Below are 141618 nucleotides of genomic sequence, written 5' to 3' on the forward strand. Positions count from 1 at the left end.
GGATCCGCAGGGTGTCAAGGGTTATAAACGTCGAGAGTGGGTAGTCCTGGTCGATTGCAATGGTAGCAACTGTTGATGCGCTGCGAGGGAGACCCAGACATGTGCGAAGTGCCTGACCTTGTATAGCTCGCAGGTCACGCAAATTCGTCTTGCATGCGCTTGAAAGCACTGGTGCACTATACCGCAAATATCCCAAAAAGAGTGCTCTGTAGAGTTTCAGCATTGATAGAATCGACAATCCCCATGATTTTCCGCCAAGAAATCTGAGCATGTGTGTGATAGAGATTAGTTTTTTCTTTACATTGCTGCAATGCGGGCTCCATGATAAATTCCGATCTATAAAAATTCCTAAAAAACGATGAGATGCACGATAGGCAATGACATGGCCGTCAACAGTTAGCAAATAACGAGTCATACTTTTGCGCGTGAATGCCACTATAGCGCACTTCTCGGCTGACACACTCAGACCTTTCTCTTTGAGATAGGAGGAGGTTATGGTTGCTGCCCTCTGAAGTCTTGCCCGCACCCGGAGACGCGTCACAGAGAAGGCCCAGATGCAGATGTCATCGGCATACATAGAGATATGGACGGTATTAGGTAGGTACTCCTGGAGTCTTATAAGTGTTAGATTAAACAAAGTAGGACTGAGCACTCCGCCCTGGGGCACGCCCCGATAGGTGTAATGCACGGGTGTGGAGCCATCTTCACACATAATAAAAAATGTCCTTTTGGTCAGATAGCTTTGGATCCTCCTACACATCCGTCCACCGATTCCAATAGCCTCTAGTGCATCAAGGATGGCCTTTTGTGCCACGTTATTGTATGCACGTTTGATATAAAAAAAAAGTGCCGCGCACATGCGCTTGTGGCGTTTCAGTTGCTGTACTGTGGACACGAGATCAATGATGTCTATAGAGGAGCGACCCCGTCGGAAACCCGCCATGGCATTAGGATACACGTTATTGTGCTCAAGGTAGCACTCAAGACGCGCCAGAAGCATTCTTTTCATGACTTTTCCCACACAACTGTCCAAAGCTGTTGGCCTGTATGATGACAGGTCGAGCGGGGATTTCCCTGGTTTTAGTAATGGTATCATGCGACTGGATTTCCACTGGGGAGGGACAACTCCGTCTTGCCACGAGTGGCTGTAAGGGCTGAGTAGCTCTGTACGCGCGTCGTGGCCAAGGTGGCACAGCGCAGCATAAGTAATGCCATCTGGACCTGGTGCAGACGAACGCTTACATTCTGCAAGGGCAGCATCAAGTTCCTCACTAGTAAAGGCAAAATCCGGCGCTGAATCCCGTGATGCAGGAGGAACACGCTGGGAACCAGAAGTAGTCACTGCACCCGCGATCGTCCTGCAGAAGTCAGTTGCAACTTCAATATGATGACGGTTTTGATGTAGAGCCAACACATACAAAAAATTCCAATTATCGCACACCCCTAAACGATTTTGCTTGCTCTTCTATCTTTTCTTCGTCCTCCACGTCAAACGCCGAGCTAGTTTATTTCCTCTTTCAGGCGTCCACATGCTGCAAAGAGCTCCCCTAAGGTTCCTTACATTAATTTTCTTTAACTTTGCCACTTACGCTGTCCGCCGGCTCATTTTCGCACCCACATTTTGTGCAATCTCCGATACGAGGCGAGCCTCCGAAGAGGACAAAGCACTGCAGAGCTCGCGGCGCCCAGCTCTCGCGCACAGCTCGCGACGTTCCTCGGACCCGGGCAGCAGCGGGAGCGGTCGGCGGGCCGCGGCCAGCGTAAAATTCTGTCCGAGCCTCCGGGAAAGCAGCGGCCTCGGCGTCAGCGGCATCCAGGCGATCGACCATGGCGCAGGAGCTGAACGACGAGCTGGGCCGGCTGCTGCGGGAGCGCGGCCCCATCGGCCAAGCCATGGACAAATTAGAGCGCCAGACCAACGTGCGGCGCGAGCACCTGGTCTACGGGGCGGCCGGCCTGGTGGGCTTCCTGTTCGCCATGAACATAATGAGCGCCTTCCTCTGCCAGCTCATCAGCACCTGCTGGGGCGTGCTGGGCAGCGTGCGCGCCCTGGACCACCAGGACCCGGTGGCCATGCAGAAGTGGGCCTCCTTCTGGCTCATCTACGCCATCGTCAACGTCTTCTGCGGCTGGATCGTGCGCTTACTGGCCCGCTACACCGCCAGGATCTACCTGCTCAAAGTCAGTCTCTCCCCTTCTTCCCGCGAGCACCGCTCTCTCCCCTGTTGCCCGTGGGCCTACGGCCCCTCTGGCGAAAACCGCGTATCTCGATTGCTATACCGACGCGAATCGCTTGCATCGACGTGGTATAGCGATGAAGGTTCTCTCGCTTATCTAATTCGCTCAAAGCAACCTGCTCCGAAGTGCGTTGTGGAAGGTAACGCATATTCCACCGTTATGGCCCCCATGTCACCTGATAACCGTCTACATAGGTCCCACGCGCAACCTGAGCTCCGCACCTCTGGTGAGCGGTGGCTTGTAGAAGGTAGAGGAGGGTTTCGTTCTGCTGCTGCCTGGGCATCTAGTGGGTGGAGGCTTCTGGGGGGTGGCAATGGGTGAAGGCCTTCTGGAAGATGGAGGAGGGTGGGGACCGGAGGTGGGTAGACGGTGGCTGCTCTCATGAGCATCTGGTGGTTGCGTGCCTTCTGAAAGTGCATGGAGGTGAGCCCATGGGCTTCTGGAGGATGGAGGCTTCACTGGTTTGCACTCACACGGCGACGCCGCAGTTTGGAGTTATGAGTATTACTGCTATTGCAGTGAAATCTATGATTGATTGATTGATTGATTGATTGATTGATTGCTTAATTGATTGATTGATTGCAAAGGAAGACGCACATTCGTGAAAAGGACGAAGATGAACATGCGCTTCAGCAGCATTACCATCGCCGCGAATGTCTGTGCAGCGATTGATTAAGCTGCTGTGAGTTGGAATTTATTTTTACACGGATTCCTGAGGCTACTCCAATAGCCATTCACTTTATTAACGGTTATTGCGCAGTCCTTTCCGGTGTAGACGTGCCGAGTTTGAATCAAGTGAGGGGAAATTTTTGAAATGCAATTTGCTCAGCAATAAATGCTTCCGCAAGAACACAAATATAGCCAGAAGTAGCCGCAGGATCTATTTTACCGAAAATAAAAGCTGAAAGGAGTTGTGTCCTCAATTGCGCTTTAAATGCCTGCCGTTACGTTTGATACTACGGTGTCCTTAGGGGGCAATCAGGCTAAAGTGATGAAGTCAGCTAGAACTTGCGCAGTCCAAAATTTTAGAATCTGACGTGAAGCTGAGCTCCACGCACAACGCACACAATCTCTTGCGCTCGAAGTCGCCATTACCAGAGCCCCAGATCTGAGCTGAGTGGTCCAGCGAAAGAAGGAACGACGCGGGAAAGTGGGCATCTGGGCATTAAGCGTTAGCCCCACATGGCCGGTATGCGCGCTTTCCAGGTTTCTGAGAAAGAGTACTGAACACAAAATCCAATCTTTGTACTGGTGCTTCCATTTCCTATGCGCAGTAATCTAACAAATCAAATTAAGTTCAGAACACCAGTCCCGATTGAAGCACCTGAGCTGATCGCCGGTCCACACTTGCTCTCTTATCAGCACTCACGAGCACAAGATTAAGCATTTATTAAAGTGCCTGTCGATTTGCCGCAGCGTTCTTTAGCAGGGGTAATCCCGTATTTGAGGGATCTCGTCGAGAAGACGAGGACCGCGTAGTTGTGTGTTGTGTGTGTTGTGTTGTGTTTTATGGCACATAGACAACTGAGGCCATCATGCGCCAAGAACAAGGTATAGGAAAGGTCTTTTGTTGAATATTATAGAAATGCAAGAATCATCCTTGCTCTAGCGGCCCTCAAACATTAATATTACCCAGTGAACACATACACAAATTTTATAAATGGCTACAAGTAAAAGCTTTAAAGAGGGCCGGGTAACCTCAGTAGCCTTCCTTGGCTGCGGAAGGACATCGAGGCTCTCAGCCAATCAAAATAAAAGCCTCAGTTTTCTTCTCAGGCCTGATAAATTGGCTGAGGTGTACTAAAATTCAAACAAACCAGTGGGTAAAAATTTAGAGTCTCTTGAGAAATCCCGTTTCGTTAAGAAAGCTAAAAACACATGATATATTAACAATTGCATCATCTCCTAAAAGCAGTGCGGGATGAAAAGGAATGCATTTATTATAAAATTCAGTAAAATACGTTTTTCTTAGTTCTTCTAGTTCCACACAAGAGAATAAAATGTGGTTAACCGTGAGTTCATCTCCACATTCTTGGCAAACAGGTTTGTCTTGTTTTGTTAGCAGGAAGTTGTGCGTAAGGTGCGTGTGGCCTATTCGGAGACGGCATAAGATCACTTCCTTGAGACGTTCTTGGTGCACACACGACTTAAATTCACCTAAAACTGGTTTTACCAAGTGTAGTTGATTTTCGACCTCGTTGTTCCGAGGCGACTGCCATTTTTTTCTTAGTTTCCTTGCTACTAATTTCATGCAATCATTAAACGGCATATTTACTTTCATTATTTCCTTGCCACGAGCTTTACCAGCACAAACATCTGCTCTCTCATTGCCTTTTATTCCCACATGACTCGGGACCCAGCACAGTTTTATATTTTGTCCTTGAGCTGTGGCAGTTACTATGTTGTGTATGATGTCACCAAGCAGAGAGGAGCTTGCATTTTTAGAATGGAGAGCTCTAAGTACACTTGAGGAGTCTGTGTAAATAACAGCATTTTTGAGGTTCTCACTTAGTATTTTTGTATGGTCATCCTTACTGCGTAACACTCCGCGGTGAAGATGGAGGAACACTGTGGTAGTCTTACTATTTGCTCCGAATTTCCTCGCACCCCTGCGCTTCCTACGCAACTATCTGTTTTTGATCCATCAGCATAAAATTCTGTAAATCTATTGTATTTTTCTTCAAGGGCACGGAATTCTTGTAATATATGTTGCTGTGGAGCTCGCGTTTTACGGAAATGTGCAAGAGTGAGGTCACAGATTACAGGAAAATTGAACCATGGAGGCAGTGGACCACGTCTTCGAGCAACGTCAGGTAATGCATCCATTACGCCGAGGTTTTTGCACATATCTTCAAAACGCAGGAGGAGTGGCCTTATAGCTAATGGTTTGATGTTAAATAGTCTTCTAGACGGGCACTTTGTGACTATTTGGTGACAGATATGTTTAGGTAGTGAACGGATTTTTAAAACGTACGAGAATTGCGAGCATGGTTCTCTCTGTAAGCGACGGCTCGTTGGCTTCCACATAAAGACTGTTTATCGGTGACGTCCTGTATGCACCGGTGGAAAGACTCAAGCCTAAACTGTGTACTTGGCCTAGCCGTTTAAGGTACGATTGCCTCGCTGATCCATAAACTATGCATCCGTAATCTAATGTCGAACGTACTACAGAGCGATGAATCCGTAAAAGACAAGTCCTATCGGAACCCCAATGTTTTCGTGAAAGTACTTTTAGTATATTCAGAGATTTAGAAGCTTTCTTTTTGAGTATGTTTATGTGTGGTAGTAATGTGAGCTTTTTGTCATAAGTCATTCCAAGAAATTTGTGCTCATCTTTAATTGGTAGTGGGACTTCATTTAAATACAGGGAGGGATCAGTGTGCAGTCCTCTCCTAAGCGAAAAAAGAACAGCTACTGACTTTTGCGTGGAAAAGTTAAAACCGTTTCTGTCTGCCCATGTTGTTAGTTTATTTACTGTCATCTGTATTTGCCTCTCACACGATGTAACGCTAGAGGATGTACAAGCAATCTGGAGATCGTCGACGTAGACAGAATACATTATAGACTGGGATTATTTTTGCTAGGGAATTCTTTTTTACTATAAAAAGCGTGGTGCTTAAAATGCACCCCTGAGGCACGCCGCTCTCTTGAATGAAATTCTTAGAAAGAGTGGCACCCAGGCGTACTTGAAATGAACGGTTGGTCAAAAAGTCATTCAAGCATTTTAGCATTCTACCGTGGATTCCGAGGTCTCCAAGGTCCCGCAGTATGCCAAACCTCCATGTGGTGTCATAGGCTTTTTCTAAGAGGGCCGCGTAGTATTTGCAAACTACAAACTCAAGCATTCACTTGCGGCCAAAAGACAAAGCTGCTACTATTCGGATGTAATTAAGCACGTACTGATTGAGCATTTCAGCCAACAAAAACAATTTTTCTGCAGCCAGTATGAGGTACCATGTGCTGCAATTGGATATGCCTGTTTTTACTTTACTCATTGTATTACCGTAGTCTGTATTGCAAAATTTTTTTCACATAATGTTCTTTCTTAATATTTAAATTTGTTACTTTTTTAGACCTCATCTGACGTAAGGTCTGTTATTTGCCCTTTCATGTGCATGCATGACCGCTGAATACACCTGTATCTCCCCCCCCCCCCCCCCCCGCCTATGTTCCACCCTTATGTAATGTCCCTAAATGGACCCTTAATCGTTAATGAATGATGATGATAATGCCAATTCCAAAAGGGAAGACCGGAAACGAGTACTTTGGATGATGTCTCAGATACTGGGAGTGGGAAATAGGGGCGGGTGATCGGCAGTGTTTCACCGTGGTTCAGTGCCCCCTCCCCAACCTCGCTTAGATCGGGGCGTTCCACAGACGTACACCTAAGCAAACGAAAACCGGTCGAGACTAGCCGCTCCTAGGAGCAAACCAGACGCGTTGCACAGTCATCGGCCCGTTATCTCTCCGTGGGCTCTTTTCCCCTTCTTGTGGGCTGCTCGCCGCGTTGGTGCATACATCTTGGTTTTCCCGGGCAGACGCAGATGGTTCCAGGGGAGAACTTGCGTAGAGCAAATTGGGAATAAGAGGAGTCATAGTACGGAGACAGGACAGAGTGACCTCCCAAGAAAAACAAAGAAAGTAGTGCTTGCAAGTGAGGAGGCATTATTCACTTCATCGCAGTTCCTGCTGCTCGTCTGGTGCGCGCTGCCCATTGAGTTCAACGGGGCGGACTACCTCTACGCTCAACTGCTGGCGCACCGCCTCTCCCGGCCCATGGGACTGACCGCGATGTCGGCCAAGAAGTCTTCGTCGCCGCCCATGCCCACGGCCGGGGACGAGCGCCGCGAGAAGTCTGCACGCTCCAGGTGAGCCCTAACGAAGTCCAGGTAGGACCCGCGAGACTTGGTGGCGCAGCTCCTCCCGCGTCGTGACGCCGCTCTCCCTTCTGCGCAGTGTGTCGCCAGAGCGCCGATCCGCCATGGTGTGAAGGCGGATTCCCGGGAGAACACGGCGACTACGATGTTGTGTGTCGGCCCGATCTGGCAATAAAATTCCTCCTCTTGGGGAATCCCCCCACCCCGCGAGTGGTGCAGCCTCTGCTGGCTGGCTGGCTGGCGCGGCCGCGAGGCGGTGGTTGGCCTTGAGCGCAGCGCCGCCGCCGCCGGCTCGCAGAGCGCAGCCGGAGGCTCATTTCCCCGGTGGGGCGCCATTCTGCAACCAGCCCTCACCGGGTGAGTGGACTGCGAGCGCAGGCGGCCGCCTCCGGCTCGTTCGCCTCCCTTGCTCCTCCAGCCGCTGCTTCTAGTGCTCTGCGCGCTCCCTGACACCCTCCCCCTACAGCCAGCGGTCACCTGGTTGAACCCCCCAGCCAGCCGCAGCCAGCGGTCAAAACGCCCACGCATCACCGAGCTGACGCTTGCGCCCTCTCGCCAGTGGAAAAAGTCTCCTGGTCGCGCGCGGCCCCGAGGGAAGCCCTCTCCGGCCTGGTTCACGTGGTTGTATCGCCCCGAAGTGTGCGACCCCTCGAGTGTGTGCCCGAGACCTGCGCAGTTTGTTCTGGTCGGAACGAGTTTGGTTTCGTTCGTGTCCTGTGCGCGCCGGCGGCCGGTTCGGTTGCGGGCGTCCAGTTGAAATTTCTAGACCCAAGGTTGTTGACCCGTCTTCGCCTACGAAAGGTAAAGGATTATTTGGAATTTGCGAAGCGGAGCGCGCGGAATTCAAATTCGCGCTCGCTGTCGACGTCGTCGCCGTACGCGCAAGCTGTGCCTCTGACGCTGCTGGGTTGAGTGGTAACATGGAGGAGATACTATTGGATGCCGGCGGCATCCAGCACAGGCTATGTTCACGCAGACTTCGGAGCAGCGAATCGTGAAGCCTGCGCTGCTAATAATGAATGTTCGGCACTGAAAATGTTCGCCAACCACAGGCTCGTCATGGTTATGTACAGGTTCGAGACTCAACGTGCACACAATGCACTGTGGAGAGTCCCGTTCTTTACGTACGAGATGCTTAGTTCGCGATAGCTTGGGGGGGAGGAAGTGGGTGTGGAATCTGCTGCAAGGTCAGATTATGAGAGCTACCTAGTGTGCCGCGTGCAGAGACCTTCGGCCTCAGATTTCCTGCGCACATGCCGCCGGTTCCTTGCGTGATGATGCCAATTAACAATTATGAAGGTTCAAATATACTACGCTAAACCACAGTTTGTTGCCGTAGCCTCGGCTGCAAACACTCGTACCACATCACGGACAGCTCTTGTCACAGTCGTAATTGCGTCTTCGGCAACATGGCACATACCCACTGTTTCCGCTCCGTCCTCGTCGTCATCCGTTCTTCGCGAACTCTTCTAAGCAGCCGTTTGCACCAAAATGTGGAAATAATGAGCGGTGAGCCTCGTTTTGGTCATTTAACGACGTCCCAGCTCATTTTCTTCCTCTCCGAATATTCGTCACGAACCCGGTCGCGTCACGCTTCCTTTCGCGCTCAATTCGCTCTTTGATTGATGGTCTCCGCACCACTCATCGATGAAACCGAGAAAAACAATCACTCTCGCCTGTTACACAAGTGTCGTGTGTCGCTCGGTTAAGTAACAAGGCAGGCCTGGTTGCAGCGCTGCTTGGCGAATGCACGCGACTGCGATGCTTCCTGGTAGCAGCCACAAACGCATGCGCTGGTGGCTTCCTTGCACCACCTTTCGCTTTTTGGCGAAAGCCGTGACGACGAATCGCGTAAGCTGTTGCGAAATGTTGACGACTTGACCTCCTGGGTTGCCTCGAGTCAAGGACGCCGTATCGCTGTGCGGAAGCCGTACTGGGCGCAGCGAGCTGGCGCCCTAGAGTTTCCCGGAACAATAAAGCAACAAATAAGAGAGAAGGATGCAGAGGCGCTGAAGGGGACGTGGTTTGCCATTGTTCTTCAAAGGCGCGTTGAGTGAGGCGCAAATGAGACAGAGGCGACAGTGTACGGGACAAAGATGGTGATTCACAGACTGTCGGCTTGTGCTTGCCGGGAACAAACAAAATGGGTCCCCAATGAAGGATGAGAATAGCGGTGTCGTCATACGCGTTGCAACCGCTACGAAGACTGTACCGAGGGTTGAGTGAGGCACACCTCGTTGCGACTTGACGGAGCGCACACCACGTCAAGCGCATCAGTCATCCATGCGAGTTCACATCTTATGATTGCTGTTTCCTTATCGCGATAGAGCACGTCCACATATATTCGGCCTTGTTTACTGGTGGCGTGGAAAATGCCTACAAGGTTTTTATCCTTTCGCTTAGTTATTATTTCTGACATGTCTATTCGCGAAACAGCGACTTGGTATTTGCCCGCCTGCTTGGTCGATGATTAGGACCAGATAGAACATTTGATCGGTGTTTGGATTTGAGTTCGAGGGTGCTTATTACAGCGGTGTGTGTGTGTGTGTGTGTGTGTGTGTGTGTGTGTGTGTGTGTGTGTGTGTGTGTGTGTGTGTGTGTGTGTGTGTGTGTGTGTGTGTGTGTGTGTGTGTGTGTGTGTGTGTGTGTGTGTGTGTGTGTGTGTGTGTGTGTGTGTGTGTGTGTGTGTGTGTGTGCACCGCCTGCCCATAAGAACGATGCACGAACTGTACTGTAAACTTAACCTGGTTACTTCAGCAATAACTATTTCGTAATGCATTTTGCATTAAATAACTTAATCTTAGAAATGAATTCAATTTGCGAGAACTTCCCGATAACAGCGAAAGCACTTCTAGCGGTCGTGCAGATACTTTGAATTTTGTTTGTGCGGAGCAAAAGCGCATCCAATACGAAGAGCACAACATTTGCATAAATGCCGTCATATGACCGTGACGGCAGGCAGGCAAGCAAGCTGACATAGGATCCGGAAGCAAGCTATTTGTTTAACGAGCCCGAGCCCAAAAAAAGAGTGAAAATAGTTCAGCAGCGGCGATAGCGGCACGCAGGAATGACAGTATGTATCAGAATGAGAATGACCACTGGAGTTCTCAACATCACTGGCACAGAAAGGTTTAGATAAGCATCGTGCATCATCGGACATCTAGAATGACGCGCCTGTGGTATCGTCAGCAAGCACACTAGTCGCGTCCTGTGATATGCATCATTCGACACCCTCCGCGTGTCGAAAGAGTAATGACAACACCCTGCGCCGGCGGCGAAAAAAAATGAAGAGAAAGGTTAGGAACAACGTCGGAAAAACTTCGTGGCAGAACACAGAAAATTTCAATTACTAATAGTTAACTGAGCACGTATGTCTTGTTATTTGCACTTGCAGGCACATAGGTTCTTATGCGCTGGCATTTCGCTCACTATGAGTAGAGTGGGCCTGATAACCCTTCGATTTCTTTTTATTTTGAAAAGAAAAAGAGCTCACTTTAGCTGTCTTATCAAGCACAGTCAGATGGCGACAAGAATTGTACCGTCATCAGTGTGCAAACTTGGAAATAATGTTTTTATCTCCGCGATAAAATTTTATAACGGATATCTCGCAGTTTGTAGCCCATTATAGTGTTTAGATACAATCAGAAAACCAATCAGCGGGTTATGCTTGGCGGAGATTTTTGTAGCACCGTTCTTCGAAGCGATTTCTGTCCAGCAAGTGCATTCAATAAATAAGCAATGGTGTAGACACTTCCGCAGCAGGCACTCCGCTTCCTTCTAGTCTCTACGCATCACTTTATTTGGGATGTGAAAGATCAATTCATATCGAAAAGTATGCCTAGTTTGCGAAGGCGACGCGAAAATTTGTAAACCCTGCAAGCGGTCACGGGCTCAATTTTTTTTCTGCTAATGTACTCGTCTCGGTAGCCAAGGACGTACGGATGTTCCGTTTTTTATTCCGAATCTTAATGTCCGAACACATTTTGCGACCTTGAAACGAGCGGATGGGAATGTAACGTGCGAGTTAGCGTGAGATATATAGCCTTAAACTGCCATCGATCACTACAGGCGTTACATCTCGTAGAAATCCGGTGCTCGCTAGAATAATACGAACACTATACTAGTGGAAATATGGCTTGTGATTAAACCCTTTTCCCTCTTCCCGAGATACTAGTGAAATCGCCTTAAGCGGCTTTTAGGTATATTACTGCATTCGCGCCTCCCAAGGGAGGCAAGCACTGGGACTGCTCATCGTGAAGAAAAAAAATTGCCATGTCTTTTCGCTCTGCCGGCTACGCGCTGAACTCAGCGAAAGCTGTCGCGATGCTGCTGCTTGTTCTTTGCTGCTGGCTGGCACCAACAGTAAAGTCTGCGACGTACAGATTTTGGGGCAACCTGTGCTTCCCCGAAAATGACAACGAGTGCACGGTCACGTGCCTGGAGATGGTCACGTGACTGGATGTTGACCGTCAACGTTCGGCGGGGACAGCTGCGCATAACAGCTTTCGCCGTAAAATAACCTAATAACAGCTTCTTCAATCGAGCAACGAACTGGGTAATTAACCATTATAAAATAATGCAACCTGAATTCAATACCGTTTTTTCTCTTCCTCTTTTTACTTCTCTTAGTTTCTCACTTTCTGCGCCCCTCTCTTTCCGCCTTTCCCTCCCCGATTTCCTTCCCCATGCAGCGTAGCCTGTCAGCAATTTTTCCACCCTGGCTAAAATATGTGCTTGTCTTTAAAGATTCTCTCTCACACACACACACTTTCTTTTCATGCATATCAACCTCTGAGCGGAAGTTTGCTTCGATTAGATATGCACCAAGGTCGGCGCAGCTTTTCCAGCCCTTTCGAACCTCGATATACTGCGAAAAAGGCTCATGTCACAGATAGCGCTGTTGCGTTCCAAACCTGATCGAATACAACATTGTTCGGCTCGACTCCGAACGTGCTAATTCTTCACAGCACCGCGACATGTTACTTCAAAAGTGCAGTCCGCGAAGCCGCAGTGAGGTTTAGGCTCGAGCCATGAGCGTCATGGGGCACGGCCCCTGCGTTCTTGGGGGCTGTCCCAGTATGGCGCGGCTCGCCCTGAAAGCGTCGATGAAATGAGAGCAGCGGGGAAAAAGCGTTGTTAACGTCGGCCGTGTCTACAGCGATCTCGAGTTCTCGGTACCGACTCCTGGAGAACGTTGAAGGCTGCACGCGGAGCCAATTGTAAGTCCTTAGTCACTTCCTTTATTCGTACATCATTTAGTCACGGCTTGTTTAGATTGATTTTTTTTTGTTTCACTTGTGTCTGAAAGCATCAATCTAATGGCAGAAAATAGAAAGGATATCTGAATGGATTCGTCATAATGCTGTGACCGATGGGCGAAACAGTTAATTATCTTTCAATACGTAAACTGGCATCGCTGTATATGCAAGTGCCGATTTTAACGGCGTCCTACGTTCACGCAAGCACCACGTGTTTCTCCTGAATATCAGTGCTTCCGGTGACGTCACTTTTTCATTATTTCGTGGTCACGAGCTATGTTGTGAGGCTTCATCCGCCCTTGCTTCTCAAAGCAATGTTCCATGTGCATCCTTTGTGAGAAATTCACAGGAAAGGGGAATTTGTGTCAGTTTTGTGTATTCAAGCACTTATGGCTGCCTTGATGCTGCTAACTTCTGTATTCTGAGGAGAACGTTCGCCCTCCCTCTCTGAACTTTTCTAACTTAGAGGTTGCCTTCAGTGCCCGATTGCTCGGTTCAACACAAAACCCCGTGGCCCCGGGACTTTTTGAACCAGACTACACCTCTCGGCGAGGTTCGTGTTCGCACTTCGCAATAAAAAAAAAAGAACTTACGAATCGCCCTGCAAATGCTAGGATGGAGCACGAATTCGGTAGTTTTACATTTAGCATTACATGTTTATTCCTTCTGCAGCGCCCTTAAGCAGAGTTGCTCAAAATCTAAAGTAAAAAATGTATCGTAGTAGAATGTAGTTTCGCAACTGAAATTATCGCCCACGCTTTCCAGGAAACTGCGTGAACAGACGCCGAAGGTTTCATATGTCTAATTGGCCACAATAATTCACAATAGGTTATTGCCACATTTTCCTTTGTGCCGGTGTTAAAAAATATCCAGTATCATCTGGTGCAAAATGTGCATTAGTTCCCTAATTTCAAAGCTAGATGTTGCACTCAGCACTGATTACCGTTCTGCACACTTTTCTTTTACAATACACGCGCGTTATGCGGTAGCGATCGCTGACCTCATCACCGTCAGCTAGATTTCTCGAGTAAATACCTCTTACGCATGTTCTGCACACACACTTCCGAGAGAACCGGCGGAAGCGGTGAAGTTGGCGATAGCGAGCGATCGTCATGCTCGACACGCCCACGGAGTGGTGTTCATTTCCAAGTACGGAAAAAAAAAAGGTAAAACATTATCTAAAACAAGCTACGAAGCAAAAAAGGCACAAGGAGTAGCCGTAGAGTCTGAGATTCTTGGCCGCTTCAGACATATTGATCATGTTCTATCTCTATACCAGGCAAATTCTGTATGATGCAACATGTACGTATTTTTAGTATGGTAAGTTGAACTGAAACAATGAGTAAATTAATTTTGTTTATTGTAGCAATGTTTGTTTTACTGTTGGTTTATTTGACCATTTGCTTGATTGTTTTTGCTGATTGCTTGTTTTTTGTTGTTTGTTTCTGTTAACCTTGATGAATTTGCATAATGAGACGCTCTCTGTATCCCCTGCTGTAGCCTCGATCGAGCGTACTCGCTCGTATAGCGTTCCTCTCACAGCCACGTGAAACGGACGGCAAAGAACATACGCATCGCTTTTCCTCTTAACTGGCACCACCGTTAGTTATGCGGGCTTCCTACCCCCGTGGACAGTTGAAAATTGAAAATTGGATTTGAGGAAAGGAAATGACGCAGAAACTGTCTCGCATATCTCGGTGGACACCCGAACCGCGCAGTAAGGGAAGGGATGAAGGAGGGAGTGAAAGAAGAAACTTGGAAGAAACCCAGGCGTGGCTCATTTCCTTTCTCTTCCCGCCACATTCAGTGCGCGCGTAGCTCACTCGGGAGGAGCGTCATCACACGTGCGTCCGTCGGCAGCTGAAATAACACGGCGCGCTCTCTTCCCTTGTCGTGCAGCAGCGGCGGAATCATGCGGCTCAGAGTGCTCCTGGCGCTATGCCTGCTAGCCCCTGTGCTGGCCGCCAAGGACGAGGAGGAGACAGAGACGCCTGAGAAGAGGCTACGTACGTATTGCAACCCTTACCAAAATGCGCTACCTGACGCTCGACGTGTCCTCGAGTAAGGGCTGTCAGTGCCCTTACAGAAATTTATTTAGACAGTCTATAGACTGTCCATAGACTTCTGTCTATAAAGTCTATAGACTCTGTATAGACATACCCTAAAGAATAGTCTATAGACAATACAAATCCTGTAGACAGTCTACAGACAATCTATAGATTTATGGCCATACACTTTTAGCAGACTTTTGTCTATAGACAGTCTATAGACTATGAGAAGACAAAAAGATATATCTATAGGAAGGCAATAGAGTCATTCCGAAGTGTATAGACTGTCTATAGACCATTTTTATAAGGGTGGGCCCCATCTGACGAGGCATTAGGCGCCAAATTAATATCGACGGCTAGGTTTCAGCCGAGTTTTTGCGGAGTCTCGCCCAGAAATGCACCTTCGTCGGTCATTGGTAAATGCAGTCTAACCTCATTATAACGAAGTAATGAATATAACGAAGGAATGACGATTCCCTTTGGAAGTTCGTTCAACACGGGCTATAACGAGGGTACGACTTCGTTATAACGAGGTTCAACTGTAATCTCATGCACCACTGATCGAGCCGAGCATTCACCCTTCAACCTATAGGTTTCATTACCCAAGCGATGTCGACCTAGCCGCAATCCTGAAGGCGCATAATACGCTCGAAGCGCACATTGCACGCAGACGGACGAGGCGCTCGGATTTCTTTCTCAGGTGGGCGGCGAGGAAGGCAGTAAGCGGTCAGTGGACCCTAATGACATAGAATAAATAAACTGTTCATCCTCAGTGTGTTTACCTCCTGGCGTGCAGAGCGTTAATTTTTTAAAGTCTGCCAAACTTTCTTGTGGATATGCGGCTTTTAGCGGGGCCCTTTAGCTACCATCATTGGGAGGAACCTGAACTACATGAGGTTAGGTGTAGCCCACTGGCCTAGGCAACAGTGTGTTACATTGGCTTGCAGCGTACCCTGTTTAGAACGCGCCACACTGCGAGCTGGCGGCGACGCCATACAGATAGCGCACGCTGAGTGCATGCTTTTGATTTGATTGTTTTATGCTTAATCCTGATTGGTTTGAGAACTGATCAAACTTTGTCTATGTGTAAGGGGAAGTGTTGTCACGGAGGAGGCTGGCCAGACGCCAATTTGCTAGCCCCCTCCTATTGACGGCGGCGTCCCTCATATAAGTGGCCGATTTTGGAACTTGGGAGAAGTTTTGTGGAAGTATAAAGCCATCGAAAGACCTAGCGTTTAGCGAGTTGGTGAGCGGTGTTTTACGCTCGGGACGCGTGTGTGCGTGTGCCGAAGGGCGTATCTCGCCTTGCGCAGTGGTTTTCCCGCAGAACGAGCTGCCGTCTCCCGGCGGCTACTGCCAGTCCCCGCTGGGAGTGGCCGGCCGTTGCGTGCCATACCAGGAGTGCCGCTTCCTGTTCGACGACGAGTTCCTGGCGCGGCGATCGTTGTGCGGCTTCGTCCGGCGCCAGTCTCTCGTGTGCTGTCCGCAGAACGGCGGCGGGGGCGGAGGCTTTGGGGGTGGCGGAGGCGGATTCGGTGGCGGCGGAGGTGGATTCGGGGGCGGCTTCGGCGGAAACGGATTCGGAAACGGCTTCGGCAACTTCTTCCCGCAGCAGGTATGCGCACTGAAAGGTGGCGAGCCCCGGCGGCCGCCACGTGTTCGTCGTTTCATTCAATCTTGATTCGTCGTGGTTAGCACCACGCGAGGCACGTGGACGAGGCTTAGTTAGAGGGTGCCTACGCTTGACTCACTGCCCCTTTAAGCGTGATTTGAGAACAAAGCAAAATGCGTATTCCCAAGGCTCATTTAGGTCATGGTTCAAATTATCAATCGCAGTTTTAGGCCATAGCAGCCGCTTCAGCATTGACTGCAGAGCTATATAACTGCAGACCACTGGACCGTGCAATGCATAACAGATAGAGAAGGCAAAGTGAATGAACTGCGAATAAAATCGGGAAAACCATTTGAAGGAAGTTCAGTGCGCGAAGCGGTAGCTTTAAGACGGACGAATCAAATTCACGGTTATCTGATCCGCAGTCCGAGTCTAGCGCATGCCAGATACATATCAATAGCTACACTTAGCTGGCACTGCTAAATTCGCAAATATTTTCTAGGAAATAGGCCATTTGCGCTCTTATCAAGACTCCGCCTAGTCGGACGTAAATGACTGTGCCACGGGAGCCGCCGTGTGGCGAAAGTGTGCTAAAGCTCGGCGTACTCGGACTCGTGAGGCTGACTGCTACTGCGGGCCGGCACAGATTCCACATCAGCCCTTCCCGGGCCTGGTCCGGCCATTACAGCCGAGCCGACCGCCCTTCTTCCCTGGCGGAGGAGGCGGGGGACGGCCGCGAGGGCCCCCGCAATTCGGCGGGCCACGGCAGCCTCCGGTCCAGCAGCCGCGGCCACGATCGGCGCAGAAGATATGGGGTACCGAAGGTAAGCGCGCAGCTACTGGTGTTGACTTTGTGACGTTCGTCCTTCGCCAAAAGAGACAAGGCCACTTGGCGCATGGTAGAAAACTCACCATTAGTCTGTTCCGACGCTGCTTCCTCTTTAGAAGTTCACGGATCTATGAAAACTTGTCCTTCGCAGCGCTAGCTGTTAATGCGAAGGTTTCCGGAGAGAATGTGTATGTCGTCGCCCACGGGCGCCCCTCACAGGGCGCTGACCCAAGGGGCATGATCACGTGAGCACCCCGTACACACAGCCCGTGCACTGCGCCTCGCACTAACTTTCCCAAAAGTAACAAAGCGAAGGCTCCCGGGAAACGCACCTTTGTGTAGGAAGTTGGGGGCAGAGATTTTGTGCAGGCATTCTGCACTAGCTGCATCTTTCTGTGTGTACAATCATTGTCGTACGTCAGATAGCAATAATTTTCCGCATTGCCAGTTGTGTAATCGCCATGCATTTTTTTTTTCGCATTCTATAAACTTGTAGCGCTGGGAACATGTTTGACAACTCAAAACATAACCGGTTACTGCTCTCGTCTCGGGTGCAGTAGCCCACGTGCTCACGACAACACCTGTATTGGCATTTCTGGTGTCACATACTCCACTACGTCATAGATTCGAACGTTCTGATAGTGTTTGGGGTCTAACATCCCGAAGCCGCACGCGGGCTACGATGGACGTCGCAGTGAAGGGCTCCGGATTGACTTTACCACCCGGGGTTCGTTGACCTGCGCTGACATCAGCACATTGGCGTTTTTGTATTCCGCCTCCATCGAAATGCAGCCGTCGTGGCTGAAATTTGATCCCGCAACCACGGGCTTCGCACCTGAATGCCAGTTCCACTGGGCCGCCTAGGCGAGCCGAAAGCTCCGAAGTTGTTTGTGCGAAGTGGTATTATCATGTTCAGTGACTTCCGTGGATTTATTTCGCATGGGAACTGGGCTGTCTTGTCAATGGGAGGTTTTGGTTCCCTCTTCTGGCCTCAACGATTATTGCAACAAAAAGACGAGGACATAAACTAGCGTTGCTTCTTTTTTTACCTAGCCGCTCAACGCTAACCAAAGCGACGGATTGTTTCAGTGCGAAAGACCTTTGTGGTGGTGAGCTTCACCAGTCGCAGGAAAAAAAGAAAAGGGCGAAAAAGTGTCATTGGGTGGTTCACTTCTGCAACGGCCGTATTGGGGATATAAAGGTGCTAAATACCCAGAACTTCCACCAAATGTAAGACGGAGTTTAATCCAGTTAGTTTCGGGAAGCGTGAACGGCCAGTTAGTTCATTCTGCAGCAGAGCCTCGCACTTCGGGGTCGTCGCCGTCGTCTTCAAATCCAACCGAATTTGTTGGCTGTGCTACATACAGTGCATCGTCTTCCCCGGACTTGGCTTCATGTAGCTGATATCTCCTTTAGATCTGCCTTAAAAGCACAATAGATGGCCAGATATCTCGCCCAATGGGGACGTTCTAAGTCGGTGAAGAAACTGCTATACATTATTTGGCGGAACGAAAAACAAAAATGAAGGCTTGTGAGTCACACGTGCGCCCCCGATGGTGACTGTTGCGAAACAAGATTATTGTCACAAATGCATCCATAAATTTGCATTTTACCATAACAATAAAAAGACCCTCGTATGTAATCAAGCTCAAAACCGCAGGTTGGCTAGTGGCAATGTACGTATGTACATGTTATTCCACAGAAAAGAAATTAAGAAACACACTCATTGTTTTCGAATTCGGCCGCGGCGGCGCTAGCTTTCTCCCTCCTTCGAACCGGTACTTCATACCTTCCCTCACGGTGCGGTTCGGGTGCCCTCTATGAGTGAGACAGCTACTGGACATTCCCCGTCCTCGTAACCACCGTTATTTATTAATCGCGTATAGCTTCCTCAATGACTACGGCAACTGTTTTATTCAGAGAACTGTAGTATACGAGTTCCAGCAATCCCCACGACAGCAGTTCCTGTGTTCGTGCTTCATGTTGACGCGTCATTCAAGACTGCGAGACGTCTTCTTAAGCGTAGAGCGCTGAGCTGACACGTGCCAAGCGCTGCAAATGCGCGGCGAAACATTGCTTCATTTGGCAAAGTGTGCAGGCTTCGCATACGCTGCAGGCCTACACTGTCAGGCACGCACCTTCTTGCTGGCGTCAGATCGGCGTCGTATTTTTTTGTCCGTAAAAATTACCTGCGTCACGTTTAAATGATAAGTACCCGCTTGAAGAGGACGGCACGCTTTGTTTTCACACACTGCGCCGGCGACTTCCTCGTACAAGCGGCGCGAGGCGGGCAGCGGCGAGTACATGCGCGGACGCTGGCTATTATCTCTCTCTCGCTCGGGCCGCGCCGGCCAGTCCTCGACCTTGGATTTGTTGCAGACACTCCAGCGAGTAAGGCCTGGCAAGGTGGGCGCGTTTCACTTCGAGCCTTGTCGTTATAAGGTGGCGGCCTTTCAGTCAGTCGGAACAGAGCTCTGGCACAAATGTTTATTAAATTGCGGAGCAGCTGAGAGCTCGTACACGTACTACAACGATCGCCGATGATCGGCTGCCGTGTGGTTGCGCAAGGCAGCGATACCCACGGGACACTAATTACAATCCAGCGCAGCGTAAAAGGTGCATTAGCGACGCTGACGAAGCTGCATTGAAACAAGACGTACCTGATCGCTTCACCGCATTTGTGTAGACGGACATGAATTATCTGCTGTTGACCTCACGCACTAACCCCGCCCCTTTTTGCCCTTGCGAGCTACGGAACCTTCCGGTTCTTGGGTGCAGAGCAAATGAAAAGAAAGTATTTCGTCGCAATAACGCAAAAATAGCACTTTTCTCATTAAGCCAATATATATACGCGTAGACGCACACACGTATGTCTCTACAGCTCGCACGCATTGAACATCGGTTGACAACGCGCTTTGGAGGTGAGGGCTTCGCACAATGTTCGCATCTGACTGGTAGGAGAAAACTGAAAGAGGGGTAAATTATACCTTCCTGAATTGCATGCGCAAACTAGGGGCACTATAGAGTAATAATCTGTATGCAGCAATGCGACGTGCGCCGTCATTTTGCCTTAAGAACGGCAGCAAGTTGCGCGACTTGCCAGTTATTATGAGAAACTTGCCCGTTAGCATATTCAGTGCTGTCTTTCAGGCCTCACATTTGCAGGTTAGTCGGAGCCAGCCTCTGGCGCTTTGAGCTGCGTTGCGGATTGGCGCCTTGCAGGCTAGCCAGAACAGCCTCATTTCTTCTTCTGTGCATTGACGTTTTCAATACGTTCTGTCACGTATGAGAGGAGCTTATTTGGAGAATGAGTGGCGCACCCCTGGACCACATGTCTCTATTACTCGCTGGCGGTCACTGCATGCTAATGAGGTTCTTTCGACACATTTGCTCCCAACAGTTTTCGTACAATGGCTTCTTTCCAATAGCATTTTTCTAAGGCTTTTTCTGCGACTGTGGGCTCACCTCGCATCACTCGTCTCACTGTGCTTTTCTGTGCCCACCAAATGGCGTATCAACTGTTTTTGCTGCTGACTTTGCCTTGGGCATGCAAAGCGAAACCGCTCGAAACTCGTGTGAACCGTCCGTTCTAACGCTGACGTTTTGAGGCACCATTATTCGTTGCTGCAGAGGGGTGCAGGCTCTGCAAGTAACAAATTAATTTTGTGTGCTTAATTGAAATATTCTGTATTTCCTCCTTGTTTTTGCTTGTTTGTCCAACAAACATATATCTCTTGCTCGAGTATTCGTACTTAACGGAATACTTTGACCCAGCATGCATACACACCTCGAGCATATACTCATGTACGGGAATGTGTCATATGTCGTCGCCTGATTATTGCCTTGCTCTCTCGAGCGTAATTCGGGAAAACAAGAACCTTGAGTACGTTAAAAAAAAACGCCATTCTTGAAAGAGCCCTTTTTTTTTCTTTTTTGTAAGTGATGTCAGTCACGAGACTTCTCTGACACATGTCCCGCATCCGTTTGAGGTCTTTCCACTGTTCTCCATATCAGGTGAACGCATCGTCAGCTCAGGGTATAGAACGAACTAATGGTGAAACTAAAGAAGCATTGTTGGCGGTCGCTTACAGCAAGGGGGCTGTTTTTTTATTTATTTCAAGGTAATTTCACTATGTCGATATATTTAACCAAATGTTCGACCGCTGGATAATTTATAAACGGTCGCGCGGAAAAACAGAAACTCTATGTAATCTTCGTAGCGCTCTACAACACTCTGGTTGCACAAGTTTATGGTTCTGATGCACAACTTAAAAGTTTTAAACAAACTGGGACAGCGAAAACAAAACTTCAGTGATAGCGTTCGCGGGCACTTCATACCAGGTGGAGTGTTTTGCAATTAGTAGTGCAGCAATTAAAACTAATTATAAAACGACTTTTATGCAGCAAGGATGTTTACAGTTCTACAACCCCAGCTCGATTCCGCCACTTCGGCTTCTGTTTTTCGTGTACATCATGAAGGCGCACTTGCGGGTACGTTAGAACTAGGCTTAAGGTCGTTCCAGCAACATCGGTGGCTTATCGCAGCTTCGCTATTTATGCACTGTATGCAAATGCTTACTTTTCAAGAGGTCATCGCTTAAAGTACTGTGCTCTCCCTTTCAGACTGCGGCGTGGCCAGCAGCGCCCTGGTCCGCATCGTGGGAGGCCGGGAATCGAACCTGGGAGCGTGGCCATGGATTGTGAGTGGCCGTTGCAAACTTCATTGATACCAAAGCAGACCCGTTTATACAGCGAGTATATGAGGCTTACAGCGGTCTGCGTGTTCCGCGTGATTATGGGCGATAGTGCAGCAATGAGCGTATACGTGTACTCTGGTCGACAGCACGACCGAATGCGCACGTCTTTACGCGACTGACCGCAAGACGAAAACTGACAGTTCATCGCTCGCCGCACCCAAAGTAACGCCGACAATTCAACGAGTTGACGTATAACTGAAACCACACTCTCTGAATACGCTGAGAAGTCAGGCATGTCCGCAACGACGGGGGCAAGTTTGAATTGCCAGTAAGCTACTTGTTCTACACGCTGTTGTCGCTAAGGTATGCTGGTAGCAATACCACATCCCGTGCTGGAAGAAAGAGCTAGAGTTTTGCCCACGGAAGTCCGCCGTTACCCAGCCGCCGCCAAGAGCTTTATACGGACAGCTGTCGCACATGGCATACCAAGTAGCAGGCGTGATTGGCGGCGTCCCGCATTTTCCTCATAAACGGTACTTAGAGCGACCGGTATTTCCAGCAGTGGTGTTGCGTCGGCACGCAAGCAGACTCCGTAAACGGCACAAAAGTATAGCGACTTTCGGACACCACAAACATACAAGTTGCCCACTGTCTTCATTAACCTCCTGCGTAAACTCCGGCGGACGCTCAATTCGATGCGTTTTATGCCGGAAAAGCGGCTGCTGACGCGGTCTAGGACGTCTCCATTGCAGGCGGGCAGTTAAGTGCATGTGACTGGACCGACGCGTTCTTCAAGTGTGGCAGAAGACGACGGCAGAAAGTGGAAGAAAGAACAGACGAGCGCTGAACAAATGCGAAAAGCAGGAGCGGACGCCACGGAGCTTTCTTGTTTCCATTCATGCGGTCTTGTCGCATTCTTCCCGTTTTAATCAGCCTTTGCCAATTTCCCAAGTGCCAGCACTCTTGCATATTATTTAGACAAGGAATTGGCTGCCCATTCGGGCATATCGCCTTCATGCCTTATCTAGCAGTTTATTCTAAGAAGCACAGCTTTAATAACGGCGCCGCAAAAGACATTTATTTTTTTTTATCTAAGTTCATGCTGACTTCACAGCGCGAAATAGACAACGACGGAAGACACGAAACGACAGGGACGGGCGCCCGTCCCTTTCGTTTCGTGTCTTTCGTCGTTGTCTATTTCGCGCTGTGAAGTCAGCATGAACGGTAACCAACTTGCCCAAACAAGAATTCTCATTCAACATTTACCTAAGTTTGCTTCACAGTTGGTTTCTCCGAAGTAGTGCGCGGACTTTCAGTACATTGATAGTGTCGAGCGATGCTTTAATACATAGTCTAACACGACAGCAAGACGGGCGAGTTGATATATTACAACAGAAAAGCGGAAAAGACGTAGACTGAGTACCTTCAGCGCTTGCCTGGTGTCCGTAAACGTATTTCGTGCTGTTGGATTACATTGGACGCGTGTGCAGGCTCTGCTGTTCATCGACGTGCACGGCAACGGCGTCCGGTCCCCGCTGTGCGGCGGCGCGCTGGTCACCCCGCGGCACGTGCTCACGGCGGCCCACTGCACCTTCAGCGGCAACCGGTCGCTGACGCCCGAGGCGTTCGTGGCGCGCCTGGGTGAGCACGACTACCTGAGCACCGACGACGGCGCCAACCCCGTGGACGAGCCCGTGGTGCACATCGAGCGGCACGCCCAGTTTAACCCGCGGACCTACCTCAACGACGTGGCCGTGCTCAAGCTGCGGCGGCCCGTGCCGCTCAGCAAGGACATCGCGCTCATCTGCCTGCCCTACGGCAGTCTGCAGACGGACGAGTACCAGAGCCGCATGGCCAACATCGCCGGCTGGGGAGAGCTGTACTACGGGGGCCCGTCGAGCGCCTCGCTGCAGGACACGCGCATCCCCATCCAGAGCCTGGACACCTGCAAGGAGTCCTTCAAGCGCACCAGCATCACCTTCACGGACCATTACCTCTGCGCGGGGAGCCTCAAGGGCGACAAGGACGCCTGCAGGGTACGTGCGCTGTATTTTGTGCAGAAGTTGTGGCGCAGTGGGTGTGAATTGACCGGATGGAGCAGTGTGCATGGTAGGCGGAAAACAGAACGCCTTTCTGTAACTGAGGCTGGGCAGTGAAGAAGCAGTGAATCTCCATAATCCTCCTGCTCTGCACTTTCAATGCAATTTTATTCAACATCTTGAGGATGTTGAGTCCGTCGACAAAAATCCAGAGAAAAGGCTTGACAGGGGTCGACGCACCCTGTCAAGGTGACAGGGGTCGACGCACCCTTCGACCATGCTTCTGACAGAAGTTACATAAAACTTGCGTACACTAGACTAGTTACTTTGGCAGTGTACATATTAACGCGTCCAGATTTCTCCGGAGCTTACAGGACTGCAAGCTGTGATAGAAAGTTCAACTACACCACATAGAATAAAAGCCTCTGATCTGTATTTTTTTTTTTTTCACAAGAGCTGCACAAAGAGGCGACATATCTCCTGACATGTCGACTTTCTTTGCGTAAGAAAGAAAAAGGCAAGTCAATCGCTTGCACTGCTATCATGTTTCAGAACTCCATAAAAGTGCCAGCCAGGTGTCGAAGTTTCACTCAGGAGGATTTGCTGTACTAATCGCTAGCACACAAACAGGTTTGCAAGTACATTAGCTGAGACTAGCAAACAACGACGCGAAGCTACATATGCAGATGTAGACACGTAATTCCTGTCTTGGTGCGTGTAAAACAATTAGAATGACGACAAAATTAAGAATCAGCGATACGACTGCCGTGAACTGTTTTCTTGTTTAGTCCCACAAGCCTATACACAGCTTAAGTTTTAACCGCGCGCCCTCTGCGAAAGAGCCCGGCTCACACGAAAGTAAATGCTGAGCTAGTGAAACGTACGTGCAGGTCTGAAATTGGAAGAACTCGCAGGAGAGCTTCACAGGTGACAGGCGTGAGCGCAGATTCCAAGATAATAGCTGCCAAAATCTGTTTGAATGCAGACCCGCTGTACCAGTAAAATTACGTAATGCTCGAGGGGTTCTATATAATTAAGCGACATCTAAAGTATAACGTATAATGAAGAGTACACTGCATTAGCTCACAACCGGTGGTTCCTACTGTGCACGTACGAGACAACACACGAGAGTTCAGTAACACCAATGTTTTAAAAGTACAATACTCGGCGCTTTGGAAGAGATCTATTCACGCCAGCTTCCGTGGTATTCACTGGCTGCACCCACTGGCGTTCACGGTACAACGTATAAAGCATTGCTGTCAGACACGTGCAGAGAATCTCTCCTCGGAGAAAATCATCCATTTGTATATCGGCCTAAGCTCCAATAATCTCCATTTTCTCCCGGGGCATTACCAACGTTCTCTGTGCCCACAGTACGTCTTTGGTAAAGGACCATGTGCGTTTGGTGTCTTTATTAGACAAATGGGGTCTGGGTGGCAGAGAAAACTTAAAATCACACATGCCTGACCAGGCCCCGCCACTTGTATACATGTAGGTGCCATATGAAAGGGAACAGTCAGTTTCCACACAAGAAAAATTGGCTGTGGTTTAGCTCTGGTTAACCCTAACTGAATTGCGAAATCTTCGTTTCCTCGGCACGTCGTCTACGCAGCGTCTCATTCCGACGCTCTCGAGAACTCAAACCGGTCTCTTCCGCAGTTGAAGAGTCACTCCGGGACGTGGCACGACTTCTTCTAGCCGCATCTTCGTTACGATACTTCTCGAGTCGTGCGGCGCGTTCTTCTAGCGTCTCTTGAGCGCGTTGTCTCTGCCTCGCTTCGTTCTTTCGTTGTTGCCTCTCTTTCACGCTCTCCATAACGACTAGAATCCAATGAGGCGAAGCGCATATATATATATATATATATATATATATATATATATATATATATATATATATATATATATATATATACCCCCGCGAAGCGACACCTCCTCCCCCTCTACCCCAGCGGAGCACATCTGGTGGAGCGAGCGGCGACGGCAACGGCGTCGACTGCGGCGCCATCTGTCGGAACGCGTCTGCGGCGTTGCTAGGCAACGGCGGCTCAAGGTCATTCGTGGGCCACGCCATACGCCTGAAGTGCGGCCACGCGACGAGCCGAGCTGGCTGGCGTAGTGTTGCTTTCGCAACAAGACGCACTTTATTGTCATTTCTTCAATAAAGTTGTAAATGCCTTAAGCCTCGAGGTTGTGGATATTTTAACTCCAGAGGAAGACAACTCTGAGAAAAGAAAAAGTATGCTTGTCGCTCATAGTTATGGGGTAATGATTTCTTAAGTGTTCATAAATTGTTCCCTTTCATACTGAAGCTACTTTTGCGGGGCCGCTCATTATTAAAGAGAACACGCGAGCGCGTGGCCGCCGCGCTTCGCTAAGCGCTGCCACCGACAACCGTAGAGAATGGGCGGAGCCAGACGCATGCGCGGGAAAAGAAGCCCGCCATTTTTACAGCGCATGCGCCTTCTCCGCCGATTCTCGCCGCCTTTTGGCGGCCACTCGCGCGCTCGCGTGTTCCCCTTAATGATGGGCGACCCTGTCCATTACTCAAACGCGCACTCCTGAGCGTAGCATTTGCTCGTTGTCTGCGCAGGGTGACTCGGGCGGACCGCTCATGCTGCTGGACGACCAACAACGATTCACCATCATCGGCATCACGTCTTTCGGGCGGCGTTGCGCGGAGCCCGGATACCCGGGCGTCTACACGCGCGTAGCCAAGTATCTCGACTGGATCCAGCCGAGGCTCGTCTGACCGCCTCTCCACCAGGGGCGCCCCCTGTAAATAAACCCGCTACGTCACCACTCCCGATCCGACGCGGCGGTCTCGAGATCGCGGAACAGAGCGGACATGGCTCACTCCTTGGGCAGTGTTGCCAAATTGTAAAAGCTCAGCAGAGGTTATACTACGCTGTAACTGAACAGCACCGTCTTTTCTGGAAAGTTGGAGGAATGACTGAAGCACGCCCCGATCCCGTAAGCAGCGCATTACAGATAAAATACGCGCCGGAAGTTCGAGGCACCGCCACATTTGAGAAGAATTTCGGCTGCAACCATGGGCTTCTACCAGAGAAGAGGACTACGCTGACCCAAAGAAACAATATGCCAAGAACGCCAACTTTCCTTCTTAGTCCGGCTTCTGCTAGTTTTAATTTTTACATGCTGACAAGCGGAGACAATGACGTTCGGTTTTTTTTTTGTGTGGCGCAAGTGCAACTAAGGCCAAAGAGCGCCAGTCAGGGGGTTAAATGTTCTACTCATGTTTTGGCAATTCAGGATGGGCGAACACATTACTCGTTGTTTTAGGGCTGTATCGAAGGCAACGCTGAGCGTATGTCGGGCGTATTCCCGTCATCGCCGCGACTCTCTCAACAACGGAGGGCGCTGAAATCATGGATGTCTCTAATGAAGCGGTCTCAGTTTCGAGGCCAGAGGACCCGCGCAGGCTTTCGGCTTTGCAAGCGAGCCGAGCATTCCCATGACAAAGAATGATTTCGTTCTACGTTATAGGTCGACGTTACGCAGCATCAAGAGCAGATCTAGTGAACATGAACAAGCCAATTTTCACAATTTAGGGATCATTTGTTACGCGGGGGAAAGCGAAGGATTGCAGCCCCATTTGTGCCCTTAAAAACAACGAATGGAACCACGACGCATTTAGTCTAAAAAAAGTGTCGCTTCGCTTTACGTCGTCGTCAGAAGCAATAAAACGATATCTGTGATTCCGAGGAAGCTTACTTGTTGCGTTTGTCTTGCCTTGAAGGAGTTTGCCACCGGTACTATCACTTTTCTTTAGGGGTACTATGAGCATCAAATAAAACGCCAACGAGACAACTGCGAAATGAGAAACGAGATATTAAGAGGGACTTAATACAAGCGCAGTCGATTTTCACTTCGAAAATGCGAAGGTCGCTCTTTGGGAGCGTTCATGAAACCCACCAGCATTTCCTCGCTACCGGGTGATATTTTTGTGTTATGTTCGCGTTTCAGTTCTCTAACGCTTGTCTCCTAGGCGTGTCGTATCCTTCGCGCTGTTATTCAACGCCGATGACACGTCCAGAAGCTTCTCTACGAAGTTGTTAAGACTGCTCAATATGCATGTGTGAATTCTAAATATTCTGCAACAAAATTTAACATGAATTTTGTCGCGGAATTGTCGCGCTAGTGGGTCTCCTTCCGTAATAGTTTTTGAAATAATTTCAAAATAAAAACATTTTGCCGAGTTATCAACGACCGAAAATTTCCTCCCAAGGCTCAGTCAGTAAAGAGCATATACCTTTCAACGTTGTTGTCATGGCCGTACTCAGCTAGAGTTCTATCACGCGGCTGCGGGGGCTCCCGATTAAGTAGAGATTATGGCTGTTGAAAAACCACCAAACCAGCCACCATAGCAAGATATATCATTTTGAAAGGTTGCCTAAATTTCCTCTCTTGCGTGACTTACGGCCCTTTCTCATTCTGTCGCGGAATTTAATACAGACAGGGGCAGAACTAACACTGAACATGTAGTCCTGAAATTATATTCTTCAGAAAGTCACGATTTAAACACCAAGAGGTCATTGGAAAGACCTTAGCGAGATCTTACTTGCGGTTCGTCGCAGCGTGGAAAAGTTCGGCTACTAACTTCATTCTAAGATTTTCGCACCATTTTCAACAGCAGATCGCGTGATTCACAGCGGGAACTCAGTGCCGAATATCGCCCATAACCTGCGCGAACTGAATACGCTAGTGAGTTTTGCTTCGGCGTGTTCCCCCATGATCAAGATGTACGCGACTAGACGGCTTTGGCATGCGCCCGACGGTAGCAGCCAACGTTGATTTCATATAACACGGAAACACTAATCAGACGGGATCTGCACCACACAGCCACGAACAGCGCACGTGCGCTTGCTGCGTAGCTGCCGCTGGTGTAGTGTCTTCGAATGCGCCAAGCCGTTCGGATAGTGTGGTCTTCTGGGGGCTAATATCGATGCAATCGCTTGTTCGCAAAATTCAGGAACTTCATTACCTAATGTACACGCAGACACTCCGCGGTGCTCCGACTTGCCGCACATAGTCATGCTGCACTTTTACCACAATAGGTAATTTATACGTCTTGTAGCTTCCATTCATAGACGCTGAAGCCAGCCATTGAAAGGCGGTTTATTGAAGCCTTTGGCTTATTACCGGAGAAATTGTTTTGTGGAAGAGATGGTTATATGAACTTTTTTGTCGCAACATGTATAGTTATCTGTATCTGTAGCAAGGCTTTCTTGCCGAAAGCGCCATACAGAAGGGCACAAATTACTGTATGCACTCGTTAGACATGTCGCATGCACGGTACTGCATGGATTCATGAAGAATATGTACAAGACACGAACCATACAGTACGTACATCAAGTCGATATCGAGACGCAGGAACGAAGCCAGCCCTCTGTCAGTCGGACTTAAACGGGATGACTGAGACGCAATTTATTGAATCACGTAAGTTCACCAACATATTGGGTGAGAAGGCGTTCTTTCTGGGCGTTTTGCGGCGTTTTTAAAAGACGACGAAGTGGTAGGCGTGAAGAGTGCGTCCCGCGCATAGGGGCCATTGACAGCGCGACTCGATGGCACACCTCACGTAAAGAATCTTTCGCGAACGAAGAAATTATCAGTTCCGTCGTGTGGACTGACCCTAAAAGGAAGGCCATAATGAAAACCAACTAGTTGAACTCGTTTGAGCCAGATGACATTCAGAGGTGACTGAAAGAACTCCGCACGGAGCTCACTGTTCACAATCCGTGTTGTGTGTTGCCGTTTCGTTACAGAGCCATTAAACAAGGTTACTAAAGGCTTTCAAAAACTGCTGCAAGGTGGCTAAAATGCTTGAGAGGCGGCTTCGTCGAAAGTGCTGTCCTTGCCGAGTATCTGAAAAAAAAGGAAACTTGTTTTTAAACTTAATTACATGTCTAATGATGATTCCAGTACTGAGAACAGCACGTCACGCCGCGTCTCTAAATCCACCTGAGCGACAACAAATGCGCCATGGGAAGTAGAAGCAGGCTGTTCGCTTACAGGCTACGAAAGAAATCTGCAGAGCTGCCCGTGTTGAGTCTTCTCGCTCTTTATGGCTTTCAGTTGAAGCAGTTGACCGAACACTATACGGATGGGCACAGCTCACAGCCGATATCTAACTAGACTATATTTCTTGCTTAGTTGATTAGTTACACAGACACACGTGTTCGCACAGATGGTTGGCGTCCACCGCTGTTTAAAGCTGGCCTGCGTAAGCTTTAGACGAACGTGCACCGAATAAAGGCTGCGCGCGAAAAAGATGAGTGAATTCCGAAGTGTGGCAACGACATAGACAGAAGGAAGCGGTAGTGTCTAGATGGAGAGGGTATCAGTGGTAAGGGTAGCTCAGTTTGCCCGTTACCAACACGGACTGCAAGCTCTCCGACGAATACACGATTGCCAGCTGATGAAACAAACGCTTTCCTCGGCAAGACGGCTTCTTTTTTGCTTTTCATTTCAGGAGATCTGCGTTGGGTGGGGGACTAAGACCTCGTCAGGCGTTTCAACTGTTGGTCATATGACAGCTGTGTTTTGTAAGTCTGTGTTCAATTCAGCTCAACTGAACAGATTTGAAAAACATATCACATGACAATAGTGAGGGTAAAAAAATCAAACAAAAGAGGTGACCACGCAGTAAACGCGAGCATTGCGCTTTGTTGTGGATTGAAACAGTAAGTGCATCAATTAGTGCTTGCAGTCCTTCCAAGAACGCCCGCTTGCAAAAGGCCGACCTCACTACTTTGCTCACACCCACATCAAGTAGTTCAAATAGTGTTATAACATTGCCGTCATTTCAAGGCAGCGAAGAGCAGGTCTTTTCTTTGACACCCGTTCACGGGCCGTTCGGTCTGCTTCGACGTCATTACAGTGCATGCGCACCTTCGTGAGAAGTGCAGCTCCCAAGATGTAGAGCTGCTATGTACGACAGAGCTATGGCAGTCTAGTTTTCACAGTTTCTTGCGCGATATATTCCTGCTTTGTTGTAGGCCATAGCATCATTCGACTTCTTCCTTTTTTAGCACAGAAATGAAGGTATCATTGCTGCACACGAATATTGTTACCGTAATAAAACTGACTCAGCGGTGGTACCGATGAAATAACGAATGGATAAAAATTCGTGAATACTTCTTGCTCACACCTGAGGGGAAACCAGTACCCGAAGCGAAATTCATCTCTGGTCAAGTCTGCCCGCCGAATTACGGCACACCTCGGCCGATTTTGCAGAGTTGTGCTGCTGTCGACGCTGACATTGTATGAAATATGCGAAGGCGGCTATCGTTTGACCACACAAGCTCTCGGCGATTGTCCTTTTAAAATTCAGGTCAATGAAACATTGCCAAGGACTAATTCTTATTGTTTTATTAGTGCAACGATAGCTGTTAATGGCACATACCGCCGGGTACGCGACACTTTCCCCCCTGCTCTTAATACGTCCGAATCGCTGGTCGACGAATCGAGGCGTCCAGCCCTTGTCGATCAGCGACTTGAGTTTTAAATGATCCGACACAGAGCACGTAACTGGAAGTTTCAAATTTTTTTTCAAACCACACCGTATCATGATGACTTTCGGGCCGAACGCATGCTCGAGCATGCAATGGACATTGTGCTTAAGTACAGACGTTGGACACATCACTGGTGCTAAATGCTGAAGTTACGCCTTGAACCGCTTAGCTCAGGACTTAACTATATCTTAATCCATTTATTCAGTGAAGGCATTGAGAGTGATGATGTCCCCGTGAAGTTAGCGGTCGGCTTGGCTGTTTTCCAATTTTTCACCGAACAACGACGGCAGCGCCGGTTGGTTCCAGAACGTGCAGCCGTGCTTGGTTACACTGCACAAAAAAAAAGTCTAGCATTTCACTTCAAATCTTTCGAAAGTGGATTGCAGCCACGGCTGCGCACCGGTTATAAAACGCGTGCCAGCAGTCGGAGAAAACACGTGCCAGCCTTCGGGATGCTCGCACCATCTGTACAGCCGACAGAGCAATCCATAACCCGAACAAACATTGCAGCAGCGGCTGCAGGCAGGAAACGCCCGCCGAGGTCACTGAGCAAATTCTTCCCCGAAACAGATATGACTCATTGCCGCCCGAGACTGCGTGGCACGAGTCTGTGCGTTGTACCTGCATAGAACCCAGCGAGGGGCTCTCCCGCTGAGCCTTCGCTTCGTGAACTCGGCACAGATGGCAGTGCGATAAGCAGGTAATGCCCTCTGCGTGGTCGCCTCTGGAGCTGTGAGCTGCTTCGCTCCTTTGAGAGCCGGTTTGGCACAACTGACGCTTTCTTTTTTACCTTCTTTATAATATTTCTTGTTATCCACAGATATCTGTCATGCACACACTTTTCATTTGCATGCCCCTATAGAGTGCTACAGCCATTAACACTTGTTCTCCCTGTGCAAGAATCGAATACCCCTGCGTCCTATGTTTTTTTTTTTCCTGGCTGAGAGCCAGGGACTCACGTGATCAAGATTTAGAGTTTCTACGCGTCTGTGGATATATTTACCAATTTCTGCTTTTCAAACAGCGGTTGTGATTTTATAAACGCAGTTTTAGAATGTCCTTCGCACCTCCCGTGCTTGACGCTGCTGTACCATAGAAATCCGACTTACTAGTCCTACTCGTTATCTGCAGCAGCGTGCTCTCATGTGTAAGTTTATATATAAGCTGCGTTTCACGAATAGGACGCAAACTTTCGTTCAGTCCAGAAATTAAGGAACACGAGGTGAAGATTTACTGCACAGTCACAACCTCCTTGGAAAGAGATCATGGAAAAAACTCAGCACATTAGGCACTATTTAGCAACTCACGCTTAGGCCTGAGTGCTGAAGAGTGCCCAACCCAGACGAAAACTTTAACCGCGCCTTGCCTCAGTATAGCGCCTTTAGCCAGATTCTGAGTGTCCAGCAGTATCCAAACAAACTATTCTGCAGACTGCCCTGCACAAGTGTTTTTGATATGCACCAGCCCATGATGTAACTGCAGCCAAGTGCAAAAGCGAGGCATACGCTCAGACAACCCATTGCCAGAGATTCCACGTCACTGCGCGCATATACTCACCGATCGTGAAAAAAAAAATACACGAGCATAAATGGGAGGCGCAACCCCTCGCGGTCAGTGTCGGTCGGCCATCTTGTCGCGTATCCAGCCAAGGTAGGCGGCGACGCGCGTGTACACTCCCGGGAAGCGTGCGTCTCCGCAACGCACGCCGAATGACGTCACGCCGACCACCGAGAAGCGGCGCTGCGCCGGGTCTCCCACCACCAGAGGGCCCCCGGAGTCGCCCTGCGTACAAGCCAACACGCGGTGGTACAGCAAGAGGGCACTTTCTGCTGGCTCTGACGAAGCAAATGTGAGCCCATTATTAATTGATCAATTAACCAACCAACCGACTAATCAATTAAAAAATTGAGCCGAAACAAATTCCATGCTTGGGATCTTGTAACGCGGCAGTACGAAACTCAAGAACTGCAATAGGGGCTATCACTGCATGGTGAATCATGAAACAGTCGAATCAAGAGATAGGGGAGAAAACGCGACACAAATTGGCAAATCGTTTCCTTCCTTTTATTACCCACTGGTACCAAGAAAAAAACAAATATTGGCCAATTATTTCCCGCCGCCCTGGTATCAACGCTCACTGAATGTGAAAACGCTAGGTGGAGAAGAACACAGTAAAATTCATTGAAGATTAAAGCTCCAGATTGTCTCATTATTCCCCGCGCCGTGGGGCAAAATGAGACGCCCTTACACAATCAATATATTAGTCATTTGTACCATGAGTGCGCACGAAGTTGGCTCCATGAACATCTAGACAATCTTTTGGTCCCTAATCGAATGACACGCTGTACCCAGATAGAACGCGGCACAGTTTTGTTCCATGGCCCGGAAATGTGCGCAGCTTCGCTACGCGATATTTTTGATTTGCTGCACTCCGCCGCAGTTTTTTTTTTCTCTCTGTTTCCGTGACAGCTGCTGCTGTTCCGCCCAGCCCTGTTGAATGGACGTGCTATTTACTCAAATCTTAAAGCGTAAACACTAGACTTTGAAGGTGACTGTAGTCCAGATCGAACCACGCTGGCTCCATTGTTAATGTGTTCTAAAAGTAGCTGTTCTTGCCCACCGGACGGAGTGCGGCGCTAAGGCTCGCAATACTTTATGGAGTTCTTACCTTTCATATTCTTTTCAGTTTCTTTACTGTTAAGTGGTGGGTGCCTTTGAGAACACTAATATCACTATCGCTATCAACATCGATATAACCGGCTATTATTATCGATATCAGCATCGCTATCACTATCTTTAGCACTAACTACTACTTTCAGTAGCTATCATTATCACTACCACTACCATCACTAGCACTAACTATCACTATCAGAAGCTATCATTATAAATATCACTATTTTACTACTTTTTTACTATCACTACTATCGTTAAGTATACTGCTTATCAACTGTTGCTTAATCAACTTTTACATTTTATTTTAATCACCATACAACTTATAATTGACAGTTCGTTCGGACATTTTTGCGGACAACTTCCGCCTACAACTTTCGTCCACGCCACTCATGAATTGGTTTTGGTTTTGGGGGGAAAGGAAATGGCGCAGTATCTGTCTCATATATCGTTGGACACCTGAACCGCGCCGTAAGGGAAGGGATAAAGGAGGGAGTGAAAGAAGAAATGAAGAAGAGGTGCCGTAGTGGTGGTCTCTGGACTAATTTCGACCACCTGGGGATCTTTAACGTGCACTGACATCGCACAGCACACGGGCGCCTTAGCGTTTTTCCTCCATAAAAACGCAGCCGCCGCGGTCGGGTTCGAACCCGGGAACTCCGGATCAGTAGTCGAGCGCCCTAACCACTGAGCCACCGCGGCGGGGCCCACTCATGAGGCAAGAAAGGCTTTGAAGGCGACGGCGCTGCTCGCGTCTCTCCGGAGTTTTTTTTTTTTTTTCACGTATTCAGGACGCTAGTCAGCATTAAGTCCTTTCTTTTTGTACGGCCAGACTATCTTACACAGGGGAGAAGCGTTGGCAGAGCTTTATGGCAAGCCATAAAACCATTATCCTTACTTTTGTCTCTCCAGAACAACAGAATGTCGCGTGTTGCCTCTCCTGTAGCCTGCTGCTAAAATGATTCTCTCTTTGGAACCAGAGTAGCAAAAGTTCTTAAAATTTTGCGTAAGATAAGAAGAGTGGCGAATTATAATAATTAAAAATTGTATTAATCTAGGACGCAAGCGTGACTGAGCTGCACAGTTCTGAAAATTTGACGCGCAGAGTTTCGGTCCTTTTCGACTGTTTCCTCATTCACCAAGGCTAACTTCGCAAGTGAGGAATACATTCCAACAACTGGTCAAAATTTTCTTCAGTCACCGTTGAAGTCTACAAGGTACATTAAACGTCAGTTATTATTTTTGCAACAGGCCTTTAAAGAGGTCCTCCGCCAATTCTCGCATTACGTTCCTGAACTATGTTCGGCCGCCTCTCACGCGTTGAAGGTAAGACGCAATGCGTTCGCTATTGATTTGCACAACAGCGCTTTTTTCGTCTGCGCATTTATTTTCAAGCATCCACAAAAAACTATGCAAGAAAGCATTCAAATGGCACAGTAGGACTTCCCCATCAAGTCGTGAGTGATATGATCTACGATGAGACAAGCGGTTATTTCTAATGATGCCCTCAGGCTACACGGGCATTTCGCGTCAAAAAAACTTGCAGAGCGAACTCGCAACATGTGCACTCCCCGTAGTGTAATTGGCGGCGCAGAAAGAAGTGGCACACACTTGCGGGGAGTGGGGAACTCTCAGACGTCGCACGTGAGTGTTTTGTGACATGTCTGTATGCAAATTTCTTATATTCTGTCTTCTGCTCCTGCATATGCATTGGGTGTAGCTTTCAGCGAGATTGTTTTTGAAGATGGTGTTGAGTTTTCGCGTGCTTGTAGTACAGTGACCTGTGCGCGAAATTAGATTGTTCCACAGACACACACACATCACCCTGCACTCTTAACGAAGAGCCAAACACAAACTATCGCTTGTAAACGGCTACAAGCGACAACCAACTGTCCCTGTGTTGACAAGCCCCTTCTTCCAAAGACATTATGAGCGAAGAACTTGATACGGCCAGTTCCGCCGAAACCGCGAAAGTAGCTGGGGTTCACGTACAAACCTTCAATATGCACGATCGCGTTCAGCCAACTGCGCGTGTTGTCACAGTCCGCTGTCGTCGGCACTTTCAAACCTATGTCATGTACACCACTGTCTCCCACTGGCAATTAACCTAGGAGAAACCAATGTCAAACAGCTCCTCGGTCACTGCCAAATGTGCTATCAGTACGGGTGAGGGTATTACGTACAGGTGTGAGCCGTAGTAAACTAATCATGCTATGGCCTTCTAACCATAATTACGCTTTGCCTAATGAAGATCGGGAGGTATGTGCAGGCTGGTATTGTGATTTCTGGATCGGTTCCCGTGACGAAACAATGTTGCATGATTTCCGCTTTTGCAGGCGGGATTGCAGTCCGAAGAGAATACCATGCTGCGCAGATATTCGCCCGGCAGAAACATTTTCACTTCCATGCGAGCTAACAACTCACCATGTTGCAAACAACCTGGAATTCCCCATTGATACGTTTGTCGCACTTTGACACAAAACACACGTACTGGACATGTCCTCGTGCACGACACCTCCTTCCTCCCCCTAGTCTTTTCACATTAGAAATCTGAGCCGTTCCGCTACAGTGTCTTCGCTGCGTTCTCTGGCCTCGCCTAGTACGACACATCGCTCATATACTATAAACACTATATAGGTGTTACAGAGCTCTCGCAGGGTTATGTGTGCTGACAACCCGAACTTGGGTCGCCGTAAACAAAAATTTCCGCTCACTCACTTTCTTAACCTATAGCTGCACATGTACTACACAGCTGGTAACAAGCCTTGAGAGTTCAGCTCTGCAAGAATTTACCATCCATACGTGCCGCCTAAGACCTCACGCGCACCTGGCATGTGTCGACTCCGTCGGCTGCGGCACAGAACTGTTCGTCGGAGATGTCGAGCAGGCCTAGGTAGGCCTCGACGCACCGGCTTCGCTCCAGCGTCCTCACTGAGGCCTCGCGTAGCTGTGGCGGGCCGCCTACTTGAGGCTGCGGGCTGCCATCCGAGCCCCATCCGGACACCAGGGCCATGCGGCCCTCGTGGCGGTCGCCCTCGTGAGGCAGGCACACCACGGCGTTGCGAGCCGCCGCCGGCCTCTCCAGCACCAGCAGCGCCAGGTCGTGGCGCAGCTCTGTCTCGTCGAACGCCTCGTGCACCAGCACGCGCTGGGGAGAGTACTCGGCACCCCCGGCTAGCCGCAGGCGCAGCTCAGGCCTGCGCACACCAACCGCTTGAGTTGAGTTGCATAGATGGTGACTTCAGGAGTGGGCTGTGATGTGCACTGTGTGGAGTGAATGTGTACATAGGTGGTGACTGCGGGAGGGGAATATGTGTTATTATAAGTGACTGTGCGCATAGTGGGGTAGGTCTGGCAGGTTTTAGGACATTATTAACATAGAAGTGACCCTACGGTGGAGCAACTGTCGGCAGAATAAGCAAGGCTAATCCCACCTGTAGCATTCAACAGCTCAACTCAACAGCTTCTCAGCAGCATCTCCTTACGAAACTGAGCGTATTTTTTTCCTTAATGCACTGGCATAAGGACGCTTATTATCGCAAAAAGTGTCCGGCGTTGGCGTTGTCATGTGAAGCCTAGGCTGGCAGGAGGCCAAGTAAAGAGAGAAAATCCTACTCTCCACTTTCAGAAGTGAGGAGAGAGAAAATGGGAAATGGAAGAAGAGAGGAAGACGACTAATCAAAGCCGAAGGGTGGGTAGAGTGGAGATGTAAGGCGCGTTACACTGCTGGATTGAATCGGGGTCGGGATGATTGACAGACTGGGTCCCGTCACCCGCGCGCACTGCCTGAGCCTGTCAGCGGCAGCGGCTTCTCCGACTGGAGGGAATTAGCACTAATACCAACTCGTACTCTGCCGCATGCTCGTATCGCATTGATCGTCTCTGAGGCAAAGTGGCGCAGGCGCAGAAGGACTTGGAGATGGTGCTTCATGCCGTCTGCAACTTCGCTTTGATGTGCGGCCGGAATGGACTCACGGGGGCTCAAAGGGCACAGCCACATACTCACGTGATCACCCTGTGTAAGCAACCAAGGCACAGGTGGCGCTTGTACAGAGGCGACAGGCGGCATACGCGAACTGAATGCATATCAGCAGAGTACATCAGACATTACATTTTTAGTCACCATCTTTAAACGTTGGAAGCTCGTCGTGTTGCCTTCCGCCGACATTTACTTTACCCAGAGAATTTGAGTCTGTTATACGTTTATCATTGTTTACAAACAACCTTTCCAGCCCATTAAATCCTGCACCTGCACCCTGAAGTAGTGATTTCATTCGAACAACAAACTGACGCACATTACTGTGCGCGGCAATCTCAGCCACACCAGTATGGCCCATGCAGTGTCGTTCGTATGTGCATGTACGGGACTGCGCGAATAACAGAGGTTTAACAATGCCCGTTATGACTCATATGCAGACCACGTATATACGATCGCACACGTACAAAGACACAGAAGGACGCAAACAACATGAGCGCTTGTGTGGTCTCCGCCTTCGTCTGTCTTTGTCCGTGTGCGCTCGAACGTGGTCTGCAACGCAACACCAACTCGCCCATCAGTCTGTGCTTGTGACTCATATGGTTCTGCGACTCAACCTTGAATGCCCAGGCGTGACGTGCCCGCGTTCAACGTCAGAGCATCAAAAGTTTGGCACATTCAATTGCACGACGTCATACCACTCTGGTCCGCTTTTCGACGACATATCCGAAGGCGACATTTGCAGGCATTCGCATTTACAGAGCCGATTAGTGCATATAGAGAAGAAATTAGATGTATTATCGAAGCTTGACGACAGAGTCACGTTCTACCAGGATTCAACTGACCGAATGAGTACTACTGTTCAAACGCTTGAGGCAAGAACAGATGTGCTAGGGAATTCTGGCAGATCAAATCTCATTGTTTATGGCATTAAGGTAGCTGATAAGGAAACAAGTGAAACGCTGGAAAAGAATGTGAGCAAAGAAATTTTTTAAGACATTCTAGAACTCGATCCTATACCTACTGAGCACATTCACAAGCCAGGCAAGCAGTCAGATAACAATACATGATCTGTTATCCTAAAGTTTTTAGACACAATAAAAAAGCCGCGATACTGAATAGTGGCTATTTGACACAATAAAAAAAAGCCGCGATACTGGATAGTAGGTATAAACTGAAGAGAAAAGATTTTTCGTTTGGTGAGGACTTTCACAGGAAACTGCATGACGACAGAAAGAAACATCGGGAAAGCGCGACAGCAAGCCGTAGGAAAAGAAGTATATATTTTTTGCGTATGATAAGTTATACATCAGTGAGGTGGCTTATGTCTGATACAGCGAAAAAAATGATAAAATGCCAGTTCAGAAAAACGACGACTCGAGAGTAAAAGAACCAACGACGCGAAGCCAGACGCAGTCGTAGAACCGCACTACATTGGAACCGTGAGCAATCAGTTTACAAATTTCCTGAACAAAATATATTTACTTGAAATAAATTACTGGAGGATGACCCTCACATAACAGTCGTCATCGAAACTTGGCTACACAAATAAGCGATGCCTTTGTTTTGCCAATGTTCGCTGTCTGCCAGGCGCTACCACTCAAGCCCTTTGAGGCTTTGGTAACTTCAAATACAGCTACCGTTATGCCACTAGATTTTTTTCTTTTTTTACCCGGGCTCCCAGAAAACCAACAACGGCTGGTGAAAACGGTACCGCGCGTGAAAAGTAGTCAAAATGATAAAAACTTGATTTCTAAACAAAGAAAAAAGGTACATGTAATTCCTGCGCAGTGCCGTAAGAGCGAAAAAAACTGAAGTCCGTGAGATTGGCCGTCCGTGAGATTGAAGTCCGTGAGATGGGATAGGCATACGACAAAAAAAAATTAATGAGGAATGAACTTTTCCTTGTAGTACTTATAAACAATCTTGAATAATGGCGGCACAAACAAGCATGACATGTGTACTTGAACAAGTTTAACAGGGTTATTTAATTAGGTTTGTGATAACCTAAGCAAACATATGTCACCAATCTCCAGTGCACGGTCGCGCAGGCAATAAATTATTTTGTTTTACTAGATCAGTCTGCATAAACTTTCCTCATTATAGGACGCATGTTGATATTGCGAAACTGAAATTAAGAATTTTGCAACGGCAGCGCATCTTCGAAATTTCTCAAAACAAACATAGAGTTGCGATATCTATGCAGCGAAACCAGCTTCGGCTTTGACCCAATTACGCGCCACAAGGCAGATGCTCACCGCGCCGTTCAGCCTCCCTTCGCTGTTGACGGCTGGCATGCAAATGACTGCGCCTCAGAGCTCTTCAGTGTGATAACACGCATCTGAAAATCCGTCGCTTCGAATAACGGCGCGAATTGCAAGGCTAACGGATGAACAGGGACAGCTGCGTTAAGAAAATGAATTTTTTTGCGGCAAGCATGCCTTGTTATGAGTATAAATATGACGCTAAATATTGCAAATTTGAATACCTTCATGCTATATGTTTTGGCGTCAAAGTGCTCTTCACATCTTAACCGAATAAAGCTAAATAAAAACCAGAAATAAGAAAGGTTAATCAAAACGGAAGGGTTTTAAGATTCAGAAGGTGAATTCCTGCCTGATATCGCAAACTTTTCTTTGTAACATCCCATGTGCGATTTAGGCCAAGACTGCATACCTCTAAATAACATTTGTGTGCTCTCGTATGAAAGCCATTATAATTATCCTTTAGAGCGTTACCTCTCATTAGCTCGTTCCTAAATGGTGGTGGTGGTTGGTACTATGAATTGGGGGAGGGGGGTACTGGTCCCGACCTATGTAAGCCCTTTAGGCATCACTTTCGGGAATCAGGGGAGGGGAAAGGGGGAAGGGGTTCCTAAATTTCGCGCCGTCGTCGCCGTCGGTGTCCGCAGCGCCACCTTCAACCAGCCTCGGTTGGCCGGTCGCAAAGTGGAGAGTGGGAAACTTGTCTCCAGTTTTTGTCTCCAGAAGCGAGAGAAAACGGGAGAGGGAAGAGAAAGACAAGGTGGGAGGTGACGGGCGGCCCAGTGGCTTGGGCGTCCGCCTCGGCTGTGGGAAGCGGTCGGTTCTAAACCCTCCGCCAGACAAGGATCGGTACAAGCGTTCCCCGGCCCCGCACCCGGCTTCTTTCTTTGCTGTCACACCCCGGCTAACACTAAAACATTCCCGTTACACGCTCGTATCCCTCTTGTGATATTTTCATCGGTGAACAACTAGTTGACAAGAAAAAAGTTCAGTATATAGGTTTAGCTACACATCTATAGGCACGGCAGAATTGTGAATGTAATGCCGATAAACTGTGGCTCGCGACACCAGCGCTTGAGTGCAGTTGCCCGTAGTATATGCGCTTACCCGCGCTTAAACTGGCCATGTAACAATGCGGCCAGAATCGGACATTCATGGGAGGAGACAGAAATTAGTATCCGGCCTACGATATTGCGAGCGCGTAGTCTATATATATACCTGTGCTGGTGGACGCAGTGCGCGGCTGTCAGCACGTGGCGAGGAGATATGAGCGCCCCCGCGCAGATGTGCCGGTGGCCGCGAAGGAGCTGCACCATCCAGGGCGCCGGGTCGGCCGCCAGGCCTCCGACCACGCGACCGCCACGCCGCTCCCACACGCCGCACTCACCGTCGCCTGCGCGTCGGCAGCGGAGTCAGCTGTGCCCGATGGGCCCGCATAAGGCACTGGCGAGGCGACGAGGAGATGGAGGTGAGCTAACGGCTCGGAAATCTCCCCGCAACATTAGGCCACTCAAGTGGCTTCAAGTGACCCTCGCGGTTTCAAGTGCTGCAATGCTGGACAACCCTTAGAGTTCGTGTTCATTTCGCGAGAATTAGCCACATTTCAGCCCTGCTGTGAACTCACTGATTTGGATTGTGACAGTCATAATAATGATGATGCCGATGGCGACAACGATGATGGTGGTTCGTCAAACTCTAAATGTGGGCTTGAGGATTCAGGTTTACAAAAAAAAAAATTATGTTGTGAAGATAGCGACTGCGATTTCCATATAGCGACTTAGCAGTAGGCTGCAAGACACGCGTGAGCTTAGCTGCTGAGCGGTTGAATGGAAACGCTACTCGAACCTGTACACGAACCAATGGTTGACGCCCGCATGTAGAAGAGAGTAAAATGAGGCCACCGTTTCAGGCAGTCAATTTTTAAACAGGAGCAAAATGAAAAGTTCTCGTGCAACTCACTGTCAGGACGGTATCCTGTACAGATGTGCAGTTCGGGCTGTACAGCCGGGTATGCCAAGCGCTCAACTAAAAAAAAAAGTTTCTTCTCGGCACAACTTCTTAACATCGCCTTTTACAAAAGCGCGCCGCGGTGGCTCGGTGGCTTTGGCGGTCGGCTGCTGACCCCAAGGTAGCGGTTTCGATCCGGACCGCGACGGCTGCATTTCGATGGAGGCGACCTTCAAAAGCGCCTGTGTGCTGTTCGATGGCAGCGCGCGTTAAAGAATCCCAGGCAGCCTAAATTAATCCAAAGCTATCAACTACGCCGTGCCTCATATAGCCGTGTGTCTCTTCGGGACGCTAAAATCGCACATTGCACACACTTCCGCCTTTTACAAGAAGTGGGCGTATTTGCCACTTGGAATTCTGGTTTTTGCCATTCAGGCCTCAGGCCACTTCAGGGAAAAGCCATATTCTATAGATACAACTACGGGCGCTGCCGTCATAGAAACTAAAGGTTCCTAATACAAATGCTCTACTGAATCACCGAACAGCACGTCCTGTGAGAAGTTTTCGTTGTGCACTGGGTGACGAGACAACAAACCTTTCGGTTCTATCGATGGCCGATGTGTGTAATATGAATACCCCTTTGGGGTATTACAAGAAGACGAAAATAAAGGAATATAGAGGTCGCTGCTTACCAGGTTTCGGCAGCAGGCGCCCGACCGAGGTAGCAGCCAGCGCAAGCACTACGAGCGAATTCGTCTGCAGCAGTGATGGCCAACTGCACGGTCAGCAAGGAAGGAACTTAGGTTGCACCTAGCGGCGACTTTGGGGCTGAGCAATACTCGTCGGTGGGGCTAGCTGGTTACGACTCCGCTTCTTGCAAACTTCACGCAAAACGCCCCTAGACCCACGTGACTTTCTCCCGGGAAACGAAAGAGAATTGAACGGAAGCAAAAGTGCTTTGATGCGTCTGCACATACAAGTGTGTTCTCATCGCTAATTTTTTGCCCAGAAAAAAACATAGAACTTCAAGCAAGCGCGAAATGAATAGCGCTATGCAAGTTTTGTTAAAAGCATTAAGCTGCATTAACTAAAACAAGGCACCGCCCGCTAACCAAAATATGAAGCAACTGCAGGTAGCAGGCCAGTCTCCGACACCGCACAGCAAAGAGCTTTGTTCTAGCGCATCAGGAACGCGACCAAAGGCTAGTTCCTTCACCTCGTCTCAAGCGGCTTGCTTGTGAATTCCAGACGCCTGTCCCTATTCTATCGTTTCAAGCAGTGGCTTAGAAATTACCATATGTATAGCATCGCACATAAAAGTAGTTCTTCACATTTTTTTTTCAGCACAGCAACAGCGCGCACGCGTGAAATTGCAGACACCGAAAAGAGAGGCATAATATCAAAACAGCACTTCAGATGATGTTCGAATTGCTTACAGCGCAAAAAAAGATGCAGGACACAAGATAACAACAACAAACAGGAGACTGACGCTCCAGAATGCTATACAGTTTAGTTTTGCTCCCTTTTAGCCTTTACAAAACTTGTTGGTGCAAGAACAGCGCGCGCGCTCTGGACCTATGTACAAATGTCACGTTTTGACAATAAAATTACAGCTGCGAGTCCTAGCGCCTGAGTGAGATTCTTGCGTGTCCTGCGTATTTTTCGCTCTGTAAGTTTAACAATGCTTTCCGGTCATAAGCTTTCACCAAATCGCTCAGTTCGATATCTTGCTGCAGCATCAACGAACCCAGCAGCCCTGGCTCCTTAACGGTCCGCTTCTTTCCTCTGGCGAGGCCCGGTGAATACTCAGCAATTAACTTTACTGATGGCAGCAGCTGAGAGCTTCTTCAACGGCTTTAGCCTAACGCTCACAATGCCTTAATTGCCAACACATTAACACAGCACGCCATGCCACCATTTCGTGCTACTGTAGGATATAAAAGGTGATTTTTTTTACATTTACTTATGTTTATTTTGAAAACTGAGAAAGACGTCCGTGCGGTCCGTTCATGGATTTTACAGCAAAGCGGACATTATGCATTAACGCGGACTAAAGACCCCAGGACACGCGAGCGGCAACCAACCCTGTTATCAGCCGGTGGTTGCAAACCACACTTGTGGAGGTGGAAGTTGCCCTGGGCACTTTAATATGTGCTAGTGAAATCAGCGGAACATTTGCACGCTTTGCACCTATGCGCCAGGATCGGGAGTTACGCGTCCTGGAGACTTTTAATAATTAGACGATTATTACCTAAAATTAGCCGATCAACTTTTGATTTCTTATTTTACAGGGGAAGATTATATTGCGAAATTGAAGGCCTTCAGCAATGAAGGTGATCCACGTTGTTAAATTTTCACTGAAATATGTTATCCATCAGATACAGACGCCGTTGGTTCTTTTTTTTTTTGATGACGTAGAAGAATTCGGCGACAATACTGCGTGCAGCGGCGCCATTCTATAATTATGCGATGCAGGAAAGCCAACTCAGCGGGCTTTCAAATGCGTATTTTTGACGTCCGACATTTCGAGCCGCATTGCCGATTAAGATATTGTAAAAACTGAGCTCACCATCGATGCTGACGACATTCAATTTCGCAGTGTAACGTTGCCCTCCAAGATCCAAAATAAAAATGTTGATTAATTAATTTGCTAGTTAGTCTAATTACTGAGCTCTATCGCGTACATTATGTCCGCCTTGCTATACAATCCACCCGCGCCGACCACGCCAACGTCTCTCTCAGAGCTTTCAAAAAATCTGTAAACGATAAAAAAATTACCCTGTATATGATCCAACTCATTTCACTTGAGCAGCCGCGGTGGCTCAGTGGTTATGGTGCTTGGCTGGTGACCCAAAAGACGCGGGCTCGATCCCGCCCTCTGCTAGAGGCCTATATGCTGTGCGATGTCAGCGCACGCTAAAGAACCCCAGGTGGTAGACATTATCCGTAGCCCTCCACTACGGCGTCCCTCATAGCCTAAGTCGCTTTGGAACGTTAAACCCCCATAAACCAAATCATTCCTTTTTAATGCACGTGTTCTAGGACAGAAGGTTCAGCGCACCTCTCGCTGGTGGTGGTGGAAACATTTATTGCCAAATACAGAGCGGGGCAAACCCCCTAACATGGCTCGAGGCAACACTTAGGGGGTCGCCCTTACAGGGCAAAGGACAGCCCTTGGAGGGCTATCCGCTTCAGGGCGTCGGTAATTATCCGGCGCTGGTCAGCAGCAGCGGAGCTGGCCAGGAGAGTCTACCAGTATGACTCCGCCGTGGTTGGAGATGGAGAGTGTGGGAAAGTAGGACATGTGAGGAGGACATGAAGGAAGTCTCCCGGTTTCCCGCAGAGCTTACAAGAAGAATGGAATTGATCGGGGTAGCGGGCATGAAGGAGAATAGGGTAGGGAGTAGTTCAGGTCTGGAGTCGGCGCCAGTGGGAGGCCTCGATTAAGGTTAGGGAGGGAGCCGGCGGTGCGCAAACGCGCCGGGTATCTCGGTAGTAGGCAAGAATATCTTTGAACGTAAGGAGACGCTCCCGGGTTGGTGGAGGAGGTCCAACTCCGGCCCTGAAAGTGAGACCTCGGGCGAGGGAGTGGACCTCCTAGTTACCCGGGATGCCTGCGTGTGCGGGAGTCCAGATAAGGGTTACGGGGTGCGTGGGGTGCCAGAAGCGTAGAAGCCGAGCCGCGGTGCGGGATATCAGGCCTTTGGCGAAATTGGATAGGGCGGATTTTGAGCCGAAGAGAATCATGGTGGCAGAGGTGGAGATGAGAGCGAGTGCAATGGCCGCTTCCTCTGCAATTTCCGATGAGTCTGTGGTGACGGATCCTGATGCGATTAATAAGGACTGATTATTAGCGACGGCGAGCACCATGCGGGAACCCGACGAGTACGCTGCCGCGTCCACGTAGGCTACCTCGGAACTGCTGCCGTAGAGCTTGAGCATGGCTTTGGCGCGGGCTGCCCTGCGTTCTCTGTCGTGCTCGGGGTGCATGTTCTTAGGGATTGGAAAGCTGATGAGATGGGAGCCCAGGTCTGGAGGTAGGGGAACCCCCCGGTAGGATGGGTGTTCGGGGAAATGTCTAGCTGACAGAGTAGAGTAGGACCGAGCTTGCAAGAGCCGCCTTAATATGCGCTGTTCTCGTAATGACAGTCTCTCTAAAGATATAATAAGTTTCGCAGAGGCCCCGTGCCGAACGGTGTTGCCTCGGCAAGGACGGAACTTGGCGGCAAGAACACGCACCACTGTGTTGCTCCTAGGCTTGCGCTACATCGCAATTTATGCTTCTTGACCCCTTCCCCTATAGCACTATGCGTTGGAACATTCCAGCACCACTCACAACGTGCACACTTCACCGCCCCGGCCGCTGCAGCGCACATGGAAATGGAGATGCCATATTTTATTAACAACACCACTCTGGGGACTCGACAAAGAGTGCGCTCAGGCTGTTTCGTCTTCATCATAATTACTATCCTCTAGCGCTGTGTTAATATAATGTCCCACCTGTTAGCGCACCTTCAATCCCTTGAAAATTAGAACGCGATGCTCAACTGAATGTAATGGCTTGTTCGGAAGGCACTTAACTGCCAGTTGCAGAACTGTACGTGCTTATTTATGGACGACGAAATCGCAACCACGGTTTTCACAGGGGCGCCGTTTAACCGGCACTCATAGATGGCCCATGCAAGCCAGCGGCCTACGGAGTGACACTTGATGAACGACTACTAGTTAGCACGGGCTCGGTGCTTTCATGAACAAGCTTACGCTTGTCCATGGAAGATGCGCGTATAATAGCACAGTCATTGACGCCACTCCATGTTGTGCGGCCACCTAAATCAAAGAAGGGAACTACAGACGTTCATATTACCTGCAGAACGCCGTCCTTCCCAGCTCGCGAAATGTTATCCCCGGTCAGATTAATTATTCGGGCCCCCTAGATACAAGCGAACAGAAACCGTGCGACAGTTCCCGCCATTGCATACCACGACTGCGCTTACCCGCGTGCCGCAGGTCGTCGGCGGGGCATGGTTCGCCGGCCGTGGACAGCTGCTCAAACGGCAGCATGCGTCAGCGGGGCCGAGCGATTCGCGGAACGTTCACTTTCAAGCTTCGAGGAACCATTCGTCTTACCGGGCGGCTCCTTTCCCCGCCGCAGCGCCCGCCAGAGCGCTCACGGAGGTGTTTGCGGTCCATTAGGTGACCCGGCGCCGCGGAGTACCCTTTCCAAAAGGTCCTCGCAGTGCGTACGTTCTCCGATCGCCATGCACGTTGAGAAAATACAGGCACGCGGCGAGCCGCTTCGCGTGAAAAAGGAGCGCTTAACATTCAGCTTCTGGCCTAAGGTGAGCTGGAAAGCGGCTGGAGTCATAAAGAAGAGGTCTGTTTGCTTTCAGAAAGATACCGTCGATGCGGTCTAGAGTTCTTTCTACGGGGCTCGCTCTATAACGACCGGGTGGTTACATGGCATAGCTGAGAATTTCGTAGAATATCTTGTCCTCTTCACAGCCGATTCGAGCTAATGGAAGCCCTTAGAACGTTCAGAGGGTATGGTGTGGTTTCGATAAGAGTAGTAGCAAATCAGGGGTCTATGGCATAGCAGCAGCCAAAACTATAATGCAAGAATCGATTTGAATACATTGGCAAGTAACTGTGATCTACAATGTTGGTATCTATACTGCTTAAAATATATTAAAATAAGTTAATATGACTCATCAAACGCTTCTGAGAGCGATCGAGAACGTACGAATGCACAGCCCGAGTGTGAACTAGTCATAAACTATAACGTTATTCCATAAACAAAAGCCAGGACTGACTTCTTTTCAGCTGTTCAAGCAAGAAACTAAGCAGAACAAAAGGCTGCTAAACTCGAAAGTAATGCAAAATGCACTATTTTTAACCACGGGACCTGAAAACACGAAGAATATGCAGACTTCACATTCTACGAAATCGGTTATCATTAATATCAAGTAATTTGCACACTAAAAATGTATGTAGAGCTAAGCTTACCTACTTAGCGCATTAATCAGCGAAAGCTATTATACCTCTGGTTTAGCCATTTAGGTTAATTCTACCCCCTCTCTCTTTCCTCTCCCCAATTCCCCTTTCTTAAATGTGGAGAAGGGGATTTTTCCCTCTCTTCACTCTGCCACCTGCCAACCGTGACAGGTGGCGGCTACTGAACTGAATTAAAGTTACTTTCTCCAAGTAATTAATTCTCCACGTAAGTAAGGTGTTAGGCGAACTGCCACGGTTGGCAGGTGACGGCCATTGAGTTCTACTACATTAAATTAAGTTCCTTTAGCTTATATTACTGCTGACGCCGCAGATTCAACGGCAGAAGGTAGGGCTATGTAGCTACACCAAAGCTATAACAGCTTTCGCTGTCAAACACTCATCTTGAGAACGCTGCCTTAAAAACATTGCGCGAGCCTTTCAGAATGCACGATATCAGATCTCTCCTTTGTTATTCAAAAAATGTAATTTCGCTTTAAATTATTTACAAAGTAGTAATCCGTTTATGCAACACTTTAAATTAACATATTTTCGCTGCTGAATGCAGTACGTCTGTCATTATGCACAAACATGGACAAAATTTTGCGGAATATGAGTTCGCCCATTAAATATATTTCTACGTGGTCAGGCAACACACATTAATGAAAACCATTAAAGCATAAGGAAACATGCGTGTTATATTCTCTAAAAGAATACCACCTGACTAGCGAGGCTGCGCAGAGTTTTTTTTTAAATAATAATAATAATAATAATTGGTTTTGGGGGAAAGGAAATGGCGCAGTATCTGTCTCATACCGTTGGACACCTGAACCACGCCGTAAGGGAAGAGATAAAGAGGTGCCGTAGTGGAGGGCTCCGGAATAATTTCGACCGACTGGGGATCTTTTCCTGTTATCTAATTTCCGCACTTCTGTCCATGACTGTACCCAGCTGAAAATTTATCGTGCTGTAACGATGATTTTGTTGTTTATTTGCCTCTCACACCATAACGACTATTAACTGGGAACCTGCAGCCTTGGCAGGCTGACCTATCGTCAGCTCTTCCCGTTACCCTTCAACATCACGAAATGTTAATTAATATTTTATTGCATTTTATAGGGATAACAGTCACCTCGACAACCAATTTAGAGCTGTCCTCTTTGATTCAAAGTTGTGACGCTGTCGAGAGTTCAACGGGACTCAGTGTCCTCCGCACATTATTATAAAACGTTGCTAGGAGGTTTGGGCCGTACGCTGATACGTGTACGTACAACTTTCTGAATTCATTCTTTTGCGTCATGTCTCAGGTCACCAGCGATGTCAGAGCAGTAGCCAGGCAAGCAGCGACTCTGGTGCCAAATAGGCATGCTGACGAATGACAACAATGTCAATGAATGAATGTGTAAAAGAATTTTTCGAACTCACAACATCGTGGTATATGAAATCACGAAACACGTTCCTTGAGGCTTAGTGCCTAGCTCTGGAGGTTCTAAATCCTAAACATAATTGACGCAAAAAAAAAATAAAATCAATCAGAACCATACTATCGTTGTCATAAGTAGAGATCATTACAAGTCATAATTATGCAAGCGATTACTGGTAGTTAAGAATAAAAGAATTACGTGGTTTTATTCTAATATTAAGCCAAATAAATTTTGCAAACAATGGCTTCCTTTAAACTCTAGCGAGTCCATTCCCCTCCCACCACGTGTGACAGTTATTGCTTACGTTTACAATCACGTGACAAAGCTACTCTTGAGATCCTGGAAAGGAGAAGCGGCTAGGCGCGATGTTCGTGCAACTCAAGGTCAAAGCCAGAAAGCTTCGACTCTTGTTTTACCAGCCACGGATACCGTGAACGTTACTTTGTTGGCTCAGCATGCACCCGCCGCGGTGGCTCAGTGGTTAGGGCGCTCGACTACTGATCCGGAGTTCCCGGGTTCGAACCCGACCGCGGCGGCTGCGTTTTTATGGAGGAAAAACGCTAAGGCGCTCGTGTGCTGTGCGATGTCAGTGCACGTTAAAGATCCCCGGGTGGTCGAAATTAATCCGGAGGCCTCCACTACGGCACCTCTTCTTCCTTTCTTCTTTCACTCCCTCCTTTATCCCTTCCCTTACGGCGCGGTTAATGTGTCCAACGATAAATGAGACAGATACTGCGACATTTCCTTTCCCCTAAAACCAATTATTATTATTGGCTCAGCATGCATTGTCAAAAGCCAGGCATAAGGAACAACGAAAAAAAAAAGTCATTTTCAAAATAGCAGCACGCGCTCACAGTTTCATATATTCAACGCCAGTTCAATATATACACCATTTTTATTTTCTTACTTCAATGCAGGTATTGATGTTCGATATAGAGCACAACTCGCAGAACGCGAAATCATCAAAAGCAGACTTATTTGCTTTCCTTTATTTATTGCAAAAACTTTCGTTAAGCAGAGGACTCAAGCATGCATTTACACTTTATAAGAAACATTGTTTATATCTTTTGACAAACGAAGCCATGATTTCCCCAAGCTCTAACAGACTCATCGCCTTCACTAATCAAGTGTATAGACTGCTAATAGCTTGCACTTTACAACTTACAAAAATACTCGATGTAATTATTACCACACAGAGCACCAATGCATTTCAACAGGCCGGGTAAGAAAACGCACAAAAGAGGTCAATGTTTAGCTCTCTTCTTCAGAACTCTGCCAAGGACTTTGGGAAGACGACGTCAGTTCTTCTGAAGGAACAGGAGCCATAGTGCAGTTTCTAGTTGCCGTCACGACTAAGTATGAATGAACCGTATATTTTCTACGAGTGCTTTCATTACCTACACGCGGTTGCCATGGTTACCAGTTTCTCCGCACCAGGCTCGGATTCACTATCTACCCTGTTCGCGTGTGAGAGGGGCACGCATGCAGTTAACCAAAACGTCGTCACATGGTTTCAAGCATCCTACTCGCAGCGCGAAAAAAACGTTTTCCTTTTACTACTGTACGCTCTTCGGCTATCCGCTCACAAAAACCAGGGCCAACTTCTGAGCGAACGGCAATAAAATTCCGTCGAGGCACAATGTTGAATTTATGAGAAACGCCTGAATGTCTTTAGTGCAACACGGGGATGTCCGACTGCCTCTTCATTGCATGTCACGCGCTGCATGCGTGACATAAAATGAAAAGTTGTTAAAGGAACAACTTCTAATGCAGAATACATTTAAGTGCTGCTTCCCGAGGCTTCCTTCCCGCAGTTTCCGAACACTAATTTTAAAAGTGCTCGCACTTCAAGCCGTATTAATAAATGCAAGAAATGCAGCCTGGCTGTCGAATTGATAAATATGGTCTAGCTCTTTATCACTATCTAAAGATGATGCTCACAGTGCGTGGAAGAAGACCTTGTGGGCAAAGTGGCTCGAAGCAGTCAGTGCTCCTATTCGAAAGGGTGAGCACAAAACTTTTTTTTTTTACTTTTAAGATTCGTTTTAAAATTCGAGGCATTAATGCAGCACACCTCGTGCATGTTGGTTTCATTTTAACTTTGTGGATGCTAACAGTTCACGGAAACTTTGATTTCTCCAGTCAGCTGCGGCGCCAGGGGAAGAGCAGCGCAGGTTTGGATCGCTCTCCACGCCGCGTTGACCTCACGTTCCTTTCCTGAGCCTCGGCTTTCACTGGTAGTTTTACATCGAGAGGCTGCTATCAACCGCGATGACATTCAGCAAGCTGTAAAAGCTGCTACGCTGCTCCTCCTGCACCCGCTTCGTTCGTAATCTTCGGAAGTGACACGCGCTCACCCGTGACCGGTCCTTGACCGCCGGTTATATAGCATCGCAGCAATCGCCTCCCGCTAAGCGTAAACGGGTCCACTTCCAAGACTTCAAAACTGGTCGGTAGATGATTGGCCGGAGCATTCTGGCCGACTAAAACTCCTCAGGCCGAGACCGGCCCCCTTATTTCCTGCGCGCTGATGACCTGTAAGCTTGCGGTGAAACATTCGGTAAAACGCATCAAAGCAGGCCTCAAAGGCAGAAGAAGAGCGAATTCCCACCCCCTGAATGTGGTCAAATCAGGGGGTTGTGGCCAAATGACTGATCGGTCATTCTTTGCCTGCCACAGTGAGTTTGAAGTGATTAGCATCCGGCAGAGTGGGTGAGGGAACAAAAGCGGGTTAATGACATCTTAGTCGAAATCAAGAGGAAGGAATGAGGTTGGGCAGGGCATGTAATGCGAAGGCAAAATTACCGCTGGTCCTAAAGGGTAACGGAGCGGATTCCAAGAGAAGGCAAGCGTAGCAGGGGCAGAAGGTTAGGTGGGCAGATGAGAGTAGGAAGTTTGCGGGGATACGGTGGCCGCAGCTGGCAAATGACAGGGTTAATTGCAGCGACATGGGAGATGCATTTGCCCTCCAGTGGGAGTGGTCAGGCTGGTGATGATGATGATGAGCATCCGGGAAACCACTTATGTAAACAAGCAAGACACTATGATCCGCCGGGACGTCAGCATCCAGGACCATCCACGCCAAACTATACATGCATCGCAGAAAAAATCGTAGCATGAATCCAGGTGGAGGCATACTCTGACAAATGTAGGCGGGGAAGATGGATCGTTGACCGTGCAGCCGTGTGCATATGTTTGGATCCGCGAGCATCCGCAGTTCCAGAACCCACAGGCAGGATGGTTAGCAACATGTGACAGCGCGCGATAGATTTCGTCAGGTCATCAAGAATTAAGGAAAATGAGACATGAGGGCCGGCATATACAGCAAGAAGGAAAGATGCGCGGGTAACCATACAGCGTATAGCTAAAACAACGGGAAATGTAAATGGGGAAATAATCAAAACCTATTCCATGTCCAAAGACAGCGCACGGAGGGTGTTCAGCATTAGCGAACGCATGATATGGAGTTGGAACGTTAGGAATAGACCCATGGTATCTGTAGAGATCTGAAACAGCAGCCAGAACGACACTGTGCTCCACCATTATATTAATCAACGCAGATGCCACCCGCTTGGTGTTTAGTCTCAAAACATTTGATAGCAGCCATAAGGAAAAGGTGGAAAAAGCCAAGTTAAACGAAAACCCAACAAACTTGGCCAGTTTCCACTTATAGGGACAAGAGAACACGCAAGGCAGGTGACAATTTGGGACTACGAACGATGCAGAAAACAAGTAGTGACACTCAGAGATCACAGCCTGAAGGAAGGTAGCTGCTGTGACAAAAATAAAACTAAAACAAGAAAATGCCCCCGCCAGAGCAGCCAGTTGTAGAAAAAGAAATAACAGATGGTCCAGCATGGCTAGGCGCGGAATAGCGTACGTAGCACTGTAGTTAGGGTGGGCTCTAAGGTCCTTACGAGATAAAGCCATTTGACCTAAAACTTTTACCCGGAAAACATTTACCATGAAAGCCTTCACCCTAAAGGCCTTTGGGTAAAGACCTGGCTAAAGGCCTTCCCCCAGATGAAGGCCTGGTCCCGGAAAGCATTTACCATGAAGGCCTTCACACTAAAGTCCCTTTGGTAAAGACCTGGGCAAAGGCCTTTCGAAAGGCCTTCACTCAGGTGCACACCTGGCAGGTTGCCCACAACCCGGTGGGTAGGTGGGCTGCCTGCCACAAAGCAGGCTTCAGTGACGCCCGTACGTGCGTATGCCGGAAATCGGAAAATGCGCCCAGCAGTGCTACTAAAGAAGCAACGGACATCGCAGCTTGAACAGGAGAGCTGCGGCGAGCAGTTTTATGATCCATAATTAGTGCGGCCGCGAATGCGCTCGACCCGTGCCCAAAGAACATGGCAATGGAGATGTCCAGTAGGATAAGACTCGTGACCCGAGCGCCGGCATTCCGCACACGTTACTACTGCGTCTCCAAAACGGAGAAAGCAAGAAATGAGAACTGCCACACTTTGCGCAAAGCATCTCAGTAGGGAGCGCAAAGCATCTCAGTAGGGTCATTACGAACAGGACAAGCGCGACAACAGTAACCTCAAGAGGTGGTATATGTGTACTTTGAAACATAAATATTCTCAGAAACAAGCACTGCCGCCCAGCCAGTGACGAGACGAGGTCGATATATTAGTTGTTTTTTTTCCTAATCCGAAACGGAAAACGCCAAAACGGAACAAGCCCCCCATGTACACGAGAGCAGACCCGGATTTAACATGTCTCTGGATTAAGGCTGAGATCCGCGTTGCGGGAATTCGAGGCACTCTGAAACACCTTCTGAGAAGAGCACATCAACTCGCTCAATCAGTGCACTGCGTGTCATGAACACTTGAACCAGATAATACACTTATAAACGCAGCACACAACCAACTTCGGCGCGCGAAAGTTGGCGAGCCCTTTCCGGCGACTTTTTCATATGCTCATACCCTTTCTCCGTCGAACGCTTCTGCATGCGCCAGTTCAGAGATGGCTATTGGTTAGATTATTTCAAGCGTCATGCAGCTACTATGGCTGCGGCTGTAAGCCGCGTCGTTCCGGCGCATCAGGAAGCTTCCCCCCCCCCCCCCCCCCCCCCAGGAATTCCCGCGCACGTCGACCTTTCAGCGTGCAAAAAGTGACACGTGTGCGAAAAACGCGAAGACGCTGAAATTCAAATTTTGACCATGGATAACCCAGCTTCTACAAAGCGCATTAAAAAAGCTCTTGCTGAAGGATGTTCGTGAAGGGCTTCCTTTAACATCCCAGGCATACCGCAACTTTATAAGAGCCCCTTTCAGCGCCCGTTTGAGGGCATCAACCAAAGGTGCCTGAAAGTGAGGTCAACACTAGATATGCGAACTTGTGGTTTTCTTTTTTCAGCAACACGCATAGTGATCGCCGCACGTGTGATAAAATTGGCCTCAGCCGTCGCTTTCAAGTTGCCAACCGAGCTACGATCTGGAGCCAGTACTGTAACACCAAGACGGGTATGACAAAACGTCACCGGACCAAATACCTGCAAAGGTTGGATCAATATTCTGCTTCAGGACAGAAATTGCATCCTGTGCTGGCGTTGACGTTGGAGCAGAGGGTGTTAAATAATCTACAAAGCCAGTTCCTTGAGGGGCCGATACAGCAGTAGAAGGCATCAAAGTGTCAGTATCAAAGCGAACAAGCGAGTCCAGTGCAGCTTCTGTGTAGGAGCGCGGCAGCGCTAGCTTATCGGCAGTAGTAACCGACATCGCTATACGGGCTCCAGGAATCGCATTTTCGCGCTGAACAGCTCAGATCACGTCTGCGAGGGTTTGACTCCGACAGTGCTCTTTCGCAACGTCCGCTCAGAAGTCCACACGTTGACGAAATATGCCAGCAATGACAGTGAGCAGCACAAAACGCGACAGAAAGTACTTCCGACTGAGGGTCATTAAAGATGCAAACGACTGGCCCGAGCTTGGAGACTGACAATGGTCTTAGGCCAGTCATTCATCAGCCAACGCATCGCCGACTTTGCCAACCTTCGACCGTGGTTCGCGCCTGCATGGTCTGGGAAAATACGCCACAATGAGCATGCTGCAGTTAATGGATGAAAAAAAAAGGCGATCAATCCGATTGATGCGGCCGAGTGCAACAGCATTAGTGTTCTCCCCAGACGGAGCAGCAGCTGCTGCTAACGGGTTCAGACCGTGCGAGCAGGTGGTGTGATCTAGTCCGACAATCCCCCTGTGACACACCGTACTCCCGCTTCACTCCGATCCAGTCCAGCAATCAGTGTGACTCGTCGCACCACCTCTCAACTGTGCGTCTCCCACCACCTCCCACTCTCTCTCATCTTCCCTCTTCCTCCACGGAAATTCCCTCTACACTTTTTCCACCCGTCGCCTTCCATCCTCTTCGTCCTCCCTCTACCCTGACTCTCCACTTTGTTACCTGCCAAACGAGGCATCGGACAGAGATTTTTCCGACATACAATGTGAACGCATTAAAATACACTAGCCTTTCGTGTGCAAAAACAAATTTCAGAAGAGAGGTCGGAAAACCAAAGCTGCGAACCGCAACAACCATGTCCGCCATTGCGAGACACCATGCGTCAGAGTACATACGTTCGAATTCAGATCAGAACGAGCTTACTCAGCACATTTAGCCAATGTATTCACAAAATTCAAGAGAAAGGGTTCTGTGCAGCCATCAGTAAATCTTCCTAAAGCACTAACCCAACTGTTAATCAAAATGAACAGTTCATTCTGAAGTGTAATGTGAATGAAAACGGCTACTGAATTTGTACAGCATTCATTTGAGCCCAGTTGGCCTCTGAGGCGGCCCAATATAGCGCCTTATGAATGTAGTGGGCATTCAGTCCGGAACACGTACTTAGGCCAGCAGTGCTAGATGGCTTCAAACCAACGTGGTATTGGGCCGACCGTGGGCCAAGCACGACTGGTCACCAGGTTGGCTGCCAACCAGGAAATCGCATTTGGTAGTTGCTTGGAAGTCGGCTAAAGCCGCTTGGAGCGAAAGTAATGTATAACACTAGAGCTTCGGTTAAACTTACTTACGCCAACACTATTCTGAGCGTCTACTGCCCAGATAGACCAGGAAGGTGAGCGTTTTCATCTAGAGGCATATCGTTTCGATGCGTGGTGCTCAAGCTTGGATTAAACGCCCAAAGGCGACACAAGAGCAGCCAGCCATGCAACCGCCAGATTACGTACTTTTGAACACGTCAGTATGTGCATCTGCCAAAACTGCCCAACTTTCCGCCCCTCAACACCATGAGTACTTGATTGCCCTATACTGCCGTTTAAGCAGCTGCGTAGACTGCTTCAAGTACAGTACGGCATCTATGTACCGGTGGTGAATGTTACGCGTCCGTAAGAAGCAACGGAGGCCATGTGCGAGCGCAGCGGCCGTTAGGCGAACCTATATCGCTTCCAGACACTGGGTCAAAGGAACGCACCGTCCATCCCTTTGCGGGAGAAATGGCATTAGCACCGGCACAATGCGACGGTGTGAGGAACTGGGGTATCTGTTGCCGAAGCAGCCATCGTTGTTGGTTCGGCGGATGCGGTTGCCAACATGCTGGTCCTTTCTTCCAGTGCTTCCCTTCGTATAGTCTAGGGTACGACGAAAGTTCATTTGGTCAGGCATGATACGGAACAAGTTGAAGGTCTGACCATGTCAAAGGTTACAATTCGATGTTTTGGGAAACGTCGAATTGTAACCTTGAAATGATCAGTAACTCTGGCTTCCAAAATGCCGGATTGTAACCTTGATATGCTCAGTGACCTTCAACTTATTAACTTCCCTTCATAATCCCATCTGTATGTACACAGCAGCAATAGTGGCTCACTTGGAGCCAGTCGGCAGGCCCGTGCATTTTCTTTCTTCCTTCGGTCACAGCAGCAGTGCTTACAGCAGCAGTGCTTTCACCAGCATGAGCACAACCGAAGGGGAGGATGGAAACAGGAGTATCTGTTGCTGAAGCAGTTCTCATTGTTTCGGTGGACGCGCTTGGTGCGGCGCGTGTCTTTTCTTTCCACCTTTTCACATCTCTTCTAACTCCCTTCTATGTGCATGCAGCGTGGCCAGCAGCAGAGCATTACGAGAAGTGTCTTGTTGCCACCCAATAAAGAACTTTACAGCATTCCTACCATTTCCTCCTTCTGGTACCCAGAAACAGCACAATAAACGTTATACATGCCACATGGACAACATGGCGACGTTCTTGCCGAAAACTTTCACCCGCGGCGTGCAGAATCATGCTTGGCGCAGTACCCAAAAGGAGGCGGCAGGGCCCAGTCGGGTTTAGTCTCCTCAAACTAATTACTCGGGTAGCTCCCCCTTTCAACGCAGTCAACTTGCACAAGGAACCTATCCTCGTTTCACCTGTCACGTCGGCAGTCGAAACTGCAAATTTACCTATAATGAAGTGTGCGCTATGGACCCGATGGTTGCAGTTCTCGCAGTCGAAGTTGGCATGTTTACTGTGAGCCTTGCGCAAGGGCCGTTGCTTTGTGCTAAGCGCCTTCATTCGCTCGCAGTGGTCCTCTAGTACATTCCATATAGAGAAATTGTCATTTTCTTTCCGCTGTGCTTGAAGCAACCAAATATCGCATGTTGAAAGGACATGGTTTCCAAACTGCGGGAAACGATGGCTCATAAACATGGCAGACACACATCCCAGAATTTGTTTCACTGACATCGGTACAAGCTCAGCATCATCGTCTGCCGATTCTTAAACCATTCTCAGATTATCCTAAACCAGTTTAGGCCATGCCCGGTCCTTAATTTTATATCCAACACTGCAAATGCTATTACCCGAAGTTATCCAAGTCATACCACATTGTTTTACACCTAACTCATTGTGCTCTGATGCGTGTCAGCTACCTGGTGCTAGCTTAAACATTATCACATCTTTCAGGGCCTTTAAAAGCACTTCCTAGCTTCTTGGCCCTAGTTCAATAATGTCTGATTCGAAAATCATTTAACCATAATGCTGTACTTTGATTTTTTTTTTCGTATGCATTTTACTGCATAAGTAGAAAGAGTGCCATTAGGTGAAAATGCCAGCGTACGTTTTTGCGTGGCCACTGAGTGAGGCCTTCGGTGCCTGCAGCGAGCCTAGCGCTAAAATCGCCTCCCGATGATAGAAGACAGTGAAAATCAGCGTCGGTGTACATCGGCGGGCGCAGAGATGCCCCCAGCAAGCGGCGCCGGTAATAAGCACACATCATCAATCGATCCAACGGGGCATGCCAAGTAAGGCGAAATGTGTAAACAACAAATGTAAAAAAAAATCATTAACCAGCCATAAAGCCAGCCAAAGTATACCGAAGTGTAAATGCAGCAAATGTAAAACATCAAATCATTAGCAAGCCATAAAAGTCAGCCATCGTAAAGCGAAATTACGTGGCTAAACTTTCAGGCAATGAGATGCGATAAAAGGAAAAAAACATCAAATAAAATCCATCGTTCGAAAAGCACATTCTGCTCATGTATTTCATCGCAACACCCCAATTCAATTTTTTCAGGTCACGATTGCTAAAATCCAGCTCCTTTTGGATACTCTCCTTTTCGAATCTCCAAATGAGTAAACAGCTTCTATTCAATCAGCACTGTTGGCAAGCAATCTCTCCAACCGTGGAAAAATGGGGCAGTATAAAAACCCATGCATGCTCTGCATACAGCAGCCCCACGATATTAAGTCGTGCAGGGCAGTGCAGACACTTGCATTTTCTTGGGTCATTATTGATCAATGCTGATTCGTTGTATAGTGTATACGCACGGTGCGAGGACCTTGCGAGACTCTACGCAGTCTTGCATTTGTGAGCGCATGGCATGGGGTGCTCCAAAAGTCCAGCAGGTAAACAGTAACGGGGACAGATGCCAACGTGGAGGTCTCGGGCAGTTACCACAATGCGATCATTAAAAGGCGGCCTGGAGTTCCAGGTTTGCGGGCAGCACTGGAGGGAGTGCATACATTTTCCTCTCTGTATATATATAAGCTGTTTCAGCAAAGGTGAACCACAACGGAATTTACAATACCTGTGCTTGTTAACATCACAAAAAAAGTTAATGATAACCAGTAAGATTATTACTAATTTTTAATAGTTAACTTATTAACTATTACATTTCGGTGCCTGGCTGCAATTGGACAATTGTAGCTGGCCGTTAGTAATGGCCATATCAGCTTTTACTATTTCGAGAACGCAATTAGCCTTGGCGCTGTGGCTCCACAATTTTGACCATGTCTCGCGAAATTCGAAACTAGTGCGCCTGTGATGCACAACGACGCCGGCCCACTAAATGGGTATTAATGCCCATCAGAGAACGTCACTTCGTGGCACACATGCAACGAAGTGACGTTCACTGGTGGGCAACGCCGTGCTCGCAACTGCAGGCACGAGATTTTTCAAACCATGCAAGAAGTGTGCAAAATTCTGTCACGGCACTGCAACTAATTGCCTGTTCCAAAATGTAAAAACTGCTACTGCCATTACTCGCCGCCTGATTATAATAGTTCAATAGCTGACTATTAGAATCTAGTAAACCACCTCACTAGTTGACATGATTCACCTTTCCTCTGATGTCAACACTGGTATTACAATGATGCACAAGCCTATAGCTCCATATAAGCTCTATAGTTCAAAAAGCCTACTTTCTAAAATTTGTTTAACCTTTGCTGAAAGTGCTGTATGCACCAGCGAAACCACAGGCATATGTGAAAACAGCCACAAAAAACATAACTGGGTAAAAATTTATTGAAAATGTTTACAAATAATGCCGGGTATTCAACTGTGCAGAGTTAAAGTACAGGGCTTTTCATTAAAGTGCAGTGCTTTTCAAAGGTTTCTACGTCACCTTAACTGAGATGATAGCGCTCCCCTAATAATGAGGACTGCAACAGCAGGCCCAACGGGCCGCTCAATGACATGTAAAGCTGCCTGGAAAATCTTGAACACTGCTATACAGCAACTTTACTCACGAAGAGATTTGGGTGTACAAGTTTCATGTTCTGCTCTTTAGTATTTAAAAGAAGCAAGAGTTTTACAAATGGTGCTCAAAACCACAGGCCTATTGTCAATACTTACATTTATATTACTGTCAACATCATCAACAATACACAAGCCCAAACAGATTCTGTGGCCCATTGTCGAAAACTGCAAACAACTTTTCAGTCGTAGAATCCCTGTTTTATTCAAGGAAGACAGTTGCGGACGGTTGCCCTGTTGCAGAACATGCTTGAAGCTTTTCTTGATTAACAGCATTAAATCCACTAAAACTCTGCCATATAGCACATAGTGTCAACAAAACAGTAGTCAGATAAAACATATATCACTTTAATTGCATAAACAATGAACAAAAATGAGCATTCACAGCAGCATAAAAGCTAAGCAACCACTGCAGAAAAAGGCCATCATGTTCTCGATACAGATCACTCAGTATTCTTACTTGTGCCGGTGTACTCACACGGTGTGTCAACTGGACCCCAAGTTCTGTTACCCATAAACGCTTGTTGTATGTGAAGCAAGCTGTATGCAATAAGAAAATGTTTCAGGCTGCAAGTGGAGAACGAAAGGTGCAAATAACAGAAGCCTCAGACTCCTTTCACTCTCATCTGTTTTTGGCTTTCAGTCACAGATGGAAACTAGTGCACACCAAATTGTGCAAGCACCGATGACAGTATTCAAACCCTCTTCAGTGGTGGCGATAAGGAACCAACAATGACATGCATCACTGCAGCTCAAAATTACACAACTCCTGTGCTGCTGCACCAAACTTTGTTTCATGGAGTAGTGCCTGTTTGGGTTTAACTATGCAGCAGATGAAGATATGCGTACTGCTAGGACTGAAAATATCACAACCCAAAACAAGCACTAGTCCCAGCTATTAGCAAATCAAACCTAAAAAGAAAAAAAGCACTCCAAAGGCGCAGTGAGTTCTCATGCAAATGAAGTCTGCATCAATGGCTCCATGCAATTTCCCTGTCAATGCAGGATTTAAACATGGAAATGCCAAAAAATTATGCTTATTGGCATTCAAGAGGAATGGCTGTGTGCTAATCGATCTTACCACAAGTTAAGCTCGCTCGAATGGCCTGAGGCATGACTCAATATGATGGCAGCAACATCCAAATCTAGGCCACTTTCTCAGTGAATTCTCTTCTGTTAGTGGTGCCTCGTTTTTTGTGTACTCACTCTGCTCTTACTGCGTCAGGACCAAACACAAAAAGAGATCACCTCTAGGGCCTTAATATGATTCTAAAATAAATTTATTCTGAATGACTAAGTAGTAACACCACACTTAACACCTTGCTTAAAGACGTGTGGTGTCAGGGTAAAGGGAATGGCAACGACGTTGAGGACTTTGCTAAACCTTGTACAAAGAGGGACTGACTCAGAGTACCATTACAAAACAACACAATTCTAGCACTGGCACAAACACCTGCCGTAGCAGCACCCATAAAACTATGGCCTACATTGCACTATACTGCAGAACTGCACACAATAGGTAATAGGTACATAACAGGTACAAGGTACCACGGTAATAAACAAAGAGGACAATGGAATGGACTCTGACACTAGCACTAGTTGGGATGCTTGCAATGTTGCAAGCAGCCAGCTACCTCTCTTTTCTGCAATTTCCCACCCACGTGCTACATAGCTAGCAGCATCACGTGCACTATCCTATCAGTAATGTAATGCAAGACAGGTCCTAGGTGCCCACTTACATACATAGTTGCATATCTTACCATACGCAGCGCATAGGGCTCACTAAGAGTAGTCGCTCCAATAAGTTGTCTGCAGCAGTTCAGTATTACCTAAATGAAAGAATTCCCTTGTGCAGAGATGATGTGGTCAACTGCTCAAATGATAACTGCAGCCCTTAAAGGTCTATTGTACTTTGGACTAGCAGCCTAGTAGTACTGTAAAAATCCCACATTTCATGAAATGCATGCCACTTGTGGGCTGCTCTTCTCAGTAGGGCAAGGGCAAGTTGAGAAAAAAAAAAAACTGGCATCACAGGAAACTGCAGCTTAACACACACGATGGCTACAGCAGAACAGATACCGCCCATGGGGAAAGGCTACAAATAAATGTTTATTACAGGCAAACAAGCCAGCAATAAGATTCAATCAGCAGCACTCTGCTATAAACTGACAGGCAGCAAATAAGTGGAATGCGAACTTTATTATGCAGCAAGTGCCAGTTCAAAAACATAAGCAGTAACCAAATGTGCACATTTGCCATGCTATACACAAAAATGCAGCTACTTTTCTGTTTATTAACGAGACCAGAGCAACGTGCGTGCCCCTGCACAGCTTGGTAAAATGCAGTATTTTACTGCAACCCTACCTTAAAAGTAGCATCAAAAGATTTGTGGCACCATCACATTTCACCGCACAACACTCTCTCCTAGAGTCTGCCAAATGCACGTGCTATTGCTGCTCGATAAAAAGGCCTTGGCTGTCCTGAAACTCATACAGATCAGGAGCATGTGGATTCACTATAAAACACATCTCATGAAGGAATGGATGCAATGCAGTCACACAACAAACACTAACCCTCTTCACCATCACTCTAAACTTCTTTCTCTCTTGATAATGTTACATGCAACATCTGAGTTTTTTCCTGGTACTAAGGATATGATATCAGTGAAGAAAGAAATCCACCTCAAAACACTAAACGTAACTAGCTGTGTTACATTTGACCCTTTCTGCAATTGCCAAGTTGGTTTCCCCACACTAATTTCCGCCTTAATAATGGCTAGGTGGTACCAATGTTAAAAAGCAGGTGGGATGCAACTTCTCTGCCTGTGTCTCACGAAATAAAGGAAATGTACCTCATACTGCTATCCCATAAGGTGAATGTCCTTTAAAGACTTCAACTGCAGCTTTGAAAGCATGCCTCTCAGTCCCTGGGTTATCAAGAAACGCAATGCAAAAATTGTGCAGTGGCACATTCCACCTCCCGATGTTGCACGTCAAAGTACATAAACATTGGCGCACCAATAATCGCAGAACTAGCCAACAGTTAATCAAGGATAAAGTGCCAAAAACGCAAAACTATAGTTGGCTTGTATGCATGATCAAATTACTTGCTCAGACCCAAAAGGCGTGGGTTCGATCCCTGCCAGGGTGGTCGAATTTCGATGGAGGCAAAGTTCCAGAGGCCGATGTACTGTGCGATGTCAGTGCACATTAAAGAACCTCAGGTGGTCGAAATTTCCGGAGCCCTTCACTATGGCGTCCCTCATAGCCTGAGTCGCTTTGGGATGTTAAACCCCCACAAACCACAAATTACTTGCTCAAGAAAGAAGTGGAAAATGCACATCAAAGGAGGCCCTCCAGCCAGTGGAATTGACTTAACATACACTCTACCACCCTGCACTTGCTAGCTATCTGCAATGCTATACTAGCAGGTACAGGGCAGTTTACCATGACATCATTGCAATACACTAGAGCCATTGGCTGGAAGGGCCCCCTTTGAGTTGCTGTTTTGATCTTGAGTTGTATCCAGCTTGACAGGTGTAGGTGTTATTGCCATGAAAACCACGCTGACATGTTGTGCTTCATAAAACAAAATAGTTACATATTTCATTTTAAAGATTAGCTGTTTCTGCCTTTAGGAGGGCACCCACCATTGAGGTGAAGCCAGCCTAACAATAGCACAAAGGGTCTAAACTCATCTATGTTAATTTGAAACCTTGGGCATGCACAAAGACAAGCAGCCCAAAAGCTGTTTAAGAGAAACACTTCCTTGCAACACACTGCCACTTACTCATCAACTGCAGCACACATCACACCCAGTGCGTGGTTACCCGAACGCGTGCAGGCGATGCCTGTGGACGCCACTCAGGCATGCCTCTAGCGCAGGTACTTCTGGATCAGCAGCAGCAGGGTGCGATTGGGCAGAACCATCGTGTGCTCCAAGGGCTCGTTGGTCATGGGACTAGTCTCCTTTCCACTCTCTAGCCAGCGGTTGATGGCTGTCCGCTCGTAGCTGTAACCGTCTGCACAGTCAGAGCCCAGAACCATTACGCTCTTCCTAGAGGAACGCAGCATGGCTTAGTGGGTGGCAATGATCGATAGTTCAATGCTGCCGCACAACAAGTACAGATCTCTAAGTAACCATGAGTGTAAAACAAGTGATAATGTACAACATAATACCACAGCACCCGAACTACCACCACCCCTCCCCTCCCCATCTTCTACCTGATCTTATTCAGTGCACACTGTAGTACTATTCTTTCTGGTCCATTTCAATAGCTCACTTTTTCTTTATTTCCTTTTTCGACGTTTCCCAAGAGTTTCCTAAATTGCAATAACTGCAATTACTCATTAGCATCTACCCAAGTTCAACCATATGGCTACATAGGAAAGCTATGCAGCTTCCACAAAAACTTAATTGTTGAAAAAAACTTTGTTTTGGTCCGGAGTTTGAACCCGCGACCATCGCCTGCCCAGGGCAGTTGCTTCACTAACTGTGCCAACTGGGATAGCTAGCATACGGTAGGGCGAAAGGGAATTGATCAACAAGCACAGCTGGTAGAACGACTGCCTGGGTCAGGCGGTGGTCCCCGGTTCGAACCCTCGACCAGGACGAATTTTTCTTCAACTACAAAGTTTCTGTGGAAGCTGTATACCTTTCCTTTGTAACAGTCTGGTTACGCTCGGGTGAATGCTAGTGAGTAATTACTCCTTTACTACAAATTTCCTCCACCTTATGGAATTTCTGCCCAGCATTCTCTGAAATTCACAGTATGAAAAAAATCTAAGGAAGTCATACACAGTTTGCAATATTTCACAGCAAATCAGTTTTGGAGTGTGTTCGCACAAGCACTGTCCCGTGAGCGTGTCAGTAGCATTTCTGTCAGTCCATGCTTTTTTTTTTTCGTTCTGGACTGTGCACTGAAGAAATCACTGACCTGCAGCCACAACGGGGTCCCGCATGGGCTCCTGGGTAATGGGGCAGAAGAGCTCCTCGGGCAGGGCAGCATCTTCCTCGCCCGCCGGGGGCAGGTGTCGCCACAGCGGGTGCTTCAGGGCCTGCACTTCGCGCAGCAAGCGGGCGCGCGTGCCCAGGGCGTCCACGTGCAGGGCATTGCTGAGCCCCTCGTGGGTCAGGTGCAGCAGCTCCTGACCATCGATGGCGTGCTCCTCAAAGGCCGCTCGGTGCTGGCCCATGCCCAGGCCCTCTAGCCACTCACCCACCTGGTCGACCGACCACCGGCCCACGGCCGCCACACCTACCCCCTCCTTTGGCTGTGGCTGCGGCTGTGGCTTCGGCTTCTCTTCATGGCCCTCGCCCTGTAACGGCGTTCAACAGACAAACATGGCTTTAAAAAGAACACACACTTTAAATTTAGGCTTGCAGAGGGTAGCTGCATTGTAGACCGCACTTACCATTTTCTGGCTGTGGCCACACAGTAATTACAATATGCATGCTGACTTTAACATCAGGATTAGCTGTGTCATTAACAAGGTAACCATAAAACCCAATTTCTTTCCACCACCAAGAGATATGTTGAGGGAAAGCCAGCTTCTTGAGTTATTCAGTGTTGCCTGAAGTTCGATCTATCAGATGTGACAGCTAATTTTTGCATGCTATTATAGCCTTACATTTTCGTATACATTAACGTTGTAGCTTTACGATGCTCAGAAATTTTTCGATGCAAAGGATAATTCTATCTAACCAAGTTCGATATATCGAGTTTGACTGTACTGTAAAATCTCATTAATTCAACACCCGCCAGGCCATGTAAAATATTCCAATTAAGCAGGTTTTTTAATAATTCAAAACTAAAGCAAAACAAGAAAGTCAACGCAAAACGTAGTTCCAACTGCATTAGAGTCGAAGTCACAGTCGACGCTGCATGGTTAACTTTGCAGCGGAAGCTCATTTAGCCTGCTGTCGCCGCCGCGTCACTGTCGGTTGCTCAAAATTTGGTCACACTGACACTGGTTTCAATGCCTGCAGAACATGGTCATGTATTTCTCTCATCTAACTCAGTCATTGGCAAAGCTCTTCGCCATTTGCCGGCGCTTTTATACTATGACTATCTTGGCATGTGCTAGGGCAGAGGCCAAGTTGGGAAACGTCAGGTCAGCCCATGCGCAAATGGGAAGCAGTTGGTTAAAAAGGAGCAAAGAGAACAGTGTGCACATAGGTCACCCAGAAAGTCTGGACGTGGCGCAATGTATTTTATAGAAGCCGGTGCGGACTGAGCACAGATGACTGTCGGGGCCAGTGAACTGCAGAGGGTAGCTTTGGCAGATGTGGCGTCACCGTGTCACGTGCTAAGTCTAAGCGCCACCGCTGTCTGCACAATGATGCGCAAAGCATCAAAGAGTGCAATAAGCACCGTGCTGCTTAGTACAGGCTCATGTGCTTATTACAAAAGGCGCGATTCTGCGTCTGCTTACCAGTCGAGCTCGCATGAGTTCCCATGACTGTAGCCAACTAGGGGCGCACCCGCAGAGCACCTCAGGTCTTTGGATTAACCAATCCAGTGCAAGCTGGTGGCTAAAATTATTCGGTAAAATTCACATTACAAATAATGGGACCGCAGATAGTCTAAGCATTATTCTAGATTTCGAATTAACCGGTGAAGAAATAATGAAGTTTTACCGTACCTCCCTATGCACTGTTTTTTAACAGAAGCTAAGAAAATCTTGTGTCCTCTCAATTCTGATCGGAGCCTGATTTGCTGACCACCCACACAAACACTTTCGACTGTTTCATCAACGTTTAAGGGTATTTTTTTGGCACGCCTTTTTCCTTTTAAAAAAATGAAAGTAAATAAAGAGCCTTTGGTATTTTAATCATATCTTGCTGATCTTGTTCATCCCTCAGAATACTACTCACTATCAACTAATTATCTTCAAACCTATGATGCCTTTAGTGCTGGATGTGCTTTTTCCATGTTGCCAGTTTTAAAATGACTCTTGAGATTTGCCAATGCACACACTTTTCTGTGGCCCGAAACGGAGAAAACCACTTCAGGGGCAGGACATTCCCAGGTCTCCCCGAGTCACACAGGGGCCATATTCTGCAGCAATTCCCTTCATAATTTATTCTTCTGCACTGCTGCTACTGACCATCCTCAACTTTCACACCACAGCTGCCAAGTGACACTGCCTGTCCAGCTCTCAGCAATGACATCACAAGTCACAAGTATAGGCCTCTCCAATATGAAAGGGAACAAAGATTGAGCATTCAGTTAATTATTACTTCACAATTATGAGTGACAAGGACATTTTTCCTGATTTCTGACAGTTTTCCTCTCGGGAATTAAAATCAACAAAACATCACAAGAAAGCGAAGAAAAAAATACATCTTTTTTCATATTGGAAGGACCTGTACTTGCAGTAGAAGAGCAAGAGGATGAATAGGGGAAAGAATTGCCATGAACTCCAGCTCCAGGCTTCAGCTTCAAGCCCACGCACAGCCAAACTGCATGACAAATGCACTCACCGGGCTGCTGCTGCTGCTGTCGGCCTGGGTCCATATGACCACGGTGCGGTCATTGGAGCCCGTGGCTAGGAACTCTCCATCACTTGAAAAGGCGCAGCAGGGCACGTAGCGGCTGTGCTTGGTTAACCTCTGCAGCTGCTCCCCGGTGCCCTGCAGCCACAGCATAGGTGGAATGATATTGCCTTATACCAGGGGTTCTCGAACAAGGCTCCCGTACCTCTGGGCACCTAGGAGTACTATTTGCATTTTCCGAGTACCTCAATCCATGCATGCCTCACCACTTCTCCACCCCAACCCCCCCACATTACCTTCACACACTTTATTTTTGGACTAATTATTTTGTAACTGCTCAAAGAAGGACTGATTCACTATATGGCCAGTCATTAACTAAATTTGGACACTTTTGAGGGGTCACCAATCTGTACATTCTTTTTGGGATGGATGTTAGGCAGGAAGGGATAGAATCCAAGACATGTGGCATTCCTCTGCAACTTCTGAGAGCTGCTGAGGCACCCCAAGGCTAGAAATATTATGAAGCCCTGTTCTAAACACCTTACTGCCAATGGGGAAAATAATATACTGCTTGGTGCCATGAAGAAGTCTCTGGGAATAACAAGCATTTGTTCCTGACTTCTCCTACAGCCTGTACAACACAGTACCTAGCGCAGTACCTTCGGCAAAACAGATTTCACGCATGCTGTAATCAAAAGGAAACATCACGAGACTGAATTCTAACTTCGCTGCAGCTCTTGGAGTACACCTCATGCATGCAGCCTAACATTCATGCAACCTACTCCCAGCTAGGTAACTGTCAAGCACTAAATGAAATCTGTTTTAAAGAAACAGGCTGAAAGTACTTCCTTGAGAAGCAAAAAAAAAAAGAACAGCAACTACGCCACTGGTCAAACCACATTGTATATTTTGCAATTGCAGCTGTCAGCACTGATGACAGCCACATTTTTTTAATCCCAAAGAAATTTACTCAATGCCTGTTTGTCCTACAAAAGCACCAGTAACGTATTGTGTGCAAGCATTGGCAATGTTGCTACCAATAACTTGCAACACTGTGCCTGGGAAGCAGCTCCCCTGTTACCCTTGAAGATTTATTGCAATCCAGGAGACAACACCAGTCTCACGAGAGCTGCCATGCAAGTACCAGAATCGAAATTACGGCTTCTAAAACCACAACACCAGCTCATGTCAAGCTACACACTGATGCTGCTTAAAAACAATAGCTTGAAGCATGAAACAGCATGCAAAAGGCTCACGGGCATTCGAGCTTAGTATCAGCATTCAGAACACAGCAGTTCCCTGTTGTCAATTATCTGACAGTCATACTTCCCTACAGCATGCAGTGTGCCTATGGCATTAATGTGGGCATGCAACACTGGTGGTATGTGTTTATTTTTTCTCAGTATAGTCTTAAAGTGGTAGTGCCAGTGAAATTAGCCTCAGGATATGTGTGCATACAAATAATCATTAGGAAAATATGTAGCCCTTTTTTAAAAAGTAGCTGTAAAATCACAAGAGCTAAACAATATTTGCATTTATTTTTCTTAGGGACATATCACAATGAAGGTTCCAACCAACTTATGAAAAAACAGCTTTGAGAGAAAGCAAAAAATAAACCCATCTAGATTATTTTCAAGTACGTCTGACTGTACCTATTGCCGTGGTTTTGTCTCAACTTTCATTTAGCCACAAAACCTAGCCTATAACTTGGATGCAAGTCGTATTTAAGATCTTGAGGTTCACAGTTTTTAGCAATGAGTAATAAAAGGCAAAGAGAACCTCAAGAGCTCTTTAAAAATTTTGCTCAATGCAATATACAACAGATGATAGAATGAGTTGTCTCCCCTCTTGTGTCCCAAGTCAACGGGTTGTTTTCTCAGCATGTTCACGAACCTGTATCAACTCCAACTGCATCCTGCAGTCAGAGAGAGACCTGCGGTGCATGTCTGAGATGCCCGAAAGAAGTGCAGGGTATCTGAAACCTCAAAAATGTTGGTTGCAATTGCTATAGCATTTTACCAGGCTAGTCTGGTCATTACATAACAGGTGGTAACAGTGAAGGAACACAGAGACGAAGGAAAAAAGAATATGGACCGAGAGGGACAGAATGAAATTCCGCCATTTATATCCAGTGTCCGAAAATAGAGAGATTTCGCACAGATGGAGATATACTGGTACAGACGTATACCGGATTACGATGCACCAGCTTCGCATGTGTAGTGTGCCCACCTGGCCCCGCCCCTGCCACTGCACAAGTGCAGGAGGCATCCGATAATCCTGTATACATCTACACTAGTAGGTCTCTAATATCCCCCAAACAATGAGGAGGAGCTGAAAAGTTCCCAAACTTGCCTCTTGCTTGAAATGTTAGCACCATAAACTTATGAGTAGTGATAGCCTTTTTACTGCAAACTTCAAATCATCGGCATTGCAGCAGCTGAATTGCCTTTTTTGCTCACAATACCACAACAACAATGCAAACCAATAACAAAGAACTTTTTACCAGTAAAGTCCAAGCTGTTGAGAAGCTCCTGTTCTTGCTGAACAAGTATATGGAACAAGTATATGGTGTAAAGAACCAATAAACTGAATGCGCACAACAAGACTGAAATGAAATGTGAACGGCAGAGCATGTGGTTTTCTGCAGTCATGGAAACCTACCAGAGAGTCATGAGCAGGAGTCACTTTACGACTGTGAAACACGGCAAGACTTATCATGCATTGCATATTAGCCTCACTCTTTGTGGACCCTCAAGACTTTTGTCGGCAATAGTAAATGTCACCTCAGAAAACATGCAATGAAAATGTGGGCATGCATGCCTTTGGTACCAGCTGGTGCGTAAATTGGCAAGTGCCTAATCTAAGAAAGCAGCAGAAGGCTGAACCAAAACCCCACCGTGTAGCAGACCCCTAGGTGCACCCTGACATGCAAGAGAAATGAACAGTTAAAATAATCAGCACAACACTAAGGTGCAAGCAGCTTCCCTTGGAACAGCTGCCACTGTAGGATGACACTAACTAGCCACTGACGCTGCACACTCAGTTCTGATCGGCGACGTGCAAAGTTGGAACATGCGAGGCCAGCTCACCACATCCCACAGCATGGTGGTCTTGTCCCCGGCACTGCGCACGAGGGCGAGAAAATGTAAGACATGTCGTGTCCGCGCGCATGCCGGGGCGGCGCGACGCACCTGGAGGCTAGCAGCTGACCGCCGGGGGCAAAGCGGCAGCACATGACGTTCCCCGAGTGCCCCTCGAACATCCACTGGGGCCAGAGGCTGCAGCGGTGCGCCATGCGCACCTGCCAGACGCGCACCAAGTCATCGTTGCCGCATGACGCGAGCAGGTAGCTGCTCTCCAGCGTGCCGTGCGCCAGACTGGCCTCGAACTGCGGGCTGAAGTGGCAGCCAGTGGCGCCCAAGTCGTGTGCCTCGGACCGGGTCAGCAGGCAGCTGCCGTGACCGTAACGGGCGTCCCAGAGCCGCAGGTCTCCGGCCGACGAGGCGGACGCGAGCAGCGCACCATCGGGCGAGAAGCTGCACGCCGTCACCAGGGCACCGTGGCCGCCGAGGGCGCGCACCAGCGAGCGCGTGGCCACGTCCCAGAGCACCAACGTCTCGTCGTCGCCTCCAGTGGCCAGCAGCGCACCGGAGGGCGAGAAGCTGCAGCAGCGCAGAGCCGCTTCGCTCTGGTGCTGCAGCTGACCGAGCACCTCGCCGCTCTGTCGAATTGGATAGCGAGCATCCCTCAGGCACCCGAAACAATGCAGAAAAAAACAGCTACGACCGGCTTCGACACAGCACTCGGCTCACCTGAACATTCCAAATGAACACGCTGCCGTCGATGGAACACGACGCGAGGGCCGTGCCCAGCGGCGAGAACTGCACTGCGTTCACGCCATACTTGTGACCCACTAGCGGCGACGCGGACGACTCAGTGAATGACCCCGACTCGTACAGCCAGATTCGTACCGTCTTGTCATTTGAGCAGGTGGCCAAAGTAGTGCCCGAAAAGTCGCAGCCCGTCACGTCACCGGCATGCGACTCCAGCGTCTGCCGGAGCTTCCATTCGCGGGTCGCCATTTCCAGTGAGAGCGCCTAATGTTTGACGCCGACCGTCGCTACCATGGGTACAATTGACAATGCACGCCGCGTCAGATTGGTTTCTTGCGTGCTGCACCGTCCGGCCTCAAGCATCGATTCGCACTCGTGCCACATACTTGTGTCGGTCCGTCAACTTCAGAAGGCGTGGCCCCGTAGTCAGCCCGACGCGGGCGCATGCGAACTAAAACATCGATTTCGGCACATCTTTTTACCGAGCACGATGGTCGAGCGTTGCGCTTAGCGAGGGCTCGTTATACGCTTCCATCATCGGCGCGACACCATACGTTGCACAGCTGATCACTTCAGAGCAATCCAACTCGATTATTCCACGTGAGGAGTGTTCACTCATTCACTTTCGGTCGGACCGGACTCCGCGCGCTTGGTGCCCTCTCGCCCGATCCGATGAGCTGGCTTAGCACAGGAGGAAGGTGAGGAAGGCGTTCACCGCAGCGGCTCGCGCGCACGTTGCGATTGGTCTCGAGCCGTGTGACGTAAGAAGCGGGAATCGTTTGTCGCTCACCTAAATACGAATTGTGTCACTCGCTCATGCAGTCACACATAAAAGTCTGAGGAACCTAAAGCACTAGGCAGGCAAGTTATCTCTCGTTATGCTCCGGAGGCCGCGGCGCAGTCGCAGCTGTTCGCGGTGGCCCGGACCCGGCCGGCCCGTGGGGGGTTCCGCGAGAAACATTCGCACGTTTCAAATGGTCTAGCCACGCGGCGTTCAAGGAGCATTTTACCCTGAATACATGTCCACGAGGTATTCTTCCGTCTTCCTCACAAACAGCAAGAGGAATACAGTAAATACAGTATTTCTCTTATTTTTTATTGTTTTAATACTTCAGACCGTGCGGAAGCATAGCCGTTCACTTGCTGCCATCATCACGATTTGTTTTGTCTCCCGAAGCTTACTATGTTTAATAGCAGTTACGTTCAAAACACACTGTAGATAATACTGGTATATAGCAACCTAAGTTTCCTAGGCAGTAAACTCTTGCTTATTTATCTAGTACACTGTATCCAATTGCCGTTTGGTTTGATAAACAAAATTACATTATTTGCGGGAAGTCATTAATAGCTACAAAGTATTGACATATGCGCCATGTTGTCACTGCCGCATGGGAAGAAAGATATAAGTGAATGACAGTAAAGCAAAATAAGTTTTGTTTTTGAGTGTCATACAGGTTTCACTATACAAGATTTTTTCACGCACCTTACGTCCTCATACAGAATTCAATTATGTTATGTACAACAAAACAGTAACCCAAGCTTATTAACATTTGCTTACTACCTGCTACCTTTCGTGTCATATAAAAAACTGATAACATAGGACAGATGATATACAAAAGGCCAGGTGACATGCAACTTTTTACACAGCTAACTAAAGAGAAACTTTATACCAAACTATTTTACCAAGAGATGTTCCTCCAGCAGGCTATTAGCAATAGTGAACTGCAGGTGGCAATGCAGGCAACATATAATGTAGCACTACCTGCTTTTGCAAACAATAACTTCATTCAAGAGCACAGGGAATGTCAGCAGTCCTTTTCGAACATTGGGCTAATCTCAGGAGACAAAAGAGTAACTGTAGCAAAAAGTTATACCCACTGTTGTCCTGTTTGAGTGATAGCTCTACACTGGATGTTCTCCAAGGTAAATCACATCAGCATTGTGGCATGCTGTCACTGCAAGCCAAAAAAAATTTGTGTGAATCTTTCCCTTTGGTACTCCTATAACCAGGTGCTAAGTGCTGCTGAACATTTTTTTTTGTTTGTTTGTTTGATAGCATTTTGTACCATGTTTCGAGCTTTCCTGTTTAGCTATACCATATACTTCTCTTTTGATAGTCTTTTACTAGGCAGCATATGGTGCTTTGCAAGACTTCCTTCATTCATAATTCAACTACTTGTGATGTTCCTCAACACTGAAAGCGCATCTCATCTTTACGAGGTCCCGACCATCAGGGATGTTGTCACGACATTCCAAATCTTGAACACTGGCTCTTTTGCAGGGCTGCTCGATCGAACCAAAAGGTATTAAATTACTTAGCAGCAAGTTGAATAAGTACTTGCACAGACAAAAATTTACATGATGCAGATAAACAATATAGTTTTTTTAATTTATATATGTGTCTACAGAGATGTTGGCATCCTATTCCAGAGCTGACCACTCCTTACAAGACCAAAAGTTCATCGGTATGATACTGGTGCAGTCTACTATGTGAAGCCCCTTGAACAGCAAACAGCAGATATGATGATCACGATGCACTGCTAAGAGTAACGTTTATTATGTTACAATGCAGAAATATTTAAGCCAATGCATGTTATGAATAAAACAAAAACACAGCTTTTCATTTTACCATTGCTGCTGCAGCTAAACGTTAACAAAAAGCTACAGCAACCTTGTATAGAATAGTACACTTGACGGCCATGACAGCCAGGAAGGACAAAAGACCAGTGCTCCTGTTCCGATCAAGTGGGAGTGCCGTGCAAAATAGATCCCAAGACATCATATTGCCGTGCTTTTCTTTTATTTCCCTCACTGTACTGTCAGTTTAACTGAAAGCAAAACAGACTTTTCCCACCAAGCAGTCAGTTGTCTGCAAGGATAAGAAAGCAGTACAAATGACTCAAGCTTATTCTGTTAGCTTGTGAATATAATGGCATTATATACATACATGTTCAGTGGCAATAATCATATCGTACAAATTTCCTTAGCATTTTGCATAAAAACGAAAAAATTACTACGCAAGAAACCCAGTATGCATAATGGTGACGTCTTGAAAATCCTCCTGTGCAGTATTTATTAAAGACCGAACTAACCATAACACTGCAACAAGCTATACACAAATTTCATTGACGCATAAAATAAAGCTACAACGTGATAAGAATACTGGCCGAAACAACCTGCACAGGGGCATTAAGGAAAGCCAGATTGTAGGACGCCAGGGCACTGCGGGCACCAGGCACATCCAGATGAATGTGCCTGCAATTATACAACAAACAGGTATTTTTATAGCATGCAACAGAGCAACGAGTTCAGTGTAACTGCAGAGAAGGCGTCCATTTCTTTTCGTCTCCATACCGACTTATTGAAAACAGGCTTATAAACCATGAACATTGGAACAAAATTAGCCCTCGGTTCTCCACAGGCCTGTAACTCCTCCACAGAAATGACTTCAAGTTGGGGGTGCTGCATTTAGAGCCATCCTCTGCAGACGACGCACTAGGGCCTGGCAAAACTTCGACCGGTTGTTTAGCGGTTCAGCGCAATCAGTTAGGGCAGCACGCGCATCTGGTCCGAGAGGGCTCTTGCGGCGTCCTCGCCACAGAAGGTAAACGGTGCGTTCGAGCAGTTCCGTGTGCAGCGGCTGGTCATCTCTGGTGGCCCACCGGCGCAGCAAACGCGCCAGGAGTGCCTCGTCCGGATGTGGCTCGTCTTCTCCGCCTGCACAGGCCAGCACCAGCAATGGCACGGCCAACGGTGGTTCGTCCGTGGCAGCGGCCAAGAGTGCCAGTGCCTGCTCCCGTAGCGGAAGGGGCGGCGGTCGCCCAAGGCGGGCGACTAGCTGGGCAGCCAGCGGGTCTCGCTGAACCAGCATCTCCGCCAGGGGCTCCCGATGTGTGACAAGCTGTGGCGCACCCCAGCGGGGACCTAGCGTGGCTGCCAGTGCCAGCAACAGCCGTACAGCTGACTTGCTCCCACCCGTTATGGGCCCTTCAGCCCTGAGGAACTGCGGTGATGAGAGTTGGGACTCCAGACCGGCCTCCAGGAGTGTCCGGGCACCGCCCGATGATGCGAGGCGAGCTAGCAATGCGAGCCGAGCTTCACGCAGATGTGGCCGTGTGGATGGGCTTGCAGCTGCTAGGTGGAGCAGGTGTCCACCCCGCGCCAAATGCTCCAACCAGGAGCTGGCATCCAGCGAGACTAGGGCATCCAACACGCACAGTGCCATCATTTGTGTCACCTGCACATAGATTTTATGCTGTACTGTAGGAGTTTCAAGGCATCTACATGGGTGATGCATGTGTATGTACAGTGGCTACCTGCTGGCAAGAGAAATGGCTACCAGGCAGCTTTGAAGGCAGGCCCCTTTGTGTGTCTCCAGCCTAACATTCATTTCTTGCTTCACACAGCAAGCAGGCAGCGCGGGCACAACACTACACGCAAGACAATCTGCATTTTCAGAGTTGCTACTCTGGCTGCCCCTAGTTTGGCAAGGCATGCATGAATGGATAACTCTCCACTGGCAATACCTAAGTGCGAGTCACAGGTGACCGGATAATGACACAAAACAAAATACAAATGCCTTCTGACCCTAGGTAGTGCCACAACCACTAACTCTGCTGGCTGCAGATGGCAAACAGGCATCCAGGAAGGCCTGGAAGCAGGTGCTCTCTTGGCAGCAAGGCACAGCTATCATTGTTAGGGACAGTGAACTTCACCGAGCATCAGTACTGGCTAATTCTGGGAGAAAGAGAGATCACTGCTACTTTTCCTAATGACAGCATCCGAGCCCCCGTGGGACAAGACTTGGAGTGTTTCAATGGCAACTGTATTGGCAACCATGAACCTCAGTCTCTGCTTCCTCCACAGTTGTGGGCTGTGAAGCCGCGCTATGCTGCTATGTAAAGGAGGAATAAAAAATATTCCAGCTGTAAGTTGACATTTGTTTGGACAAAATCCCATCACGCATTATATATTTGTAATTGCTCCCACTGCAAGTACTGAGGATCACCTCAGGTGAAAGTATTTTCACTCATGCAATTCAGAAGTCCGGTTGCTATCGAAACACCAACGAAAGACATTGTGACAAAGAGTGTACCGATCACAGTGGCTGTCAAATGAAAAAGAGTGCAAAGAAGCTGTTATCTAATACAAAAATATGCATAGTGCAGCAAAAGCTATTGTTAGCATTGCCAGCTAAACAGCCATTATGGCTTTATTACGAAAGCTGTCTTTATTTATGAAGCAGCCTTTATTTATGACAAGTGCAGCCTTTCATAAATGGTGCTGCGACATTCAAGCCTACGAAACGAGCCATGGTTGAAAGCAGTGAATATAACAGGTAAGTTCAAGTTGATTGGGTACAGCTCCAGCCAACAATGCCACTGCTCCAATGTTTCGCTTACTTCTGACATGACTTCTAGCTTTAAGTGGTCTGCACTCTGGAGGTATGTACCCTATTTTTCGGTCTATAAGTCGTATACTTGGGTGTAAGTCGAGACCACCCATGAAAAAAAAAAAAATGCGCTCAAGTGGATGCTAATAACTGACAGCTGCCCGATGATATTTTCATTTTGGATCCAAGTCTAGCCTATAGCTACAGGTTCGGGCAGTTGAGCTCACATGTGTCGCAGTCATTTCAAGAATACAAATGGCCCATATTAATTCAGAATTCAGAGATCAGAAATTTTTGTTTCAATTCTCAGAAGAGCTTAATATTATCCAATACCAACTAACATTTATTTTTGAGGATATCTATGCACACAAATTGTACTTTGGAACCTTTTCTCCGTGCAAACATAGCTGTGAACATCAGCACAACATAAAAAATAAGTGAAAGGCGCTAATCTGTTTATTCAACTAGCCATCTACAACTGGTTGTGTGATTGAAATCTGCCATGTACTATACTTGTGTAAGAGCTACACCTAACTTGGCAGCTGCTACTTAAAATAAATAAAGAAATGTCAGCCAAAAAAGCAGTTTCACATGTGCATAATTTTCCCGCGTAGTAAGTTCCGCTGGGAGCTGATGACGACAACTGCCAGTGGCACTCGGTAAGACCACGAACACATCGCCCCACGCACCGGGCTAGTTCCGCATGGAACTTCGAACACATGGTGCTTCAGTGCTGCTAACTCGTCTTGTGTGCTCGGTATTTGCACCAGAAAAGGCAAAACGTTATGCTGCACAAAAGGTAAAATTGTGTGCACCCATGCTAGTGGCGTGTTACCTCGCAGCGACGCACCACCTGTCTGGTTTGGGCACCCGTGGAATAAGCGCTGTAGTAGCCAAGATTTGCCCACTGTCGCTAGGCTTAGCATGCTTCGTATCGAAGCTGCAGCGAAAATTCTTTGAATGTAGCCTGTCATAAAGGGCTTAACCTTGCTACCAGTTTACCATCATACATGACATCATATTAATATGAATGTATATTTGATTTCTGAAAAGCCTTCGACAATGAAGTGTGCGGAAAAGCAGGCCAGGTGCGGGTTGCACGCGTGCAGCGCCGCTGTGCGGTAAACACGGTAACTGCGATCCTACAACAAATGAGGCGAGACAAGCCTGGCAATGGGCGGCTAATTTCCGCTGATTCGTCACAGAAATGTGTGTTGCAGCATAAAAAGGGGAGGCACCGCGACACGGCCCATAGTGCCAATGTATAATAGTGCCTGAAATTTCGGACGCACCGCAACTGACTGCTCGATTTTTCGGACCTTGTTCGCACTCGCCGCCAATACCCAAGCAGCCATATAATAGGTCTCCTCGATTTGGCTGCACTTTCTACAGCAGTTCAAGAGGTGCAGCACCCCCGCACTCGATTTGACAGTGCAGCTAGTGCCACCTGCACTTCGGCACTCAATTTGACTTCGTGCTGCACGAGTTCTTCTGCACTGCTGCACTAGCCTCCCAGCGAGTTCTCCTCTCGTGCAAGTAGTTCAAGGTGCTTGGCGCACTTTGTAGCAGACGGCTCTGCGGCCATGCTTGTTTTAGTGAGACGGCTGCATACCCGTGACAGACGTGGCATCTGCGCCGTGCCCTCACCAAACAGCTGAAATGACAGTGCGCATACGTGTGTGTATGCGTGCACCGAAACCCCAACTTTTCTATTGTAAAACCGTAAGTAACTGGCGTTTCGATGACACGCATGATGCCTGTCATTATCAAGCTACCACGGATTGCAAACCACCGGATACAATGCCGATTTTGGCTATAGTCGCTAGGCCTAACTGCCAACGCCGAAGGAGCGCTTGCTTCGGCCGTTTTGTCGGCTTTTATCGTTTCGCCATTTTCGCATACTTGTTGCGGGCCCTTCGTACTGCGGGTGCAGCGCAGTTTCCACATCGGCGTGTTCGCTTTTGGACTTTGTTCCAACCCGTGCGTTCATCGACGACATGCCGAGGGCAGCACAGCCAGACAGAGCTCGTGAAAGCGGTCGCCGCCCGTCGTCTGTGCACATAATGCGCAGCGAAATTTAGTCATGAAAAGCTTCAGAATGCGCCCAATACTCCTTCTTACTTTTGCTCCGCCATATTGGCAATAAGTTCGTGATTTTTTTTCCAGTGAGATTTGATTTTCCGGACTGCTCGATTTTTCGGTCATTTTTACGGTCTCTAGAGGGTCCAAAAAATTGGTTGTCGTCTGTATATACGGTATCCATAAAGCAATAGTTCCCCGTTACATATTAAGAATAGGTGAGGCCAAAGTGGTGGACAAGCGGTGGTATTTAAGTACCTCGTGAGAGGCTGTAACGTCACGGCAGAGCAGCTCGTGCAGGGGCTGCATGCAGGATCGCACCAGCTGTGCCAAGGCAGCCCTCTCGCCACTGCCCCGCCAGCCCAGCAGCAGGTGCAGCAGGGCAGAATACAGGTGGGCACGCAGCCGCTGCTGCCCACTGCCAGACACCACCAGGCTCTGTAGCAGGGACCGGGTCAGCGCCAGCACAGACGGCGGTGACACCTGCAACACAAGCATTGAAACATTCACTCTTCACAACGCTTCATTTCAACCTGCATGTAGGTAGGTACTCCTGTGAGATGTGAGCCTATGCAATGCCAAATTGTTCACAGAACTGCCTCAGCACATGGCAGCAAGCCTGAAGCAAGTGGCAACAAGCATTATGCGCAAGTTTACAGCAATCCTAAGAGTGTCTGCTTTGACTAGGCTTGCATGATTATTCGTGCAAATGGTACAATATTCAATACCCAGCTCGATTTGAGTATTTCATATTCAAAAGCTTGACGTGCTCATCCAGTGAATAAAATTTTCAGAATGCTAGCTTTTAGTGGTTTCAGAGCATCTGAGGTGCTCTGTTTGCAAATGTTGCAGATGTGGTCAAAAAGTTAAAAAATTCGGTGCACTTATGTTTGCCTGTAACAATCTATTGTCCTACTCTCTGTCCATCTCCCCACACACACACTACTGTTGGTTGCCAGTCTTTGGCCTTGCCAACTCAAATGTGCCTTGCACTGGCACACGAGCTGTACGCTGCAGATTAGTTGTGCACCGCTGCATGATTACCGTATTTACACGATTGTAAGCCGACCTATTTTTCAAAATTTGAAAATCCAAAGTGGGGGGGTCGACTTAAAATCGAAACCAGAGCATTGCACCATGAATAAAGGCGAGACAAACGAGATTCAGGCATGCTACAGCGTGGTTGCATTTTTGCTGCGAGGCTCCATCGCATCACTCTTGGTGCTGGCCTTGAGCAGCTGCAACGTCGGTGCACAGAACCGGCATTCCCACCCCGCACGAGACGGCTGACGGTGGCTGTTTATAAGCAGCAAACGGGCACCAGCCCACTCCCCACACGTCGCCGCAGATTGAGTCTGCTGATAAGCGGCGGCGGCCCGATAACGCATTCGCGTTCTACTTCAAGTTTTTTTTTATTATTTACTTTCAACCGCACACGCGGCGCTCAAGGGAGTGCCGATAGTTGATGGAAGGGCTGCTGTTCCAATCGTGGCAGCACCGCCACTCGGAATCGCAGCGGCGCCGGGGAGTGTCGGCAGCCAACGGAAGAGCAGACGCCGCTCACGCATAGTTTCTCTTTGTCTCTGAAGCATTTGACTACTACTGCCCGCCACATTTCACAAGTTTTAATGTAGTGCTTCGTCATTTGTGCTGTGGGTCCTGTAAGCGTTCGGCACTCGTTTATGGCTAACATTCAAAATGGCTGTCATTCTTTACGCCGCAGAAACGAACTGCGCGCCGGGCCAGAAGTTCGACGCTTGCAACGGGTGATACAGGTGTGGCAGCTGCAGCGAGACAAAATTTTCAGCTGTTCCACGCGATGTCGTGATGTGGCCGTTTGCAAAGTGCGGAATTTCGCTGCACAACGATGTTAGAACGACGAGCTGTGGGATCGCAGCAGCGATCACGACGGCAGTGCTAGTGAGGTCGATGGCGTAAGTGTGGATGAGTAGTCCAGTGACTAATACATTTTCGTTTTGGAATGTGCTCACGGGCGCTCCCGCGTGCGGCAGCCGATAGCGGCTGGTGAATAGTGGAGGCCACACGCTAGTGCTACCGCGTTCTATTATCAAAGGCCAAGCGTAAACGACCTCCCAAGTTTTTTTTTTTTTCCAGAAACATGATGTGGGGGGGTCAACTTAAATTCGAGTCAACTTACAATCGTGTAAATACAGTAATTCATGTGGTCACCACATGAATTACATTGTGGTGACCACAGGGTTTTTGGCTGGGTACATCAAATATCGGAGAAAACTGAATAATAGGCATTCAATTTGCAAACCAAACTATTTGAGAATTTACTACTCGATTAATTATGTGCTTGCACTTGCCGAGAGATTTTAGCTGCCAGAGCATTTTTCATTCCTCGGCTGCTTAGTTTATGTCCATGTGCTTGGTTGTACTGCCTTCAGGGATGAAGCTCTTGGCTCACAAAAGCACACTCATTGTCTGATACTTTCAGAAAATTTTCTCTGTTTCTCTATTGCCTGGCACCTAGACGTCCCAATTCTTACCAATACACCCTTTTGCCGATGTACAACAATCTGTGCAGACACTAACTCCAGCCAACAATTCCACTGTTTCAGTTCCAGCTGATTCATAGCGTCAGACGCCATTCACGTCCTTCCCACGGCAGCACCCACCAACCTGATCAGCGGCTGCGAGGCTCCGCTGGCGTAGAGCAGTTACAATGAGCAGCAGCAGTTCAGCTGCTGGACTCTGCTCACTCAGGGGTCGGGAAGGGAGCAGAAGTTCGTGGGCCAGTTCCAGCAGCAGCTGCGCATCCAGCAAGGATGCCCAGCACACCACCAGCACCGAGGCCAGCTGCTGCCAAGCACTGAATGCCTGGCGTGCAACATAGGCACGCTCCCGCTCTGCATTGCGTTCCAACGCCGCCTGTAGCACGGCCCTCATCTGCAGAGAGAGAGAGATAATGGCCGCATTAACTCACTGGTTTACAGCTTGTCGATCGAAAAAAAAAAATGCTGATATGCCTGCATTAATGCCGGTCTAGACTACAGCAGGAATGCACTTAATGCTTTGAGACGCTGTCTTCTTCTACCTATATGGACATGCATACAGAGTGTTGTTTTGTGCTAGGTTTCACAGTGCATAAGTGGCTAAGGTTATCAAACACAGGGTTGGAAATATCTGTCTATTATGCTGAAGGACTGAAAGTCCTCCAGCATATCAGAGTATGCATACAGAGTATGCTAATGAAGATGCGACACACGTCACTCTGGGCGCTCTTGTTTCTACGACATTTCCTCTTGCTCTTCATGGCCATGTATTATAGACTATAGTGTTCACTGAAAATGGCATAGGTGTTGTTTGCTCCATGCCATCACAGGCCTGTGATATTAGCTGTACTTGATGATTATACTAGTAATGTCCCATTGACCATAACCACCAATTTTAAAAACAAACACGTTCCCCTATACATTCCTTGGTCTTGGTGCCTGTTGGCTTCCTTCAAATTGAAAAATGGTGACATGTGGAGTGCCGCAGTCTTTCATGCAGCTGCAACAAAATTCCTCTTAAAACATTTTGAAGCATGTGCCTCCTGGCTGCTTTTAAAAGAGTAGAGACAACAAAATTTCATCACGCTTGCTCTAAATTGCAACTTTACATCCATGGCACTTTTTCCATGCTCCAAGGCCTTTCGTATGCATACAACATAACCCTGTGTAAAACTCCCCTGTGGAAGAGTACAGCACTTAGGGGCCTGCCACTTCTTCGCGAAATTTAGTGTCCTCGGAATACAGTAAAACCTTGTTAAACCGTAGTTGGCGAGTGCTCGGAAAAAGTACGCACTAGACACAGTATGGCTCTACCAAAATGAATGACATAAGATCGAGCACTTGCCATTTTTACACGCGTAGTAACTTGCGTACTTCTTTTATTTAAATTAAGGCTTCAAAAAGGGGGTGTGCAAATTTCGGGAACAAGTCTTAAAATAAAAACTACAAAGGTCATGATGTACAATATGTACCATGAATTAAGCTGACTCCAAATATTAAGTCAACGTATTCCCCCTACCTCACGTCATTTAGATCCCCACAGGATAGCATGACGGCGCACGCGCAGCTAAAAAAAATAAATGCGCAATGTTAGCATTGCAAAGCCGGCAATCAGAGGTACATGGAGATAAAAGGTGATAAAATGGCACCCTCAACTGCAGCTCAGCTGACAAGCGGCAAACCGAACAGCAAACAGTTCAGTAGTTTCAGATTCCGGCATGCTCCAGAGGTTACCTGCAGTTTGCTCTGTTCATCTGGTAAAGTGACCGCCAACATAAGAAAGTCATGTGAACGGCACACAGTTCAAATTTTTTTTAATGCGAAAGCATTATATGGCACATCAGCTACGAAACCTGATGTCCAGAAAAAGCAGCGAATACAATTTCTTTCGAAGGTGCGGGGAATCTAACGCAGGGCTTACAAATTGTGGGGCAAGCACGCAATCTATAGGGCACAAAGCCGCGTTGCTTCTTGGCGAATAAACGTAAACACTGTAGATGCGTTGCTTTATTACTGTATGTTGATGAGTAGGTGTGCCATTAGAAAGGAAGGAAATTTTTTTCAAATTAAAGTAAAAACACTGACATTTTTTTTTTAATTTTTAAAAATTGAGGGATGACTACGATAGCCGGTAATGAGAAGTTTGAGCACAGCTCTTCATACGCCAAATGCGGTGGCATGTGTGTATGTGTAACACGCCACCTGACAAATGGCGTGTTACACTGCCGGCCACCATCCGGATCTTCCCGTGGCGTTTCGCTCTGCTACTCGGACAACCGGTTACGCTGACAATGTTGACGATGACGCGGAACGCAGCAATAGGTGCGCAAGAGTTGCGCTCTAAAAAAACAACGCTTTTGCATTCAAAGCACATAAGTAAACTGAAGTTTGGTTTGGATTTATGAGGGTTTAACGTCCAAAAGCGACTCAGGCTATGAAAGACGCCGTAGTGATGGGCTCCGGAAATTTCAACCACCTGGGGTTCTTTAAAGTGCACCGATATCGCACAGCACACGGGAATCTAGAATTCCGCCTCCATCCAAATTCAACCACCGCGGCCGGGATCGAACCTGCGTCTTTCGAGCCAGCAGCCGAGCACCATACCCATTGAGCCACTGTGGCAGCGTAATCTTAAGTGCCCTCCGTAATATTTTTGTACCGGAACCAATTTACAAACAAATTACCAAATTTTTTTTTTTACACATGGAGTTCCATGTATCCTGCCGAAAATGGGCATTGGCACGGGGTGCGCACTACCCGTGGCTCGGGTGAAGCTACGTCAGACCCCAAGTAGGGTGCCTCTAATGAACACTGTATCGAGGCTCCCTAACCCTGCGTATACGTCAACACCCTCATTTTCGAATGATTGTTTTTGTAAAAAAACAAAGGTCGACTTATACGTGGCATTATAGAGTATATTGCGCGTTGTGACCTTGGAATTCTTAAGGAAAGGATCTCTCTCACGTGCCAGCACTGATTTCTTCCTGCCATGGTGGATCACACGAATGATCTCCAAGCTTTCTCTAATGCTGAGCACCTGTTAATTCTGTCGCAGATTTGGCATGACATGGACATACTCTGCTGAAGGGCCACTGCATGATTAGCTCTTGTTGCTACGAAGAGAGCCCCGGGGAGGACGCTCGTCATCGCCATTGCGGCTCCACTTGGCTACAATTTTCCATTGGCCATATGACTTGCCATCGTTGTGTCGTAATAGTCTGCCGGGCCACCCTTGAGGACAACACAACCGTTGTGATTTCGCATGATGGAAATGGGATGCGCTAACCGAAACGTATACAATAAGCTGGTGCGGCTTACATGGTTATTATGTTCAATGGGTGCTGAGTTGAGAATTTGACTCAACTATTTATTCTTAAAATTAAACTGCTGTTTAGGAGGCACATTTTAATGAGGTTTTACTGCATTTGTAAAACTGAACTGCCTTTGCGAAATACTGAGCTCGCGAAAAGTAAGTTGTTTACATAATGTGTGTTGCTGCCAAACAAACATCTAAACGGCTGCAAAAGGCCACAAAAGTTCAAATTTTAGTAAAAACAAAAAACGAATGAAGTTTTCCCCAGTGTCTGTTTAAGAATGTGCACACACAGATCATAACATGATGTGGTGACCACGAGAACACCACTTCAGCAGTGATGAGAACAGTTCAATCAATTACTTTTTTTGTTGTTAACTTATTGACACACCTGGGGCAGTTGGTCGTAAGATTTTGAATTCAAGCATTCAGTACTACACAGAGGCTAAGAGACAAGGCAAGAGAACGCATGTGCACTTGCAAGCACACATGCATTGTGCTGCTGCATACAAGACCAGCAAAATGTGATGATTTCATTTTTTTTTTAAGTTTGTAATTGCCTCAAGTGACACCATGTGGTGTCATTGCTGGGATAGAGCCAACGATGAAAAGGAAATGTAAGGCATGGCATTGCAGGAGCCAATCAGAGTGAAGAAAGCAAAAATTAAAGAGTTAAAGTGTACTCATTTTAATATAACAGGCCCAGCTGTCTGTTCAGCACTATACTAAAGAAGCAGGCAGAGGGCTTCAAGGGGGGGAGGCTATCCTTGAGCACTAACTTTATTTCTTGAGATACCTGAATGAAATTTTTAGGGTAGGCTCGTAGCACAAACATTTGAAGAAATGCCAAGTTACATGGAGCTGTGCTCAATGGTTCTCAAATTACAGGAGTATACCAAGGTGGTTTACATGGGTTCCTTGGGACATGCCTGGAGAATTTGCAAAATGTGCTGGCACTGTGAAATGTCACTGCATCGTCAGAACTTTGCCAAGGATCAGAGACGAGCATGCGACCTGCCACCAGTTGCCATGAGCACCTCAATCACTACTTGTATTACACCCTTCCTAATGCAGCCGGGGCCACTTGACCGCTCTGAAGAGATTGAAAAGTGCCCTAGCCTGAATAGACAGACGTGCAAAATGGATTATTTTATGTAATAAACACCACTTTTGTCTTGTATTCTTTTTTTTTTTACAGTAACAGAGCAAGTCTGCCTACTATGAACTTCGGGTACAACGAACACATTCCTCATGACCATCAGGTTTGTTACAAGTGGGCTCAACTGCACACGGCATTTTCTGGCTATTCACTTTGCTCAGCAGCAAAAGCATTTATTGAAAAGAAAATCAGATTTAAGGGGGGAGCCTGGTCTTGAAAAAATTTTTTTTATTAATGCAGTCATAATTATGAATTCTTCAGGGAACATGTATTTTTGCACACTGATTTTAAATATATCATTTAATTTCATCTAAAACAAATTCTTGAACTCTTATGTAATATTTATGAAGTATTTTGCGAAGAGCATTGAAGAAAATTTGCTGTGGGAAATTTGCTGATATATATATGCCATTGGGTTCCCTTGATACCAAGGAATGCAATAAGGGTAAAATTGTCTTGCTGCTTACCATAGAACCATCTTTACAGGGTTTTATAGGGTATCTGTTATAGGGTTTTGAAGTTGTTGCTTCAAAAATGCAAAGAAAAGTATGTATTCCACAAGCCGAGGAATTTGCTTGAAGTCGGTGCGTGCAGACATGCGTAGGGTCCGCCAGAGATGTGGTCGGCAAGCGTGCCTACAGCCGAGGTCTGACGCGTCGAGCATGGTGAGGGCGGCCGCTGAGAGACATGGCTCAATATCACCCATATTTATGACACCCCACCATCCCTGCAGCGAGCACCTGCAACCCAATGCTCCCTTTGACCGGACCTTCCCAAGATGTAATTAAGCCACCGTTTCTCCCCGCTCTCTAAAACTCTTCCCTTTATCGTCTTCGCTCGCTCTGTTTCTTGTCTTGGTCTTTTGTATAATATTCTTTTAATAATGTAACATTGTTGTATCGTGATCACTCTGGTGTTACCTTGCTCATATTAGCAATTTTGTTTGCATCATCATTTTGTTCTTGTTCTTTGCATTGCGTCTGAGTAACCGACACTATTTCTGGATAAGCTCTTGTGTTCTTGCAATCTTTAGTTGACACTTGTTGCCTGAAGTAAACTGCTCTTGAATTTGTCTACGCCTCATGCCTCCAGTCAATGGCTAAACAGGTGTGGACCCTATCACCGGTAAGTAGTCTGAATCTCTCCTTTTGCACATGGAGTGGAGAAGTTTGTCGCTCCAGTCCCTCCAAACTTACGTAGAGCGCAGCGGTAGACAGAATGACCCAATTAATTATACTTTCAGAGCCAATCAACCGTCTAGTCCCCCACTATATCCTAACAACAGTGCAACAATATCTGAATGATGATGGTCACAGCTATGCTCGCTGATCATTCTCTGCCCTCTCCCATTCTCTTTCTCTCCATGTGCTCTCTACATACTCTGTATGTTAAATGCAGACATCCAGAGCTGCATTTCACCTTTCTCCTATTTTTTTTTCCAAACTGAAGAACACAGAAGCTATTTTTAACCATTAGGCCTATTATATAATCGTTAGATATTCTCAGGATTTTTTATGAACAAGCTCCTCCTACCGAGCAGTCTCAATTTTGACTGCCTTAAAGTCAGATGATCAGATCTATGCAGAGTAAACAACAAATGTGTAAAGATGGTGGCACCTACGATAGAATTAACACACATTTGCAGGGCACAGTCATGCTCTGCAAAGCATTGCCCAGTCCTCCCTGTTCTGTAGGCCAAAGCGCATGCAATTTTGCCTTCTAGGACCATTGAAAGCACTGAAGCACAGTGCCAACTTTAAGTTCCAGCAAGTCTGAAGGCTTGAAGCTTAGAGAATTTGCAACCGCGTGCCCTGCAGAATAATTTGCATTTCATAAACTGGCAAGCGAAGACTCGGACAACAGCGATAGCTTGATGCATCACAAGTGTGACAAACCTCACTGTGTAGTTTTTCCTCGGTCTTATGTTCCTGGAAGGCGCGTATTCCTGACTCCCACGCTGTTGCAGGCCAGCCCCGCTGCAGCTTCCATAGAACCACATGCAATACAAACCCGAAGGTTACGTCACCACTGTGGGAGCATTCTTACACTTATGCCATAAATGGTACTACACTGAGCCGACCCAAATGGCCCACACAATGAGTGCCTGCAGCCATGGTGACTTTTGATGGGGCTTGGACTGGATTCAGAAGGCTAGGCCCAACCACAGCAAGCACTGCATACATTCATCATAGTCATCAAAGTTAATATTTGTAGTGCTGCTTCAATGCCTCTTGTCATGTCTGTTGTCGTCATGTAGGTGTCACCATACTTCATAAACATGGCATCAAAAACCCACAAAGTCTCTTCACTGGAAAGGAAGTTGAGCTCTCTATGCAAGTGCAAGTGATGGGACTCACATCGCGTTCAACCATTTCTTTGTGGCCAAGTGCAAGCAGGGCATGGCTTGCGTCCAGCAACCGCTGATGCAACGCAGCCACGTCCAGCTGGGGCGGTCCGCCAAGTGGGTCTCGCTGCTCCAATGACGACAGCAAGGCTTCCACCTGGGAGGGCTCCATGCATTCCCATGTTGTGCTACGGCTGCAAAGCCCCCAGTACCCCTGCTGTTTGACAGAGGAAACTCTTGCATCATTGCCTCATGTGTAGCCAGCAACCAACCTAGCAAAAATTACTGCATCAACTTGTATAACCAAAGTAGTGAGATAACAAAAACATAAGCTATATATATCATCAAAATATAAATTTTTACAAATATAATTACTCTGCGTACTAAATGCACCCCAAAGATTTTGGTAAACCTAGAAAGGAAAGAGGTGCGGTCATTATGCGAGTAAAATATGGCAATTCACGCACACCACTCTGTCCAAGTCTACAAACCTACCTCACAAATAGCCACAGACTCCAGCCCTGACAAAGGTAATGGCTTTAGGACACGAATGAACCCTCTCTGAAACACTTGGCAGTATACAAGAAAAACATGACACAAAAATTAATATCCAAGGGTAGGACCGAAAAAGATGCATAAAAGTTAGGGTTATGCGAATATTTGGATGATTCGAATACTGAAGTGATTAATTTGGTATTCAATATGGGCTTCAAAGCCAGTAGCAATATTCGAAAACCTTGAATATAAAGTCTTTCTAAGTTCGAGAACTTAGAAAAAGAAACTGCCGTGCAGCTGGCAATGATTGGTATAGTTGGCAATGTAAATATGCATTAACCAGAAGTTCTGTGACAATGGTTAAATTTGAATGAAGATCTCACTGAAACCCTCAACAGCATTTATGTACAGGTGTGTACTGTGGACTTGACACTGTTCACTACAGTCTCTTATTTTCGTACCCTGAAAAAAAAAAAAAAAAGACTGCTCAGTTGGAGTGGCAGCATTAGAATGTGTATGCCCACCTCCTGTGCGACCGCATAAAGCCATTGAGGCGTTGTTTGGATGCCTTTTCACAAAAATTAGCCCCTTCAAAAAGCATACAAAAACAGTTGTTTTCAAAGGTAGTGGTAGGAATGGCCAAGAGCACTTTGAAGCATGCTTTACAGCAGGCCGGAATTCAATTCGGAGCACTTTCCTCGTGTTTTGTAGCAGGAGCCCTTAAATGAGAATGCCATGGTTTAAAAAATGGCAACACACTGTATGAAGATTTGAGTGGTGCAGTATTGTAGGAAGCTGCCTTGGCCAGCTCCGAGTATTTTTTTAGCCCATTCGCTTCTGCGGTTCGTCCGCGAGGGCACAGCATGGCCTAGGTTGATGGGGTAATTTGCAAGGACTCAGGCTGACAGTGTCGTATGCAAGAAATTTTTGTTTTATTCGGCTGTCAGAACTATCGCAAATCTAGAGCAAGTAAAATTTCTCTTCTTTGTGAAAACCTCAAAGCAGCCAGATGTGTAAACTGCGAAGTGGCAGTTTTTTGCTTTTCTTCCCTGGACATTCAGTGTAACGCTTTTGTTTTATTCGGCTGTCAGAACTATCGCAAATCTAGAGCAAGTAAAATTTCTCTTCTTTGTGAAAACCTCAAAGCAGCCAGATGTGTAAACTGCGAAGTGGCAGTTTTTTGCTTTTCTTCCCTGGACATTCAGTGTAACGCTTTCTGCTACGCCGTGATTCAGAGGTATTTGGTGACCAAAATAGTGCTATTGGCAAGCCTCTAGATGCATTTGTAATGGAGCTACAGCTGGTTTCGGGTGCCTTTGCATTCGGGCAACACAGACACATGGATGATCTTTTCGACGAGATCACTTTCCTCTCGGTGTACCAGATTCTTCTTCAGTTGCTGTTTAGTAATTATGTAGCTGATGTGAAATTCCGCAAATATTTCCTTGCAAGCTTTCGGATTTGCAAGCCGAGGCTCAAGTTACATCTGAAGCGCCAGGCTAAGATTCCGAGGCCTAATCCTACTTTGCAGATCAAGTAACATTCACTGCTTTCAATATCGGGTGCTTAGGTTTTATGCGGGTTTAACGTCCCAAAGCAACTCAGGCTGTGAGAGACCCCGCAGTGAAGGGCTCAGGAAATTCTGGCCACCTGAGGTTCTTTGACGTGCACTGACATCACACAGTACACGGGCCTCTAGCATTTCACCTCCATCGAAATGTGACCGTCGCGGCCGGGATCGAACCCGCATCTTTCGGGTCAGAAGCCGAGCGTTATAACAACAGAGCCGCGGCAGCAGCTCTTTCAATATTATTTGAAAGTTCAGGTTTAATGTAGTCTGCATACCCCTCACTGCCAAAAATCCACACATGAATTTCAGAACACCTGAAACTTCAGCCTTCCTGCGACACCATGGTCATGTTCCCAAGAAGCGGTGAGAAAAACATTTTTTTTTCCCTGCAATACTGTATTTAGTCCCGTAATTTGCACACTTTTTTTTCTTTAAATTACGGCTTCAAAAAGGGGGTGCTCAAATTATGAGAAAATTCTCTGAACACGTCGCAATATTTACTGTATATTGCCACCGTAGACCCCCCATCTCGCACAGCTCGCAGGCCAACAAAAAAGTTGACTCCAAACATAAGACACATACCCCCTCCCGCCCCGTCCCATGTTATGCAGTTCCCCGTGGGATGGCATGACTGTGGATGCTCAGCTCAAAGCAACAAACGCGCAAAGATACAATTGCGAAGCCAGCAGTGGGAGGCAAAGGAGATAACGAGCGATAAAACAGCGCCCTCGCGTGCAGCCCTGCCGTGTGGCGGCAAACTGGACAGCGAACGGTTTGGTAGTTTCGAATTTAGGCACGCACGCAACTTTTTGCCCGAGAAAGCGACCACCAGCGCTCGCGAGCCAGGTAAACGACGCACAATTCGTGCCTTCACCACTCACGTTGTCTGCAACCGTACACCGCGACGTGGCCGCCGATCTTCGCATGCCTGTCTTGCGCACATCCGCGTATATGCTGGTGGTCCGGCACAGCAGAGAGCGCAAAATATGCGAGTAAAAGTTTCCAAAAATCCGGATAAAAAGTTGGAAGTGTGCAAATTATGCACGAGCACAAATTTCGCTCGTAAATACGGTATATTTTCAAAACTAGTGAGCAACTAGTGTCATGTGGCGCTAGAACTATCGCGTCCGAAAATAAACAGACAAGCATGTGGCGCACTCTGTTGACGCGTACTGAAAGCGAATATTTTAAAGCAAGGACAGCGAATTGTCATCTTTGGAAGCAAATGGTTTAAATGCGCCCGATTTCACTTAATGTGTCACAAACTGAAATGAGCAAAATTTCGCACTGTTAACATGTGTAATTTTTTCTGCGCAAAAGTAGCATAGAACATTGAGGAACACCCATTTCAGTTGTTTTCTGTAATTTCACTTCAGCATAGTTTCGTTTTTAAAACTTAAAAAGAAAGGCCTGCGAGATATAAAAATAGCCACGTGAGTGTGCCACTGAGTGTGACCAATTTATCACTGTTTCACAGCATAGCTCAGGTCAGTGCCTAGGCACTACACAAGTTCATAGGAGGATATGGCAGGTATCTTGCGGTCCAACATGGGTGCGCCTCTTGTGACAATGAGTTTTATTGTGCATGTCTGGTCCTCATCTCAAGGAGCACTGCTATCTTCCTCCGCTGATGAGTTCGGCGTTGCCATGTGCTTCCCACATGCTCTGCTTCCTCCTGAGGGGGTACACTAGGCTGAAGAGTCAATTTTTGAACTTCTGTACCAATGTTGACAAAAGTTTCAGGGATGGTTTAGGTTCTTGTGATTAGACTACATATTCTAAATTTCGTTATCATAGCATAAACAGAAAAAAACTTGTAGCTGTCATATGAAGAAATTAGATGCATCATCGTGGCAAGACTTTCATTTCAAAGATGTACTGAAGATATACTAAATTTTTATGATCAGATACCTTCTAGATGCTTGATAGTGTGAGATAAGGCCAGTCCTGTGTTTTTTACGTCATTTCCATAAAAATCTCAACAGTTTAAAAACAAAGTTAATTTTTTTTTGTTGTCATTATATGTCAGACATCTGATAGCTTTTTTTTTGTGTTAGAAAACATTTAGGTATCTAAAATGTACATCATCTTGTTTCTGACAAATTCTCAGTCTAGAAACCATCTTGAAACCAGCTTTTCACGAAGTAGTTTGGAAATGATAGTTTTCCTAACGGTTTTGTTTTCCCAAAAAATGCAACCTGAGAAAAATAGGTTCAAAGATTTTCAGTGGGTGTTATTTAATTTTATGGCCAAAAATAATTAATCAAAGAGTCCTGCTGTGTAGGTTGGACCATCTTCCTCCGAAACGACATTGCTGTATGGCAAATGCCTCCTCGAGTTTTTTCTTTTTATCAACTTTACTGCTCTTTAGGGCCCTTGTCTGTGCTCGTGAAATGGTTTCCTTGGTTGCTTGGTTGGACGGAAAGATAAACAAATAACCAGCATCGAATACAGCTAAAACGAGGTCTGGCTTAGCGAGACTCCGAGTGGCATGATAACAGCGTTGGAAGTTCACGTGCTGTGTTTCTGCCAATCCAAACTTCTTTCGGTTTTCCACCCAATACATAGCTGCCATGGCTAAACATATGCTTTTAATTTTTAGTTTTTCGTTACCGGTACGATGTACTCTCGATAAATTATCTTCTATGACTAAAAAGCACGAAAAACAAACTTTCCAACGCAGGCACTCACTCCGCATTCATTTTCTTGCCTGTTCTGCAGCTGTGTCTTGAAAAAAGTGTTCCTAGGCATTTCTTACGGCGAACACACACCACCAATTCGTCAAAAAAATTCATTTTCTTTTTTTCTACAGCGCAGATAACAACCAAACTTAGTGAAAAGTTTCTTTAGTAAATCACGATTCTGAACCAACTCAAATTTAAAAACACTTTTTTTTTGGGGGGGGGGGGGGGGGGGGGGGGGGGGGGGGTTGACAATTGTGATTTTAGGCCCGCATTCCCCGTTAAGAGTTTGTCACAAAGAGGCTCGGTTTGGACTTCCTTGCATAATAACATATGATTCAAGTTGGTGTGGCGGAAGGCGTCTGGCAACCCCCACAAGCTCAATATCACATGTGCACAGTGTGGTCACTGTATGCCAACCCATCACTGGAAGTGGCTCGATTTAGTTACAACTCCAAATTATATGAACCAACTCTCTATGCTGAAGTTTCAAATTAACGTTGTCTAGTGTATAAACAAATCAGAAGCTCAGCTGTTGATGGCACTGTTACAGCTAACAAACATGAGTGAGGTCTGTGGAACCGAGCTATATCAGCAGGAGTGCATCCTAAGGCTCTCTCGCAGTCTTCCACTGACCTTATGGGACATGCGACGGTGCTGTGCAAAAGCCCTACAAATCTAGTAGGACCCAAATTTAGCACTACTTGAGCCTCTTAAAACCAATTTTATTTTTATTTTTTTGCATATGCATTCAGCACAACAGAGTGTAGGGTTAGCCTCCATTAGTCACCTTTTTCATCACGTAACAGGAAAAGGAATCAGAGTCATGCCTCATGCCTCTGCACATTAGGCAGTACAGCTGTGCACATTAGGCCGTAGAGCTCTTCACATTGGACGCTGAGCTTGGCCAGTGGAATAGTATTTTGGTGCAGTCCTGTCACAATTTCATCAAAAAACACTAATTTGTAGCAGTATGTAGCAGGTTTAATGCAATGGCACAGGTTGGCGCAGCATTCCCACCAGTACAAAGGGATACAAGCCCCAAATTGAATTTCGTCTCTTCTGCTGTTTTGGCTTGCAAAGCTGCATAGTGGCTGTGGCATTAAAGTTGACTTCAGGACACCGGATTCATCAAAAAGCTGTGATATAATCGCTTCATCATCATTTTAATCAGCCTGTCCTCCCCTTCTTTAGTGCCGTCGTTGCGCTGTTAATATGGAAGTATGTAACCAACTCGCCCAAAATATTGTATTATGCAGCCTGCCCCAAGAGCTGCAATAACAACAAATAAACAAGCAGCTATAAAATCACAAACTTTATGCCTCACAAGCCAGCTTTCACATTATAGCCATTGTTTGGCTCCTGAAACTACAACCGAAACAGCATGAGAGAAGAAATTTAATAATATATTATTTGCGAGGTGTAGACACATTCCAAATTGTGATGCATGCATACTGTCTTGCGCATCATTCTAAAGAAAGAACACAAAACCGAAAATTCGGTGCTTTTTATCCTTTAATTAAGGCCACCCACCATATTTCATCAGCATGCAAGTGGCCTCTCTGCCATTTATTTATTTATTTATTTGTACCCCAAAGGCCTGCAAAGGGGCATTACATGAGCCTGTGATACAACTATCTTGCAATCTACAGTAGAGGGAAAGAAGCCTCTCAAGGAAGCTAACACTTCAACAAGAGAGCTAGACTTCACCTCAGCGACAGAAGTCCTCTTGTTTAAACATTGGAGAGAGGACAGACAGGCTTCCGTTCTACTCTTTATTCATTACTAGGACTCAATGCACACAATAAAATTTCTCTTCCTGCCTACCTTCCCAAATCTGTGGCAGCAAGGCAGTGGGACTCACCTCTTGACAGGGTCTGCAGCGGGCAGCGCAGCACTGTCCAGCATGCGCAGCAGGCGCCGGTCGCGCAGCAGTAAGCGCACCAAGCGCTGGCCGTGCGAGCGGGGCCCATGCTTGGCCGCCAGCCGCAGCTCCAGCGCAAGCAGCCGCAGGAACCAGGCCTGGGCGAGTGGGGGCCGATGCGACAGCTCTAAGTGTTGGGCAAAGAAGTCGCGTGAAGAGCGCAAGAAGCGTAGGGCCGTGTCCCCGCCACAAGTGGGCCGACTGCACAGGGTCCACAGCAGCCGGTAGCCCAAGGCAAGCAACGTCCCGGCTCCATGCTGCTGGGTAGAGTTGGTGGGCCGCTCCAACAAGGCCAGCAATGCATGGAGGCACGTGCGCGCCTGGCCCCCGACCCCTGGCTCCTGCAGCGAGCCACGCTCGGAGCCAAGCAGCAGTAGCTGCGCTAGGCCTGGCTGCTCGGGCTGCTGCAGGCATACCAGCAGCAGCTGCAGCAGCGTAGCCGCTGTCACCGCCCGAACCTCATCGGCAGACCAGCTGTCTTCGCGGCCAGCGGGCATGTCCAGGGTGGACGCCTGGATGCATAGTTACACAAGGCAATGCTTGCAATTCTCCTTTTGCGCAACATTCAGCCCAGACTTGCACAAGAAAAGGTAGCCCTCTGAACTGCACAAAGTAGTTACTGCATAATCAAGAGCACGTTAAGGTGGAAGTGAGCGAGATGTAAAGAATGACGCAATCAATCCTCAGCCTCACACAACACTCCCTATATTTTTAAAATACAAAACTAAATGATGCTAGAACTAAATGCTGCACTTAAGGGTAATTCAGTGTAGAAGAAAGGGTGTTCAATGGCAACCAATTTTTTTTCCACTCTAACGAAGCTGCAATGCAGCTGGATTCGCTGAGATGAAGCTTTGCACAGAGAAATCCTCGGTGCAGTGTCCTGATGAAGAGTAACGGTGTGCTTCAATTACCTATGCAGCCAGCTAAGCAGATACAACTACGAAATGCAGCTGCCTTACGACTCACTCAATAGTAGGTGGCAAAGAAAACAGCTCTGGCCTTCGAAGAGCAGTCTGCACTGTTAGAAGCTTCATTTTGAGCATTGGTCAAAGCCAAAACAAACTTTAGTTAAAAAAGGATCCTTTGCACTACAGAAACCCAAACTTCACCTATAGATTACTGGTACCTGTTGAAATCCTTCTTTAACCCTATAAGTGCCATGACTATGTACTGACAATTGTGATCGTTCTGCAGCTGCAGCGTAATGACTGCCACATGGCTGCTCACAGCATGCATCCATGCACACACGCACATGCAGAGAGATAAGTTAGGCAAGGGTAAGTGTAGGCATATGATCATATTAATAAGGTACAAAATTAGTTCAGTTCATTTATTTCAGTGAATGAGTTCATTCACTCGCATGAACTGGAACACGGCATGTGTTCTTGTGCACTTACTTCAAGAGCTTCAGCAAAGCCATGTACGAGGACCTGGACCCGGTCCGCCTGGAAGACGGCCACCAGTTGGTTGGACAAAGACGGCTCCATGCATAGTTGAAGAAGGATGCGCGCAGCTGCGAGAGCATGCCGTGGCAGCAGGCTTCCGTGAGTGACGTAAGTGGCGAGGACCCGGCCACAGTCTGGGTGCTCAGTACGTGGGTTGGTGCTGGTCAACAGAAGACGGTGCAAAGAGCACCCTGGCCGGTCACGAAAGGGTAGGTGCATGGCTCGCTCCAGCAGCTGTAGAGCACACAGGCTAGCCTCAGCAGGATCTCCCAGTTCACCGACTGCCTCATCTAGGAGTTGCAGCAGCAGTGACAGAGCGCCCCCTGCTTCCAGGAGCTCCAGCAGCTGTACTTCAACGCATGGCTTACCAAGTACCCTGAGGCAAGCAGCGGCCAGCTGCCACTTCTCATTGGGATGCCTATAAGCTCGTGCAGGAAGCCGCAGAAACACAGCCTCATGCACGTGCTGAAGGAACAGTGAGGCACCAGGTCCTGGAGGGTGGTCAAAAAGTGCAGCGAGCAAGACAAGCAGTGCTGCTGTTATGGGGAACTCCTCATTGCGGCTCTCTACTTCTTCCAGCTCAGCATGGAGCCCCGACAAACAGGGGCTCAGCAGTTGCCAGATACGCGGTGCCAGCTCAGGGGATGTGGCAAACGCAGCCAAGGCACGCAGCAGGGCTGCCTTTAGCTCTGGTGGCACAGCACAGCCCAGAAGTCCGGCTAGAAGAGCCAGTGGTCCATGCTGTGGATGCTCAGCAAGTGCCAACTTTACCATGTCAGCATGGTGCACCTTTTCCTGGTCAGCGTGGCTCCCCTTATTCGGGTCAGCGTGGCGCACTACTGTCTCTAAAAGCTGCAGCATGGCAACCAGTGCACGGAGCTCGAGAGGTGAAACAGTGCGTGTTCGGTAATGTTCAGATGGTCCATCCTGACACAGGCATTTGTAGTACTCATGCAGCGAGCCGAAAAAGTGGTCCCAAGAGACGGGGCTCCATTGCGCACCTGCCAGCTTGCCATTGCTCTTGAGGAGCTGGAAACAGTGCCATGCACCGATGGGGGTCCGGGCCAGGCTGCTCAGTGCCGACACATATGGAACAAACAAAGGTGCCGGCAGCACATCACCTGCCAGTCGCACAAATTTGGATAGCTGGCGTTTGTCGCCATCAGAGCCCTCGAGCCAATACTCATCAGCAAGATGTAAATTAAGTGGGTCCTGGGCGTAGAGCTCAGTCACCAGTTCCAGTAGCTGCTCGAAGCAGCGCGGCAAATTCTCTGGTGGAGCCCGGCCATCTTGTTCATAAGTGCTCAAGATACGCGCCGTCTCATCCCCTTGTGTGCGCAGTTCCTTCAGCTTGAGTGGCATGAGTGTGATGAAGTCGGCAAGCAAATTGTGCATCCTCTTGAGGAAGAATTCTTCCCGGTGCAGCGAAGGCGAGCGCACCACTAGCTGGCGCAGCACAGTAAACACTTTGGCTTCGATGGCGGTTTCGGTGATGCGCTCTTCCTCCTCCAAGCAGGCAACCAGATCAGGTTCCAGGTTGGCTGTAGCCGGCAGCTGCGACAGGGCGCTCAAGGTGAGCGCCCAGGCAAACTGCGCGATGGTACGCAGCGACTCCAGCTTCCAAGCCTGCCGTGGCGCCGTCAGCTCTCGATGCAGAGCTAGAGCCAGCTCAACGTCACGCAACAGCGGCTCCGGGTCCAGCGCGTACAACAGTGCCATGAGCAGAGTCAGCGATACGCTGTCAAGAGCGCCATCGCCCGCGGTACGGGCACGCTCAGCCAAGAAGCGCACAACATTCAAAGCGTCTCTTTTAGACAGGGGCGTCTGGCAGGCCCAGCAGAAAACCACTTCGGCCAAAGACTGCTGCGTCTCTTGGATCATGTCTAGCACCTGCCGACGATAGCGCGGTGGTCCCAGGGCGCGGTTCCGCTGCAGCATTTCCAGTTCACGGGCCAAGTCGAAGCGATCGAGCAGGTCAAGTGCGCGTTTCAGCACGCCATCCTCGTCGCGCAACCCATTGGTGTATTTGGTGACAGTGGCCAGAACGTCCGCGTTCAGGCCCACAGTCCAGGTTCGGCCCTCGGTGACCTGCACCAGCGTACGCAGTGCGTTCACCAGTGCTCGGCGGCCGTCGTAATAAAGCAGTACGGCCACCAAACCCCGCGTAAGCTCGGGGAAGAGCGGCAACTGCTGCTGTGCCGCAAGTACCAGCTCCAAAGCGGCTAACTCATTCAGGTCTAGCATGTCGCTCAGCAGGAGCGCCTCACCCACTACGTCCTGGGGCAGAAGCAGTGGCGTCGATTTGCCCGAAACGGCGATCCCTTCCTGCGGCGCCCGGGACACGGCATCGCGGTGCTGAGGACACCGTGCCGGGTTCTCCAACAGGACAGCGAAGTCACGTCGATGGCGTCGGAGCGCAGCGACGAAGTCGGCAACGGCCTCGACATCCCTGTGCACGAGTACAGCTTCCACCGCCTGCTGGAGGTCTTTGTACGGCGTCCACAACGACGAACAGCCCATATTCACCAAAGGTGTTGTGCCCGACATGGTACTAGCCATCTAGCCCGCAGTACGGCACCTTAAAATCAGTGGCGGTTCAAACCCGGCGATATCTCGTGCTCGCCCGAGACCCCGCGTCTCCCACCATTAATTCCGGCTTAGCTGGCCGGCTTGCTCACTCTACGCGCGCTGACTTTCTAACCGGCTAGTGTCAAGCCAAGCACAATCCCGCATATAATCCACAACTCAATCCGGAGGACTTGCGCAGTAGAACGGACGGACGGATCAAGGGTGACGAAGGACACCGTGGACTTCGGCGTGACCACTTGGAGTAAAACATGAGCATGTCTCGCGTTACTCGTCTGGCTGTTTCTGCGCGAAACTTCGCCACTTCGGCCATCCGGAGAAGTGGCCACGACGACCATGACACGAGCGGCATTCCCGGATCGGTGAGGGGTGTCCTGCAGAGGTTCCGGTGCGCATCTTGCTTGACGTGCTCTCGTTCCTTTCGCAGAACTTGCCCTTCAAGATTAATAACAAGTACGGGCTGACCATCAAGTTCGCCCTTTTCTTCGCAAGCGGTTTTGCGGTTCCATTCTTTGCTGTCCGGCACCAGCTCCTGAAGCAGTGATGCGGCCTAAAATAGGTGGGTTCTCGTACCCGGTGCAGTAGCGGTGCGCATCATAGTTTGGAATTTTGCTGACTGCTGTCGCTTGCTTTCATTTTCAGGATATGCTGTGCGAAGCGGGCAGCGAGAAGCTATCTCTTTAACGCCTTAGAATAAATTTCATTCCGTCACAGTTTGCGGCTCCTGTGCTGTTTCGTGGCCACGAGGCCTGGCAGGTGCATTGACTCCGAGGGTCCCTTTTTAAATTGGTACATAGATCTAGTTCTGAGGTTTTGTCACATTTGTGCGTAGAGGTGGTTAGTGTTAGTATAAACACCATGTTTTATGGAGGGGTGCGCTGGTACTGAAGCTCTTTCGCATAGTCTCGTAGCACCTTTCGAACACCGCTGCGTGTAGTTCCCTGGAAGTGCTTGGTGCCATTTCGTGCAGTACATACCTGCTGTTCACATACTCGAGAGCGTAGGCGTCCAGTTGTGATCAACGGTGGGTTATGCCACTGTAGTCTCATAAATCAAACTTGGAGATTCATCCACCTCAACTCTAAGCTGGCCCCTGCCACGAGCAGCACACTGCATCTCGCTGGGCAATCAACTGGGCCTGGAACGCAGTATTTGTAAAAATAAGGGCACACGTCCAGTTTCAAGCATGCATAGCAAGTGCTACTGAACTAGCTGCCTTGGTTAAAGTGAGATGTTAATGGTAAATGCTCAGTCTCTATGCTCGTTAAAAAATTTTTACAATAGTATTTCAGCAGAACTTCAAAAAGTGCTGTAGACTCTTGTACCGAGAAATGCTTCATGCATAAGTAAACAGAATTGGTGGTTCTTATGCAGCCGTTACAAAGCACCTGTTGTACCTCAGGCAACCAATTTACGTAACAGCATTTAAGAAGCAGGCTCTTGTGCCAGCATACATCTTACAGGTTAGAAAATAGCACACTTGTTGCACATTGCAGACATTCCCTTGCCCCCTTTGTTTTACTCACAGAACAATTGTGCACGGGCTCATGTTCTGTACATTTTATTAGTTCCATTTGAAGACATACAGGATATATACAGAAAGTGCACCATGACCCTTTGGTACAGTTTTCAGTTGAAAAGGACCAAGAAATATGTACACAATGTCCCCAAATTCTTTGCTGTATCCAACAAGTGAAGTGAGGTAGATGGCAAGAGCTGGCAAGTAATGAACCTTCAGCTCATGCTACCAGCTTTGACAGGTGCTTGTAGGCTCCAGTATTAATGCTCCTCTGAAGTGTTTCACGCATTGCCAAGCCCCACCCCCAAGATGCATTTCTGAGGGCAGCTTGGCATTCCTCTGAAACTAACCAAACATGTTAAACCACCACTGCTCCCACGAAGCCTGATATCTCTCGACATTTTGCAGTACACGCCGGCACAAACGTAACATTACTCGGCAAGAGCACACTACGTGGTTTTTCATGTGGCATGTCTAATTTTCATTGCTAACCCACTGCGAAAAGTCCGGCACACATATGTGCAGAGCTGCCAGTCTGTATTCGCTCTACCTACACTGCCATTGGCTGCAAAAGGGTATGATGTGTGCATGGGCGTTATGGCAGCCTAAATGTGATGTTAGTGCATCGCAACATATTTCGTGCTATGGTTGCACTAGCAGCCCTGGAAGACCTCCCTGAAACAGCTGTTGCTGTAGTGGTCCAACGTCGTACTGCACCAAGCTTGAGCCCTGTAGGGCATGCCTCTATCATTCACGATAAACCACTAGTCCTCTGGTGAAAACACTGGCAAACACCTCGAGGCTGTCCCCTCCCTTGTTCACAGTGAATATCAAGAACCACCTGCCCAACTTCCCTCTCCCACATATTTACCCCGGTAATTTGCACACTCCCAACTTTTCCTCCGGATTTGTTAAGAAAAAAAAAATTTAAAAACTTGCACGCATATTTTGCACACTCTGCTGCGCCTGACCACCAGTATGCACGCGAGGCAGTCTTGGGAAGAACGGCGCGGCTGCGTCGCCGTGTTCGGCTGCGAAAGGTGAGAGGTGAAGGTACGAATTGTGCGCCATTTACCCGGCCTGCTTGCACTGGCGGTCGCTTTGCAGCATGAACAGTTGCACGCGTGCCTGAATCCGAAAATGCCGAACTGTTCGCTGTTTGGTTTGCCGCTAGTTAGCCAGGCCGCACGTGATGGTGCTATTTTATTGCCCTTTATATCCTCAACCTCCCATTGCTGGCTTCACAATTGCATCATTGTGCGTTTATTGCTTTGGGTTGCGCACACACCTTAATGCCATCCCACGGGGAACCACGTAACGTAGGCCGGTGCAAGAGGTGGTATGCGTCTTATACTTGGAGTAAGCTGCCTTTTTTTTTTTTGGCTAGCGAGGGGCGAAGGTTGGTGGATCGACGTATCGGCAGCAATATACAGTATATAATGCGCGTTATGACCTTTGTAGAGTTATTTAGGATGTGTTCAGAAAATTTTCACGTAACTGGCACCCCCCTCCCTTTTTTTAAGACTTAATTTAAAGAAAAAATTCAAATTACGCGAGTAAATGTGGTAATTAGTGAGCTCCCTGTAAGACTGTTTTGGGCTGAGCAGTCAGGAAATCATTTCATTCCCATAAACGCAACGCAAAAAAGAATGTTTTCAAACAATTTGGTTGGCATAAACCATTAAACTTGTACACATCTCTTGATGCAAAAATTCTTTGCCTAAGAAGAACCCAATTGAACAAGTTTTTATGAACAGATGCTCTTCCCACCTGTTAAAGCAGCGCAGAAACTTTTGTGGCCTTGCATGTGGTGTGTAATTAGGCAAACTAGCAACACTTATGTTTTTCTTAAATTAAATGAAGTTGACTGCAGAAAGGAATGTGTACAAAAGAAGGTCCCAAAATCAAGGCTGCCTAAACTTGGCACAATCTTCACTTCAGATGAATGTGTACAAGACTGCCACTGGGTGCAGCACCAAACTCGTGCAGCCTACAGGCATGCCTGACACCTTACGGAGGAGCCGGCTGCAAAGCCACGCGAGGCTGTAACTGGCGTGTGCGCTCCAGGTCCCGCTGGCGCTGCTGCTCAGCCTGCAGTGCCTCTTTCTGCTTCATCTGTTGCAGCCGCAAAGCACGCTTCCGCAGGCGACTGCTCCGCTGCTGAAGTTCGCCCATGTCACGCTTGATGCGCACCAGCTTGGCCTGGTAGAGTCGAGCTCGCTGGAGCTGTACACGCACAACCACAACAGCATAGTGTCGCTCTCATCAGTCAACAGTCTCGTCAGTCAAAGATTCAACATTCTTTAATCATGCAGTGCATGTGCTCCTCCAACAAGGAAGATAACCAGGGCTTTCCTACAGCCACATGGGCAGTGACCAGCAGCTAACTGTGCAACTCTAAAATTTAAAAACAAAAACAGTGCACAGTTATTAGTCTTCACTGTTTTTTCACTGCTAACGATGCACTTTGCAGTGGCTTGGACAATGTGACATTTCATATACAGTTAAACTTTGTCATAATGTTGCACAATATCCATTTCCTCCATGAAGGAAGAAAATTAATGCAACAAGCACACACACAAGCCATCGTATGCATAATTATGCTTTTATGGTGCAAGGGCATCTGTGGCCAAAGAGCGCCATGGCACAAGATTTTTTTCGTCTACTCAAGGTAGGGTCAAATACCCATTTCTTAAAGGGGCTCTGAAACACCTTCCGAGGACAGGACATCAACTTGCTCAATCACTGCATTGTGTTGTCATGAACACCTGAGCCAAATAATACACTTCTACAAGCAACAGAGGACCCACAATCACGCGCGAAAGTTGGCGAGCCCTCCCCAGCGACTTTTTCATGCTCGCATCTACGTATACATGTTGAGAGGTAGTTATTGGTTGGATTCTTTCAGACGTCAGGCAGCTACCATGGCCGCAGCCAATAAGCCGCACAGCTCTGGCGGGTCGGGAAGCTCTCCCCCGGAGGTGGGGCCGGCAGAGGAGCGCCGACCTTCCAGCGTGCAAAAAGTGACGAGAGGAGAGGGAAAGGTGCGAAGACGCTGAAATTCAAAAACTACAGACAACTCTGTTTCTACAAAGCGCATTAAAAAATTCTTCCTGGACGATATTCGTGAAGCGGCGTGCGTGCTTTAACATCCAAGGCATACCGCAACTTTATTAGAGCCCCTTTCAGAGCCCCTTTAAGCATTTCACCCCCAAAGGAGCCGAACATCAGGCCAGGAAAAAGCTTGCACCCATTGTATCTGGTTGCCCAGCAGCACTGGGGCATAGTATGCATAGGTTGACAAGGATCTAAGCAATGCACACTACAAAACTATCAAGGACTGGGATAATATATATCAATTCCAATACAATTTATTCCTTTTTGCCACTGGCTAATATTCTGCCATGCCCTCGTTATTGTTGGGAGCAGCCAGTTGGTGCAGCAGACAGGGTTTCCACATCCTAAACTCAAAGAAGAGCCGCAACAATTGTAAAAGTAGCCAAAAAAGTTGCCAACCTGCAGCCAAAGTGCTAAATGTATGCAAAAAAATGTCTAGAAATAGTACCAAAGCACTGCAAAAACGTCGCTAGAAATTTTTGTAGCACACAGGAGAACAATGGCTGTGAATAACTTGGAAGTTTCAAAGTATCGCTACTCAAATGACAAATGAAGACGAACCAGAAGAACGGAAGCGCACGAGGCATTTCTGGAGGGAGCTGAAAAGTAACCAGAAGAATTTATTTCGTCTGCCACAGCAGGAAGGTTCTGTTCCTGCCCTTTCAATCATAGCCTTTTTATTTCCATACGTACTAAATAGGGTCAATCTCTTTGGGAATGAAATTAGAAGCCAACTTTTTTTTCCATTGTTCAGATAAGATTCTTGCAGCGCTGTGTTGGCATGCATGGCATTTTTTTTTTCAGTGCTCTGCATACAATGGCATGATTTGCTGCACCTATTTCGGTTACCTTTTCGCTCCCGTGATTTTTTTTCTTGCTGCTTCCTTTTGTAAAAACCAGCTGTTTGCCATGTGCAGTTCATAGGTACTATTCAAGGCACAGACGAGTACAGCCATGGTCAAAGTTTTTCAGGTATGGTTTACTTCTAACCTGTGTGCTGGGACTCTTATGGCTTCTTTGAAGCTCTTTCTCTAATAAAGAGAGCCTTCGTCTTCACCTTTGAAAGCCTTTCGGTAGCTGCAAAGGAAACCATGTGGCCTGAGAAATTTTGATCTAGGCTCTAGCTCCAGCATACCTGCAATGCAGTTTGCTGCGACCAGCGTCGCCACCTTGTGGCCATGAGTATCAACACTGAGTTGGCGACGAAGTGCTTTGGCTGTTAGTCGCTGCCTCCATTTTGCTTAGAAAGTAAGCATTTGCATCAAACTGGGCTTAACTGCCTCATCCTAATCGGTCTCGTTGGGTTCTTTGATGCTTCAACTGGCACAGATTCAAAGTGGAAGAAGATAAATGCCAGCACTGCTGCATAACAGACAGCCAAGCCACAGTCTCTGAGGAGACCCAGGTGACAAAAGACAGGATCCCATCGAGACCGTGGGGAAAGTTCACTACATTTACCCTTCTACAGAAAAGGCTTTCAGCAATGGATGGGTTCATGCCAAGTGCTTGTGCCAGTAAGAGCGTCTAGTGACTCGATGCAGGGGTGTGGATGTGTGCTGTGTTTGTGCCGCTACACTCGCATTATAGTGTACGCGTAAGAGAATGTGTTTGGAATATTCCAGTGCAGTAACCAGTCATGGGGTGTGGAAGAAGTAGCGGCGGTACTGGTGCATGGATGCACAGTCATGGACACCGAAGACAAGGCTGCGATTGCAACGAAGGTGCTGGCGACAGATGTGGATTGCAGATAGTCGCCAAGCCTGGCAACCCTTGTAGTATATGATAAGATGGGAATAGGATTGATTGGAAAAAATTTCATACTTGGCTGAAACACTACGCAAGAGATACTGCTTCCGTACTGAACACATTTTGCTGTTTGTGCACCGATTCAATTCCATACTCACACATATAGCACAGTAGTGTACTTACAGATGTGAGGAGTATTTTTTGCATAGTAAGCAGTTAATTATGACCAAGCCCTGAGCACAAACTTTCTAACTGCAGTTGAATTTCTCTCATCCCGAGCTGCTTAACTTCTATGGTATGGCTCTTATTTCTTGCAAGCCACAAAATTTCAGAGCATGAGAAAAAAACATGCACAGCAATGAAATATTTTCACCAACCACAGCTTGTAATCAGCATTGTATTCCCTACAACAAGCCCCACAAATGTAAACAGGCTACTGCTACATTACACAAATAACAAATGGAGATAGAGGTACCTGCTTGCACATGATTAACCAATGACCCAGAATAATGATGTGAGAGGTTGTTGCTTGCAAACGCTGTCAGACTGAAAATGTAACTCCACTTATTTCATGACAGCCAATGAAAGACAGTTTTGGCTACACAAAAATGGTTGATGCCAACTAAGGTTTTCAATCTGGCCACTACAGACACGAAGTTTGCAGGTTTGATGGCAATGGTGACAAGGCCTTAGGAACAACAGAAATCGAGAAGAGATGCCCCAGTGTGTTTTAGGCAATTTATTACAGCACTACTTTTATTCTACAGTTTAGGCTTCAGTTTCCCATATTGCCACAGGTCCTGTGCTCACACCAGGCAACAAAGGAGCAAATGCATCAGTTTTGCGAGTTGGTTCATATTCTTCCCACTAGTGCCTCAGTATGGTGAATTCAGTGAAAACAGTATTTATGAACATGCCCCAAATTCAGCGAGTTTTAAAGTTTTACAACTCCTTTATCTGAGACAAAGGCTTTGCTTGACGGGCAAGTTGTTGCACCTTGAGATGTGGTTGCAAGTTCATTTTACCTTGGGGTTTGATCTTCAATGTTAAGGCTGAAAGAATTTGATTTCTAAACTAGCAAATTAGCCTCCTGCCACCATGAGCATGGCTGCCAGATCAGCTGATATGAAAAAAGCAGGATCTGCAAAATATAGTGACGGCTCTGCTGATAACTATGGAGAATAGTGGTAGTACTGAAAACACAGATCAACACATCGTACGAGAAAAGAACAGACGGAACAATGCGCCACCTGTTATTTCCTCGTCCTGTGTGTTGCACTGTTTTCTATTCTTAAATACCTATCAACTTGCCCAAGTCTCGGCCTTAATAGAGACAGTGGTAGTCCCGAGTTCGACTGCCAAGGAAGGCACAATTTCCTTCAATAGCAAAAATTTAAAGAAGACGCACATCTTTCCCTTAATTGAGCTGCCCTAGGGCACATTTCATTAAATTGGCTCCAGATGCAGTGGCACGCCAAAAAGAAAAGGGACACTGGCTGACCATGTCATCGAGGCTTCCTGTGGAGTCAGCAAAGCGGCTGTTCTCCTGCTGCACTGTGTCCAGCAGAAGGCCTTGGTTCCGCCTGCGAGATAAACAGAGCTCTTTGTATATCTTGTTGTAGCATGCCAGGACAGGGCAAAGCAGCGTGACTGACTAAACAACACATGAGCATTTTTAACTGCGTTGCAGCGATTCTCAGAGGACAAGTCAAGTGAACAGGAATCGTGCACAGACCACACTCTGACTCGGCATGTCATGCCTGCGTGTGCATGCCTCTTGCTTAAGTCCTTTCATAAACTCATCGATGACAGTAGGCCTCAGCAGCATTGGAGTGGAGAGATCCAGCTTACATGTAATGCATGCATGAAGTTGCGACCAGTGCTGGCTATTGTCAGAAACGCTTGAAGTACCCAAGCACTCCTAATCAATTTACAATGGAACGAAGATGAAAAAAGAAAGAAAACAAAGCTTCCAAACTAGCTATGTGATACACAAGTTTCATATTGGCACAACATGCATGCTGTCACATGGTGCCTTTGTCAGCTGTTCCAGTTACCCAAAATGGATTAAGTACATGGCCACGGCATAGCCATAAAAGCAGTCGCCCCTTTAAAGATTTAATCAAGCCTTAAACCACTCCTGTTTGTCACTTTGTGTGGCATACTTGTCCCTCCTCTACGTCTGATGTCCTTTTGAAATTCATTTATATCGTGCAACATCAACTAGACCGTCAAGCCACCATTGTCCTTTTACGTTTTTTTTTTTAGCAGCTCGCCTTACACCATCTCTATTCCTGTTTCAGGGTGGCTCCTCTTATGCCAGTGAGGACAAAATGCTACAACAGGCCAGCTTTCTTCAATACATAGAAAAGCAGAGGGTGTTCGTGATGAGTGCATCATAGAAAAAAAAGACAATGAAGGCATAGTGTGATGACATGCAAGTGACCAAACATCACGAATGTTGCACACGTTCCTGCAGATCTCCCTCCTGTGCCTTTTAGCACACCAGCAATGCGGAGTGGATAGAAAAGGTACAAAAAATAAACAGACCAGCTGTGGCGAAGAACACATTTTAAGGCTGGGTTCCTTTAAATGGGCGCCCTCGATCCCCTGGCCAAATCCAACGTCAGCGAACGCCGCCACAACATAGAAAGAGCAAATAGCTGAACACTACCAGAACACCAGGAAAAAACACAATTTTACCGCATCCTCACCTATCACTCAACAAGGAACAAGGACACATCCTTCGCAAGGATAAATCTCTCTCCTCACTCCACTAATGCTCTGCAACTTCAGATGACGTGACACAGCTCACTGTCCAAACTATCTAGAGACGAGAGCAGACACAGAACACATTCAGTACTTAAGTAACACTGCCATTACCTCTTATTTCCCTTACCCTTCCCTTGCTTCCTGGAGTACTTGGCTTCACTTGGGCTCAGCAGATGATCAGCGGGCCTTAGCAGAGCAAGTGCTCTTTTTCACTAGGCCTTAGTGCTGGCTTTGAATAAATATTTCTTCTCCTCCTACTTTAAATCTGGATCTTACTGTTACAAAGAAGAAATAGAAGCAGCGCGATGCACGTGCACACAAAAGAAGAAGAAAATTGGTGAGGACACTTCAGCTCCGCCTTAAAATGCTCTGAAAGGGGCTACAATAAAGTTACAGTATGACTAAGATCTTAAAGGACACTGCTTGACGAATATTGTCCACCAAGACTTTTTTATTGTGCTTTGTAAAAGCTGAGTTATCTGTAGTAAAAATTTGAATTTCAGTGTCTTCATGGCTTTCCTTCCCTTCTCGTGACTTTTGTGCACGCTGGAAGGTCGGCACTCCTGCACCAGCCCCACCAGCCAGGTAGTGGTAAAGAATTTTCTAGTGAACGCTAATTTTCTTTAACGCTGTCGCATTAATAAACAACTTTCTTGACGAATGCTACATGCTAAGTGTCCTGTATTCTGCATGTTCAAGAAATACAACAGTTATGCACTAGTTCGCTGTAAACTAATAAACCCAGGCCTCTGTGTGGCTGTTTGCACTCACGTCAAATCGCCCAGGCTGGCTTGCAGAGCCTTCAGGTCATCCACATGGCCCAGCTCCATGGCAGCAGCTATTTTTTGGCCTGGTTCAACAGCAGAGGCAGCCATGCTCTGCTGCAATGACCAAAGCTCTTACTGTGGTGTTTGTCAAAAACAATGCATAGAACAAACATTAAGAAATTCACCACAATTTCTGGTGCCTAAATTATTTAACAAACATTTCATTTTATGATACTTAGTAAACAATTCACAACGCCCCAGTCATACGTCAATGTGGCATCTTTTCAGTATAACATAACATTTCCAATATGTCCGATGTTTGCTTAGCTCTGACAATAAACGACACAATGTGTTTTGTACTACTAGGAGGTTTTTGAAACCTTGCTGTGCAGTTGCGAACAGCAAAACATATCCAAGAAGGCTAGGATAATCTGAAGTTGTCAAGTGCATCTCAGCACAAGGATACACTGTTTTGTGACCTATAGGGCACCTGTCATAGTGGAAAGCAAAGTCCTATTCCAAATTTTACATTACCGACTGCACATTCTCTCAGCAGTCCCCTTCTCTGTGGAGAGCTTTCAGTGGTATTTGCTGTGACGCCGACGCCAACGTATTTACAGTTGACACGTTGGATGCAGTACTCAACAATATAGGGTGGAGGTTTGTTGACCAAGCCCAATCGCCTAGAAAGACCAGCACAATTTTACATGGTACTTCGCCCCCATCCCCCTTGTGTCACACACGACCATTTTAGTGCTGCTAAATTTTCCCACCAGTGGGCCAGCTTCTTTTCCTTCTTTTGCACTGATAAAAGGTGCACTGCTAGAGCACAGAAACGATTAGTGGCACATCCCATTCGATGACACGCTCAACAACGCCTGTGGGCGCTCTCTGGCTTTAGCACTGCTTAAGCTTTTAGGAAACTTAGCGCACAGCAGGTGTTGCTGTTGTTTTTGGCCTCATAAAATGGCACATACCTACCAGGTGACTACCAGTATTGCCAATTTCATGCGGCAAGCATGGAATGATCTCAAAAACTTGAGCAACTGAGTTTCCATGACAGTGGTGGTTGAGGGCGGTATGGGGGCCTAATAAGCTTAAATTTTTGAGAAGTAGCTAGGTGTGCTGACGTGACACAAGCGTTGTTTACTTCCACAAGCTAGCAACCACAAAACGTCCCTGGTTTTCATGGTGCTGATGCGAACCGACTTGACAGACAATGGCAATCACCTGTAGCAGCGCAGATGGATGTGCTGTGGTCGTATCAGATGCAATTGCAAGAGGCGCCGGTACAAGCTAGACAACGGGCACAGCTGTATACACACAAACAGCTGGATCCATTGCTTTCCAGCGAATGGGTAAGTGAAACTGCACAAGCCACATGCGAATGCAGTCGCACCTGATAGCCGCTCGATGTCGCCACAGTCGTGCAAGCACTGCGTTTAGAAACAAACCGCAAACGAAACTTGGCAGAAGTATAAATTAGCAAAAAAAGACTACAACTAGAGTTGTTGATGAGAACTAAAGCAAAGAAAATAACTAAAACCTCGATAGAACTTACGGCGGAATAATGAACTGAGCTTAAATAAAACACTGCAAAACGTAACGGGTAAGGTGGCGCTCGCCACTGCCCTATGTCCTCGCCACTGCCACTGCCCGACTACCCTTACATATTCCTACATAGAGTCCCCTGCTAGAGCGAAATCAGGAACGAGTAAAAGAATGAATAATGAAAGAAGCACCGTAGTGGATGAACACACTCTATTTTTAGAAGACTGTAGCGCAGCAGGGAACGTGGACACACAAAGAGAAAACGAACACGAGGGTAACTTCCAACAAATTTTATTTCACACATGCGTCACATTTATACGCCAAAAACATGCTATCACTTGTGCTAACAGTGTCGATGCCTAAGAATCGATAGTTCATTGTCACATAAAACTATAGACGGAATGATTAACACACGTCACATAGTTTTATGTGACAAAGAACTATCGTTTCTGAGGCATCGATACTGTTAGCACAAATGATAGCATGTTTTTGGCTTACAAATGTGATGCATGTGTGAGATAAAATTGTTGGAAGTAAGCGCTCATGTTGTTCGTGTCTCTTTTGTAATCATTGCCTGACAAAACCAAACGTTCTTCCTTCACACCAGTCCAACCAATATATGTTGCTTATCTACCCTCACAAATTTTAGAAAATCATTAACCCCACCCCCAACTAGCTTTTAACACTACATGACGAAGACTCTTTATTTAAAATTTCTTTTAAAGAAAAGCATTCAAGAAAGTTCGTCATGAAAGCCTGCTATGAAAACTGCCGCGCACTTAAACCTTATATCTTCGACAATGGAATGACTTTGCAACTCTTTCAGTCTATGCTAGCAAATATTCGTCTATGCTAACAAACATTTTTTGCGTCGTTTCCCAGTTATATTAGGTGTTCGCGAAAGCACGGTACTAGGACCCTTGCCTTTTCTCGTTTACATTAATTATCTTCCTGCCAGTATTTCATGCAACATCCAATTATTTCCCGACGATTGCATATCTTACCCTCCGATCTTTAACAGCAAAGACCTCGACATCCTTCAAAAAGACATTACTGAAATTGAAACTTGGTGCAAACACTGGTTAATGTCTATTATTATTGTTGCGTGGCACCAAGCAAAAGAACAGGGCGACATGATGCCACAATGAGATGAGGTTTAACGGCTAGTGAACGCTTCACCCCGCGCCACTCTCCGCCTGGTCCTTGTCTTCTTCGTAATTACTCGGGGCCACCGAGTTATCGTTCCAATCGATTCCTCAGATTCGGAGGAGGATGTGACGGTGGGGATGGTCAGGAAACGATAGAAGAGAATGTAATGCTTGCCACCGCGATGGATGAGCTGATCTAATGAATTCTGGTCCCTGGAACTTGATGACCAGCAGTCGGTACGAGCCAAAGGCCTAGGCCCGCGTATGCGCAGAACAGCACGCGCAGGGGTATCGTGGCGGCAGTGCATGCTTCGTCGTGAGGTCTTCTGGTCTTGTCATTGGGCTCGAGACTTCGCTTCGTCGTCTTGTCGGGTGGTCGGGGCTGGGGACGGGAAAGGGGAGAGCGGCTGGGTCTGGCCGGGTCAGGTAGGATTTGGGCGGAGCCAATCGGCGTTATTCAGGAAACCTCGGTCTACGAAGAAGGCAGACGGAAGGCTTCGAAGCTCCAGGGTAGGCTGAAGACGAACGGCAGTACCTCGACCAAGCTATTTCATATCAATATGTTTAAAAAATTATGAAGAGCGCCTGCCGGTGGCGGTTCTCCAGGCGTTGTCGTTTGTCGTCGTGGAAGGAGTTGCGTCAGAGCAGCGGATGCCAATCTGTGCCGCAAAGGCGGGGGTCTCAAGACCATCAAGAGGTCTGATGCTTTGCACAGTGCAGCCAAACAGAAAAACGTGACACACTTTTAGCTTCCTACAGCAACACCTTCTCTGAAATACCATGTCATAGAAATCAACGCCACCCGGAATTGACCACAACGGATCCGATCAACACCTCGCAGTACTCATTAATGGGTACTGCGTACGCGAAGAGAGAGGTCGTTGAAAAGGAAGTCAGTGACATGTTAGCGCTAGCGGTTATTGAATGCACGCACTCTCCATACAAAACTCCTGTGGTCCTAGTAAAAAAATGATAAGGCATTCTGCACTTCTATCGATTTCCGTCGTATCAACAGCGTCCTGGTAGCTGACGCGAACTCCTCCCGGGAGATGACGCCATGTTCACCGAGATCAACACTGGGACTTATATTTCTCGAAACTGGACCTCACAAAAGGCTAATGGCAGGTCCCTCTCGAAGAGATATCGTTACCTATCACTGTGATAGGTATCTGCCACTATCACTAAGTCGGTACACTAGCGATATCTTTATGTCTTTTGGGATTATGGCCGCATCTTCAATTCTTATCCGCCTCCTGACCTCCCTATTAGCAGGCCTCTCAAATGTGGCGCATTATATAGATGACATCTTTGTCACGATTTCCATCTGCGAGCAACACCTGCTCACCCTGCGTGATTTGTTCGAACGCATCCGAACGGCTGGTCTACTTGTCAAGCCCCAGAAATGTGAGATCGGCGCGACTCGCGTCATTTTTCTATAGGGCCTGCTTTGGGCGGTGGTGGGACCCATTCTTTGAACTCCATCGTGCACGGTCAAACTGCAACAGGCCGCGAGGCCCGAAACCAAGAAGCAAGTTCGCTCTTTCCTCATTTTGGCTGGCTATTACCGCAACCTGATTCTTCGTTACGCTTAAATGGCTTAGTTGAGCTAACTCACATGGCGGAAGGCAATATATCTGGAGGGGAATTGTATCACTAAAACATGTCTGATGTCCTTCCATCGCCGGAAGCCGTATACGTTCTTTGCTACCGCCGGCGGTTTTATCGTGGCGGCCATTATTACTGAATGGATTCATCTTTATTGACAAGCATGCCCTGTATCGACGTATGTTACCCTATGCCTGTGATCGCGTGTTTCCACGGTAGTGTAGATGATTAGCCCCAACGCAGCCGCAAGAAAGTTCATCACACGCTCCCCCCGGGTACATGTGTCCAGCAGCTGGTGGTCAGTAACCGAAGAATAGCAAAGCGCAGGGCATATGTATGCTTGCCTAATATCTTGTCATATATATATATATATATATATATATATATATATATATATATATATATATATATATATATATATATATATATATATATATATATATATATATATATATATATATATATATATATATCCCCATGAGTCGCCCGCCAAGCGAGTGTCTTGACGGCGGCAGGAAGGCGTGCTTTTCTAGTTCGAGGGCTTCCAGTCGGTACCGGTTCTAAACAACAAAGCTGCGCCATTGTATATCGCTTGTGTCAGCGCCTCATAAAACTTCTTTTGGCTCTCCGTAGTCGGTGAAATTCGCTCAAGAGGCGTTTTTTTATAGAATCATACAGACCGGCTTGTCTGTAAGCTCCCTCTGATTCTTGGTGCTGTCAGCTTTCGATAGCCCACTACGGGATCTCACAACTTTAAAAGAAATCCTCCAAACGCCTCCCCCAAAACAGTCACGCCATAATCGCTTCCATCATCATCCAATACTTACCGACAAGGCAGCGCGGGGAATCGATAACTTTCTTTTAGACACGAAACGGCTGCTATCCTAAAATCTTTCTGACCTTCATCTTCTGGCTACTCATGTTCAAAATTCATCTGTAACCAAAGCTTCCCAAACACGGAAAGTTCAGCCCTATTCCGATTTTCGGTCACCAATGTCACAGTGTTTGATTTGTTAATTAAAATCATCAAATCTGCATTCCTTTTTTGTTTTTATAATATTTATTTTAACCGTTTGAGCGCCTGCAAGTCGCCGCCTGTGTCTTGGCCAATCCCCCCGTGGGTACATGCGCCATTATCTTCCTGAGGACAACAACAAGAACGATAACGTATAGGTGCCTCCGGTTCACCGCCAAACTGTCGTCTTAGTATATAGTTACCGTGGCTGCATCACCCCGACATCGGTCTGCGAACGGCGGTTAGTGTGTCGCCAATCTCACCGAAGGCGCCAGGAGTTGCGCATCAGTCAACATTTTGAGCCTCACATCAGCGGCTGCTAAATACGTGCAGAACCTCGCACTGTGTCATCATATTTCGCAACTTGTTGTGGGCGGGCCTAGCGACGGCTGCTAATAGAAAACGGCTCCTCAGGGAGGTGGGCCTGCGGTGGAACCGCGAACGTGATATATATGCAGTGGTTCTATGTAGAAACGTTTGCGCAAAACAAGAGACAATCACAAGGAAGGTGGACAAGACAACGCGCTTGTCCACCAAAATTTCACAGATTTGCTGCGACGCAACAGTAGCAACAATCCTGCCTCGTTCGCGATGTGCCGTGTAAAGCCTCAGTATCTATTTTCATTCCTCCTCGCCGAATTCTCTGCACTTTATATTGCCCTTTCCGACTAGAGAAAAGGTAGTAATTATCAGTTTTCATATTATATTCAGATCGAAAGGAGCAGCACGCCCAAATATGGCCCATACCAAATGTCGTCTCCTTGGGAGTTAAGAGAACAAACGCTGCGTAGACGCTCGCACTTGGTACAGAGTAGCATTAGTGACACTCGTTTAAAAAGCACTACTGTGCAGTGGACTATGAACAATCGTTACATCAGCAACCTTTGCGACTACCTCAGCGCGACGGGTCTTCACTCCTTCTTTTAGCTTTCAATCTCCAGCATTCCTTCCCCTTTCTTCCCCTTATGCCTCACTGCACACTTTTCGAATAATAAAAAAAAATTCGCAACTACTTCTAATAAAGCTAAATCACCATAGTGCCACGGAATATGTATAATAACTGGCTGGTGCCAGACAGTTTGCAATGTCATGGTCTTGTCCGCTAACGACCGCAGGCAGGCGCCCTTTTCAGACGTGCATCTGGTGCAATCCTCGGGAAGGCATTCCATCTTCAACAACAATCCACTTCTGAAGAAAACATCCGGCCGCTTGACCTCTGCGCGCACAGCCATCCTTGTAACCAGCCGGTCGATCAACGAGACCCGAACCACCAGAGAAAGAAATACTACAAGAATAACCCAAGCAACACGATCCAAGGAAAATTCAAACTACACCCACCAAGCGAACACTGAAACATACCGTAAAGGAAGCCACTAAACATATTATGACGCCCCACCATCGAAATAATTTCATCGCTATGGGCCACGGGCGGTCAGTGTCAACACCTAAATATATTCTTACACCATGGCCACGATGTAAGGTACGGGCTCACATCAAGACGAGTGCAAACCAGTACGTTTGTTACTGCTTCCATACGATACACAAGACACGTCCAACGGAAATACCGCTACTCCAAATATACCGACAGGGAACTTCCATAGCTACAGCGCGAAAGACAGGGCAAGAGAGGACGACAGAACACAGCTCTATGTTCTGTCGTCCTCTCTTATTCTGTCTTTCTTTCGTGCTGTAACTATGGAAGAACGTCACCAATTCGCCCAACAACTTGCTTTACCGACAAGGAAATTTCGGCCCCTCATTCGCATACATACGGCGCACCCAACACGCCCTCAGGACCCACCAAGATGCCCACGAGGGAACTACCCGCTAGATAAAAAACCACTACTAATAGTTTGGCATAATGAATTACGCCCTACCATGTCCTAGTGCTCTCAGATAATCCCTCCCGTACACCATGCTGAGGGCAACTAAGAGAACGTTGCAAAGTATATAGCATAAGGTGAACATGCATGTGCTCAGAACAAATTCAAATTGTATTGGGACCACATCACATCCTGACAGCACATTTCGAGGCAGATTACCCGATAAATATCTGTCGGTTTCAACTCGTTACAGCCTACCATCTCCAGTTTGAATAGTGCCACGAGTAATGAACACATCTGGCTCTGCACACGTGTCCCAGTTCCTCTGTGAACGGTAACCTTCGCGCATGGTCTTTCCCATGCAGAGGAGGTTGCGCTTCGAAGGATTCGCGCTGGTGCGGCCCCATCTATGGCACTCACTCGTATAACTGGAATCATTGGCATTCTGTATGTTTTTGGCATGCCGTAGAAGAGAGAGAGAGTAAACTTTTAGTGACTTTGTGGGATTACGCGGGTGGTTAGTCCAGGTCCGGAAAACTATTTTCAAAGCCAGCCCACCAGTACTGGCCGATCAGCTGGCGCTAGAAGCGCACATTTACCACCTTCTATGGGCCTGCCCTCAGGATCTCGCACCTGGCACCGACAGCTCTCTCCTTGACAGCGCAGCACCAAAAGATTCGGGGGCATAATGATCCTCGCCATCCATCCCGTCTGGAAACAATGAGATCATTTATGAACATTCACAAATATAGCATTCATTCTTTTTGTTCCTTGAGACAATAATCGGCGTATTAAGAGAAGATACGAGTTGGAGAAGAAGACCGTTCGGCGCGCAAGAGGTGACGCATGACGCGAGAGCGCGTGAGAAGCAGAAGAAGAGCGCGCGTGAGCTAGCCAGTAGTTATTCCACGACGTCGGAGCACAAGGCTTAACATAGCCAACGCCACGCATTCACTCCCTGTACTATAGGACCACCATCGAGGACCGATACAAGGCAGGAGATAAGGCGGAGCATAATTTAGCCTGCAGTCACGGACGTTGCTGGAAGCAAGGTACGCTACGGGCGCCCAGAGGCACGGCCAACGCGGGCTTCCGGCTTCTACGTACGGCTCCGTATGTCGACGCCTATCTTATTAGTTAGGCGTAATGATCTGCAGGGACGTGGCTAGAAAGGGTTAGGTGCTCTAAACGTTTCGAAACCCCGGAGTAAAGTACACCGTAGATGAGAGCAATGGATAATTTTTACTATCTGGGGTTCTTTAACTTGCACTGACGTAGCACAGCACACGTTCGTTGCATAATCGCCCGTCCAGAGATTCTGAATTTTAGAGCTGGACCATTACGTGGGCTAGTTGGAAACTCATCACCCTGTTTATTTGTCAGGTTCCTTTGAAGATGTGTTTGGCGCTTCTTGACTAAATATTGTGGTGAACGTTACGGAAATGAATCACCGTAAGAAAGAGGCTACTTTGGAGCAACGGTGCGTGAAAACTTTGCAGTCATATGCATGTCTGCAAGGTGAAGCTATTGAATCCTCTGCTACGATTCACGCCTGCTATGGTTCGATAGAACTCGAACGAAGCTTCAAAAGGCCTTCAAAGGCAGCCCTCCAGCGAATGGCGTAGACCTACTGACATGACGTAGTGGTTATAACCAGTGGTTTATCCGCTAGCACCTTCCAGCCCCTAGTGATGTCGCGCTACCAGGTGAAAGTGGATGAACCATGACGTCATGAGAACTGGTTGACTCTATTGAGGGGCATTCGCCCCATTGTTATTCTGTTGTATCCGGCTATAGCGCACACGCCTATGTCCTTCGATTAGGCACGTCCGGCTGAAATTCCACTCTTCACAGCACCCTGAACATGTGTTCTCTCTCCGTGCTACGTCGATTGTCTCTCGCTACCTGCACAGCTTCTGGCTATTACTGGCACGTATAGAACGGCATGCTACGATATTGTTTTACATGGAACGGTTGTGTCCGTTTTTTTTTTTCAGATTGGAGAAAAACGGCAACAGGCCGTTTTTGAACCGGAGTACTTTGGCGACCCTTAGTATTAGTCGGGCAGCCCTGTACTCATCATGCACTCGAACGTCAAAGAGGCCGAGCCATCACGGCCTTCGGAACAACGCCCGCGGGATGGCGGTACACACGAGGAAAAAGCGGAGACCAGGAAAGAAGGCCGTGGCCGCGTGCGATCACTGCCAACCGCCACGCACTCTGCTTTACACATCGAGAAGACCGAAGAGGCATCGACCAGTCCGGAAACAAAAGGTGCCGCCACATTAATTTCAAGCGGTACTTTGCCAGCCACCACGTTCATTTCAAGCGGTACTTTGCCAGCCACCACGCCCATTCCAGGCGGTACTTTGCCAGCACCGGACCGGAAACCTAAGCCTCGCAAGATAAAAGAGCACTGCAACCAGCCTCCTCAGCACGCATCAGACCAAGTCCCAGAAGGCGAAATTGGCTCAGGGGCCCATCAGGATTCCAGTATTGTTAAATCAAGTATCAAGCGACGCAAATCGAAAAAAATCTTCGGCACGGATGCTCGGCTGGACAAGGCCCAAAGCAAGCCTAGCGAAACCTCGCCCAAGGACGTCGCTGATACCCCCGACGCAGGTCGCAATGCAGGCGTTAATACAGGAGCTGCCCAGACGGACGTCGAAATGGAAAGAAAGACCGGCGAAAAGCCTGGACGCCCAATAGAAGCCAAAGCCGACGACGCAGCAGCGAAGGGCCAATCGAAAACCGCAGTGAAGGTAATGTCGCCGCAGGTGACCTCGCCCAATTCGAAGATCGAGAAGACACTCGTGGACACGGCGGCACCTGCGAGCGCGAAGCCTGGTCGCCTCGCAAAGACACTGGCCGAACGGCGCCGCCAGAGCAACTTGGAGGCGGAGCAGCGATCCTTGTTCCTGTACTCAACGCTCAAGGAGCTGGCAAGTACACCTTGTTGCCTTTACAAGCGAAAGTCTCGCTACGCTAGGTAAAGCCGACCTTAAAATGAGCCAGAGGTCAAGTGTGGCTATAGGCCTTACCATATGTGGTCCACCATGGTATCGCACCACTTGACCTTTCGATTCGCCAGTAAAGGGCGGTAGAATAGGCCGCAGCGTGGCAACTGCCACCACCCCGTTTCAAAGAAGACGTTTGTACCATCCATCCATCCCATCCCATTCCCTTCCATTCCATTCCATCCCGTCCCATCCCATCCCATCCCATCCCATCCAATCCCATCCCATCCCATCCCATCCCATCCCATCCCATCCCATCCCATTCCATTCCATTCCCTTCCATTCCATTCCATTCCATTCCATCCCGTCCCGTCCCGTCCCGTCCCATCCCGTCCCGTCCCGTCCCGTCCCATCCCATTCCATTCTATTCCATTCCGTCCCGACCCGTCCCGTCCCGTCCCATCCCATCCCATCCCATCCCATCCCATCCCATCCCATCCCATTTCATTTCATTTCATTTCATTTCATTTCATCCATCCATCCATCCATCCATCCATCCATCCATCCATCCATCCATCCATCCATCCATCCATCCATCCATCCATCCATCCATCCATCCATCCATCCATCCATCCGTACATTGGGTGACCAACCTCTCCCGATGAACCATTAATTTAACTGCCACCTGCTAGGGCGGAAGGATGGGAGCGCTGCCTATCCAGCGCGCGGAACGCACTCAACGTTACAGACGCCAAGCCGCGTCTACTTGCCCGACACAACACAGCTTTCGCTCTCTAACCAGGTTCAGCAGCAGTTAAACCGCAGCTTTTATAAATTTAATGCGCGGAGCAGCAGATCTGCCCTCGGTTCTGATGAAGGGGGAAGTCTTCTCTGCTGGCAGGGAAGACTTCACAGTTTGTGAGATAATATCCCTTAGTCAAGCATTACAGTGGTGCTGTTTCAGGATGTTTCGCATAAGTTTTCTCAAGCACGGGTGAACCCGCTGAATTGAACGAGGTTGCACAGGGCAAGATAAGTGAGGACGGACCTCGATTCTCTCGCGCTGTGCCCATTCCATGGGCTTCACTGACTATCCCAAGCTGCTACACTAGTAGAGCGTCTGCCGGAAACCGCCTCTCATCGCAATGGCAGTTTCACCACTGTTATCTGAATGCATGAAGGAAAGATTTCAGCGTAACCTTTTTGGACTGATATTGATGTCGTTACTTGTGCTGTAGCCTTCGACTTTGTCTTGTCCTGGCATCACTAGGGTAACCATGATAAGTGCACGTACGGGCTGGAACTAACGGGAGGCTCTCTCATCAAAAGTACATATACTATTTGGGGGGTGTAGAATGTTAAACAGCACAAATATCACACAGCAACAGCCATACGGTGGCACAGTATTTCACAGTATGCCCATTCGCAAGGTTGTGGTGAGTGCACTGCCATCCCTGGTGCAAGATCCATTTGCTTGTGATGCCACTTGTGCGACATAATAATAATAATAATAATAATAATAATAATAATAATAATAATAATAATAATAATAATAATAATAATAATAATAATAATAATAATAATAATAATTAAAATTGGTTTTGGGGGAAAGGAAATGGCGCAGTATCTGTCTCATATATCGGCGGACCCCTGAACTGCGCCGTAAGGGAAGGGATAAAGGAGAGAGTGAAAGAAGAAAGCAAGAAAGAGGTGCCGTAGTGGATGGCTCAAGAATAATTTCGACCACCTGGGGATCTTTAACGTGCACTGACATCGCACAGCACACGGGCGCCTTAGCGTTTTGCCTCCATAAAAACGCAGCCGTCGGAAACCGTTTTCAGACGTGAAATATTGTGGAGTAGTCGTGCACACTCTAGGCTCCCCGGTGAGGAGTGAACTCGAACTGGAGGACTCTAACAGGGGCGGCCGATAATGTCAGTGGCCGGTTGCATGCTTATGCCGTGTGAAAGTCTTTTTTTTTGTTGTTGTTGTTTTTGGAGACGATGTGCGCATTTGTTCCATTCAAGATGATGATCAGATTTTAATGGGGCAAGGACAGCTTGGGCGACGAGCTTTTGGCTCACTGGTTTTGGTCCACATTAGGCTGGGTCAAAGATCTTATCATCCTGGGCATCTGGCCAGGGAAAGCTTGGCCATTAGAAAACCGATTATATACCCGTCGACACTAGGGAACCAACCTCGCATCTCCCACATTCGGGACGGATGCTCAAACACTGCCGCCGCTGTCTGACAAAGAAGCTGGACTGCTCACCGCTTGCATCACTCACTTAAGTGCCGCATCGTGTTGCGCAGGCGACCACCCTGAAGACCGAATCCGCGGGTCCTATGACCGGCAACCAGATGTCGCTGTCGCTGCAAAAGCTACAATACCACGTCGCTTGGGTCGTGACGGTCGCGGTGGTGTTCACAGCCGCCGTGGCGCTGCTCATGTGGATGCGAAGCGGCAAGCGAGAATTCGTGCGCAATGCCTGCGTCACACCGGCATGCCTCGATCACGCGAGTGTCTTCCAGGACCTGCTCAACTACAGCGTCGACCCATGCGTCGACTTGCACGGGTTCGTCTGCTCCAAGGGGACGACGCAGGAACCCGGCGGCGGGCGCGATGCGACCAGCTTCGTCGCACACCTTATCAGAAGGCACATGCTGAAGATGGTGAGGCTGTTCCTTGATGGATCGACCAACTTTGAGGCGTCAAAGTAAGTTAGCTGTCATGGAATTTCGTCTACCTCCGGTTTCCTGTTCGGAATCAACGTGATGTCAAGAGGTGTGGCCTGCTACCCTCCAAATACTGCACTCTAAACACTAGACTATATGGGAGTGAAAAGGAGTGCGCTATCCTCCAGCGCACTCTCTTTCAGGGGCAGGGCATGCTGCCCAAGTTCCGGGGTACATTTAAATTACTAAATATGCGGAATGCTTGCTCTTGGCAATCGAGATATATTCCCACCGCAAAGCATAGCAACATGATACACTTAACATAGGGAGGACGCTTTTAAAGGCGGCACCGGAGTTCTTGAGGTTACCGAGTATCTGAGATTGAAACCTTGGTTAAAATCTTTGTAACTGCTAGAACTTCGCATATTTCGAGCAGGAAATTATTTTACATGTCAGGCTTATGATGATGACTACTGCCGAGGGAGAAAAAGTGATGCATAACACTAGCTCTTCGGTTGTACTTCTCGCAGAGCCTACTGTCCAGATAGACGAGGAGGCGACCGTTTTCATACAGAAGCATGCCGTTTCGCTCATTTCGACGCATGGCGCTCCAGAATGGCGTAAACACCGATAGGCACCCGAGCAGCGAGCCATTCAGCAGCATCTTACTTGTGCATGTTTAAGTCGAGATGCCTGCTGTTTCGCGCGTCATCGTTTCATGCGATTTGGAGGACAGTGCAGCCCAACCCTGCTCTCCTTTTACATATTCATTGACCTGCTAATGGAGCCTGCGGCTCCTTAATCATGTCTATTATGCATTAATAAACCTACTACAGGTAAGCGTTAGGCGTTACACTTTTCTACTGCGATACGGTGAATTAAATGTGCGGACTTGCTCTTTAAACAGCATTCAAACCAGCGCGAATAATCATCCAATCTGGTTTCGCCTATACGCAGAATGGCGACCGATTTCTTAAAGGAATGCACCGGCGCTTATAAGAGCCCGCCAAGTGTGGACAGCCTCATCGCCTTCTTTGAGTTTGTTCCTGTGCCGTGGCCGTTTGACCAGTCGAGCAAGCCGGAGCTGCACCCGTTGGAGGCCGTGTTGATACTCAGCCTTAAATGGGGCATCTATACATGGTTCCGAGCCTACATCAACACAGCCAGAAAGACGGCCTCCAATTCCAGCGCAAAGCAGGTCTTGTTCATAGAGGCAAGTTTACGCCATACGCTCTAACCCGCCACGTACCGCGATGGCTCGCCGTGAACTAATTCTTTCATGGAGCTTGATGATTAGTACGTTTATAGCAGCCTGTGATTTCTGACGAAAATCTTCAGCGCCACTGTAAGAAAACTGTGGGAAAGAAAATGGACGCGAATTTGCTGCTGTCAGCCAGCGTCTGACCCTTTGATAACCGTTGCGGGAAGGAGAGGAAGAATTTTGTTGAATGAAAATTGGTAGCACTGTTTTTTTGCCCTATGAAAGTTCACTGTGTCGGCACCCAGACGCTTGAAACCCTTCTTTCAGGCGAATAACTTGTTAAAATCTCATTTGCTCCGAATCCACGAGAATTACGTTTATGCCGCCAAAGCAGCGCTAATGTCTGTTGTCCAGTTATAGTTTTAAAAATGAATTTAAGCTCGTTTTCTGAAATTTATCATGTCACAAATGGGTAGCACAATTTCTGCGAGCTCAGTAGGCTACAGGACGCGTATTTTGTCGAAGAATTGTGCAAACTCCTGTACATAGCACAGCAAAAAGCAGAGACGGGAGGAAGCCTACATCCCCTTTATTGTAAAGCTCTAAGCAAATACATAAAACAACTAAAAATAATGTGAGAGAAAGCCCGCACCAAACCAGAGGTTATCGACTACGCTTTCTTTTGTCCATTTCCGGAGTTTTCTCCTGCATAATCCGCGCCTGGGACGACCGCTGTAATCAAGACGAAGGTAAGTTCTCTTGTGGAAACCATGGTCAAGCGGAGAGAAGCTTTCATCCTCGCTTCTTTTGTACAAGTTTCTGCTTTGAAAAACACCTTTTTACTCGCGGACAACTTTCTGTGGCATTGCGGCGGAGGCTAGGAAGGAAACGGATTGAGACGGGCCTATGTCGCTGTGCCGTTTAGAGTGGGATCCTTGCTCGGGCAATGGGTGCAGGAGGGCGAAGGGGGAAGGAGGAGAGACGATGCTGGATCGCTAGCGCTAAGGTAGCCCACACCCCACGGCATGGGGACAAGGGTTCACATCCTTCTCTCTTCTGCCTAGCCTACACTGCAATGGCACTGGAAGTTGGCCACGAGTATAGATTTCTTATCATAAGCAGATACAGGAGTGACCGTGACATTGCTAACGAAGACTGCACGTACATTCTAGAAAGAGATGAGTCGTTGAAGATGGGTAGCAGCAATGATGGCTGGAGGGGAGGGAAGGGGGGGGAGAGACAGTGGCAAAACGAACTTTGCGGTGATGGAAAAGAACATATGAAATAGACAACACATAGTCCTGAAAGCACTACATTTCCAAGTAATGTGGAGAAAGCGGCTGCACTGCAATGGCCCGATAGATATGCGTTCCTACAAATACAGTCTTCACCCCTAAGTGAAGACTATTTCTACGACTTTCACTAAAATACAGGCCTTCGACGTTGCCTCCCACAGAACTTGTGCTAAGTGCTCAAAGTTGGCAGATTCCCGCTGTCGGGAGGAAATACTGATTTAAAACTTCGCGAGAGCTAACAAATTGTTGAATTTAGTCATTCTCCAAAGACCAGTTCGTCGGGCCTGCTTGGATAACGCTTTCATTGTCAAAGTGGTGAACGCAGGGGCACTGAAGTCAGAACCTACGCACAGCACCCACAACGTTCCCTGCGGAGCTATCGTTATAAAACTGCGCTGAGACCGCAAGGACGGCGCCATGATAACTGTAGTGAAGCGGCGCGAAGGTGTTAGGAGGTAGGGGGAGGCGGTACCGGGAAATCAAATTTTGGGTCTCTGCGGCACTGCTCCTGATAGAGGTAGAATGAATACAACGAATAAAATTCAGCGCCAAGATCTTCCCCTATTAGTTTACCAGCGAGAATGCGAAATATCGGCAACATAATACGAAAACGCTCTCCTGGTCGGGGTCTGGAGAAATCGCTAGGCAAATTTTAGTGCGCCACCACTAGAGTCCCCACTCGCCGATTTTGCCGATGTTTGTCCGGTACCTCTGTGACCTTGAAAAGCTGGATGGCTGGAAGCCACGCTGGCTGGTTGGTGGTGGGCCACCTAGGTCACTTGACCTTGTGGAGGGCTCCGGAATAATTTCGACCACCTGGGGATCTTTAACGTGCACTGACATCGCACAGCACACGGGCGCCTTAGCGTTCTTCCTCCATAAAAACGTCGGGTTCGAACCCGGGAACTCCGGATCAGTAGTCGAGCGCCCTAACCACTGAGCCACCGTGGCGGGGCGTGTTAACAACTGCTGTTTTCATTTTTAAATTTATATCCTATACTATAGATTTAAGAATTATCCGGGTACCGCAGAATCTGAAGGACTATGTCGGCCAACAACTGCCGCTCCCATTGTGAAACTTAACCGCAATGTGTCCGCAGCCTTCTTCGCAGGCCTCACTGTGGCTGGACTTCGTGCGTACGGTTGGCGATCGCCGGGACGTGTACTACGAGCAGGTGCACAAGCTCTACAACGCGTCCCTGCCGAACCAGAGCCGTAGGCAACGGATGTTGTCCACCGAGATGGGCGTGCTCTCCATTCTGGACACCGCGCGTGCTCCGGGAACCGTGATGCGCCCCGCGGTCACAACCGTAGCCCGGCTAGCGTCTGCCATCCGCAATGCCACCGTCGACCAATGGCTGGAAGCGGTGCAATCAGCACCGCGCGGCGCGGAGATGAACGACGCAACGGTGGTCTCAGTGCAGGACGTGCGTGTCCTGAGGGCTGTAGACAAGCTGCTCTTCGCCTACAGCGAGGACGCTTTGTCGGAGCACCTGTCCTGGTGGCTAGTGCAGATTCTCACGGTGATTGGCTGGCCAGAAGGCTACTACGTCATCGCCGGTAGCCAGGAGGTGAGCGGTGAAAATCGTTTGCGAGGAGGCTGACATTGTGCGAGCGACTGACGAGAGAATGACTGACGTCTCTTTTTGAGCATGATAAGTCTGTCTTGGACTTGAGATAGCTGCGGACGCTGACTATGCGTGCCAATATAGAATTGTTCTTGCATAGCACGCTCTAAGGCTCTTGGCCGCTATTTCTGCGGCTGGTGATTTCTCAGGGCGCAATGTGTACTCTGGACGTCTTGGTTGAATGAAAGAAACAGGTAAACGCTGTAAAGCCAATAAATTACGCTTCAGATCTGTTTACTGCTCTTTGAATGATTTTGCCATTTAGGGGCAAAATTCAATTTCGGCCTCTACACCGAAGGTGATCGTCGAGCACGCGTTTGATTGCCCCATATCGACTATCTGTACCGTGCCACCTGCCAGCACACATTTGGGGTCACAGTTGGCCGTTCTCTGCCTGCGTCATTGTTTTCAAATCTATGATATTTTGAAATGATTTTGGTTAACTCTGTTTCCAAAGGACGGAGTAGTACTAGTTGTAAGATGTGAACGCAAAGATTTCTTTTATTTTTGTGGTAAAGACATCCTGAAATGCAAATGAACACACGTTTATAGAATAACGGGACCATGCTATCCTGCTCTCTTGAAATAGAGGTCACCGGTATTTGCGTAGACGTGGTAGCTTTGTGGGCACTTAGTGCCCACAAATTAAGACATACTATACTCTAATTTTAAATCAGGGAGGACTTTAAAAGTGCTGCAGGTATATTCCAGGAAAGTAAGGTAAAGCTGCTAGGAAAGCAAAAACTGCGCAAACAAGTTGGGGCAAATATGGCGCTAAAACGACCTCACGGGCAACACCATAGTGTTAATGTCGTCTTTGCCCTTGTCTTAGTTGCGCTGTCTTTACTTTATTCTACATGAACTAATTAGCCCGCAAGTACAGCCTTTGCCAAAATGGCTGTGATTTAGCTCTGGTTAAACCTGAAGTGACGCGATAGCTACAGCTGGCCGAGTGGAACTTGCTCAGTTGAATTGCAAAGTCAGTCTTTCGCCGCTCCGTTTCGCTGAGCGTTCCTTCATCTTCGTCCCTGTACGTAATTCACCCCCCTCTCCACTCCCCCCCCCCCCACTTGGTTTCGCCGCGCCGCCGGCAGCTGCTCCGCACCACGTGATCAACCACGTGACCAATGACAAACCATGTGGCCAACCACGTGACCACGTGGCCACGCTGAAGGCTCGAAATGCTAGCGTAATGCAGCTATCGCTACAAAAGTAACCAGTCTGCATCGTTTGCTTCTCACTCGAATAGTAGAGCCTTTACGGCTTCTCTAAAGATCAAAAAGGTCTCGGAAGGTAAGGACAAGGCTTCTCCTTACCATACAGAAATTTAGAGCTTGAAGGCTGGCATAATACCGATAATATAGGACTGAAAAGCTAACCCTATGGCCTGGTTACTTTTGGCAAAGGATGTTCGTTCAACTAAAATGCCTAGTCATTTGTGGAATAACAATTTTCACTTTCACCGATTCCTCAAGGAACAGCCACTACTTCCTTAAAGGCCAGCTGCAAAGTGCTGTCAGCCATAGTTAATCGCGGGCCACGGACTAATCGTCATTTACAAGGACAATGTGGCGCAGTTTGTCACATTTGTTCATTTCTGGCTCAGTGCCACAGTATGCCTTCTGTCGGTATAGACACCAACGCTCCGGATGTTCCGCGCGAAACGCAGGCCGCCACAGTGGACGTCAGCGTGGAGTGCTACCGAATGCTGGCCGTTAGGTTCGGCCTCCTGCTCACCTCCGAGAGCGCCATCAATTTCTTCACCCGCGAGTCCCGGCGAGAGCTGGAGGCGTTCCTCGCAGGTCTACTGGTTTTCCTGGGTGGCGTTGTCTACAAGTCGCCGTGGCTGGACAACGATACGAAAGTCGCATTGGAAGACAGGCTTGCTGCCGTGAAGGTGCAGACAAACTATGGGTCGCATTTTTTTTAAAGAATTATTTTCCCGATTTATCCTCCTGCCTCTTTGCCATTGGACATTTCGCCGTTGATACCACAGTCGTGCTCGTGATGTCGCTTTCTAGCTATCAGTCCTGGAGAAAAAGGCGGTATAACAGGAGGCAAGTAATTTCAGTCGGGAAAATAGCCTTCAGAATACGGTACTGAGGTCTATTTCTTCCTACGAATTATTAAGGCGAAAGCATTGCACGTCCCATAACGAGAAAATCCGGCGGCGTGTGTGTGTTTGTGTGTGTACTCCCAGATGGTGCAGAAAATCTCAGCGATGGCAAGAAAAATAGGGTAACGTCATCAAGCGCCCGTATGACGCGCAAAGCAAGCCGAGCACCGCCATTAACCAATTGTCCGACCTCAATGTGGCGCCAGTTTTCCCGACAACATTCGTACCATAACTGTTATGCAACTGTTCGTTGTACAACGTTCCGGGTGGTGTCATACGCGCGCGTGAGTGTGTGTGTATCGGTGGGTGTCAATGCGCCCAGGGACAGTAATGTTTTCGCATTCCCACACGTAAGCAGTCGAGTGCCTCTGCCGATTTTTTTATTTTCTCAGTTTATCCTTTTTCGTCGTTGGTCGGTCTCTTGCTTGTTACGGGAACCGGCTGCTACGAGGGACGTTCTATAAGTTCTAAGCCTTAGAGGGATAGAAATGGCTGGCACGCACCTTGCATCCTCGTTTAGGCAGCAATTAAAGGTCATCTGTCCATATTTTCTTTTTTTATCTCATGTCGCGTCATTTTAATGGTCACTTGGAGTCAGCAGATGAAGCAAACGGCATCAGGGAACATGCTGTGATCGGATTTTTAAAAAATGCACTGAACGACGGCAATCATCGATCGTGAACGTATGACTGATGGGTGTGTGAGCATTAGTGGGTGAGTAGCTGCATCCACGAACGGTAAGGAGTCTCTTTGAGATGAGCCATGGGTCCCGTCGAGCTCCTCGAATCGCCAGTGACGAAATGGGCCGCGCAGTGGGAGATGTTGCGACTATGAGACGTGCAGTTGCTATTCAGACTAGAAAATCGGACATTTGCAATGAGTCCGTGGAAACGATGTCTAAAGTCTGCTTGCATGGTGCCAGAATTTCTTGTGTCTAAAAGGAACAAAAATTGGGTGAACTTTCTCAAATGAAACCGTGTCGTGCGCCGACCATAACGACCTTCTGGCCGGCCGAGCACTATAGTAGCGCCTCCTGGATCCTCGGGAGCGAAAAACGATGGTCTGGAAGAACAACAATTTTAATCTCACTGCACAAGTTCCAGGTAGATTCTGCGGGAGAGGAAGATTTAAGTTCTGCGATGTCACGCTCGTTGAAGTCTTATGTTCTTCCACTTCGTCCATTCTCCTCTACCCAAAACTGTTCCTGTGCAACACATATTCGGCGAGAATACCGCAAGGGCCTTTGTTCCTCGAACGAAGAGGTGCATAAGGCAGCTATATGAGGTTGCATCTCATTTTCACCGCTCCATGCTGGAATCGCCTGTACTCGTCCGCTGTTCAGCTGTCCTTCATACTGGTCAGTGCTGTGCCTGCCAATGTAATCGCTCTTGTGAATACTTCCGTGAATACAAAATAACACATGCTCTATTTCTGTGCCGTTTATCATTTCGCTTTCATCAACCAAGGTCGCACTATGGCCGCCGTTCGTGGAGGGCTCCAACAGCACGCTGTGGCAGCTGTACGCGGGCTTCTGTGTGACCTGTAAGCGAGACGGCGCAAGAATGGGCGACGCTCCAACCACCGCGACCACTAAGCGTCCGGCACTAATGAGCATTTGGTGGCAAGTGAACGCCAGATTCTGGGCCCTGAACAGCACACAGCTCGAGTACATGCAGCTGCGGTGGCAGGCAGACGCGCTGGACGCCTTCCTGTACGAGCCTGTGAACAACCGGCTGCGAGTGTCACACGCGGCGCTGCTCAGCCCCCTCTTCCATCCGGCCAGCGCCGAGCTGCGGCAGGCCAACTACGGTGGACTGGGCGCCGCGTTCATGGCCAATGTGCTGCGGATGTACACAGCGCCGGTGAGTGCGTGGTCTTCCAAGTCAGGGGTGCTGTACAGGAAGAGCTAGTTCAACGGGCGGCGGCAACAGCCCAACGGTTGGATGCTGGCTAGTTGGTGTGATATTCACGCTGGAAAACTAACCGTCAACAGAGAAGACGTGGACACAGAAACCAAGAGGCGCAAGTGCGGCGCTCGAGCGTTTCTGTCTTGTGACTCGCGTGCGCAGCCTTCTGTTTTGAGGGTAGAGCAAGATTTTCAAGTGGGGGGATGTCATGAATAGAGAGGTGAAAAGGAGGCGAAATCTTGGTCCAGCCGGTCATAGGAGGAACTATAGGTGTGGCCGTTACTAGGAAGTCTGGAAAAGCGCTTCTAGTTAGAGCGTTTTGGCGGGCTAGTTTGTTCAGCATATACTGTACCGAACAGCGCGAACGCAGACAAGCACAAGAGAGGAGGAGACAGACGAACGCAGCGCTGTGTTTGTCTATTTCCCCGTCTCTTGTGCGTGGTTGTGTTCGCGCTGTTCGGTGGTACAGTATGCTTCTAGTCCCCTTCGTTGCTAACACGTGCCGCATGGCCTCGAAAATCCAGAAATCATTCGTGACGTAGAAAAGAAAGAGAAGGACTGAAGCGCTCTAGGCCGTTGGCTCAGCGGCACTGGCTGGACGCTGTCCCGTATTCCTGGTAATGGTTGAGAGCTTGTCTTTAAAAGCGAAAGCATTTCTTGGCTCATGAGTGGCGTCACCGGAAGCTGTGGACAGGCGCTGCGGACGGAAGTTGTGGACAGAGCGCGTCCGCACGAACTGAATAAAAGTGCGGTCGTAGCGCTATCATGCGTCATTCACTGTAACCCCCTTCGCAATGTACGGCGCTGGTCCAGCAGATGACGCGCACGTAGGCGAGCTGGAGGACGCGTATTAGGGAGTAGTAGTAGTAGTAGTGTTTTATTAAAATAATAAAAAGGAAGGATAGGATTTTTTGCTAGCCCCGGCATTCGACATCGATACTGAAGCACCTGAGTTGGGGAAGAGGAAATGAAGGATAGCAGGCAGAATGGAGAAATGAAATGAAAGAGGTGAGGGGACAAGAAGAGATGATAGGGGGAGAGGTAATATACACAAACTATTTACGCAACAAGAAATGTGTACAGGTTGCGCGCGTGATTAGTACGTATGAGGGAGGAAGGACGCGCAGTAAGAGAAACGGTTTCTCATTACTGCACCTAAGCAGACTTGAGTGCACCCCTGGAATGTTTCCTCCTTGCAACTTGTGACACACTTATTTCATGCAATAGCATAAGACGGACTGTGGTCGAGCGTGTGAGGCGTGCGTAATTGTTTACGTTGTGCATCGAACGCGACGTCCCAAAAGAAGCCCAGTTTTAAGTTCTATCGGCTGAGCCACAGACTGATTCCTGCACCGATTTCACGAACAGGTGAAATTTTACGATGTATCTTTTTATTGCAAAAATGTCAGAATCCCCCTACCTTTCTCCTACATAATGAATGGAAGTAACGACAACAGCTACGACAATATCGGGACGAAGCAACAAGCCTTGCAGCAGGAGAAATGGTGCTGACACCTGGAAACAGAAAATTAGAACGCAGTCGTTCTAAGGGCTGCTCTCGAGGCTATAGCGACTGACAGCACCGTATTTCGTTTGGGATATAGGGTTTCTGTTTCTTGCCCGCTGCTTCTGTAGAAGACTCCAATCCTAGCCTGCTTTTTTTTTTTCTGGAAACAATCAAGTGTTGCAATACGGCACCTCTGTGGGAAAGTTTGAGGCTGGTATACCAGTGGTTTGCCCTAGAGAGGTGTAGCTTGTCTCTCAGAGTAATAGCCCACGTTTTTTTTTGTTTTTCGGGGCATGAAACTCCACATACCTACAGTGATGCTACGATCGGCATGCTTTGGCGATGGCCATGCATCATGCATCTTACTGTCGCATGATTCCAAGCCTTCCTGTGCTCTATTTCCTGTGCTTCTTGTGCTGTTCGCTTGTTGCGCGTGAGCCCTCATTTCTGTGTTGTCAGTATGGGACAGCCTCATGTCACGGACATTCTATAGGAGCTGTTCTTCAGTGCTCAACACGTCAAAAACCAAGACGATACTATTGTAACTGTCGAGATGTTTTATCGCTATCAAACATACTAGAACCGAAGCGCCGCCGATAGCTGTGGCGCCTTCCGTGTATAGAGGTTACTCACTGCGAGCCAGTGATTGGCTAGATTAGAAGGAACACCACTGACCTCGTGCGCACGTGCAGGACGAGGAGATTGATGCCGACATCTTACCGGAGCCGTGGGCGAATTTCACCAGCCTGGCGGCCCAACGAGCGAGAATCCTGAACTGCAGCACCGAGTTACTGTCCAACCTTCGCGACGTCGCAGCACTGGGGATCGCCTGGCAGGCGCTGAAGGCCTCCAACTCATCCCGCTTCGATGGCGGCCAGTCGTCGGCCGGCGCCGGCCTGTACATTGCGGATGGTGACAGCAGGCACTACTACAGCGGAGACCAGCTCTTTTTCCTGACCTACTGTTTGAGCAGGTGCGCTTTCGATTACGTGGTGTGGGCGATTCAGACGTCGATCGAGGCACGTGCAACGCCTTTACATACATGAATTGCACTGACATCACGTCTGGAAGGCTACAAGTGCAGCTCCAAGCTGCTGCTTTCGTTTAATCTGCTTCTTATTCTTTACAAGGCGAAAAGATATAGGCCGGTGTGCTGAACTCAATATCGCGGATTCGATCTCGTGCTCCTTCAACGAGCTCCTTCACTAGCACATAAACCGCAGTCCAACCGCAGATTTGGCCCATAAAACTGTAGTAACTTACAGCGAAAGCTGCTATAGCTTCGGGTTAGCCATACAGCGCTGCATTAAACCGTGGAATCTACAGTGTCAGCCGTAAAATCTTAATCACTTAATGAGCTAACTTAATTCACCTTAAGTGACGAATTTTAATTTCAGTTAATTTAATTTTAACGTTATGGCGTTCATCGGAAAACTCTGCGTCGTCGTCGACGGCGGCGGCGTGAGCGGAGAGTCCCCAGAGAAACCTCCTGACGTCATCGCAACCTGCCCAACGTGGCAGGTGGCACTAATTAAGTTAATCATTGGTCGTGAGAGGTTCCTCGCGAAGTGCAATCTGAGTCTGACAAGTCCCACCGGTGGCTGTGTTTGAAACAGCCACCTTCCGAGGCAGTGACGCACCGCTCAACCTCTGCACCACTGCGCCAGGAGTGGTATGAAGACTACCAGCGTTGAATGAATGTAAAATAGAGAATGAGCGATTTCGCATATATTTGCATTAGCCCATTAACACCATCGCGTCGTATCCTTAAGGCGGAGCTTTAATTCGATTCAATTGCCACCTGCCACAGTTGGCAGGTTGCGAGGTGGAGAGAGGCAAATCCCCGTCGCTGCGGGACAGAGCAATAGGTTGGGAGGCGACGGGTTGGCAGATTTCGCTGGTTCGCATGAACACTAGACTTCTCTTACGGCTGACGATGCAGAATCTACGGCCTAAGGAAGCGATAAATGGCTAAACTAAATCTATAACACGTTTTGCTGATTAACGTGCTAAGCCGATAAGCTTAGCTCTTATAACAGCTTTTGCTGATTAATGCACTAAGCCGGTAAGCTTAGCTCTTTTGTTTCTTTAACATATGCGTTACTAATAACAGTTCGAAATAAGTCATCATCGCGTCCCCAAGAGCATCATCAAGGCCATAACATAAGGAAATATAATTTAACAGTCGCCACAGCAATAGACATACATAAATGCAAGCACCCCCCACGACTAAAGATAAAACAGTCGGAAATTAAACTTAGGGAATGTAAGTGAAAAAGCGCAGAAGAAGGTGAATCAGGAACCGCAGAACTGCAGCGCTTTTTTGTTATTCAAAACCATATATGCAGTGTACTACTGTTTACTACGACTGAGTTATTTTGACCTGCCGGTTTATAAGAACTGACAGTTTGGTCCCATATTTAAAGCATGCCTCAGTGAATTCGAACTCCGCATAAAGTAAACAAATTTCTGGTCACCTTCGAGTTAAATCTATCTTCAGTCGACTGTATACCTCTTGCTTTCATTACGCGGCTACCACGAACGCGGACTGCAATAGTATATATTCATCTGAGGCGTTCCTAAACAAGTAAGCTCTATTATTTTCCTGCCGCATTGTCGTTCTCTTCACGGCGTCACGTTGCGAAATCGCTTCAGATGCATTTTGGATATACAGCCTTTGGGAAAAATACGCAGGCCGCTTCTCAGCGTCGTGTGGCTCGTTAGGTGCCTCAAGTTTACAGATCTCTCGGGGGTAAGGGGGCGTTCCTTAGGAGTGCCAGAAGCGCTACAAGCGCCTCGCTACATAGGCCCGGAGCAAACCCATTTCACAGCGATCGATGTCTTTCTGCTTGATCATGTCACCGTCGCCGCCATGGTGACACGGTGTGACGAGGCTGCGACCCTACCGCTGCCTCACTGGCGTCGTCGTAGGATGCCGCACCTATGACACCGCTAAAACCTCGCCATTCCCATGGCTGGTTACTGTATCCGGCTACTACAGGACTGTCAACGCCGCACTCCCGCTTAGGGTGCCTCGATGCAGTGTTCCTCTTGTCAAAGGAACGGCGCATTGAAGCACGCTACGCTTGCTCCCTTAACTCATCCCCGTCCCGTGACTGCTTACTATATCTGTCGACTCCAACCCTGTCAGCATCGCACGCTGGACCCCTTACCGCCCCCATGGCTCACGTGACACACGCCTACACACCTAACACGACACCCCACCCAACCTCTACGCCACCACCCCATGGCTGGTTGCTGCACCCGGCTACTCCAACACTTTCAGCAAAATACCCTCATTGCTACTACGAGCAAGCTACATAAACAGCACACATCCCACACACACTTATACACAGCGGCCATAAGCGCTCCGACTGGCGTCCTTATTTCACGCCAGTCCAGCAGTCGCTGAATTCCGCATTTCCGCAGGGGGAGAGATAACCGGTGTTTTTTTTTACAGCGCAGCTGTTAATGCTCGTTCCTGCGTTTATAGAGATGAAGATGTAACCGAAGGACAGAGGAAATCTCGCGCGGGAAGCTACCCCACGGAGCTCAATCACGTCAACACCCAGTGCATATAGTCCATGCCCTCCCCACCTGTCCCCTGTCCCTCTCCTCTCTTTCACGCCTGACTGCTCGGACGCTTTTTGACGACCACAAACGCTCTGCCCGATTAGAAGCTCGTCGGCAGCGGCGTCATGATACCGCCATGCCTCCCTCTGAAGCCTAAGTGAGGCGACGAAGGCGGTCGGGTGCAGCATTTGTGTGCGGGGGCTACGCCTTCCCCCGCGAGGACTCCGCATAGGCATGTGCTGCGTATGCGAAGCCCAAGCGCCGCCATTGTGCAGTTTGCAGAGCACAAAGTGCGTGCTGCATGGCATAATGGTGCACGGAGAAGAGGTGTTTAATAACAGTGCGAGCCAATAGAAAATCTTGTCTATACAGCTGCGCTGAAATTCGCATTCTAGAGTATCGCATAATCGTCCGGTGAGATCTTTTCACAACGGATTTACAGTCATGGACAAAAGTGTAGGGGATGAACGTTCGCGGGAAAAAAAAAAGGTTCTCCTCAGTCAGGCGAAGAAAGTTCATTAAAAAATAAAGCATGGGGAAGCATGCGAGAAAACATGTTTCTGGAGCTAATACGAACTGAGTGGTCAGCGAGACAATGCTGGATGAAATTCTTTTCCGTGAATCGGCGTCCCGTAAACTTATTTCCATTATTGTACATGCCTACAGCGGAACGCTGTACACGGGCAAGGAGAGAGAGGCCCACATTTCTTTGTTCTGAAAGTTTTGCTGTCTGAGCGCACACATTTTGTCCCTGGAACCAAATGTCTAAGAGGCTATTGCGTTCGGGTATGTGGCACGAACTGGTCGGTTGCCGTTCCGGTCACGGCAACCGCATCACGCTCTGGGCGCTATGTGGATGCTTCCACATACCGACATTTCTGCGGACGTTATAAAGCAGAATTGGTATCAATAATTCAAGGCCCTCCAATACGACTTGTCCACATCGCTGGTTTGGCACGTGTAAGCCCATTACATCAACAACCCTATCTGGAAGGAACCAGCCCAGCAGTTTCATGTGTTTCGGGGGTGATAATTAATCGACCAAAAAGTTTAATTGACATAGATTATTTAGTTAATTAGAAGCAAAAGTGTGTAATCGGAGGGAATGTGGAGAGAGGCGACGAGTGAAGCAAAGAGACTACGAGTGCCGAGGAGGCGTCAATGCTTTCGCATTCTCCCGATGCGGGTCACCGCAGCCATCTCTAACGTTAGTTGTTTTTTTTTTCTTTCTCACCGGCGCAGGTGCGAAGAAGACGTACGCCTCCACCGCCCGCGTGGGCCAGGTTGCAACGCGGCAGTCCGTGGCGTCCGCGATTTCGGGTCTGTGTTCCAATGCCGGAAAGGAACGCCCATGGTGCCCAGCGAATCGTGCGATATCACCCAAGTCCTCTGAGCACGAAGCACGACAGACCTACTTTTTTTATACACCAGTTCAGGCGCTGTAGTACGAAGTGTTGTGAACCGCCCCCAGTGTCCATGCTACCCCCCTTCATTTTTTTATTGTCTTCCTTCTTCTTTCGCGTTTGCCTGTGTTATAGCTACGCGCTCTGCTTTCTTTTCTTCAAGTGTGTCAACTTTTACTTAATTATTTATTCATATTTTATTAGGCATATTGACTTATTTACTTATATTGCGCTAACTCGATAACTTCGTTCGCATCGCGTGTGTCAAAATGACTGAAATTTTGGAGTATACAGACTGTTCGCTAATTTTCGTTTAGTTTCTTCCCGATCGCATGTGTAAGCGCTACTACTAACATTCTGCACGGCAGACATTCTGTAGCTTCTGGCAGGCCAACATGTTCCATGTCCCGTGGCCTGGACGATGTGGTGCGACAGGAAGCTTAAATCACGTTAACTTAATCGCCCGGTTAGATAACGTGCTTACTTGCCCGCTCTCACAAATGTTATCGCAATTTCGAGAACGCTTAGAATTTTGTCAGTATTGTTAACTATTGGATTTATGAAACTTAGACGCCAATGTTGAACTAAGACTCAGTACCAAAAGCGCAATCTGTCGAGTGATGTGCCACGTGGAATCGATTGTAAATCATCCATACGCAGTAAACGCTGCGAAGCACACGTGTGAAATCTTAGGTGAGGGGAACTGTTGCACATAAGCTGACATCGGCGTTGCGCTTTCTCCCGAAGCCCACCTTTATATGTGAACTGTCGCAGTCTCTCTTGCGTTGACGCTTTTGAGCCTTTAGCCAATTAATAAAAATCCAAATTCATTATTTTGAGGGCCTATTGTGTATGGAATGTTCAGTGAAACACTTAGCGGGGCAAGTTGGTGCACAGCTTCTAGAATTCAAGCGAAACAAAGACAGCACACAGAATAGGAGCATAGCACATGTCCCGTCGTTCTCCTTCTCTGTGTGAGCACTGTGTTTGTTGCGCTTGAATTCTAGAAGCTATGCACCAACTTGCACCGTTAAGTGTTTCACTGAACTACATTTATTTTACAGTGGACCCTTTCATATGTGTGCCTCCGAGTCCACCACAAACTAAAGCGCATGTCCCGTCGTTCTCCTACTCTGTCTTTGTTGCGTTTAAATTCTAGAGAATATGTAATGACCAGCTCCACAGAAGTTGCCCATACCAGTAAATTTGCCCTGGCTTTCCTCTAATTTCTTGACCTGCATCGCATCGGGGCATCGGGGCAAAGTTATGAGCTGACAGAGAGTTTCGTACTAATATACTAAAGGGAAATCTGTGGTGCTCATCCTTCTAAGGCCAGAAAATCACGAGACGTGCACAGGTCTATTCTTCATTGCCGCTTTAAAGCATTACCATAAGATTGCGTAAGGTACCGGTATGATTTGCATTGCGACTAATCATTGTTCTACTGTGTTAATAAATTCTGAGATGCTAGGCAAAGAAGCGCTGGTAACCATGAGTGTGGCTTCTTTGTGTTATCAAACAGCCCGATTTCAAGCTTTGTGAAAAAGAAGGCTGTGCAGGGGGCGAATAAGTTATTCTCAAATGGTATACCAACAGATTGCCTCAGAAAGCGCAGTACAAGATGCCTCAAGGACATTCGAAGCTAACTCTGGAGATTTCAGGGGTTCCGTTGATTCCCCTGAATTCATCCAGAGCCACCCGCAAGTTCGCTATACCCTGGCCACGAACTACCATGCTGGCGGCTCCACAGAAGCGCTACATTTTTCTGCAGTATTATACCATAACAGCCTGTCGCCGCTCTTGTTCACTATGACATTGGACGCTGAATAAAACACGCTGGACCCTCGTCAAACCAAATGTAGCCTCACTCTCAAGTGACCGTTAGTGGCTGCTTTAAGCAGAGCAGCCGAACATTCTCTGCGCCACCTCAAGTGTAGGTTCCCATTCAGACAGCAGCAGTGTGTCGTCGTGCGTTCAGTAGCGACCATGCTGATTCTCTTTGAGGCGACGTCATTCATGACTCGACATGCACCCATCTCTGCTCTACCACATATTATCGCTCCATGTACTGCGTTGTGGTCTAATTAGCATGAAATCGTAGTTCAGCATCATGCAGTTTAATGCGTAACAGCCAGAACTGCGAGACACGGTTATGAGTGTAGGCTATGTGTGTATGCATGCGCAGTGCGTATACTGTAGGCGTAGGAGATGACGAGAATGATAGGCGATATAGGCGTTTCAGCATAGCTCGCCAGTGATTTTTTAAAACTAGCTATTTGAGGTGTAAAGTATATATTTGAGGCACAGCAATACTAATCGTGGCGGAACAGGAAAATCATGCTAACTGGATAACTGGTAAGCTTTCGATAGTCGCCTCCTTATCGCAAGTGGACGCATCGCTTTATCGAGAACTTTTGCCACCTTTTAACCGAAGCTTGTCTACACTCCTCCTAGCTTTCTTCCATATCCCCTTTCCCTATCTCATTAAGCCTAATGGCAAGCATCTCGAATAAAAAAAAGGCTTGGTGTAATCAGTCTTAATTACCATGTTTGAATCCGCTCAGACATTGCGGCACTCTTTATATTAACTTACGGCACTCACGGCAGCTTAAGCTCAGTGAAATCATCATTTGGTCTTACCAGTTCAGTTTGCAGCCGCAGAGTTGCGCGCCTTTGTTTATTCCATAAGGTATATTTGAGTTTTCCCTACCTGCACAGAAGCGGTAAGGGAATCTATTTAGAGCGGCAGTATAACCACAGGTCCGGATCGCAAGAGTGACAACTGGAAGAATAAGAATGGGATGGAGCGCATTTGGCAGGTACTCTCAGGTTACGAACGACAGCTTACCAACATCCTTATAGAGAACAGTATATAACAGCTGTATCCTACCAGTACTCACCTATGGAACAGAAACGCGGAAGCTAACGAAAGGGGTGCAACTTAAATTGAGGACCACACAGCGAGCTATGGAAAGGAAAATGAGAGGTGTAAGTTGCGCTCTAAATATTTTTAATATTAATAGACAGGAAGATAGCAGAGTGGGTCACGGAACAAACGCGGTTTAATCTCATTCTATTCGAAATCAAGAGTAAGAATTAGGTTCGGCCAGGGCATGTAATGTTAAGACAAGATAACCGCTGGTCGTTAAAGGTAACGGCCTTGATACCAAGAGTAGGCAAGCGTAGCAGGGCGTGGCAGCAAGATTGGTGAACGGATGGGATAAACAAGTCTACGGGGCTAAGGTGGCCGCAGCTGGCACAGGAGAATACTAATTGGAGAAATATGAGAGATGCCCTCATACTGCAGTGAGCTTTGCCAGGCAGATGATGATGACAATAGCACGAAGAAAATCCAGCTACACTTTTCAATCCAGCGCACGCTGGTGACGAAAAGTCGTTTGTTCTCCTGTCCTTAACGGTAGAAGCAGTCACGTGGAGACGTCCAGCACGCGACAGATATGTTCAAAGTGAGCAACCATTGTGCAGCAGCTTCTTTTAACGCAGGCAAAAAGGAAAGACAATAAAAAGCAAAAACGTTGGCGTTCTCTCTTTATGGCCCAAATGATGTACAGCGTTCAGAAACCACGATTGCTGTTCGGGCAATGGCGCAAAGAGGAAGACGCAGCAAGTTACCGTGAAAATGAGTTAGCGGTTAGTTTCTCTTAATTGACGAATCACTTAGCGCCGTATCTGCTCAGGAGTGCAGCGGACCTCGTAGATTGCAGAAGAGACTTAGTGGAATTCAGTAAACGAGCGCAAGCGAGTTTGCCGAACGTGCACCCACACTTTATCACAAAAAGTTGTTAGCCTGTCGTCTGTGTTGAAAAAGTGAAAATTGGTTTGTGGGGAAAGGAAATGGCAGGCACAGTATCTCTCACTTCTCAGTGGACACCTGAACCGCGCCGTGAGAGAAGAGAGAAGGGTGGAAGCGAAAGAAGAAAGAGAAAGTGGAGCAGTAGTGGAGAGCTCTGGAATAATTCCGGCCACCTGGGAATGTTTAACGTGCACTGACATTGCACAGCACACGGGCGCCTTTTGCGTTTCGCCTTACTGCGCTAAATTCAGTTAACTCTGAAACTATTAACAGCGAAGCGAACAGTGTGGACCACCTTAAGATACGATCGAATTAAGTGCGTCATGTTACTTCACCCTGTGCCACGACGGAGGCAGACGCCTGAGGTCGCGCATGCTCTTTCAGAATGGTGCATCTAACAGGGACTTTGTATTGCGCCAACGGAGTCGCTGTTCGGGTCAGTTTCGCTGTCGCTGTTATAACCCATGATGAAAATTGTCGAGTTATTTCACTGCTGCTCTTTAATTGTGTTAAACATGTTACTCTCAGCTGTAAGGACAATCTGGCTGTTATAGTCGGATACAACTTAAGTCTGCAGTGAAGCTCCGCCCACATTCCGGACCGGCGCACAGAATTCCTCCACGACAAAAATGTAGTCCGTTGTTAAAGCTTCTCTTCTCACCGAAACAAGAAGCTAATCACAAGGAAAAAAAGTGGTAAGCTCTAGAATTTTGACACCTGGCTTGTTTAATAAAGTCAAACACCAAAAAAATCTGATTTAGTTTACTTTTGTTACTCGCTAGCGGAGTAATACAGTACGCCGTGGACCGTGGTCCAGTGTTAGCAACTGCTGTATCTATAAGTTGTATTCTATTATAGAGTCATGGGGCTGTCAGTGATGCGCGTGGCCGTTAAGGTTCTTAAAGTTATCTAGAAGGAAAAGAACCATTGCGGTTTTTTATCCATAGGCTTCGGAATACCGAGAGGTGTACACGTTATATTTTGCTTGGCTAAATTCTGGCAGAAAACATGGATTCGGCTGTAAGAATACGACTTTTCTCGAGACAAACCTGCAATAAATGCTTTGATAGCTTATTTACGCATCTAATACCAAACATCAACTTGCGTAAAGTTCATTCTGAAAAAAAGTTGAAAGCGCATCGTTAAATCAATTTAATTTGTGCGTAGTGACGGCCATCGCAGCGCAGCCGTGATTCCTTCACCAGAACAAAATTTTCGGCCTAACACTAGCCGAACTATATAAGAAACCACATCTTGATCCCC

At 47.9% G+C, this 141618-nt stretch overlaps 7 protein-coding genes across 14 annotated transcripts; 3 read left to right on the plus strand and 4 right to left on the minus strand.

The window, feature by feature from the left end:
* The first annotated feature begins 1673 nt into the window (after nt 1-1673).
* Nucleotides 1674-7317, plus strand: LOC144093591 (receptor expression-enhancing protein 6-like). Its single transcript, XM_077627142.1, has 3 exons — nt 1674-2181; nt 6922-7106; nt 7195-7317. The coding sequence occupies exons 1-3, from the start codon at nt 1828-1830 to the stop codon at nt 7226-7228; spliced, it is 573 nt and encodes a 190-aa protein (XP_077483268.1). The 5' UTR covers nt 1674-1827; the 3' UTR covers nt 7229-7317.
* A 46-nt stretch (nt 7318-7363) lies between these two features.
* On the plus strand, nt 7364-27329 carry LOC144093586 (venom protease-like). 5 transcript variants are annotated; one of them, XM_077627129.1, is made up of 7 exons: nt 7364-7472; nt 14273-14379; nt 15735-16036; nt 16680-16857; nt 21486-21562; nt 23050-23595; nt 26189-27329. In XM_077627129.1, exons 2-7 carry the CDS (start codon nt 14286-14288, stop codon nt 26345-26347), a joined length of 1356 nt encoding a protein of 451 aa, XP_077483255.1. In that variant the 5' UTR covers nt 7364-7472; nt 14273-14285; the 3' UTR covers nt 26348-27329. The 5 variants fall into 5 exon arrangements, with proteins under 5 accessions (XP_077483255.1, XP_077483257.1, XP_077483254.1 ...); XM_077627131.1 differs by having other exon boundaries at nt 7377-7472; nt 14276-14379; nt 16722-16857; XM_077627128.1 differs by having other exon boundaries at nt 7461-7916.
* A 5399-nt stretch (nt 27330-32728) lies between these two features.
* Nucleotides 32729-41392, minus strand: LOC144094743 (trypsin-4-like). Its single transcript, XM_077628653.1, has 3 exons — nt 41262-41392; nt 36631-37000; nt 32729-32915 (listed from the first exon to the last, which is right to left on the minus strand). The coding sequence occupies exons 1-3, from the start codon at nt 41357-41359 to the stop codon at nt 32745-32747; spliced, it is 639 nt and encodes a 212-aa protein (XP_077484779.1). The 5' UTR covers nt 41360-41392; the 3' UTR covers nt 32729-32744.
* An 18734-nt stretch (nt 41393-60126) lies between these two features.
* Nucleotides 60127-72641, minus strand: LOC144093594 (WD repeat, SAM and U-box domain-containing protein 1-like). The gene is made up of 6 exons (XM_077627146.1): nt 71685-72641; nt 71064-71593; nt 70962-70995; nt 67861-68010; nt 65312-65693; nt 60127-64396 (listed from the first exon to the last, which is right to left on the minus strand). The coding sequence occupies exons 1-6, from the start codon at nt 71952-71954 to the stop codon at nt 64251-64253; spliced, it is 1512 nt and encodes a 503-aa protein (XP_077483272.1). The 5' UTR covers nt 71955-72641; the 3' UTR covers nt 60127-64250.
* A 1599-nt stretch (nt 72642-74240) lies between these two features.
* On the minus strand, nt 74241-99323 carry Nup205 (nuclear pore complex protein Nup205). 3 transcript variants are annotated; one of them, XM_077627144.1, is made up of 7 exons: nt 96582-99302; nt 95122-95693; nt 88525-88705; nt 88063-88143; nt 81823-82089; nt 79435-79659; nt 74241-75942 (listed from the first exon to the last, which is right to left on the minus strand). In XM_077627144.1, exons 1-7 carry the CDS (start codon nt 99186-99188, stop codon nt 75154-75156), a joined length of 4722 nt encoding a protein of 1573 aa, XP_077483270.1. In that variant the 5' UTR covers nt 99189-99302; the 3' UTR covers nt 74241-75153. The 3 variants fall into 3 exon arrangements, with proteins under 3 accessions (XP_077483270.1, XP_077483269.1, XP_077483271.1); XM_077627143.1 differs by having other exon boundaries at nt 88063-88149; XM_077627145.1 differs by lacking the exon at nt 88063-88143 and having other exon boundaries at nt 96582-99323.
* Nucleotides 99324-99435: 112 nt separating this feature from the next.
* Nucleotides 99436-99928, plus strand: LOC144093596 (cytochrome c oxidase subunit 7C, mitochondrial-like). The gene is made up of 3 exons (XM_077627150.1): nt 99436-99577; nt 99643-99774; nt 99858-99928. The coding sequence occupies exons 1-2, from the start codon at nt 99467-99469 to the stop codon at nt 99757-99759; spliced, it is 228 nt and encodes a 75-aa protein (XP_077483276.1). The 5' UTR covers nt 99436-99466; the 3' UTR covers nt 99760-99774; nt 99858-99928.
* Nucleotides 99929-100760: 832 nt separating this feature from the next.
* On the minus strand, nt 100761-110536 carry Pldn (biogenesis of lysosomal organelles complex 1 subunit pallidin). 2 transcript variants are annotated; one of them, XM_077627147.1, is made up of 4 exons: nt 110367-110536; nt 109141-109250; nt 107099-107180; nt 100761-102960 (listed from the first exon to the last, which is right to left on the minus strand). In XM_077627147.1, exons 2-4 carry the CDS (start codon nt 109242-109244, stop codon nt 102745-102747), a joined length of 402 nt encoding a protein of 133 aa, XP_077483273.1. In that variant the 5' UTR covers nt 109245-109250; nt 110367-110536; the 3' UTR covers nt 100761-102744. The 2 variants fall into 2 exon arrangements, with proteins under 2 accessions (XP_077483273.1, XP_077483274.1); XM_077627148.1 differs by having other exon boundaries at nt 109141-109247; nt 110367-110496.
* Nucleotides 110537-141618: the final 31082 nt, after the last annotated feature.

The sequence above is a fragment of the Amblyomma americanum genome, chromosome 6 (genome assembly GCF_052857255.1).
Source record: "Amblyomma americanum isolate KBUSLIRL-KWMA chromosome 6, ASM5285725v1, whole genome shotgun sequence".
NCBI classification, from domain to species: Eukaryota; Metazoa; Arthropoda; class Arachnida; order Ixodida; family Ixodidae; genus Amblyomma; species Amblyomma americanum.

Bases quoted from the DNA above. Each gene is read 5' to 3' on its own strand.
- LOC144093596 (XM_077627150.1), top strand. From the start codon at position 99,467: ATGAGCATGTCTCGCGTTACTCGTCTGGCTGTTTCTGCGCGAAACTTC. The intron at 99,578-99,642 runs GTGAGGGGTGTC...TTCCTTTCGCAG, and splicing joins CGAGCGGCATTCCCGGATCG to AACTTGCCCTTCAAGATTAA.
- LOC144093586 (XM_077627129.1), top strand. From the start codon at position 14,286: ATGCGGCTCAGAGTGCTCCTGGCGCTATGCCTGCTAGCCCCTGTGCTG. The intron at 21,563-23,049 runs GTGAGTGGCCGT...ACGCGTGTGCAG, and splicing joins TGGGAGCGTGGCCATGGATT to GCTCTGCTGTTCATCGACGT. The intron at 23,596-26,188 runs GTACGTGCGCTG...TTGTCTGCGCAG, and splicing joins GCGACAAGGACGCCTGCAGG to GGTGACTCGGGCGGACCGCT.
- Pldn (XM_077627147.1), bottom strand. From the start codon at position 109,244: ATGGCTGCCTCTGCTGTTGAACCAGGCCAAAAAATAGCTGCTGCCATG. The intron at 107,181-109,140 runs GTGAGTGCAAAC...TTTATCTCGCAG, and splicing joins GCCAGCCTGGGCGATTTGAC to GCGGAACCAAGGCCTTCTGC. The intron at 102,961-107,098 runs GTCAGCCAGTGT...GTGCGTGTACAG, and splicing joins CAGGAAGCCTCGATGACATG to CTCCAGCGAGCTCGACTCTA.
- Nup205 (XM_077627143.1), bottom strand. From the start codon at position 99,188: ATGGCTAGTACCATGTCGGGCACAACACCTTTGGTGAATATGGGCTGT. The intron at 88,150-88,524 runs GTGAGTCCCATC...GTTCTATGGAAG, and splicing joins AAGAAATGGTTGAACGCGAT to CTGCAGCGGGGCTGGCCTGC. The intron at 79,660-81,822 runs GTTGGTGGGTGC...CTTGTGTTGCAG, and splicing joins GCCTCGCAGCCGCTGATCAG to GTGTCACCGCCGTCTGTGCT.
- LOC144094743 (XM_077628653.1), bottom strand. From the start codon at position 41,359: ATGGTGCAGCTCCTTCGCGGCCACCGGCACATCTGCGCGGGGGCGCTC. The intron at 37,001-41,261 runs GTATATATATAG...TGGTGTGCGCAG, and splicing joins CACTGCGTCCACCAGCACAG to GCCTGAGCTGCGCCTGCGGC. The intron at 32,916-36,630 runs GTGCGCGTGAGG...GCTTGTACGCAG, and splicing joins ACGGAGTCGACACATGCCAG to GGCGACTCCGGGGGCCCTCT.
- LOC144093594 (XM_077627146.1), bottom strand. From the start codon at position 71,954: ATGGCGACCCGCGAATGGAAGCTCCGGCAGACGCTGGAGTCGCATGCC. The intron at 71,594-71,684 runs GTGAGCCGAGTG...CCAATTCGACAG, and splicing joins TGTTCATTTGGAATGTTCAG to AGCGGCGAGGTGCTCGGTCA. The intron at 70,996-71,063 runs GTGCGTCGCGCC...CCTCGTGCGCAG, and splicing joins GGTCAGCTGCTAGCCTCCAG to TGCCGGGGACAAGACCACCA.
- LOC144093591 (XM_077627142.1), top strand. From the start codon at position 1,828: ATGGCGCAGGAGCTGAACGACGAGCTGGGCCGGCTGCTGCGGGAGCGC. The intron at 2,182-6,921 runs GTCAGTCTCTCC...ACTTCATCGCAG, and splicing joins CCAGGATCTACCTGCTCAAA to TTCCTGCTGCTCGTCTGGTG. The intron at 7,107-7,194 runs GTGAGCCCTAAC...CCTTCTGCGCAG, and splicing joins GAGAAGTCTGCACGCTCCAG to TGTGTCGCCAGAGCGCCGAT.